Source organism: Podarcis bocagei, assembly GCF_964188305.1.
Source record: "Podarcis bocagei genome assembly, chromosome: 9".
NCBI classification, from domain to species: domain Eukaryota; kingdom Metazoa; phylum Chordata; class Lepidosauria; order Squamata; family Lacertidae; genus Podarcis; species Podarcis bocagei.
In genome coordinates, this window is record NC_138134.1 from 18,051,801 (window position 1) to 18,173,696 (window position 121,896).

At 42.9% G+C, this 121,896-nt stretch overlaps 2 protein-coding genes and 1 long non-coding RNA gene across 10 annotated transcripts in view; 2 read left to right on the forward strand and 1 right to left on the reverse strand.

The window, feature by feature from the left end:
• Nucleotides 1–7,277, forward strand: part of FAM114A1 (family with sequence similarity 114 member A1) — a 50,770-nt gene extending 43,493 nt beyond the window's left edge. For all 6 annotated transcript variants that reach the window (XM_081207743.1, XM_081207741.1, XM_081207742.1 and 3 more), the window contains 2 exons: nt 3,122–3,175; nt 5,574–7,277. In XM_081207743.1, the coding sequence (XP_081063869.1) occupies nt 3,122–3,175; nt 5,574–5,675 (156 nt within the window). In that variant the 3' untranslated portion in view covers nt 5,676–7,277. The remainder of the gene's footprint in view (nt 1–3,121; nt 3,176–5,573) is intronic.
• A 53,673-nt stretch (nt 7,278–60,950) lies between these two features.
• Nucleotides 60,951–115,287, forward strand: KLHL5 (kelch like family member 5). 3 transcript variants are annotated; one of them, XM_081207700.1, is made up of 12 exons: nt 60,951–61,345; nt 65,890–65,961; nt 90,685–90,867; nt 92,844–92,980; nt 93,861–94,057; nt 103,249–103,461; nt 105,299–105,485; nt 106,826–107,050; nt 108,559–108,721; nt 110,442–110,654; nt 112,108–112,279; nt 113,923–115,287. In XM_081207700.1, the coding sequence occupies exons 3-12, from the start codon at nt 90,725–90,727 to the stop codon at nt 113,977–113,979; spliced, it is 1,707 nt and encodes a 568-aa protein (XP_081063826.1). In that variant the 5' UTR covers nt 60,951–61,345; nt 65,890–65,961; nt 90,685–90,724; the 3' UTR covers nt 113,980–115,287. The 3 variants fall into 3 exon arrangements, with proteins under 3 accessions (XP_081063826.1, XP_081063827.1, XP_081063825.1); XM_081207701.1 differs by lacking the exon at nt 60,951–61,345 and adding an exon at nt 61,502–61,817; XM_081207699.1 differs by lacking the exons at nt 60,951–61,345; nt 65,890–65,961 and adding an exon at nt 82,045–82,532.
• On the reverse strand, nt 113,958–118,070 carry LOC308594679. The gene is made up of 2 exons (XR_014011554.1): nt 116,353–118,070; nt 113,958–116,066 (listed from the first exon to the last, which is right to left on the reverse strand). It is a non-coding gene; the product is annotated as an uncharacterized lncRNA (long non-coding RNA).
• Nucleotides 118,071–121,896: the final 3,826 nt, after the last annotated feature.

Here is a 121,896-nt window from a genome sequence, read left to right on the forward strand (position 1 = left end):
TCTGAAAGACACCAAGTGATGCACATTTTACAGGTGTACATATATTTTGTACTGAGATATCAGTATTTGAATTTTAATGCAAAGTGAGTAGAGATCCACTTTGGTCACGTTGAAATTAATGCCGTTACCACATCATAACCAGACATACAGCTGGGACTGCAAAGGACAGAATGGCATCTCTCCTATTCCATACAAGTGAAACTCGAAAAATTAGAATATCGTGGAAAAGCAGTAAAAGCTGCTGCCCCATTGTCCAAGCACAGTGGACCAACACCAGCTGATGACATGGCTCCCCAAATCTCTTTTCTGATGAGAGCAGTTTTTGCATCTCATTTGGAAACCAAGGACCCAGAGTCTGGAGGAAGAATGGGGAGGCACACAATGCCAGATGCTTGAAGTCCAGTGTGAAGTTTCCACAGTCTGTGTTGATTTGGGGAGCCGTGTCATCAGCTGGTGTTGGTCCACTGTGCTTCATTAAGTCCAGGGTCAACGCAGCCGTCTCCCATGAGATTTTGGAGCACTTCAAGCTTCCTTCCGCAGACGAGCTTTATGGGGATGCTGACTTCATTTTCCAGCAGGACTTTGGCACCTGCCCACACTGCCAAAAGTACCAATACCTGGTTCAATGCCTATGGGATTACTGTGCTTGGTTGGCCAGCAAACTTGCCTGACCTGAACCCCATAGAGAATCTATGGGACATTGCCAAGAGAAAGATGAGAGGCATGAGACCAAGCAATGCAGAAGAGCTGCAGGCTGCAGGCTGATAGCATCCATGCCACACCGCATTTAGGCAGTAATTGATGCAAAAGGGGCCCAAACCAAGTACTGAGTACATATGCATGCTTCTGCGATATTGCTCTATTTGCAGTCTTTGTTTTGCTGATTTCATTGAATATTCTAATTTTCTGAGTTGGTTTATTTGGGGTTTTCATCAGCTGTACGCCATGATCATCACAATGATAACAAATAAAGGCTTTACATATCTCACTTTGCATGCCATGAGTCTATCTCATATATTAGTTTCACCTTTTAAGTTGAATTACTGAAATAAATGAACTTTTCCACGATATTCTAATTTTTCGAGTTTCACCTGTATATAGCAACCAGAGTTACAGCTATAGTACTTCAACACTGGCAATGGGGCAGCAGCATTTACTGCATCTGAGAGCAGGAGGCTGGCTTAGAAGGTGGTGGGCAGTTCACATGGCAAACACTCCTCTGTCCTTCAACATCTCACCACCACTCCCTGATCCCCAGCATTTGCTGCTTGAGGTAGCCACCTCACATTGCCCAATGGTAGGGAAGGCCCTGTATACAACTGAGGCCAAAACTGTTGGCGGTGGTTGTTTACAGATGTGATTGCTCTTACTGAACTAATTTTAAGTCAGATAGCAAGGCCAAGGAATAGCTGCAAGAGGACCATATAAACTAGTCATTATGTAGATTTAGAGCAGATGAGGCTCCCCAGATTAATAGCATCTCCACACAACTGCTAAACAATGCAGTTATTTAATAACCACATTGTAACTCTGTCCTTCTCACTTCAAGACAGCAGTTATTGAGAAACAATAAATATTTTTATTCTTTATCGCTATAGATCTCCTTCACAGTGTTTGCACTAACTATTGATTATATAAATCAATATTGTTTAACAGGCAATCATTTCTTTATGTTTCAGGGGCTTGTATATGCTGAAATAAACAAGGGGATGGGTATTGGTTTTTTTAATTACTGACTTTGAAACAGTATTGTTGTTTTTATTATTTCAGGGCTCCCCCCCCCCCCATCTCTTTTTACAATCTCTTTGGGGCTGGCATTATTTTTAGTAATAATCATCACAACAGCAGCAGTAGTAATAATAATAATATTTGCTTAACAGTTGCTGTGCATGGTGCTTTATAGAATAATGGTAAAAAGATATATCTGAACCCTGAGGGGCTTAAAATTTGACTAGGGAAAACAATAAATAAAGGGGGAAAGAACTGGTGGGAATGTAAATGAAAAAAATATATGTTCCATTCACACATATTTAGCCTTAGTTTCAGTAGTGGATGAAAAATAAGACTTTATAATAATATTTTAATAATAATCTTATTATTTATACCCCGCCCATCCAGCTGGGTTGCCCCAGCCACTCTGGGCGGCTTCCAACACATATAAAAACTTAATATAACATCAAACATTAAATACTTCCTCAATCAGGACTGCCTTAAGATGTCTTCAAAGAGTTGTGTAGTTCTTTATCTCCTTGACATCTGATGGGATGGCATTCCACAGGGTGTTCCATCATGGACAAGGTAGATTTGAAGGGAGGCAGATGTCACCAGGTAGGTGTTCTGGAAGGCAGTGCCCAGCACAAGAGGTAGCAACAGGATGAGGCCACATCTTTTGAAAGTAAGGACAAGGAACTTGTGCTGGATCTGGGAGTGAACAAGAAACCATTGTGGAGATTCTAACAGTGGTGGGTGGTGGTTTGGGGTAGCATGGGGTACGAATGAAGGGAAATTGAAGCGGTCCTACCGGAGCTAATCCTACGCTCCTCTTGGTGCATTTTCATCACATCAGCCTCCCTGCTGTTTTGCCTCTCTCCTTCCTGGTTAGCAGCAGCCACTCAGCTATCAGAAGGTCAGGTGAACACTATTGCCCCACTGCTGGATTTAAAGGAGGGAGACTACCAGCAGTGGGCCAGAGAAGAAGAGTGGGGAAGAGGCTGATGAAGCAATTTCTATCCACAACCTCACCATTGGAAAAATAAATACAGCTCGCTTTCTGGGATCCAAAGAAAGTTGGTTGTGTTGAAAACCAGTTGAGATTGCTGAATATCGCCAGGATTTAAGCAAGACTGAATTCCTCAGACTTGTTCCACTGTCTTCACAAAGCCTCTAGCATATTTTTGTCTAATCTTTAAAAAAAAATTGCCCTTTCTGTATTTTTGCATCAATGAAAATGGTATTTTGTATTTGACACTGAACATGTGCATATTTTGTCTATACAGTAAGCCAGCACCTTCAGAATCTCACTCTTCAAAACAAATGTATTACTAAAGCAAAGAAATGTTTTATTACCACTTTCTCAATGTATCCCTAGCATTAAACCTTGCCTGTGCTTTCATCTGAGCAGAGTGACAAAAAAGCCGAAGTCCTTAACCCAATGGTCAACAGCGTAATATTAGAGGTAAGTGTATCGCTATTTTACATAAGGAACCACTTTGCTGTCTTTTTCAAATGAAGCTAGCATACATTTATGTCCCTATGAAGAACCATAAAAAATAATGGTTATCACTGTAATTCCGTGCCATTTCATAAACAGTGTCATTGTGCTTTAATCACTCATCTGTGAGAGCTTAGCCATAACAGCCGTGCTGCGTTTTCTAGGAACATTTGTAAGACACGGGTGAAACGCTTCTTCCTACCTCTTACCATAATGCATTGGAAAGAGATTACTGGACAATTTACTGTTAGTTCAGTAAGGTAGCTTTGCTTTCCATTCAAAAAAAAAAATGCCTAGGAATAGACTCTGAACCTTAATAAAGTTTCTGCTGCTCATAAATCACTAAATATAATCTCTGAACTAAGATGAATGCTGGAGGACGTGCCATTCAGTTCAATGGAGCTTGCATAGACAAGGTTCTCAGTAGGCTGTGCCTATTTATTCATGTTAAAATTTATGGCGCTGTGGGCTAAAGCCTCAACGCCTAGGGCTTGCCGATCGAAAGGTCGGCGGTTCGAATCCCCGCGGCGGGGTGCGCTCCCGCTGCTCGGTCCCAGCGCCTGCCAACCTAGCAGTTCGAAAGCACCCCCGGGTGCAAGTAGATAAATAGGTACCGCTTACCAGCGGGAAGGTAAACGGCGTTCTGTGTGCTGCGCTGGCTCGCCAGATGCAGCTTTGTCACGCTGGCCACGTGACCCGGAAGTGTCTCCGGACAGCGCTGGCCCCCGGCCAATAGATGTGAGATGGGCGCACAAACCCCAGAGTCTGTCAAGACTGGCCCGTTCGGGCAGGGGTACCTTTACCTTTACCTTTATTCATCTAGAAATAAATTTCAGGGTGGTACGCAAAGGAATTTGAAATTCCATGTGAAACAATGATTGCATTGTATGGGCCTTTTGCATTATTTTGCCTCTAGAAAACTATGGTCCCTACAAATGTTGGTACTCTCAGAATTCAGACAGCAGATAACTGGCATTTCCATTGCCAGAAGATCCAAACAGAGCCAAACTAAAGTTTCCATTTTATATATATATATAAATTGCATTCCCCTGGCTGTAATTCACTATTGGTTGTTGCTAGGAAATGGCCATCAGCCGGCTCCTGTGTCAACTGCAGGAGTGTCTACAATGTAGGACATGTATCTGCAAATTCTTGGGTAGGATTGGCTAGTTTTCTTAAAGTTTTTATAAATATATATATAGAAAGCAAGACAATCCTTCGTACCTACTTTCTGTGCTCTGTTTTGAATGCTTTTTTTTTTTTTTGTCAGATGGGCAGCATTCCTAGTAATTAAAGGGTGGTATTCAACTAAGTGGGGACGCGGTTGGTTCTGTGGGTTAAACCACAGAGCCTAGGACTTGCCAAGCAGAAGGTCGGCGGTTCGATTGGGTGAGCTCCCGTTGCTCAGTCCCTGCTCCTGCCAACCTAGCAGTTCAAAAGCACAGCAAAGTGCAAGTAAATAAATAGGTACTGCTCCAGTGGAAAGGTAAACGGCATTTCCGTGCGCTGCTCTAGTTCGCCAGAAGCGGCTTAGTCATGCCGGCCACATGACCCGGAAGCTGTACGCCGGCTCCCTCGGCCAATAAAGCAAGATGAGCGCCACAACCCCAGAGTCGGCCATGACTGGACCTAATGGTCAGGGGTCCCTTTACCTTTACCTTTATTCAACTAAGTGTTACTCGATAAGTAGCCACACTGAAATTATTGAAACTTAGGTTATCGTGTTCATTAATTTCAGTTGATCAAGTCTGAATAACAGTTAGTTGAACAGCACTCTCAGCATACTTTTCTTCTTCAAAATGCCCCTGCTGGTGTGGGGTAGGGATTTGTATCAGAGCTGTGGCACAGGGGGAGGAAGGATTAACCAGATTGACCTCTCTCATATCCCGAAAATGGGCACGAGAGAGGAGTCGTGCCCACAAGTGTTCTCCTCCACAGATATTACTTGCTCTGGGAAAGGAATTTGGATTCAGACTGTGACATTGCGGCGAAATGGTTGGAATTTCCTGAGCCACAAACCACAGTCTTCATCCATACCATTTCCCTCACAATGTTTTCTGAAGAAGAAAACCAACCCAATTATTTTGCATCAAATGCCAGTGTTCCTTAAGCAAATACGTAATGTCACATACACATGTACACATGTTCAAATAACTGTGTGCTTGTGTTTTGGAGCCTCATCCAGATTAGATTTCCCATTTGGACATGTTTATGGCATCATCATATTATGTGCTTCCTGCGGCAGTGCATAATGCCCGCCAAGCTGGAAGCAGGCTGCACTGATTTCAAGATAAGTGGGGTTGAAAGGCACTGCAATATGAAACACACTGCAATATTAACATACATTTTCTTTCCTCCTTAGGGTTGTAACAGCACCACTTACATCCAAGATGCTTTCCAGTTATTGCTTCCAGTTCTCCAGATCTCTCATCTCCAGAATGACTGTTCAAAAACACTACAATGACCACTTTGCATTTAAAAGAACCATCAGCCTAATAATCTCTTGGTTGTGTTTACAGTTCAAAAATATGTCTGATGCCTTTAAAAGACACTAAATGCAATTTTGCACATGCAGAATGAGTAATACTCTTGTATTTAGGTAAACCTATTTAAACATACAGTTTCATAATAGGGGTGGAAACTGTCATATTCTTTGTATTAATTTAAGGTAAAACGTGTTTATTTCTGTTTTATTGGTTGAACTTCATTTTGGGATATTGCTGTACTAACTTGCATCCCATTTTGAAACATTTGCACTGGCCTATTTGCCCAGGGTGCCAGAATGAAGTCTCCTGATCCAAAATCAGTGTAAAGAACTGAGGCACAGTTTGTTACACTCCAAACTAAGTAGTCTGGGGATTCAGCACCTAGTAGGGTAGCTGTTCTCTACATGCATGAAGGTGAGGCAGCATCTCCTTATTTAAGTTCAACGGCACTTTCCCCATACCAACAGTTTCACGTAGCTTAAATGTAACATAAGTTTTCTTGCCTTAACGGAATCATGAACTAATGACAGTGCTTCTTTCATAGATACAAAGTCACAACCTCGTCATTTAGATTGCTGATTCATTCAGAGGCCAGCATGAATCAATGATAGCATCCATTCATGCTTGTATGACAGCCATTGTGCAGAATGCATCATGAGATTGTCTGCACTTCCTGGTCTGGTCCAAGCTGCTTCTCCCCAGTGGCAATCTCCAATGTGTAAGTGCTTTTTAGAAGGGTAGCCGTGCTAGTTTGTTGCTGCAGAAATGACAGCGGCACTGTAAAGATTGACAAATTTATTATAGCATAAGCTTTAATGGACTATATACTACTTCATCAGATATGTGATGGTGTTTAGATGACAGAAAAGGTTGGCAGTGGGGTCAAACAGTGAAATGCAAAATGTGCTGTCTGAAAATTCAATTAAGGCATGAATGTGTGCAAAATAAGCACACTGACAATTCGCAGCATCAGTAAGTGTTTGTGGCTGCCAAGCAGTGAAGTCCACCAATTTCCACATGCTACTCTGCCATTACTATTGACTTCAGGGTCTTTGTGGAAAATTGTGATTTATCACTACTGTAGACACAGCGATAGTGTTTGCTGCATCAAAGTGGAGTGCTGCTGCCATATGCCAAACCAGTGCATTATTTATGGTAGAAGTCCAGTCTCTGGTTTAGACGAGGCTATTCAGGAAACTAAACTTACTAGCAAGGATGGTGCCTTCCATTAATCCAATTGAATAATGAGCTATCATTTTGTTAAACACGACCTTTTTTTTAAAAAAAAAAAAAAGGTCCAAGGGCAGATTGTTTGCTTGAGTCCTCATCTACCCAACTTATTGACAAATGTCCTTTTCTCCCCTGAAAAGTATGTGCATATAATCATTTCTAAAAATTGGTATTTTGCATTGGAAGCAGTATGTTAAGATTTTATGTTGCTAAAATTCACAGACAATTTTTTTTTAAAAAAAATCTCTTGTGATGTGTAGCGCTTATTGCATCCTGCATATGGGATTCTCCTTTCATGTTTTATCAACTAATATAAACATCAATAAAGCTAAAGGCAATGTTTGCATCCAGTAACTAACTACATTCAGAATATTGTAAAAGTTGTATCTGCTTTCTTCTCTACTTTTCTTGCCGGCAAATTCTGATAAGAGATTATCAAAAGACATTTCTCTTGTAAGATAGCGTTCTGTACAGAGAACAGATACAGCATTGTTGACTGTAATTAAAGACAACTTGGAGAATCCTCTTTCTCCCTCACAATTTGAAATGTGCAGGGCTAGTTAGATAAAGGCAGAAAGCTTCCAGATCCTTACTGTAAATTATCTTCAAGCCAGCAGCTTCAGATCCTTCACATTCCTCAGCAGTATTTAAGAAGTGAGATAATTTCTTTTAGCTTAGTAGACAAATGGAAGGACTCACAAAAGCTTCTGCATACTTTTCTGCTATACAGTGATTTTTGGGGGAAGAAAGGGCCAGCCTTGCCAGGAATCCAAATAAATTCACCACTTCGGTATAAGCACAAAAGCGCTTCTCCAGTTCTATCTGCCCATATACTATCATATGTTTCCAAACTGAGTTTGCCTTTGTCATTAACTTCTAGTAACTTTTTCCATCTGGGAAACTAATTTGTGTCTCCAAGCTGTTGAACTTTCATCCGAATATGTGGCTTCAATACTCATTTCTTTTACGTCTTCAGTTTCTTGAAAGGTGATGAAGGGAAAGCATTTCCCCCCCCCCCCCAACATAGCACCAGGGCATGTTTTTCATTGGCACAGACAAATCTGTGAAGGATTTTTTGCCAGAACGCTGCCATAAAAGAAATTTGAAATATGTGTTGTCTTAACCAAAGAGTTTGCTTCTAACTTAACCACCACATCCTCTTTGGAATAATCAATGATGTTATGTAATAATAGAATATAATGTTTGTGTGATATCTTTTCTGCAGGACCATGTGGTTTGTGACCAGCTTTTCAAGATGATCCTTGCTATAGTAGTAGTAGTAGTATTTTTTTACCATTGATTAATATTGGCTTGAGGTGTTTTCCATCTGTGAGTAGGCTTGACTATGGTTGGATAGACTGCTGTTATTAGCATTGTCTGCAGCTGCAACAATCATTCAAGAAGTTGTGGACTCTGCTTCCTTGGAGGTTTTTAAGCTGAGCTTGGATGGCCATCTGTCATGGATGCTTTAATTGAGATTCCTGCATTGAAGGGGGTTGGACTAGATGACCCTAAGGGTCCCTTCCAACTCTATGATTTGCTCATAGAGTAAAAGGACACACTCGCTTACGCTGAAGCTGTTTTATGAGCTCCACCCACCCCCACTAGATTTATAGAGCTCCTTAGTGGGATTCAAGAGTCAGGAGAGAGAAAGTTTGTTTACAACCCATTTCTCAGCTAGAGTTGCTCTCAGTACAGCTTTCAAATTAGCAAAAATAATACAATATCTGCCCACCTGCTTACAGTCTTAAAGGCCATGGCACAAACAACATAATGTGCAAGGAGGGAAGAGGAAAGCAAGCTAACTCAGGTGCCAAATTCTTAATGTTGCAAGGTTCTAATAATGATGCCATTTGGGTGGATATGGGCTGCTTGCAGTTCAAAAACAGGCCCTGGTAGTATCTGGGGAGCCAGCCTTCCTGGAAGTGGCCATTGCAGCCAAAAGTGGTTGACTTTGCAAGGTAGAGCATTTGCCTTCAGGAGCCTTGTTGGAACTTGCTGGCTTCTGGCCATTCCCATCACAGCATGTAGCGTCATGGAGGCGCTGTTGATACCATCATGGCCAGCACAGATGATTCTGCAACTCTTACAGGGCAGATGGAAGCGACGGCCTCTACTAGGGTCTGGAGGGGATGAACCCAGCTGGTGAGATGTCAGTTCTATGCTATCTGCTGCATCTAAAAAGTCAACAACAGTGCAGCAGTAGTAATATTAATGTGTCCGCTCCATGTGTGAATATGGGGCAATTACCGCTAGTGCCTCCCTTTTAAAAGGCCCTGATAGTGCACAAGTAGGGTTTTGCTACAATATTAGGCATGTTCGTGATATGCTGGCAAAGAATCCTCTTTGGTTTCTATGAGCTCATTCGGCGTGAAATACTCTTTGAGTTGAGTTAATCCAGGGAGAGAACAACCAAGAGAAGCGACAGAAATAGATTGCTTTAATAGAGGTGAACTTTTAACTAAAGGTTGTGCAGGAATATGTTGTAAGCCTTGGGGGACATTTTAAAGAGATGGTAGGAGAATCGTTTAAAACGGTAGATAGCTTATTTGAAACGGGGCTTCCTGTAGGTTTTTCCGAAAAGGCTTAAATTATGCATGTAATGGGCTACCGCTTTGTCCATTGGGAAAATGAGTAATACACTACTGAATGAAATACAGGGCAAACTGTCCCCATCTGATTCTTTAAAATACATCTCCGATTACTCTTTGTGCAGCTACTTGTGCTAGGCAGCCTTTATGCACCTAAAATCAATTAGTTCATTTAAATGTAGTTTTCTCAGTGCATAGTTGTGTACAAAATAAAGTTCCTGATACAACAGCAGTGGTGTATTAAATGTTTTAGACTGAAATTCTATACACTCTTGGGTTGAGAGTTAAGTCCCATTTGACTTCATGGGACTTACTTCTGAGTAGACATGCATAGGATTGTGTTGTAAATGAATTAATCATTAAATAACACAGGATTTGCCAACTTCAGAATACTTCCTTCCACATCTTGTGACTTTTATTTTTCGAATGACGCATTAATGGAAGCCAGATATAAAGAACCAACAGTCTGTGTGACCATTTGCCAACCTGGCTTAAAACAAGGACTCTCCTAAAATCCGTTTGAGAATTCATTTTAATTAGGACTCAAAGTTCACTTTTTCTCTAAGAATTCTTCTCCTGCTCTCTTACTGAACCCAGTTTTCTCTTCCGCTTGTTGCATCTGTTAAATTAATATTGAAGTTGCCTAATCCACTAAAGTGGTACTGAAATACAATTCCTGCTGATTTCTGGTGCAGTTGTAAAGTGACTTCACTCTAAATGTTTCATGTAGAATATCTTGCTTTCTTAAACCAGCTTAACCCTTGTTTTCTACTAAAATCAGATTTTTGCTTGTTGCTGTTTAGAAGATTCAGAATTGCTTTCGTTACTAGTTTAGGACTCCAGCCCATTGGGACCACATCTCATGGAAACACTGTTGAAAATTAATGATAGTTGTATGGGTCGTGTTCATCTCCCACTCATTTTTAAGGGGATTCTGCAGGAGAGTGTCCCAGTGGTTTATAGTTTCAACCTTTTGCTGTATTTAACGTGTCATTTGGCTTGAATATCAAGCGGGGGAAACATTTTAAAACATTAGCAAATATGCAGGAATTCTGGGACTGTCATTAAACCTGATGATCTTAAAGTGGTTGTCTAAGGCAGCAGATCACAGAAGGTGTTCACCTGGGGAGGCTGCCTAGCTGCCAGGAAAGAGTTCTTTGCGTCCAGACTATTATTGCATACTTCCTGACAAGGTCCTGCCTACGGATAGAAGCTTAAAGGTAAAAGTAAAGGGATGCCTGACCATTAGGTCCAGTTGTGGCCGACTCTGGAGTTGCGGCGCTCATCTCGCTTTATTGGCCGAGGGAGCCAGCATACAGCTTCCAGGTCATGTGGCCAGCATGACTAAGCCGCTTCTGGCAAACCAGAGCAGCACAGGGAAATGCCGCTTACCTTCCCACCAGAGCGGTACTGATTTATCTACTTGCACTTTGACCAAGCAACGGGAGCTCACTCCGTTGCGGGGATTCGCACCGCCGACCTTCTGATCAGCAAGTCCTAGGCTCTGTGGTTTTGTTCCACAGCAAATACCAGCTCCTGGCGCAATTTTCATGAAGAGACTGGCATGACAGAAATGATGATAATGTAGCTTATTATTTTAAATTTTAATAAAGCTATATTAATATATGAAAATGAGATCATGCAAATGGAATCCCTGAAGCGGAAAAGACTGTCCAGCAGGGACTGTAGAAAAATTGAGAGCTTAAAGCTAGAAGAAAGGCAGCCAACATGGTACCCCTTCAGATATTGTTGGACTACAACCCCCCCACCATCTCTGTCGAAAAATGTGGAGAGGCCATGCATGGAGCAAGTGGAAGATGCCAGCTGAGGCAGGGAGTGAAAGAGATCCATACAGACCTGTGCATGGCAGAATGCAGAAAAATAAGCCACCAGGTGAAAGAAACTCAGGAGGGCATTGACTAGTGCATCTGGATTCTTGTTACTCCTCCTAGGAAACTGATGGTTTCAGAAAGCTATTTGATAAGCCATACTGGGACGCGGGTGGCGCTGTGGGTTAAACGACAGAGTCTAGGACTTGCCGATCAGAAGGTCGGCAGTTCGAAACCCCGCAATGGGGTGAGCTCCCATTGCTCGGTCCCTGCTCCTGCCAACCTAGCAGTTTGAAAGCACGTCAAAGTGCAAGTAGATAAATAGGTACCACTCCGGCGGGAAGGTAAACGGCGTTTCCGTGCGCTGCTCTGGTTCGCCAGAAGCGGCTTAGTCATGCTGGCCACATGACCCGGAAGCTGTACGCAGGCTCCCTCAGCCAATAAAGCGAGATGAGTGTCACAACCCCAGAGTCGGCCACGACTGGACCTAATGGTCAGGGGTCCCTTTACTTTACTTTTACTACTTAGGTTCAGCATATGTGTAGCACAAATTTTGTAAAGAACCCAATGGAGCGTACTTCTGAGTAGATATGTAGAGGGATTGCACTGTTTCTTAGCTTTCCTCTCTTTCTTGATTTGTATAGTAAAACTCTGTTTTGTGCCAGCCACGCTATAGAACCATAGAGTTGGAAGGGTTCCCTGAAGATCATCTAGTCCAGCCCCCTGCAAGGCAGGAATATGCAGCTGTCCTTTATGGCGATCAAACCTGCAACCTTGTCGTTATCAGCACCACGCTCTAACCCCCACAGTTTATGGACAATGTTGAAAAGGAAGTTCTTATTACGTATACTGGAGTCACCCAATGAAACGGGCGAGCTGTTTTTTAACTCAGCTGTGAAACCAAACATTTCCTTTTCCAATTGTAATGAATGATATTGGCAACAGTCCTGTCTGTGGTTTTCCTTCTTTAATTCATGTTGTTTTCCAAGCGAGGCTCCAGTAACAACAGCAAATCTGAATGGCATTAGAAGCTTTGGCTCATTCAGGTTCACACAGCTTGTGTGACTTATCAAGCGAAACATAACCTGAGCTCAATAAACCTATTTTATCAAGAACGCAACAAATTAGCTTTTCCTGCTTCCCAGGGGCTACAGAAACAAGCATGTGGCAGACCATACATAGAGGATAATGGCAAGTAGTAATGATGATTATGTTTCATCCAGTATCAGAGGCAGTATGTTCTGAAACAGTGCTATTTTTCTAGAAAAAGAGGTGCCGGATGGAGCCTCACCACGAACATCTCCCTTGTTCTCTTACAATGGCAATAATTCCCACCTGAGAGGTGCCGCAACTGAGTTCCAGCGATTTCCAGCTGGGGAAAAAAGCTCTGCCTTGAATACCAGCTGCTGGGGTCATGAGCACAAGAGTGCTGTTATGCTCATGTCCTGCTTGCTGACGATTATTCATCCATCCAGCTGTTTTGAAGATTCATACTCTGACTTGATCAAAATACCGTCAAGGTATTTTACAACAGATTGCAAATATACAACTTTATCCATACAAAAATAACCCAACAGCTCAAGTCTTTGAGCCGTTGGATGAGGCCAGAGCATAGCTGTCAACCTTCCCTTTTTTGCAAGAAATTCTCTTATTCCAACGCCATTTCCCGCTGCTATCGCAGATTGTTAGATATCCCGTAGACTGTCCCCGGGACAGGTGAGGCTGCTGATCCCTTATTTTCAAATCTGAAAGTTGATAGTTATGGGCCAGAGTATATTTCTTGGTAAATATCTCCTCAAAATTCCACCACTTCTTATGTTCTTTTCCTGTTTATACTGGCTCGGCCTATCCTACTCTGAACGTCGCCACATTTCTTCTTCATCATCATTAATAATAATAATTAAATGTATATACTGCCCTTAATTGTAATTTCTTAAGGCGATTCACAGACTATGATCTCAGGTGATTCTCAAAATATTCATTGGATGCCAGGACTAGACATCCACTCTCCCATCAGCTCTGAACAGAGGAATAAAGAATTTCTCTCTGGAAGTGAGGGTAGCAGTGGCTGATGTAGATGTTTTTCCTTTCCATTTGTGGGAGCAGGGCTTTTTTTCAGCCAGAACTCACCGCAACTCAGTTCTGGCACCTCTCATGTGGGCACCACTGCCATTACAAGAGAACAAGGGAGTTCCAGCCCCTCTTTTTCTAGAAAAATAGCACTGCATGGGAGTGGCTGTTGATGACCATAGGTGCCATCTTCCAGGGGCTGAGAACCTTTCAGCCCCCAGAATAAAATATTTGAACCAGCAGAGCCCTCCCCCCAAGTTAATGCATACCCCACAGCTGTGAATTTGTAGAGTGGAAGGGAAGGCTGAGAAGAGTTTGTGGTTTCCCCCCACCGCCCACACGCACATACTTTCTAGCTCTGCCTCCATTACTAGAAAAGAGAAATGGAAGTGAAATCAGAGAAGTCAAGGAGTCCAGGCTAAGGAGCACAGAACCATGAGCTCCTCGGTGGAACACCAACAACCTGAGAAGCGTTGGGACAGCCACACACCCATCCACGCCAAAGGTAGGCAAAAAAGAGCAGCCCAGGTTCCATCAGATAATATTTTGTACCATTTGTGTGTGTTCCTATTTCCCTTGCAGGAAAGGGAGTCTATAAATGCAATAGATACAAAATAGATTAAGGAGGCCAGGGCAGCAGATTTGGGGTATGTGTGTGTGATAATGTGAGGGAGAAGAGAGTTTCAGTTTTATTCAAGTTTGTTGTTGATGACGTACCATGAATGCACCATTTTGCGGTCCTGTCCCTTTTTCTGCTCCCTTAGGTGGGGCAGCTGTTTTGTTCTATGCCACTCACCAACGGCAGCCATCTTGTGACTGGCACCCATGGTGCTTTCTCATAATTCTAAATTTCCTCACAAGCCCCAAACAGTTGGCACTCCCCATGGCATCCCAGCAGCAATTGGAGGGCATTACTTTGATTAACCCTGTCTAAGACCTTTCTTAGTGCTTAAAAACCGTTTTGTGTTAGGGTTTGCTGTGGGTACTCCTGCTGTTGTTTTCACACACCGTGACTTGCTAGAAGGATTACCTACCAAACATTCCAATTTAATTCAGATAAGAGCTGCTGTCTGCTCTATCAGTCTCAAAAGGAATATCAAAGCTAGAAAAGGACTCGAGAGCTTTCTAAAAAGAATAATCTCTCAGCACGTCTTAATAGGACACTGTCAAAAATTCAGGCTGCTTTGAAGTTGCTAGAATCTAGCTGCAGCAATCTAATCTTACTTAGATGAAATAAGCAGGTAGTGGAGCACAGAGGTAGGGACAGGGAAGGGTTTTTGCTGCTTTTTACTACTGAGAATTTGAAAGAAAACAGCTCTTCTGAGCTATCAAAATATGCCGTTTAATAACCATTGTGCATTCTTAAGCAGAACCTAGTTATAATGTGCACACTAAAAAAACAGGATAGTGAACCTTTTACAACCCGGTGGGCAGGCAAAAGTAGACGGAACAACAAATGTTTTATATATATATATATTTATATATATATATATATATATATATATATATATATATATATATATATATATATAATGTCTCTCTGTGTAACTAGCATACTGCAGATATATCTATAGCATCTATATCTATATTTTAAGATGTATTTTAATTAATTGATTGCCTGTTTTTATATTCTTTGTATACTGTGTTAGTTTTATGTTAGCCGCCCTGAGCCTGGTTCTGGCAGGGGAGAGCGGCGTACAAATAAAACATTATTATTATTATTATTATTATTATTATTATTATTTTATTATTGCAGTATGCTAGTTACACAGAGAGACACACCCTGCTCTGTGCTTCATCCAGGCAAACGAGAATCATTATCAGAGTTCACAGACACATTCCAGCCGCGCAAAAGAGGGTGAAGAGAAAAGCAATGAGATGAGGGGTGTGGCTTAGGACAGGGTGTGGCCTGGGGGATTCCCGGGGGCCAAAGAGAGAGGTCTAGAGGGCCATGCACTAGAGTAGAAATGTAAAAAGGAGGAAGGGAAGCTAGTATCATATTGTAGGAAGTGGGAAGGAACAGCAAAAAAAAAAAGGAATCTTAGTGATGCTTTGAAGGGACTGCATAGTATTGATCAGTAAGAGATAACTGTTCTTGAAACCCAGTGTTTCTGGTGTAATAATAATAATAAGCGATTATTTATACTCCGCACATCTGGCTGGATAGCCTCAGCCACTCTGGGCTGCTTCCAACACATATAAAAACATAACAACAAACATTAAAAATTTCTTTTAAAAAATGAAATCAACCCTGAGCATAAAAAGGGGGCAACATTTAGAATACTCATAGACCTATCCTATACATGTCTATTCTGTTCAATGAGACTTACTCCTTAGTGAGTGTAGCTAGGAATGCACCATATAAAAAATAAAATACAAGGACAGAGAAATTGTGCTTTTGTAGGCCTGACTGAAACTGGTCTAGGAAGTTACATTTCGCTGCATTTCAAGCTCTTCTGAGCTGCAGCTCTTCAATGTACAATGTTTGGGAATTGTTCCATCTTTTCAGGTCATCTTGGCAGCATTTAAATACAGTTTTAAAATAGTCTTTATAAAGGATTCCAGTGGTGGGGCAGAAGGGGGGGGGCAAAACTATGTGAAGCCTGGGCCAATGACAGACAGAGCTAATTATTTCTAGATTTGTCCCAATCCCTTTCCTCCTCGCTGAGTTCTTCAAGGACAACACTGAGACTAAGAAGGAGGTAGCTGACAGGCCGTTCCGCCCCCTGAACTTGTAAGCAGACTCACTTAAATAATGCAGATGGAGTCTAGAGAGAAAAGAAACGGACGATAGGTTACAGGGTGAACTGAACAAATACAGTTTGCACATCCTGCTTCTCCCAGGGCAATACCCTCCCTGCAAAACAGGCTTGCCAAAGTGTCTCCACAATCCTGAAGCCAGCACCAATTCACTGTGGAAGGATGTGTGGATCCAGAATTGGCCTCCACAGTCACTTACAGACACACCGTTAAGACTGTTCATGGAAGACCATCTTGGCTACGAGTGATTGCCAGAGAAGAAAGAAGATGATTTATTATATGCCTTGCCACAGTGCTGTTTTTCTAGAAAAAGAGGTGCTGGAACTCACTATGAACACCTCCCTTGTTCTCTTATAATGGCAATGGCATACACCTGAGAGGTGCCAGAAATGAGTTCCGGAGAGTTCTGGCTGGAAAAAAAGCCCTGCCTTGCTAGTCTGCTGTTCTAAGATAAACGCTCATCAAAAATCATCTGCTCTTAAAGCCCTTAGATGGTACGTATGAAATAATGTCCAAAACTGTGGCCTATACCAAAATGTATGCAGCCCCTTCCAAGCATGTCTACTCCAAAGCAAATCCTATTGAGTTCAGTTGTGCTTACTTCCAGGTACGTGGGTAAAGAATCACGTGAAACCACATGTGAAGAACCAAATATGGATAATGGGTGATCAGTGATTTCCCCCAGTGTTTTTGTAAGAAAAATGAAAATGCAGAAACAACCATTTCAAACTTGCCTGTGCAGATTTATTTTAATGACTATGTCCATTTCAGACTTAAGCATTCTTTAAAATATGTATTTGCCGCTCTTCTTATTAAATCTGAACTGCTAGGCATGGCATATAGCAATGAGAGAAGCAATTTCCAAATCTTCTGGAGGGAAAAGCCATATAAATGGAAGGGATTGGCGTTATGAAGTATTAACGGGATGTTAAATTGCTGCATATCATATTTGCAATGGGCAGTTTACAATCTGTTCATCCTGATGGATTTAGCACTAGGGAGTCTGAAGCCCTGGCTCGGCAATTTCTGTCTGCTGTTGGTAATTTATGGTGAAACTGTACCCACAAATAATGTGTCAGCACAGAATGAATTTGGGACCCAGCTCTGCCCAAACAGCTCCATTATGTTCTCAGGGGCAGTAATGAATGGGAAGTAAGGAAAAGTTGCCGTAGAGATAATGAATCTGAATACTAATGGCTTGTGCTTGCGCAAAAAATAGGATTGCAATTTATCAGGCATTACCAAATCCATTCGGTGCCTCAAATGAGGGGTTTTTTGGAGGAAAAAGATGCCATCATTTAAGAGCAAGTTAGGTTTAGTTTTGCATTTTACTGTAACCCTTTAATGACCTGCGTGCAAAAACTCAAAATGGAAACACTGTCCCTCTGGTCTCCAGATCCGTACATACATTTTGAAATTGCTTGCCTGCTTATGATCCACCAGAGAATCTATTGTCTAATAGAATGGAGGTGGGAGTGCTGTTCTTTCCCCTCAAAGAGATGACAAGGGTAAAAACAATGTACCGGTAAGTCCCAACTCAGTCCTCAAGGATCACCCTCTTGCAGACAAAACCTGGATGTTCATTACTAGATCAGTGCAACTCACTTTGTGCTGGATGCCAAATCCAAGTCATGGTGAATGTATATTATTTCTTTCCCTGCTATGGAGGAATCTGCTTTATATCAGAGTTAGATATTGGGTCCTTTTTGCCCCGTATATTGTCTACAATGACAATGCTGGAGGAGACTCTTGAGAGTCCCATGGACTGCAAGAAGATCAAACCTCTCCATTCTTAAGGAAATCAGCCCTGAGTGCTCACTGGAAGGACAGATCCTGAAGCTGAGGCTCCAGTACTTTGGCCACCTCATGAGAAGAGAAGACTCCCTGGAAAAGACCCTGATGTTGGGAAAGATGGAGGGCACAAGGAGAAGGGGACGGCAGAGGACAAGATGGTTGGACAGTATTCTTGAAGCTACCAGCATGAGTTTGACCAAACTGCGGGAGACAGTGGAAGACAGGAGTGCCTGGCATGCTCTGGCCCATGGGGTCATGAAGAGTCGGGCACGACTAAACAACAACATTGTCTACAATGACTAGCAAGAGCAGCTTTCCAGGGTTTCAGACAGGACTCTCCCATCTCTACCTAGAGATGGCAAGGATTGAATCCAGGCCATTTTGCATGCACAGCAAGAGCTGTATCACCTCTACAAATGCAAATCATTTTGACATTGATGCATAAGTGATGGAGGGAGGACCTATACATTGCAGGAACCAAGCACAGAAACACCAAAGACTGAGTCAGACCGTTGGTCCATGTAGCTCAGCCTTACACCAGGGCTATCTTTAAAGCTCTGTTATCAATTCATTCACTTGCCAAAGCAAGGAGAGTCTGCCTGTTACCCCAGCGCTCTGGCAGATGACATATTTGCTCCTGATCTGGAAAACTTCCTGCAGTTATGCTCACTCCTCTGCACCACTGTTTTCAGCCCTATGTGGAGATTGCAGAGTTTTAATCTGGGATCTTCTCCAGACAAAGCATAGGCTCTACCATTGAGCAACAGCTATCTCAGAAAACTACCTCTGCAGTTTTAAAAACAATCAATCAGAATACACCAGTGAGAAAACTGGGCTGGCTCACATATGCATTGCTTGATTTCCACCTCATTTTTATTCCTTTCAAAGTTTGATTTGCAAACAAGTAACGAAAGAGATGAGAAGGTGAAAAAAAGAAGTAGCATCTATCATCTATCTATCATCTGTCTATCTCATAAAATAAATGGGGGAAATAAAAATGAGAATAAAACATATAATTACTAATTACATAAAAAAGCAGTAACATTGACTACAGTGGTACCTCGGGTTACATGCGCTTCAGGTTACATACGCTTCAGGTTGCAAATTCCGCTAACCCAGAAATAGTGCTTCAGGTTAAGAACTTTGCTTCAGGATGAGAACAGAAATTGTGCTCCGGCAGCGTGGTGGCAGCAGAGGCCCCATTAGCTAAAGTGGTGCTTCAGGTTAAGAACAGTTTCAGGTTAAGAACAGACCTCCGAAACGAATTAAGTACTTAACCCGAGGTACCACTGTACTGTCATTGGGAAGATTATCTTTCTGCTTAACACAGCTTTTGCAAAACTGGAGAAGAATTGGTTTCCTTTCACTTGAGTGCTTAGAACTTGATGATTGGCAGTTAGGCATGAACCCTTTACACGTGCTGCTTTTGAAGTGACATTGGGTGATATGAAAAGTTTGTGTGAAGTGTTTGGCTTGCAATGGCCCAATTACCGTATTTTTCGCACCACAGGACGCACCAGACAGTAGGACGCACCTTGTTTTAGAGGGGGGAGAACAAGAAAAAAAAATTATCCCCCTCTCTGCCCAGCGCCCCTTCAGCGAAGCAGCAGGAGGCGCTGCGCAGAGAGGGGGAGAATTTTCCCTCTCTTGTTTTCCCGCTCTAAAACAAGGTGCCATTTAAGGTGCGTTCAGGTGGCTACCTTGGAAGCCTGGAGAGCGAGAGGGGTCGGTGCGCCCAGACCCCTCTCGCTCTCCAAGCTTCAGGTTCCTTTCGACCTGCTCTTTGGGGCTGGGAGGGGGAAGCCCACCACCAGCCCCAAAGAGCAGTTCAGGGAGCAGCGGAAAGGCGCAGTGGAGAGGCTGCTGCCATAGTCGTGCGTCACTTCTCCAGCTGGGAGAGGGTCGTGGAGCTATGGCTTCTTTAGCCCCGCGCGCGCTCTCCCAGCTGGAGAGGTGACGCGCGGCTATAGAGGCTCCTGCCATAGCCGCACGTCACCTCTCCAGCTGGGAGAGGGTCGCGGGGCTGTGGCGTCTTCGCTCCATAGGACGCACACACATTTCCCCTTCATTTTTGAAGGGGGGAAAATGATTCCTATTGAGCGAAAAATACGGTACATATGCAAGCCATTACTCTCGTGTCACAGCCACACTTTTAAAGCACTATTATGCCATTTTAAACAGCTATGGTTTGCCCCCAAAATCCTGTGAACTGTAGGTCTTTTGGGGTGCTGAGAGTTGTTAAGAAATCACTATTCACCTCAGATCACAAAATGAGTTAACAACCCCCCCTTTCCAGAGACTGAGAATTGTAGAGGGGAAAAGGGTTTCTTAACAACTGCCATCACCCCTTTAAAAAAAAACTACAGTTCCCATTATTCTTTGGGGGAATCCATGACAGTTAAAATGGTAAGATAATGCTTTAAATATATGGTGCAGATGAGGCTTGTGTTGCAGTTATCATGAGATGAACATGTGTGTTTGAATTAGCTCTGTGACATTTCTGAATAATGCAGTATAGATGGTTTTAAGAGGACCAAACAGAGTTAGTTAATGCTCACTTCAATGATCCAATGGCTGTGGCCCAGTACAATTATCATACCTATTTTCCATTTCCAGATATACGTTCTTTTCTCATTAAAACTGCTTCACTTACCGTAATTTACTTTTTATCCAACCAGGGCATATTCCTTCAAAGCCTACAAATATGCTTCAGCATGGATATTTCCCTGCAAGACTCATGAAAAAAGAGGTATACACGGAATGATTTGAATTGCAATATGTCTATAATTTCCCATGGCTGAAGGTTACAGTAGAAGGTTGATTTTGCCACCAGTCAAAAGTTCAAAGTGTAAACACCTCAGTGGCTTCTGTAATTTCTAGCGTTAAGAAGCTGATGCTTGAGATCTGGAGGAATTTCCCCCTATAATATGTTTCAGGAATTTGTTTTGAAAGGAAAAAAATATGATCACAAAATTGGGAGGAAAAATTATATTTCCTATATATTTCCTATTATATTAGGCTCTTCTATGTTTTCTTCCAGGGGTGCCAACTTGAATAAAATATTGTGGGGGCCCAGGTAAGCCCCATCCCACATAATCAGTCACATGATGCAGTACACACACACACACACACACACACACACACACACACACACACACGTAAATGGGAATGCCCATCAACTTTGTGGGGGCCCAGTCCCCTCAAATATTTTATTGTGGGGGCCAAAGCCCCCACGGCCTCTAGGCTCCTATGTTTTCTTCGGTTCTCATGTTTTTTTGTATCTGGATGCACTAAACATTCCTTTTTATCGTAAAAATAAAGGGCAGATGATTTATATTGCCAAGGGAGGATGCAGAACAGAATCTATATTATTCCTCTGCCTTCAGGATGACTAGACATGTATAGAAACTTAAAGTGAGAGCATTTGTCATTGAGACAGCTACCAAATCAATTATCAGGAACTGATGAATGAAACCCCAAGAACCTATGCTTAAAGCAGTGGGTCGCAAACATTTTCCCTCTGGGCCACACTTTCAGAATAAAAATTTCCTCACGCCACTCCTTTAAAAAGAAGAAAGAAACAACTCCTAGCATTGCTTGGTTTATAACATAGAACACAACTACAGTGGTGCCTCCGGCTGCGAACGGAATCCGTTCTGGAGGTCCGGCCATATCCCAAAGTTTTTGCAACTGGAGAGACTGCTTCTCTACATGCGCAAGCAGTGAAACACTTCCGGGTTTGCCACTTTCGCAACCCGAAGTTTATATTACCCAAGGGTAATGTAACCCGAGGTTCCACTGTACTTTATAATATGATCATGGGACATCCAGAAGTTATAATGTGGATACATAAGAACATGAATCATTCCCAAAATATAATTGTAAAAGTGTACCTTATGTATGTATATAAACTCAATGAGAGGTATGAGCTTGCTTTTGCTGGGTAATCTCGTTTATATTAGGTCACATCTGAGCCAATCAAACTCATCTCCTCATCAATACAAAGAAGACTTTCTCTTTTCTGATCTTTCATATTTGTCAGAGTTGAAGATCCCTCTTCACAACAATATGTCTGAAATATACTCAGAGTCACATTGTGATTCCATGTTCCTTACTGCAGCTCTTAAAACAGTGAGTGAATTTCCCCTCTGGCTTTATATACATTATTTACACAATGGGTCCCGTCTGATTGGCTGATTCTGCTTCCCTCCTCGAGCCTGATTGGGCTGCTCCCGCAGGCCAATCAGTTGTTGCATTCTAGGATCCTACCTGCCTAATAGGCTGATTAACTTCCGCCTGGGCCTGATTGGGCTGCTCCTGCAGGCCAATCGGGTTGTTGCATTCTAGGATCCTACCTGCCTATTGTTCTAGGATCCAAGCTTAGTACATAACAATGTCTGTAGAGCATATGCTGTAGAAGAATAGCCAATGCTCTTGAAGAGAAGCATGGATGCTGTTTCTGGTTGTATATCCACACTACACTGAAATGTTTAAATGTTTCTTTGATTGCTCTTGAATCTTCCCGCCATGTTTGCCATCCTCTCTTGCCACACCCTTTGAGCACTGCTGGCTGAAAGCAACATGCTAATTTCCTGTTCTAAATTGCTGGTTCTTTACATTATCAATAGCATCTAAACTGGACCACATTCAGCCAGTATTGGGAAAGGAGCACAAAAAAGATTCATAGTCTGAAGAGGAATTGAATCCTGACTTCCTGCTAGAGAACCAACCACTTTAACAAATTGGGAACAAAGCTAAAGAGGTAAGGGAAATGAAGAATTATGATAGCAAGGAAGCCCTTAATCCAGTTAAATCCCATAGAAATCAATAGTGCAGGTTAGCTGCAACTATGGCTGTCTACACACCATACATTTAAAGCACCTTTCCTCAAAGAATGCTGGGAACTGTAGTTTTCATCTCGCAGAGCCGCAATTCCCAGCACCCTTAGCAAACTGCAGTTCCCAGGATTCTTTGTGCTTTGAATGTGTACACAGCCTAACGCTCTCAGGATAGGGGCCACTTCTCATGAAATTATACCACTGGTACATCCACCCCTTTACTCTGGGTTTATTTCCTTTGTACAACCAGCTATCTTGAAGTTGCAATCAGGAATAGCTCAGTTGGTAGAGCATGAGATTCTTAATCTCAAGGACATGGGTTCGAGCCCCATGTTGGGCAAAAAGATTCCTGCATTGCAGCGAGTTGGACTAGATGACCCTTGTGGTCCCTTCCAAATCTACAATTCTGTGAAGAGTTGCAACACTATTGCTTGTGAACCGAACTAAGACAAAGGATTTTTAGCACATGTTATGTGTCAGTTGGCTTACCAACACCAGGGTGTCGTGTCATCAAGAAACCAGTGTTGTTTTTGTGGTCTCTGCATTACTAATCTCAAGGCTTGATTACTGTAACACACTTTATGTGGGGCTGCCCTTGCACCTGGTCTGGGAGTTGCAACTAGTACAGAATGCACTGAGCACCAGAGCAGATTACTGGCTGTGTGTTACTCCATTGCTGGCAGAGCTGATTCTCTACCGGGCCAGGCTCAAGGTTCTTGTGTTAATTCACAAAGCCCTAAACAACTTGGGACCATCTGATCTCTTATACTCCAGCTCGATCATGGAAATCCTTTAATGGAGATCCTTGAATTCCACGCCCCTGATGTTCAGTTGGCCTTCACTTAAGGACTGAGCCTTTAAGATGGCCAGCACTGCCCTGCCTGTAGGGGTTTGGCAGAAACTACCATGCCTTCTTTCAGAGGGGTGACTGACTGCACATGAGATGGCCTTCTTTGCAGTGGCCCTCCCAGGTTGTGGAATGTCTTCCCTCTGAGATGCATCTTGTACCAACATTGTACAGTTTTCAGCACCGCACCAAGACACAGCTCTATATCCAAGCTTTTGGATGAGTGGATGTTTTCTCTTGTGCTACATTAGTGCAATCCTATTTTGCTGCTCTTGTGACTTTGTTTAGCTTTGTGGTTTCCCCTGAATGAATGGTATTGTTGTTGTTGTTTAGTCGTTTAGTCGTGTCCGACTCTTCGTGACCCCATGGACCAGAGCACGCCAGGCACTCCTGTCTTCCACTGCCTCCCGCAGTTTGGTCAAACTCATGCTGGTAGCTTCGAGAAGACTGTCCAACCATTTCGTCCTCTGTTGTCCCCTTCTCCTTGTGCCCTCCATCTTTCCCAACATCAGGGTCTTTCCCAGGGAGTCTTCTCTTCTCATGAGGTGGCCAAAGTATTGGAGCCTCAGCTTCACGATCTGTCCTTCCAGTGAGCACTCAGGGCTGATTTCCTTCAGAATGGAGAGGTTTGATCTTCTTAATGAATGGTATACTGTGATATTTTATGTAACCTGCCCTGGGAGTATCCAGGGAAGGACAGGCTATAAGTTACCACATAAAATAAAGGAATGCATAATCTGGACACAGCGGGCCTACCAAAACCCATGTGGAAATCTGTCTTCTTGCACCAATTTGGCTGCTTATTTCAAGCTGCCCAAAGAAAGGTCACCATAAATTATTTTGCCTCCCTCAAACAAATGCTGACAGTGGTTATCAAACATTTGGAAGGGCATTTGGCAATCTATGACTTTAAAAGCCAAATGAAGGTCTAAATACGTAACGCATTTATGACCTCCATTCATAATTATATCCAGCGTCAAGCTGACAAGGCGCAACGTAACTTTTCTAGTCTGACATTAAGAAAATAGCTGTGCAACTGGTTTTTCCCACGACATCATTGTTATTATGGTCGATGGGACCATATGCAAACCTGAATCCGTGCCAAGCCTGTTGTGGATGGGGGCTTAAGGGCACTGTAAGGGGTTGAGGCTGGAGAGAGTAATGTGGCAAAACCTACTGACTGACACATCCAATTTTGCATTGCTTGTAAAAGCAATGCTTCACCGCATGCAGCTATGACTATATATAACATGCAGCGCATTCCTAATCCTCCCCAGAGTCTGGCATTTTATATTTCCACCTCAAATATCACTCCCACTTCAAAAGCATATTTCTACGTCCTTATCACTGACACCTACTAAATTTAATTACACTGTAATACAGATCACTGCAGGAACCTCTGCACTCTGACTTCCCTGAACTGGAATATGTTGTTGCAGAGAATATCCTGCAAAGCCAGGGTGGGATGTTTGGGTGAGGCAGGCAGAGGATGGACTTTCAGCCCATACCTATGTATGTTCACTAGGAAACAAGCCTCACTGAGTTTGATGAGATTTACTTCCAAGTAACCTCAGTAAGGACCGAAGATGACACAGGACATTTCCCCTCCTGCTTCATAGTACAGGAGCTCCATGAGCAACTTCAGGAATTTTTCCAGGGGGCAGGCAAAGTAAAACACTGCAACAGGGCTTCAAGATAATTTATCACCCCCAAAAATGAGAGCCAGCACATTTGGCCTCCTATCTCGGATTATAGAAATGCTAGAAACTTTTCTTTTTTTTTAATGGAAGCTTCAGATGTCTAGATTATGCTTCATTTTGGTGCTGGGGGAGGCTGCACCCTCCTATGGACACCCATGTCCACATGGAGGATAACACCAGTGAAATAGTCATTTTCTTTGTAGGTAAGATTCAGAAAGGGACGCAGGTGGCGCTGTGGGTTAAGCCACAGAGCCTAGGACTTGCCGATCAGAAGGTCGGCGGTTCGAATCCCCGCGACGGGGTGAGCTCCCTTTACTTGGTCCCTGCTCCTGCCAACCTAGCAGTTCGAAAGCACCTAGCAGTTCGAAAGCACGTCAAAGTGCAAGTAGATAAATAGGTACCACACCGGCGGGAAGGTAAACGGTGTTTCTGTGCGCTGCTCTGGTTCGCCAGAAGCGGCTTAGTCATGCTGGCCACATGACCCGGAAGCTGTACGCCGGCTCCCTCAGCCAGTAAAGCAAGATGAGCGCCACAACCCCAGAATCGGTCACGACTGGACCTAATAGTCAGGGGTCCCTTTACCTTAAGATTCAGAAAGTATGTGAAACAGCGCTTCTGGAACAAGACTTCCACAGGAGATCTCAGAGTACAGAAGGGTTCGTATGGAACAAAATACCTTTTCAGTTTTGCTTATGTAGGCTGTTTATATCTTGAATCGAGCCTTTAAATTTAACTGGCAACCACTGAAGCTTTCGTCAACTTTGGGCTTGTGTTTGTTCTCCTCTGTCTGCCCTGTGGAATATCCATTTCCTTCTTGGCTTTTTACAGGTGATCAGTCTGTAGAATGGTATATTATGCCTTCAGTTAATGGAGAAGGATTTCCTTCATTACCAATTAGGATAGTTCCCACATTAATATAACGGTTCAGTTCAGGCCCACTCCTACTAATAAAAATGAATGCTTTTAGGGATATTTTTAAGAACCTGCGATAGTCAAAGAAGTAGCCGGGTGACACCAGAGGACCAGTCTGGTGTGGGTGTCTTATATACAGCTTCCAGATCTGTTGCCTACTGTCACTCTGGGAAAGTTTGATTTTCAGATATCTCAGGGGGTTGTCATGCAGAAGATGGAGCAGACTTGTTCTCTCTTGCTCCAGAAAGCAGAACTGGAAGCAACGGGTGGCAATTGTGGGGAATCAGATTTTAAATTTTTTTTTAAGTAGGACAGTAAAATCTGTTCAGCAGTGGAACTTTCTGCTATGGGAAGCAGTGGGGTGGGGTTTTTTTTGCTGAAAAGAAGCTTGCATCCTGCTTTGCAGGTCCTGCGCTGAGCAGGAGGTTAGTCCAGATGACTGCCGAGACCCCTTCCAATTCTATAATTCTTCCTCGTGCTTGACTGCAATCTGACTCTATCCACCAAGGCATTTGGGGCCCCTTGGGCATTAAAATGTCTTAGCCCGATAAAAAGTACTATAATTCATGCAATAGAATCATCAGTGCCCTACAGCTAACAGTCTGTTGGATTTTCTTGCTGTATACATTACGCCAGCAAATATGCATTTCAAAATAAGTCTCATTAGTGAGATCGTTAGGAGCCCCTACACAGTCTTGTGTGCCTCCCGGGAGCTCATCTCCTGTCAAAAAAAGTTGTCAGTAAGATACCAAAATGCAGACCAGCTTACAATATTCTAGGGGAGAGGGAGTGCAAGGCTTTGCACTCAAGCGTTTCAGGGGTACAGAAGGTTTTAGAGACTCAAAGATTAGCTTATTGATCAGTCCTACTGCCCCGGAACAATATTGATTTGTATTTTCTTCTCGTTTAACTGCTCCTGAAACATATTTTCAAGTTAATTATCCTCGCTGCCTTGGCTGGAAGGCAGATGCAATGTGCTTTGGATACATGGTGACACACAGGTTTAATCTGTATATTTTAATGATCAAAGCAGTGTCATCGAAGGACCTGAGCTTTAGTGTGCCTGCTTAGGCTGGCATGATAAGCTGCAGTGAAAAGGTACTTAACTCTGGGACTGGAGAAAATATTTCTGCTATTTGTCTGAAACTGGTCACTTACCCAGTCCTGGGGAGGGTGGCGGTTGCAGCCTGTCATGGCAGGCACTGGATCTGGGGAAGCAACGCTGGACTAGATGGCTAGCCATTGGGAAATCCCATTGGATTGGCGGCTTTTTCCACCATCATGAGTTTGAAACTGGCCAGTCCTGCCAGTCCGGGTGGGCGTGACTTTGGGAGCGGACTGGAGTAGAGCACCATTTTCTTTTGATTTCCTGGGCAGGAGAGAAATCAAAACGTTCAGCCAGACATGTGCATCAAGCCAATGTCTTATAAGTTTAAAAGGCAATTTACAGCCGATCGCATGAACTACTTCAGTCAAACAGAATTGTGTTTTTGAGATGATACCAAGCGGTTGCTCTGTAATGGCTATAACACATGATGTACCATATTTTTCGCTCCATAAGACACACTTTTTTACTCCTAAAAAGTAAAGGGAAATGTCTACGCGTCTTATGGAGCGAATGTGTGGTCCCTGGAGCCGAATTGCCCAGGGGCGAAAAGCAGATCATGCCTTTTTTTTTTAGGAAAGGGGTGTTGAAACAAAGCCGCTGAGCAGCTGATCAGCAAGCGATCGGGAGGGGAAATAAGGGACTCTAGCGATAAAGGAGGCTGCCTGGGAGGGGGGAGGTAAAGACGGCGAACTTGCAAGGAGAGGAGACAGGAAGATTAAAGCAATGAGGAGAGAAATTAGAAGAAAAGGAGGAGCAAAATAGTGCTCCAGCTAAGGAAAAGACACTAAGGCAAACAAGAGGGAATGGAGTGTTGAAACAAAGCCGCTGAGCAGCTGATCGGCAAGGGATCGGGAGGAACATAACGGACTCTAGAGATAAAGGAGGCAGCCTGGGAGGGGGGAGGTAAAAGCACATGGATCCTCAGGATTTGTGCATTGGGTCACCCCAGATTCACCATCAGATCACATAGCATGTCCATGGCTACAACCTACACCAAAAAAATCACACATCCACTGTTTTGTGGGGCCACAATGGCACAAAAACGTGGTTACAAAGCACGGATCCACATGGATCCTCAGGATTTTTGCATTGGGTCATCCCAAACTCACCGTCAAATCACATATCATGTCTGTGGCCACAGCATGAACCACAAAAATCATACCTCCACTGTTTCGTTCAGAATATTTTTTTTCTTGTTTACCTCCTCTAAAAACTAGGTGCATCTTATGGTCAGGTGCGTCTTATGGAGCAAAAAATATGGTAATCGTCATTTGATATTGCAACAACTGAGTGATGAGCATATGTGTGTGGAATGCCCAAGAGAAAATGCAGGTGTCCGGAAGTGACGGCACTAGGTTGGAAGGGTGATTGCTTGTGTGAAAATGATCCATGTCAACATATCCCCAGATTAGGGCACATGACTTGCCGATCAGAGAGTGCAACCTCCAGGCAATCCTCAGTCCTGTCACTGTCTTTTCAGAAAACCAACCACTATTTATTACACAGCATTTCTGTGGCACTTGTTTTTACATTCAGATAGTAGATTCAGTGGTGGGAGCTGTGCTAGACATGGGATTGTGGTAGAATGGGCTCCCAACTAAAGGGCATGGAGAAATTGCATTTATTGTCACCAGAACTGGAAGCCCTACACTCAATTCCATGTTTTACTGCTTCTACAGTGGGATAATGGAAGAAGAAACCTTTTAAAGAATTGTAGCCGAATTCTCACACCAGAGACTTTTATTAGAGTAATTTACCAATTCAGATGAAAATAAGACCAGACGTTTATGGGACTAAAGACATACTAAATCACCAGCTGCTTTGTCTTTATATACTGTCCCAAGCCCAGGAGCATACATATTATAAATTATACTCAAAAGTATAAGACAGCTCCATTTTCTCATCCTAGATGAACTCAGAGGAACCTCTGCACTTCATTTCACAGATATGAGACCCTGTTGCCTGCCTTTCTAAATGACGGTTTCGAATCAGTCAATTTAGTTGTCTCACACGGGAATGGATTTTACCCCCATACCAAGCTATATTCCAAAAGTAATATTGATTAAAGTATAAATATAAATTAGCCCCCCCATTTGAATAGTGTTTCAAGATTCATATTACAGTTCCTTAAAATGCAATATATTAATAATCTTCTATTTAACATAATATTGGATCTACTATAATATAGCATACTATTGTTTCTTTACATCAATAGTTTTTTAATACCTATAATCAAAACAAAATGACTTCCTTAATCCACATTTCATTTTTCTTAATTTATCTAAACCTCCTTCAATGGATCCTATTTACCCTTTAGAAAAGCAAACCAGTTTATATCTAGTAGGAACTGTTTCACCAAATTCCTGGCTATTTACAAAATCCAAATACCAGTCTGCCAAAATCTTGTCCATCGTTCTTTGACTTCCCATTACTTCAGGTTTGTGAAACAGCCTTTCCAGGACAATGTTTTGCCAAACTTTACTGTACCAGTATAAGAATGGAAGATTATCACCTTCTGAGTAACTCATTGTCTGCAACAGGATAATTATATATTGGCTGAATAAGCTGAAATGCAACCAAGTCTTTTGCTCCTCCCCGCAACAGCCCCATGTCTTCTGGTAAACCATTGTTTCCCATTTTTCCTGAAATGAGAAACCATGGTTAGCACCAGCTTCAGAACAAGCCTTGACATTAAACCATGGTTTGGATTTAGTGGTGCTGTCAGGGCGAAACTGGGGGCAGAAGTCTTGGGCTCCACTTAGTAGAACAAAAAGGAGGACCCCCACATTTTAAAGCAATTGGGGCAATGCCTGTTACCATCTAAAGAGAGAACTCCCATAAAACTACCAAGTCCAGATCCTTCTACTCCTAGTGAGTGTTCTGCATGAATAAATACTGCAATACAGTGGTACCTTGGGTTACATACGCTTCAGTTTACATACGCTTCAGGTTACACACTCCACTAAGCCAGAAATAGTGCTTAAGGTTAAGAACTTTGCTTCAGGATGAGAACAGAAATCGTGCTCCGGCAGCGCAGCAGCAGCAGGAGGCCCCATTATCTAAAGTGGTGCTTCAGGTTAAGAACAGTTTCAGGTTAAGTACGGACCTCAAGAACGAATTAAGTACTTAACCCAAGGTACCACTGTACTGCCTGAAGTCAATTTAATATCTGTTCCAAAGCTGGTCCAACAAAATGGGGGACTGGTTAATTGAGGCTGCCCAATTTAATTACAGCTCTCATGAAGGGAGTGAAAGGGCTGTGTCTACAGGGGTGAAGATTCTTCATTTGTTGTATTATTAAGCAAAGATATGATCATCCACACCAGGTCTCTTCTTGTAGAATCTACATCAGTGGTTTTTCAAGCAAAGTTCTGGAGAACCCTGGAGTTCCTCAGTGAAAGGCCAATAAAAGGAGACAAGTTTCCCCACAAGGTCTCTTGTCTTTTGTTACCTATTATATGCAACTACATGAGACTCATGAAGTTTGGCTAGCTAGGGAGCAGAAGTAATTAAATTCAGTTCTTATTTAAAGGTGAATCTATTAAATTTCCACTTTTTGAGACAATATGCAAACCAAAACACAGCTATCCTTTGAAATTCACACATATCCGAATGTTGCAGTATAGTTCTCCAACCAAACACTGTTTACAAAGATGCACATATTAGTGTGAAGGGTACTTAAGAAAAAAATACAGTAGTGAAATTAAGATACAAAATGCATTGTATTAGGGGAAATTGCTTGCAAAGTGTGTACATTAGTCAAAACTGTAAACAAAAATGTGCTTATTTGGAGAAATAGGCAGAAAAATGCTAAGGCATTTTCATGAGAATTGCAAATAAAAAAAGCAAATTGCTGCATAAATTTAAATAACTGTATTTTATTTTGGAAAAATGAGAACCTGGGATAACTGAAATTGACAGATCGTTCCATCCCTAGTAAGTGCCCTGCATGAACAAAATAAATGTCCTAGTAAGGTAAAGGTAAAGGGACCCCTGACCATTAGGTCCAGTCACGGCCGACTCTGGGGTTGTGGCGCTCATCTCGCTTTATTGGCTGAGGGAGCCAGCGTACAGCTTCCGGGTCATGTGGCCAGCATGACTAAGCTGCTTCTGGTGAACCAGAGCAGCGCATGGAAATGCCGTTTACCTTCCCGCCAGAGCGGTACCTATTTATCTACTTGCACTTTGACGTGCTTTTGAACTGCTAGGTTGGCAGGACCAGGGACCAAGCAACGGGAGCTCACCCCGTTGCTGGGATTCGAACTGCCAACCTTCTGATCGGCAAGTCCTAGGCTCTGTGGTTTAACCCACAGCGCCACCTAAATGTCCTAGTAGAGGTGCCCAAATCTTCTGGGATGAGTTGGGATTCCATCTCAGCCATGCAGGGTTTTTCAGTATTAAGTCAACCCAAGGCAGAGCACATTTTCTCATAGGCTGAGGGCCTGTGTGCATGCATAGTGCAATACATCCTAATTGCATTTCTCCACCAAAACAGGGACCCAGAATGTGTGCCTAAATGGTTACATTATTCCCAAACTAGCTATGAAACTGGAATGTGATATGCATGTGGTCCAAACTGCTGTATAAGTTTTTAAAGTTGACATTTGCCAAGCAAAACATGGGTTATAAAATTTACCTTCATGCACTATAACACAGGACAAGCCAAGCATGTGAGATGAAATATCGGGGTGTGGGAATTCTGTTCCTGCTTCATTACACACTTGAACCGGCCTTGGATTTGAGGGAATTGCACAATTTAAACTTCATTTATTTGCTGTGTATCGTGGCAATGAAGGGTCCAAGATCTGGTGTTTAAGGGTGACAATTGCTTTCCTTCTCTGCATAAGTTTCATTTACTCGCTGTGATGGTGTCAGACTGGTACAAACAGGCCCATATTGTCTGAAGAAGCAGTTTTTATAAATAAGGAGCTTATTAGTTAAATGAATAAACCCAAGCAGAAGGACCATAAATGTATAATGAGCGGATTGGCAATTTTCCTCTTTTCTTCCCCAAGCTTCTCTTTTCATAAATCTCTACGATCAAAGGAGCCTTTAGACACACAATAGCAACCAGTGCTAGCTGAGTGATAAAACAAGGGCATTATTAGTTGGGGCTACTAAAGACAAAAGATTGCAGCGAGAGACAGATTCCTTCCTGGGGGATGAAAATAATGGTCTCATAAATACATCTTCCAATGTTAGCCACCACTTTAAAACTTGCAAGTATAAATTGTGTTCCCGGGAGTGCTCACCCAGACAAGAAGCTATTGACTCTCTTTTTTTTTCCCCCTTTCCCCTAGCTAAGATTGAAATGCCACAAGTTACTCGGTTGTAGAGAGGAATTATTGAGAAGCTTGCAACTCCTGGAAAAATTGACAAGACAAGGCTATCGGTAATATAGCGAATGAACGGTGAGTTGCCCAAGCCTAGACAGGTTAAAAACTGCTTTCTCCATTTGCTGACTTTGTAATTGGTTTTTTGCCATTTTAAGCTATTGCTCAGACTTTCTGGCTCATGGTAATCCATAAAAAAAGATAAGGATTCTTCAGTGAAGCCACATTACGAAGGATTTATTAAAGGGTTTTCCTCTTGCTGTAATATCAATACTGTGCGGAGAGATGCTTTCCATTAGTACGGAGAGGGTTATTGAGCATCCTGGAAGGCCTTCTCGGTTTGCAGTAAGTTAAGCCCAGAAGGAAGGTCAGTGCTAACCTGCCATTTCCAAAGGTCATATCCTTGACCTCATTTTTATTCAGTTTTTTAAAACTGATTTTTGTTTGTTTTGGTAGCTATTTCATGGAACAGTCTAGCATAGGTGTTATGAGTGCCGGCGTGGTTGCTCAAGAGCAAACAGGCAAAACTCCCCGTTGGTCTTTTCAAGGCTTTATTATCTGTCCAAAACATTCACAATGCAGATCAACTCAATTCCATGTCTTCTCAGTCGCTAGCAGAATCTGGGAGTGGGCGGTCCTTAAACTTTCCCCAGCAGAGTAGTCTTTTGACCCCCATGCTCCCCTCTCTGCGCGTGAACCGACTGTGCTTTGTTTTGTTGTTGTTGTTGTTGTTGTTGTTTGACTACCCATTCCTCTTTAGTGGGTGTATTTTTATCTTTCCAGTGTTTTGCCACTACAGTGGTGCCCCGCAAGACGAATGCCTCGCAAGACGGAAAACTCGCTAGACGAAAGAGTTTTCCGTTTTGGAGGTGCTTCGCAAAACGAATCTCCTATGGGCTTGCTTCGCAAGACGAAAATGTCTTGCGAGTTCCTGCGGGTTCCCCCCCTTTTTCTAAGCCGCTAAGCCGCTTATCAGCTGATCCGATAAGCCGATAAGCCGCTAATAGTGTTAATCCGCTAATCCGTCAATGGGCTTGCTTTGCAAGACGAAAAAACCGCTAGACGAAGAGAATCACAGAACAGATTCTTTTCGTCTTGCGAGGCACCACTGTAATAACCCTTGCTGCTGACGTTGCATACATAAATAGCCTAGTTTTCTTTTTGGGAATGTTATCTGAAACCATTCCTAGTAAAAATTATTCCGGTTTCTTGCTAAATGTAGTTTTTATCAATCTCTTTATCTCTTCATAAATCATGTTCCAAAATATTTGTATCTCTAGACAGGACCACCACATATGGTAGTATGTTCCTATCTGTTCCTTACATCGCCAGCACTTTGTTCATGCTCGGTGCTGTGGCTCCCCCTTGCATCCTCCGAGCCCTGCACCCCTTCCCGACTGGAGGCATGGCTTCCCTCCTCCGCGGAGGAAGTGCTGCTTCGCACGATCTTTGGAGGCTCCCTGTAACCCAACTGCCCTTCCACCTTTTGCCTCTGAGCTGATGGCAGTTCCCTGACAATAGGTTATGGGACTGTCAGGTACCAAAAATGGCCTTCTAAACTTGTAGTTGAATGCAGCTTAGATGTCACATTTGCTGGTTACCAAAACCTTCTGTTTTTGATGCCTACCTAAGACTACAAAAAGAGGAAGTTGACGTAACAAGCAGCTGGCAGGCTGCAGTACCATATGGCGGGCGGGCTGTGTTCTGCTTAGTGGGTCACAAGTTGTACCCAATTTCACTAAATGGAATCCAGGGTCACTAAATATGTATGAAGCATGAGCCAACCATCAGAAGTCAAGGATAGTGCAGTCCAGTGGTCAGAAGCACTCTACGTGGGGCTACCTTTGAAGGAAACTACAACTAATCCAGAATGCGGCAGCTAGACTGGTGACTGGAGTGGCCATCAAGAGCATATAACACTGGTCCTGAAAGACCTACACTGGCTCCCGATACGTTTCCAAGCACAATTCAAAGGGTTGGTGCTGACCTTTAAAGTCCTAAATGGCCTCGGCCCAGTATACCTGAAGGAACGTCTCCACCCCCATCGTTCAGCCCGGACACTGACATCCAGCTCCAGGGGCCTTATGGCAGTTCCCTCCCTGCGAGAAGTGAGGTTACAAAGAACCAGGCAGAGGGCCTTCTCAGTAGTGGTGCCTGCCCTGTGGAACGCCCTCCCATCAGATGTCAAGGAAATAAGTGACTATCTGACTTTTGGAAGACATCTGAAGGCAAGTTTTTAATGTTTGGTGTTTTATCACTTTTTTATTATTATTAATATTCTGTTGTGAGCCACCCAGCCAGATGGGTGGGGTATAAATAATAAATTATTATTATTATTATTATTATTATTATTATTATTATTATTATTATTATTATTAAGTCAATGCAATGAAAGATAGCATAAAAAACAAGAGTGTATACATGAACCAGTGGGGTACAAATATAATAATGATGGTGATGGTGATGGTAATAATAATAATAATAATAATAATAATAATAATAATAATAATAATAATAATATCATCATCACTGTATCTCCACTGTCAGAGGCAGTATGCCTCTGACTGCCAGTTGCTGCGAATCACAAGTGGGGAGATTGCTGCTGAGCTCAGGTCCTGCTTTCAGGCTTGCCATAGACCTCTGAATGCCCACTATGAGAACAGGAACCTGGACTAGGTGGGCCATTGGCCTGATTAACAGCCTCTTCTTATTGTTACAAAAGTTGGGTGCCCACCCCTGTAGTAAGATTACAGAGGGTTTCAGGCATTCACCCTGGGTCTGTGTTCCTTTGGAGAACCGAGACACGGTGGAGACGGCCATAGCTTTAAGAAATATGGTTTATGCACCTATTCATGCCTTCAGTCTGCATGGAGGCAGTCCAGATCTTACAGCATGGCCATTTCAAGAGGGGCTTGTCCCCCACAGCAATGCAGCCCTGGAGTCCAAGGCTTCTCTCCCAGCCAGCCTTCAGCCAGCCTGCCCAAGATGGATCCCAGCTCCCCCTCCCCTGTTTCTTCTTCCCAGAACACCTTTCTAAAAAATATGTCTCTTTTTGCCTCACTTAAAACACCCCCCCATCACTTTGGCAACATCTGGTTTGCATAAGCCAGCCCAGGGATTCCTTGCCTGACACAGTTCTGCAGCTTGTACTTTCATCCATATCCCAATTAATCAAAATCCTACCATTTATTAATTTCTAGGTTTGGGAGGGGACCCCCCCCCCCATATCTATAACATTATGTTCTTACTTCTGAGACTCCAGTTTCCCCTCTAACATCAAGGCTTCAGGTAAAGGGAGTGTTAATCTTTTCTTTGCATATTCCTTCTCACGACAGCTCTTGAATTAAGGGCACTATAATTTAATTCCCATTTCAGAACCAGAGGTAGTATGCACAACTCAATTGATTACTGAACTGTTGATCGAATTTGGATAATTCATTACCTTCGGAGGCAGAAGCAGCACTTAATTCTTCCATACTCTCTCATGCTGTCCCCTCTCCCCCCAAGTCTGATGTGGAAGAAATAATCTCAGGAGCAAAAGCAGAAGAAAGTGCACATTTAATCACCAGGTTTTCCACTGATGGTCCCAACTAGGGACCAAAATTATTATTTTGTACATGGGCAAAATGTAATACAGTACGTATGTTGATTATCTGTGTGGCGATTTTATCTTCAACTAAGTGATGATTTACGTTTATTCATCACTTACCGTATTTTTCGTTCTATAGGACATACTTTTTCCCCTTCAAAAATGATGGGGGAATGTTTGTGCGTCCTATGGAGCGAAGACGCCATAGCCCCGCGACCCTCTCCCGGCTGGAGAGGTGACGCGCGGCTTTGGCAGGAGCCTCTTTAGCCGCGCACCACCTCTCCAGCCAGGAGACCGCGCGCGGAGCTAAAGAAGCCCCCCGTGACCCTCTCCCAGCTGGAGAGGTGACGTGCGGCTATGGCAGTAGCCTCTCCGCTGCGCCTTTCCGCTGCTCCCTGACCTGCTCTTTGGGGCTGGTGGTGGGCTTCCCCCCGCCAGCCCCAAAGAGCAGGTCGAAAGGAACCTGAAGCCTGGAGAGCGAGAGGGGTCTATGCGCACCGACTCCTCTCGCTCTCCAGGCTTCCAAGGCTTCCAAGGTAGCCGCCTGAACACCTTGTTTTAGAGCGGGGAAACAAGAGGGGGGAAATTCTCCCGCTCTCTGCGCAGCGCCTCCTGCCGCTTCGCTGAAGGGGCGCTGGGCAGAGAGGGGGAGATTTTTTTTTTCTTGTTCTCCCCCCTCTAAAACAAGGTGCCTCCTATTGTCCGGTGCGTCCTATGGTGCGAAAAATACGGTACTGCATAAAATGTCTCATAAAATAACTAGATCCTGCAGTTTTCCTTCAACTTCCTTTGTTGCATTTTCCTGAATTGGCAGACATTCCCGTGACATGGGAATCAGCTTGCATGAGTTAATACTTGATGGACTGAGACTACCAAACCATTTAGCATAATAATAATAATAATAATAATAATAATAATAATAATAATAATTTTTTTTATTTATATCCCGCCCTCCCCAGCAGAGGCTGGGCTCAGGGCGGCTAACAACAATAAAATAATACAACATTCTAAAATCATTTCATTAAAAATTTACTTCAAATCAAATTAATGGCAACCATTGGGCTAGAGTTCTGTGAAGATTGCCAAAGGAGGGAGTCAGGCTGTGCCCTGGCCAAAGGCCTGGTGGAACAGCTCTGTCTTGCAGGCCCTGCGGAAAGATGTCAAGTCCCGCAGGGCCCTAATCTCTTGTGGCAGGGCATTCCACCAGATCGGAGCCACAGCCGAAAAAGCCCTGGCTCTGGTTGAGGCCAGCCTAACCTCCCTGTGGCCTGGGACCTCCAAGATGTTTTTCTTTGAAGATCGTAAGTTCCTCTGTGGGACATACCAGGAGAGGCGGTCCCGTAGGTACGAGGGACCTAGGCCGTATAGGGCTTTAAAGGTTAAAACTAGCACCTTAAACCTGATCCTGTACTCCACCGGGAGCCAGTGCAGCTGGTATAGCACCAGGTGAATGTGATCTCGCAGTGAGAACCCTGTAAAGAGTCTCGCTGTGGCATTCTGCACCCGCTGGAGTTTCTGGGTCAGTCTCAAGGGCAGCCCCACGTAGAGTGAGTTACAGTAATCCAGTCTGGAGGTGATTGTCATGTGGATCACAGTGGCTAGGTCAGGGCGAGAGAGGTAAGGAGCCAACTGCTTAGCTTGGCGGAGATGAAAAAATGCTGCCTTTGTTATAGCTGCAATCTGCGCCTCCATGGAAAGGGAGGTGTTGAAGATTACACCCAAACTCTTAACGGACGGTGCTGGCACTAATTGCACCCCTGCAAGAGATGGGAGTCGCCCCCCCCCCACTCCCATATCGTCCCGACCCAGCCAAAGGACCTCTGTCTTCGAAGGGTTTAACTTCAACCCGCTTCCACGTAACCATCCAGCCACAGATTCCAAACATCTGATCAGTGTGTCTGAGGCCGAGTCAGGATGGCCATCCATCAACATAAAATATCTCTGCCAATTGATAGCTTGTTCAGCATTCAAACAAAAGATCTTGTAAGGGGCCTGAAACAAAGCCTATCCCTAAACAATATCCAATAAGCCAACACAGAATAGAGTTCAGGGAATTATCTTGCATCCACAAGGTTTTTATAATGTTTTTCCTTTACCTATATGTTGATTAGGTGGCATCAACTAGGTACTGCCTAAATCACAGAGAAGACACAGTTGGTTCCGTAGGGATTATTACCAGGTTAGAACAGCAGCCTAAGTAAGCAATAGCACAATCCTGTGAATGTTTACTCAGAAGTAAGTGTGTACAAGGAAGCTTATTGACAGGTTAAATGTGCAGAGGATCTCAGTGTAAGTAAATAAATACATGTTCTTCCACATTTAAATCATGATGTAAACATGCTTTATTTGACACACACACACACACACACACACACACACACACACACACACACACGGTGGAATATCTATTAGTTACAAAAGGGTTACTTTTTATTTGGGGAAAAAAATAGAATATCCACTACTGCTAGCACACAAAAAGCCAAGAGATCTTCAATTCTAGATAGCAGACCTGTTATTAAATGCAACGCAGTTGTGATGAAGCAGGAAATGAATTTCCCCCTTTTCATCTGCCTGTCTGGCAATCCCGTTCTCATCTCCTGTGATATGTGAATGCTTTACACATTTTGAAGAATTGGTCTTCAAAAGACCCAGGTGCTTTGCTGCTATTTTTTTCCTCCCCACCTCAGCCTTTCAGACAGAATCAAGGCTTGCTGGCAATTTAGTTTCATTGTGATCTGAAAGCTTGACACTCCAAACAGCACAGGCTTAGCAGGAAAGATGACAGAACAGCTCATGTGGTTACTGTATCTTCAACTCCCAGCTAAAAGTCCTTGATGCATTCTAAATGATCTACAAACCACGCTGGATTTTTTTTTAAGCAGGGCTTAGGAGAGAGACCTGTTCATGCCTACACCCACCCACCACGCGCTCATTCCTGAATGCTGCTTTAACATAAATGATTTTTTAAAATGACAATAAAGGTAAAGGTAAAGGGACCCCTGACCATTAGGTCCAGTCGTGACCAACTCTGGGGTTGCAGCGCTCATCTCGCTTTATTGGCCGAGGGAGCCGGGGTACAGCTTCCGGGTCATGTGGCCAGCATGACTAAGCCGCTTCTAGCGAACCAGAGCAGCACACGGAAACGCCGTTTACCTTCCCGCCGGAGCGGTACCTATTTATCTACTTGCACTTTGACGTGCTTTCAAACTGCTAGGTTGGCAGGAGCAGGGACCGGGTAATGGGAGCTCACCCCGTTGCGGGGATTCAAACTGCCGACCTTCTGATGGGCAAGTCCTAGGCTCTGTGGTTTAACCCACAGCCCCACCCATGTCCCTTAAATGACAATATTCCCCACTAAATGGAAAAGTTGGCTGTCATAAAATATCTGCTGTGGAGAATTATACAGGAGAGACATGTTTTGTTGCAGCTGAGGCAGATGAATGTGTCCAGTTGTGCTGTTGCAAATGCACCATGGCGTTTCTTCTCTCTGTGCTCCTCCCAGAGGTCATGCCTCCTCTGGTCACTGCTATGGATACACAACCTGCCTGTTTGTCCCCAGACCCGCGGTCGCTTGCAAGGGATTCCCACAGGACAGGGCTGATGTTGCCAGCCTTCATGTCACGTTTGAGACATCTTTGTAACACAGAGTTGGTCTGCCAACAGGCCTGATGCCTGAAGCCAGCTCCCTGTAAAACACTTCCTTGGGGATCCTGCCATCTTGCAGGGTAGACGTCGCTGAAACGGCAGTACGAACATGCTGGGATTGTGTGCTTTAGAGAGCAAATATTTGTTTGAGACTCTGTCCTTCCTTGTGATGCCCAGAATCTTTCTGATGCTGTGCATCAGTGGCGATGGAACAGGTTGCTGGTTAATCAGGTCCTCCCTTAAAGAGGGCACATGTTGCGTTGAGACCTGGCAACCAAACCCTGTGTTGTGGGTGGGTTGATTGATTAGCCACAGCACCCAATTGGTAGGCCCCTTGATGCTGGGTTTAATCAGGCCAATGGGATGCCAACTAAACGGATCAAGGGACCTATGCATGTGACCCATCGAAACACCTGCACACCTCTCCCTATATTTAGGGCTGTGTGCTTGACCTTGTTACGCCGTCGTGTGCCGTCTGTCGTTGGGACAGGGGCACGGCAGGAATTTCCCCCACTTGGCTGATTGGCTGGTGCCATTTGGGTTTTGCCTGTTGCGTAGCAAATTGTCACAACTTGTAAGCTTGCGGATAGGCTCTGGTTCAGGTGATAGGGATGGGAGAACGCTCTCGCTATCCCTATGTGAAGGGTATTCTGTTAAAGGAATCCAGGGACTCGGTGGTTTGGTCAACCCCTGTGAGGGGGTTGTGCCCGTGCCTGAGTCCAGGGTGGCATTCGGGTGGCAGAGATAGCCTGTTCCCAGCTTTCCACTTATCCAGGTGTTCACCCTAGGCTGACCTATGCTGGTGCCCTGGGTCAGTGCTACCTGCAACGGTGCAGGGAGCTAGTTGAACCAGAGCCTATGCAACAATTCACTTGCTGTAATCAATAAAGTTGTGGCCTAAATTCTGCCAAAAACCAAACCAAAATTTGAGTCTTGTCTGAATTTATTTAAGGGGGAAGATGAGAAGAGTTTGGATTTGATATCCTGCTTTATCACTACCCGAAGGAGTCTCAAAACGGCTAGCATTCTCCTTTCCCTTCCTCCCCCACAACAAACACTCTGTGAGGTGAGTGGGGCTGAGAGACTTCAGAGAAGCGTGACTGGCCCAAGGTCACCCAGCAGCTGCATGTGGAGGAGCGGAGACGCGAACCCGGTCCCCCAGATTACGAGTCCCCCGCTCTTAACCACTACACCACACTGGCTCCACTGGGGAGGTTTAAAGGTCTGAACATGCAATGGTGGAACCCAGGTAGACAAAATTGTCTACCATCTCAAGTGTGCTGGCGATGTAACAAAGATACAGCAACAATACACAATGACATAATTAAAATCAATCTGTGCTATTTGTTTACATACATTAATTATGTCATTCTATATTTCATTATTGTGGTATTGTGTTTTAACTGCATTGTAAACCACCCTGGGATGATAAATCAAATAAACCAAAACGTATCAGTAGGTTGAGAACACAAAATGAGCAGTAAGGGGCTTTGTTACTCCCCTCCCCCATTTGTTCCTGTAAAACATACAGGGAAACTGTCTTTAAATTATTACCCAAGGAACTAAGAAACATCAGTTACCTGACAGCAATAGCATTACTCTGCAGCTTGATTGAAATTTTACCATATCCTTAGGGGATACTTTGAAATGCTTGCTTAAGGCAGCTGATTCCTTGGTGTAAGTTTCACGTTATTTCCAAGTTTGATTTCCCTTCTGATTTCCCGTTTCATAACTTGCTTTCAGCATGAGCCTGAAGTTGCTGTGGAATATTGATACAATTGTTTTGGTCTTCCGTCATTGCGGCTATAAACAGGTGATTCATGTTTTCTTCTGCAAAGTTTTCTCTATGGGCTGCTGTTGAATTTCCACTGCATAGTTTCTTCAATCCTCCTCGTTTTCTTCGTTTAGATTAGCTCCGATGATATTGAAATGTTTATGGAACCAAATAAAACCCTCCCTTCTTCTTTCTAATGAACCTTTCAATTCTGAACTGAAAGTGAACAAGAAACCTTCAACACAGTCTCATCTTTCTTAAGAAACAAATAGACTATAATTCACAATTTTATGCTTCCATTCATCCAAACAAACAGCAGGGAACCTAATAAAAAAGAAAGAAATCTGGGTCATGAATACTGGAGGGATCTGTGAATTGCTTTTTATGTATGAAATATGTTTTGTCCTGGATAAGAACCATAGTGAATTATTGTAGTCAGAATCCAAAAAGCTACTTAGGTTCACTTAAGGGGCTTCTGTTAGTCTAGTGCAGGGGTAGGCAACCTAAGGCCCATGGGCCGGATGCGGCCCAACCACCTTCTCAATCCGGCCTGCAGACGGTCCAGGAATCAGTGTGTTTTTACATGAGTAAAATGTGTCCTTTTATTTAAAATGCACCTCTGGGTTATTTGTGGAGCATAGGAATTCATTCTTTTCCCCCCCTTCAAAATATAGTCCAGCCCACCACATGGTCTGAGGGACGGTGGACTGGCCCACGGCTGAAAAAGGTTGCTGACCCCTGGTCCAGTGCAATTAAAGCCCCATGCACACATTTTATTTTTAAGGTGACCTTCATGCCTGTTTACAACTGCTTTTGCTACTTCCCTGGTGATTGCAAGGCTAAAACCCTTTTTGGACTAATTAAAATGTAGACGTTTGCTTGATAAGAGTCAGACCAGAAGTGCCTGTGGTCCAGCATCCTGTTTCAAACAATGGACAGCCAGATGCCCCCAAAAAGCATACAAAGAGAGGGCATGAAGCCAAATATTTGGTATTCAGGGGTATGAGTGGCAGTGGCGTAGCGTGGGGGGTGCCAGGGGTGCCGACCGCACCGGGCGCAACATCTGGGGGGGCGCGAGTCCAGAGGGAAGGGACAAGTTCCTTCCTCCGCCGGGCTCCCCGCCGCCACCGCCAGCCTTGCGCCCTAGCGCGCGCGCCCCCCGCCGTCGCTGTGGCTGCGCTCCGCTCACTGCTCGCAGGAGGAGCAGCCGCTGCAGCAGCGTCGACGCCGCCACCGACGCCTGGCCGGGCACGGGCAGCCTCTGCACCCTGCCGCCGCCGCCATCCCCTCGGCCCAGCCACAGGCGGCGGCTGCTTCTGCCTCCATCCTCCTCCGGGCAAGCAGCGTTGTTTGCGCGGCAGCCAGGGGTTGGGGGGGCGCAAATTACTTGCCTTGCCCCGGGTTAGGGGGCGCAAATTACTTGCGTTGCCCCGGGTGCTGACAACTCACGCTACGCCGCTGATGAGTGGACCTGACGACAAAATGTCACAATGTCAAGCACATTCTGTTCAGGTACAACCACTCCATTTTTCATTCCACCTGGCACCAGGCAGTCAAAATCTCATGGCTGCTGAATATGACGTCTCCTTTCCCAAAAACTAGACTTCCCACCCTGAAGCCTTTTTTTTTTTTAGTTGCGCAAACCGGGGTTTCCCCCTAAGTCTGCGAATACCTCCCTCTTGTGTGTCAATGGTGCTGTTTTGGTTGCATAGGGACCAGCTTAATAGGCTCACCTCCTTCCCCAATAATTTATAGTACAGTGGTACCTCGGGTTGGGTGGCGCTGTGGGTTAAACCACAGAGCCTAGGACTTGCCAATCAGAAGGTCGGCGGTTCAAATCCCCGCAACGGGGTGAGCTCCCGTTGCTCGGTCCCTGCTCCTGCCAACCTAGCAGTTCGAAAGCACGTCAAAGTGCAAGTAGATAAATAGGTATCGCTCCGGCGGGAAGGTAAACGGCGTTTCCGTGCGCTGCTCTGGTTCGCCAGAAGCGGCTTAGTCATGCTGGCCACATGACCCGGAAGCTGTACGCCGGCTCCCTCGGCCAATAAAGCGAGATGAGCGCCACAACCCCAGAGTCGGTCACGACTGGACCTAATGGTCAGGGGTCCCTTTACCTTTACCTTTTACCTTGGGTTACATACGCTTCAGGTTACATACGCTTCAGGTTACAGACTCCGCTAACCCAGAAATATTACCTCAGGTTAAGAACTTTGCTTCAGGATGAGAACAGAAATTGTGCTCCGGTGGCGTGGCAGCAGCAGGAGGCCCTATTAGCTAAAGTGGTGCTTCAGGTTAAGAACAGTTTCAGGTTAAGATCAGACCTCCAGAACGAATTAAGTTCTTAACCTGAGGTACCACTGTACTTCCCAAGGAGGGAATATACCAGGAAGATCCCAGCCTGGCTCATCCTCAGCAGCTAATGAAAAATAGCAATCAAAACTGGTCCAGGAATGCTCTCTTCTGATCCTCAGAGAACATCTTCCAACCAATATAAAACCAAGTGTATCGTAAGTTTTTATCTATAAATGCAACCTTTAGTTATGAAGTGCCTGTTTTCAGAAAGGCAATGCACAAATGATCACACACACAAACACACAGAGGGAGAAACATCCAGACCTTTCTTCTCTGTGCTCTAAGGCAGTAAAACACTCATGTCTGAGCTAGCTGCCAGCTTTAAGTCTGAGCTGTTTATTGCTGCTGCAGCAGATGATGGAATTCCTTAGTCTGTTTTTCTCGGATGCCTTCAGCGCTTACTTTTATTTCCCCACCAATCTGTTAAGGGAGGTTTCTTTTATTGGCAGGCAATCCTATGTTCAATCCATACTAGCATGTTTTGAAAAGACAGTGAGATGTGGATGTCTTCTTGATTTTCATATGTATGTATGCATGTATTGAACGTTATTAATTCTGCCCTTCCTCCCAAAGGAGCCCAGGGTGGCAATTTCTCCAGAAACATATTTCTGTTCCTTGTTCCTTGTTTGTCTGTGTGCCATATTCTGACAAAGGTGGGCTATGCGCTTGCAATTGTTCCATCATCTCGATATGTGTTGTCATCCCCATCCGTTGACATGGAACAACTTTAAGTGCATGCTTATCAGAATTGCTCAGCCTCGTAGGAATAAGGCCATGTTCTGCTTCCACCAAATTCCTTCTTATTCTCCAAACGTGATCCCATGGAATCCTCTAATAACAAGAACACGTTTTTGGGCCCCTTGGGGACTCTCTACTCTTCCCATCACAAACTTTTGTTGAGCTCTCTATCACTATATTAGCAACATTAGTGACTACCCTGATTGGCCCATATGTTTGCATGGCTCAAATAATCATGAGCCCCTTGCCACACATTTCCATGCTATCTGATTTGGTTCTCCCACAGTCTCCCTCTGTTTTCCTCCAAGATACAGGGGCAACCAGATAGGCTGAAGTGCTGAAGAAGTGTTTACTGGAAAGTAAAATGAATTCACCACTTCTGGCTACTTCACAATGGTAAGGTAAGCTCAAAACCCTCATTTAGAATTTTCTAAAGAAATTCTCATTTGTCCTTGGAACGAGGTATAAAAATGGAAGCATAAAAATGGAAGCCTCTGTCTCAGAGGAAGACAACTTTTGATAAATTGCAGGCAGATTTTGGCCCAGCGCTAGTTGAAGGAATGGTCATAAGGGAAACATAGTAAATTCAAATCTCTATAGGTACAAAGATATTCCCTAATCACTGACTCGTTGAAACAAAACTGCTTTTCTCCTCGGGGTTGGGGTGAGCATAGAACCATTCGTTCACTACGAATATAGTGTGGCTTATAGAATTCCCCTTCACATCTCACATTTTTATTGATTGGACAATAAATAAATCACTTCTTACTACATTGTGTAATTCCTATCTGGACACATAAAGAAAATTATTCCCTTTAGGTTTCAAAACTCTGCATTGGCTCCAGCATTCAGTCAATGTGACATTTTGGAGAACAGCTGCTACCAAATATAAACCTGTCTCCGGTAATAATGCCGCTATAAAATGAAAAATTATATATAATCTGAACTCTTTCCACACTGCGGTAACTTTTATATGTTCCAAGACACATAAATATTATCCACCAAGTTTTACATTCCCTTTCCCATAGCTTCAGCTTCCTGGAACTGCCTCAAAGCCTCCCCCCTCCCCCATTTGCTTACACTTCCTGGCATTGGCCTAGTACAACTGAGGGCCAGACTAAATGTAACACAGGAGATCCGTGATTAGGATATCCTAAACAGCCTTGGTCCTGTATACCTGCAGGAGCGTCTCCACCCCCATCATTCTGCCTGGACACTTGAGATCCAGCGCCAAGGGCCTTCTGGCGGTTCCCTCATTGCGAGAAGTGAGGCTGCAGGGAACCAGAGGGCCTTCCCGGTAGTGGCGCCCTTCAGGTTTTTATTCCAGCCAAGTTAACAGCTTGGTTTTTGCTTTTTGCACACATACACCCAAATGTCTGCAGTGTTTTTATTCCATCCGAGTTGACAGAGTACCAAAAGACTTTCAGGGAATCCCAAGCTTCACTTGGGGGCCTTGGAGCCAACTCCTAGGAACCAAGGGCCCCAATAAAATATTGAGGGGGTGGGCCCCTGCAACGTTGATGGGCATTGCCATTCAAATGGAGGGGGGTGCCATGTCATGTGATTATGTGGGGCAGGGCTTACTTGCCCCCCCCCCATTTTATTCAAGTTGGCACCCCTGTTTGGATGGTCTTGTATGATACACACTTTCTAATGCAAAAGGCAAAAGACCTTTACTCTAAAAATGAAATGTTCATTTTATCTGATTCTGTGCAGCTGCTCATCTTCATTTCCAGCAGACTACTGCCAGCTCCATAAATAGGAAAATATGCATGCAGCTCCCATTAGCACCAATGGGACGTATATGGTTCTAAATCCTCATTTTAAAAAAAGGAAATATATCCCTTAACAACTCTACCACTCCAACTTGCATCCTTACAGTTGCAATACGCCATCTGTGCTGGCATCCAGGAATCAGTCATATAGGAGAAAGTTATTTTTCCCCACTCGCACTTTCCCCCGTGATAGCAGTAAGTTGAAAAATAATTGATATCCCATAAAACGCAGCAAATGAAGAGAGCATTGCAACCATAAATGCACCAAAGAGATAAATTCATTCTGATCATTAATAATCTGAGAACATTAAAAGAAAAACAAAATGTAAACGCAAAAGGAAAGTCAGTCTCTCATTGCATTATTACACTTTCCCCAAAACCACGAGCACTCAGACAATCTAGGGGCACACAGCACTTTGGTTTTCTTTGGACTGAGAGATCACTTAAGGTGCTTTCAGCTTACTTACAAATATTCAGGTTGAACAGAAGTGGAGGTGGACACCGTCAACATCCCAAGAGCTGAAATACTGTGCTCTACTTCAGATCTTCCTGTACTCGGAACGGGGAGGATGGGTGGGCATTAGTCTGATTCTTGCTGTGATAGGAATTTTGAGGTCTTAGATACAGTGGTACCTCAGGTTACATACGCTTCAGGTTACAGGCACCGCTAACCCAGAAATATTACCTCGGGTTAAGAACTTTGCTTCAGGATGAGAACAGAAATCGTGCAGTGGTGGCGCAGCGACAACAGGAGGCCCCATTAGCTAAAGCTGTGCTTCAGGTTAAGAACAGTTTCAGATTAAGAACAGACCTCCAGAACAAATTAAGTTCTTAACCCGAGGTACCACTGTATATGGTAATGTCCATAAGTGTACCAACCAAGCACATACATAGATCAGCACAGGAAGACCTACCTGAAACCATTTTGATTTCCAAACTGACCAAATGTTTTCCCTGCACTGGGGGGGGGGGCAGGGAGCCTTCTCATTGTCTGAGGAATTGAGTAATCAGTATTTTAATGGGTGACAGACTATCAGGAAAGACAATCAGGAAAGACAATCAGATAACCTGGCAAACAGAAAAACAACATTCAAATTTCTGTTTTAGACCACCTTTTCTGTGATGTAGGTATGATGTATCTGGGGGGTGGTCTTAGGTTACACCCCTTCTGTGATGTAGGTATGATGTATGGAGGGGTGGTCTTGAGCTCCAGGGCAGGGAATTAAGGCCTTGCGCGCCATTGTTCTGGGTTCCTCCTCCCTCCTTCGTGTGATGAGTGAGGACCCTGTTGCAATAGATCAATAAAGATCAGGCTTACTAGCTGCTTTGCTTCTGAATATTCCCTGGTTGGCCTCTGTTATTTTCTCCTACCAATAGGGAACCTATATAAGGACTCTATATGGGCTCTTGGATATCCCATAAGGGAAAAGGGCAGATTTTGCATTGCTATGATATAGGATCCTCATATATAGGCTGAATCACTGTTCTAAGATTGATTCCAGGTGGGACTTTATATTAAGAATGCATTGTCCATACCTTGTTTTTCAGTGTGTGTGATTGGCATCTTAGGTTCCACACACTTCATTCTTTCAGACTTGGATATTCATTGCTATGCAGTCATTTGCCATCCACAACAGTTTGGAGCTTGGCGGAATAAATCTGGACTGTGTTTTTTGTCCCTCTCCTCACTCACTCTTGCTTCATCCTTCATTACTCTTTTCTGGACAAGTGGTATTTCTTTACACATGTGTGTGGACAGATTTCCACCTGAAGTGCACAAGCAAATGTTACTGGCCCTTAGTTATGCTGTTTTTCCATGGGCAAAATGGAGAATTGTGCATTTCAAGCAGAATAGGTGAAGCCTTATTTACCTAGGGATCCATTAGCCACGCCATCCCCTGGACCTCGGAGGGAACAAAAGTACCAGGAAAGCAAAATCTTCTTTGGAGAAAAAGAGTTTATTGAGATCTGAGCACAGAGTCAAGGTCTGTACTCAGAGACAGCCTGCTGGATAGTTCCTAAAAATACACTGGCTGTAAAGCAAGACATTTCAGCAGACTTTCTTATACCCGCAGACTTGCTTGCTAAACACATTTTTATTGCTTGCTAGACATTCCTGTCTTTCTGCTAAGCCAAGCACTCCCTCCCACCTCCTTGTACACGTGTCTTCTTTTGCTAGCTAAGCTTTCCCTTCGTATCTCTTCCTATTCTTGCATTACTTAAAAGCAGAAGTAAAGCAGGAAACATCTTGCTAGTGGTTTTTCGGTTAACAGCAGTTTCTGGCTGGGCAGGAAGCGACCTTCTGACCTGTAGCTAGCATCAGCAGTTTCAAGTAGCTGGTTTAGGCTTTTGCAAGCTACTGCAATTTTTGGCTGTTTTGACCCTCCTAGCAGAGTGCAGGAATTTATTATGTGTAGATAATATATGAGAGCAACACAATAAAATATTGAGAGAAATCTTTCCCATCTCCCTTTACTCCGTCCTCTTCTTTTGAACAATCTATTACTTAGATTCGTTCTGGGGTAGGGGTCTATATTCTCTCATTACAGCAATCACGCGAGGTCCCATCATGCGAGACATCATCTTTCCCATCATATGTTGCAGGCATTGCATTAAGCAGGGTATACAGAAGCAGAAAAGCAATAGAAGCATTATTGGGCCTATTCTTCCCACAAATACGATACCGTTCATGCCAACAGAAATACGAGAGCATCCATATGACAAGGGCGGTACATATCACTCCTACCCACCAAACCCAATATCTCCATGGTTCCTCCCACCAATATTCAGGGGGTGTGCTCATTGTTGAAGAGCCCACTGATATTTGTGTCGGACTACCTGTTGAGCCTCAAGGATGAGAGCCCACCAGTGAGCTGATGCTCCCACTATGTGGGTCAATTTTTCTATTAGCCCTGTTGGGTGGATTGAACTCTCGTGCTGCCTCCCTAGTGACCAGAGGTGGCAATTCTTACTGGCACTTGTTTAGTAATTTCAATGCACACCTGGCTAAGGCTCCCACCCCTGCAATACTTGCATTAAGATAGGTTCTGTCCCATCTATGACCTGGGTTAAGAGTAGGACCTGGTCTATCAAATGAGGTTGGTACAGTGCTCTACCTTCCAGATAACAGTTGACTACCCTCCCACAACAGCAAGAGCGGTCCAGAACTAGATAGATTTCGATCGTCTCTGCAACTTCCCGTAAGAGCACTGTCCACGCGTGCTGGTCAGTGGTGTGGGAGAGGAGCCACAACGGGGTAGTGGGGTGTCTCAATACGGTAATCTCATCAAACCCCAGTTTCCAATAGCCAAGGAGCACGCCATCTCTTACCACCGGCAAGACGAACCAGTCGTAGCAGAGGCCATCAGGCCAATAGGGTTGGTATGGTTCGGTAGGGTCAGGGCAATAAGACATAGAGCAAGTCAATAAAGAAAATAAGAGAGACACAACAAACACAGGGATTGCACTTGTTCTTGAATGATGTGATCTCCCATCTGCCCCAAACTGGCGGGGATGCCTCGGACGAAAGGGGTTGGCCTGCCATATAGAAGTTCAAAGGGTGATAGTTCTCAGTCTCTTGGTTGGCGCACAGGGCACATTTTGGGATATAGCAGCAGTTAGTTATAGCAGCAGTTAGTTGAGGTAGAATATTCTCCCAAGGTGTGCTTTAGCAGCTGGGCCTCCCAAATGGGTGGACTCGTGGTAATTCTTTACAATTGTGCTGGCCAGATGTTGGGGCACAAAAACACGGCTGTCTGGTCCTTCCTGGAGCGTTGCTCCTTCTTGGCTGGTCCACTGCTGTTCATCAAGGGTGTAACGTGGTTCCACATCGTCTGGAGTGAGTTCTGGTACCAATATCAAAAGTTCTGGTGGTGCCTCTAAATTGGCTGGAGAACAAATGTCTACGTTGGGGGCGCTGCCTGCGGGCGCCCCTCCCATCCAATTCTTCACCGTGCGTAGAGATATCAGCCTCTGGAGTGATATCAGCAAGGCAGTCGTCACTGGAGGGGATCTTCAGGATGCTGAAACACAGTCCAATCTGAAGCAGCTTTCCCCACTTGAATGTGGTGGACCCAAGGGGTGATGTCAGCGATCTTCACAGCTGTGGGTGTGGAGAGCAGATGGGCCCTTCCAGCACGGTGGCAGTGGTGCCTGGGACCAGTCTCATCCACACCTCGTCACCTGGCTCAAACTGGTCACGCAAGAAGTTCGGGCCTGGGTTGAGAGAGAAAATCTCGAGAGAGACACTGTACATAATTGTTCAATTCCACATCTTGAACAGGGATAGGTGAAAGCATGCACACATAAGGAACCGGTCTCCCAAACATCACTTCAAAAGGGTGACAAGTGAATACGTTTCAATGGGAGGCTACAAACTCTAAGCAAAGCCAAGGACAACATGAACACCCAATTAGACCCTGTTTCTTGGGTCAATGGTTTTTCAAAGTCCTGTTCATCCTTTCCTATTTTCCAGAACTTTGGGGCCTATATGCAGTACCCACTATCTTCCTTCTTCACTGGCAACAGTGGGGTGTTTCACTGTGATTGGCATTGTTTCAAGATTCCATGTTGAAGCAATCGCTTCAAATGCACCCACACTCCTTCAGCTGCCTGTCGTGGGATGGGGTATTGGTTTTTATCTTCCGCCCATAGTCCAGGGTCAACATCATGAAGCAGGCTAACAGGGAGGATTCCCTCCTCTTCTTTTACCATCATCAAGCACCAATGGTCTCTCAGGGGTATTTCTAAAGAAAACTCTCCTGCTGGTCCAGTTGTCATCATTACTTCCCCCATTGGTTGGAAGGAAATCTGGGCTTGTAATTTTGTTAACAAGTCTCGGCCCAATAAGGAATGGGACATTCTGGTATATACAAAAATTTGTCTAGGCAGCAGGTAACAGACTGCAAAAACGGGGCCTTTTGTGATTTACCTGTGGCTCCAATTATATTAACCACTTGGTTTGTGGGTTTTGTTACAGGCACAGGTAAGACTGAGTGGGCAGCTCCCTTGTTCACCTTCTCCTACCTGTAATAAGGTAGCTGGGTTAAGGGCTGTGGTAACCTGAAACTTCAGGCGTGAATGTAATAACAGCATCTGGCACTTCCTCTTGGAGTTACACAGCTAGTGTCCTGTCCAAACGTGAATTTATCTGCCTTTGTGAGTAGGGTGGCCACTGCCACAATCACTCTCATACGGGGGGAGGGAGCAATCTCTGTTCTGTTGGGGTTAGCTTCTCTGACAAGTATTCGACGGGTTGCTGCCAATTTTTCAGTTTCTGGCATAAGACTCCCTTGGCTACCCCCCTGGTCTTCATCTGTGAACAGGGTAAAAGGCTTCTTGGGGTTTGGATGCCAAGCACTGGGGCTTGTTGTAATGTCACTTTGAGATCCTGAAAAGCCTGCTGCTGTTTCCTGCCCCATATAAAAGGATCCTTCTCTATTTCCCTAGTTGACTCATGCAGGGGCCAAGCAATGCTTCTGTAGTTAGTAGTGAGTCCAGGGGATATTGTTCATCATCATAAGTGGGATTATAGGTTTAAAAAAAATCCCTTCAAACAATTTTACAATCTTTGCTGGATTCTCCTCAAAAGAGGGGTTCTGATTTCTTCAATTACAAACATCTGCACTTGAAAAGGGTATATGCTGGACCGTGCCTCCGCTTGTCCAGCTGGGACAGGGGCTGGTGGATCATAAACCCTCTGAAGGGGCATTTCTCCAGCTGCCTGATCCTTCCTGGTTTTCTCATACTGTCTGTGAGACATAACTCTCTTCGCCGCCTGTCCCCACTTACGTTGCCATCTCTTCCTCTTTTCAGGGGTGCAGCATTCTGCTGCCTCAACTAACAAGGGGCTTACATCCAACTTCTTCCTCAAATGGCTTTACAAACTCCTTTAGTCTCTTTTTCTGTTTTTCTGTCCACATTTTCTTTCCTTGATTCATATCATCTAGTGTCTTCCTAAATTCTTCCTCTTCTTCCGTCTCACTATCCTCCTTCGCAGATCCTCCTCCCCCTACACCAGCACCTCCCTGTGCTTCTTGATCTTGGCCTGGGGGGGGGTTTGGAGGGGCTGTTGGTGGAGTGTAAGGTGGTGGCTTAATCACTCCCCTCTCCTCATCTTCTGGGTCTTCTAACACCAGAGGCTTCACTATACAAATCCTGTTCTGTGTGTTGCTGTCACAGCAAGACTTTAGCCATGGTAGATTCTTTTTTTTACATTGGTCTTCCATGTAAAGATATAGGGGATCTGGTCTGGGTGGACATTTAATATATTTTGCCACAGGGGGTTGATTAATTGCAAATCAAAGCCACGCAGTTCCCTGGGTTGGCAAGTCCACCTCACATAAAGTTTTGAGTCTCTGTTTTTCAATTTGAATCATCACTCTTCGTGGCTGTTTTCCAGTTATTTAAAAAGCATTCCAGAGGAATACATTGGCTTGCTCCAGACCCTATTTTTTCAGATACTACCGCTCCTAACTGGGTTTTCAAAATTCTCTCACACTCCACATGCTACAGATTGTCAGAAAATGCACAACCCTACAATCGCTCGGCCAAGGGGACACTAAGCCTTGGCCCTCATTCAACAATTCATCCACTGGAGTATCTGACACACAACATGTCAACAAAACACTCAATTCCCTCTTCCCCATTCCCTTTCCCAAACCTTTACCAATTCCTTTCCTGGTGGCATTCTTACTGCACGGGCACTGTACTGCCAACTACCAGGTGAGGCTGATCAGGCCTCTGGCCCTTTCCCTCGGGCCCCTAGCCCTTTCCCTCGGGCCCCTAGCCCTTTCCTTCGGGCTTACCTTTTTCCGCTGCGGACCTGTCCCCTCGGCGCCGTTCTGTCCTCTTATTCTCCCTCAACCAGATGTCTCCACTCCAGGACGGTGTGGCAATTTCCCCCTACAAACTGGCAGGGTGTGCACTGGAAATGCGAACGCCGATCGGAGCTGTTCACCTTGGTTGAGCCTGGCCCTCCGGTCCGTATTTGGAGAGGGGGCTTATCCCGGGCGAGCCCCCAGAGAGATGAAGCCTTATTTACCTAGGGATCCATTAGCCACGCCATCCCCTGGACCTCGGAGGGAACAAAAGTACCAGGAAAGCAAAATCTTCTTTGGAGAAAAAGAGTTTATTGAGATCTGAGCACAGAGTCAAGGTCTGTACTCAGAGACAGCCTGCTGGATAGTTCCTAAAAATACACTGGCTGTAAAGCAAGACATTTCAGCAGACTTTCTTATACCCGCAGACTTGCTTGCTAAACACATTTTTATTGCTTGCTAGACATTCCTGTCTTTCTGCTAAGCCAAGCACTCCCTCCCACCTCCTTGTACACGTGTCTTCTTTTGCTAGCTAAGCTTTCCCTTCGTATCTCTTCCTATTCTTGCATTACTTAAAAGCAGAAGTAAAGCAGGAAACATCTTGCTAGTGGTTTTTCGGTTAACAGCAGTTTCTGGCTGGGCAGGAAGCGACCTTCTGACCTGTAGCTAGCATCAGCAGTTTCAAGTAGCTGGTTTAGGCTTTTGCAAGCTACTGCAATTTTTGGCTGTTTTGACCCTCCTAGCAGAGTGCAGGAATTTATTATGTGTAGATAATATATGAGAGCAACACAATAAAATATTGAGAGAAATCTTTCCCATCTCCCTTTATAGGAACAATATATATTTTAATTTAATTTTGTTTTGTTTTGTTTTTTCAAATACTATACTGAGGTCTTGCGCAAGAATGTTATTTGGCTGTACTGATCTGCTATTTGATCAGTTGGACCAGGGTAAGTGGCAATGATCCAGAAAACTAGGAATGCCACATAGAGCCTCATAACTGTTAATGGAACAACCATGTATTCTACCCTCTCCAAAACCTTCAGCAGCAACGAAACACCAAAATTATGTTAAGTCTTGTGAAAGACCTCTGTATTATTATTTTAATTCTGGTGTATGGACTGTGGTTACAGTCTCTGAGGTAATCTCCCACATTTACCATGTTGAAATCCTGAGATACAGGCATGGCCAAACTTGGCCCTCCGGCTGTTTTGGGACTACAGCTCCCATCATCCCTAGCTAACAGGACCAGTGGTCAGGGATGATGGGAATTGTAGTCCCAAAACAGCTGGAGGGCCAAGTTTGGCCATAGCTTCTCTGAACCAGGTTGTTCAGGTGCCCCTTCAGCATGCAGCAATCCGTGAAAATAGGCATTTCATTTGGCTTTGTGGGCTGCCAGAAACAAAACAGGTTGTGCTCAGAGAAGGAAGAAACAGAAGTAGGTTGTGGCAGATAATATCACTAAAACCTCATCACACATGTGAGAAAGCACTCACCACATATATATATATATATATATATATATACACACACACAGACACGCACAGACACAGTGGTATCTCGGGTTACATACGCTTCAGGTTACAGACTCCGCTAACCCAGAAATAGTACAGTGGTGCCTCGCAAGACGAAATTAATCCGTTCCGCGAGTCTCTTCGTCTTGCGGTTTTTTTGTCTTGCAAAGCATGGCTATTAGCAGCTTAGCGGCTATTAGCGGCTATTAACGGCTTAGCGGCTTTAAGAAAAAGGAAACAAACTCACAAGAACTCGCAAGACGTTTCGTCTTGCGAAGCAAGCCCATAGGGAAATTCGTCTTGCAGAACGACTCAAAAACTGGAAAACTCTTTCGTCTTGCGCGTTTTTCGTCTTGCGAGGTACCACTGTACCTCAGGTTAAGAACTTTGTTTCAGGATGAGAACAGAAATTGTGCTGTGGCGGCGCGGCAGCACTGGGAGGCCCCATTAGCTAAAGTGGTACCTCAAGTTAAGAATGGTTTCAGGTTAAGAACGGATTTCCAGAACAAATTAAGATCTTAACCCAAGGTACCTGTGTGTGTGTGTGTGTGTGTGTGTGTGTGTATATATATATATATATGCAGGTTTTGGTGTCTTCGGGTGTCTTCCCGTGTAAGAGTTGGGGTGTCTAGGCGACGTTTCGACGAGGTCTCACTCGTCATCTTCAGGCTGGTGCTTTCGGCTTCTTGTTACTGGAAAGCACCAGCCTGAAGATGACGAGTGAGACCTCGTCGAAACGTCGCCTAGACACCCCAACTCTTACACGGGAAGACACCCGAAGACACCAAAACCTGCATTCCTGTACCCGTGAAAATCTACGAAAGCAAATATATATATATATATATATATATATATATATATATATATATATATATATATATAATGAGCATCCACATCAGTGGTGACTGCAGAGGTATAATGGGCTACTTTTACTTGCTGGATTTTCCACGGTAAGAAAAAAATTATATTTAAGCGGGGGGAGGAAAGTACAGGCTGGCATTTTTATGGTCATGATGTTGCATAGACACTCCAAAAATAAACCGCCATTTGGAAGCACCCCAATCCCACAGATTCAAAGCCTTGTGTCAGCTCAAATAACTAATTGTTAGTTATTCTACATTCAACTTCTTTAAAAGCATCTTACATTGTCTAGATAATAGACATGTGTTTTCATTTACTGAGCTGCAGATGATTTTAAAAAGGTAAACATTTGCCCATTATGGTATATGACAGTTCCATTAAAAGCCATGTAGCAATGCTCAAACATATAACTGGGACTGAAAAATATCCTAGAAATAGTCTACAGTGACAAGGATTTAGATAAATGTATTCAAATATTGTATTCAGAATTAAATTAGTACAAAAATAAAACCCAGAGAGGTTTAAAATGGGCTTTGAAAAAATGCTTTCATTGCCAGTTACTATGTTTAAATATTTGTACAATGTGATATATTCAGTGTAGCACATTTATTCTCTGTATGCAGGCAGATTGCTATGAGCCATCATAACCAAAGGCAACAACCCAGAAATAGATGCTTGCAAAGAAAAATATAATAAAAAACACACAAAATCACATTTCATAGCTTACATAATGTACGTCAACCAAGAACCTACAAGAATAACCACTGCTGCATCAATCAACAATATCGCAGCATGAAACTACTTTGAGATTATTCTAAATCAAATTTCTACCTAGCCTGGAAAGTCACATATCCTTAAAACCCAGCAGTTTCTAATATGACGAGCCATTTTCAAATCCACCTACAAATCCATCAAATGAATAAATACATATTGTACTTTAAGTAAAGTGCTAAGAATCCGTCATACATTATCTCAGTTATTTCCAGACTGGTAGCCAAGGTGTGTGTTGCAGCAAAAAGAACAAAGTGTTGTTGTCTTGTGGCTCCTTTAAGAAATTTATTATGGGGAAAGCGTTGGTGGACTTCCTCATCTGGCAAAGTGGACTCTATAGTCAACAAAAGTTCATGCCAGAAGACAGGAAGAGTAAGGCTCTTTGTTCTCTCGGTAACATTTACATAAAAAAGCTATGACTGCAGGCAGAGTTGTCTCTACACTTATCACACACATCATTTAATGGCAGCCTATGGCACTGATCGAAAAGCAGTTGTGTGCATTAACATGTTGCTCAGATTGATACACATACAGAGAGTTGACCTTGTAGTACAAAGAAAGGTCATCTTAGATGTCTTATGTCTGAATGTACGTCAGTATTTGATCGGTACACATGGATCCTATTTCAACAAAATAAAGAGCCCCTACATGTGTAGACCCACTGTTGGCTAAGGACAATTGTATTTGAGTTTTATATTAGGCATTTACTTACTTCTGAAATTGGCAGAGACAATAGTTAACGTATTGCATACATATTTCTTATTTTATTTATAATAAAAAAGATTTTTGAACTATTAAGTGCTTTTAAATAAATAAAATCCTCATATACTACAATTTCATTTTTAAAAATGTCAAAGTGGTTTGCAACAATTACCTATACCTAAACCATGTTGAGATAATCTTATTTCCTAGATTTTCAATATTAGCTGGTTGCGGGGGGTGGGGGGAGAAAGGACCCTCATTCTGAAAAATGCAGTGCAATTAAATATTTACCTTTTGGAAAGACTTGCTATAAAATTACTCTAACTAATGAATATTTAAGTTTGACTTAACTTACATACTCTCAATAGCTTTAATTAACCCAGAAAGCTCTCTTCAGTACCGTTCTTCTAAAACCAATTAAATATTGAACATACACTGTCAAAGTGAAGCAATGTTATTGAACTCAGAACCACACAGAAAAGTGGCCTTTTCATCCCCATTTAAGCAAAAGCTAGAGTATAGTGGAGCCAGTTAATGTGTTTACTAAATAAAATTATTTAGCAACTTGATAATTTATTTATTTTTGCATTTAAAACACCGTATTTCAAAAGCACCAGTTTTCTAACCAAAAGGATACAACGTTCAGCAAAGTTTGTGACAATTTAACGACACAAATACTTGACATAATTACCCGATCATTTACATCACATGCACACTAACCCATGCAAAAGTGTCTGCTTCAAATCTGTTCTGTGCCGCACCAGCACTATGGAGCACTGGATAAGTTATTTTTATGGTGCAGTCTGTTCATACAGATACGAAATGTAATTAGATTATGGATATGAAGCATCTGCCTATAAAAATCATGAAGACCCATCAGGATCTGTGATTCAAAACTTTTATTTTTGTGCTGTAAAGCATTGTAATTTTATTATTTAAATGATTGATACATTTTAGACTGGACAATGGAATTTTGATGCCTTACACACACACACACACACACACACACACACACACACACAGGTTCAGGTATTGGATCTAAATTTCTGGACCGGAAAGGCTCCACAGAGGCCTGCACTATTTTACAGAGGACATGGATTGGGTGTAGTAAATAAAAAAGGGATCCTCTGGAACTCATATGAGTTTTACAAGAGATAAATTCCAAACAGGCATCAAGTTACAAGCACATTTGTTTCGATGGACTGAACTGTAAAAGGTGCACTTTCAATGTTTTCTGATGCAATAGCTGGCTGGACCCTCATGATTTTTTTCTCATGGTTTTTATGTAGGATGCTATCCAAAGCTAAGGTCAATGCACACAGAACGTACCATAAAAATCACATTTCTGGCACATGATGACGCTGTCATAGTCCATACACATGACTCATCATCTGGATTTTTATATGGAGTGTCTCAAAAACCACAAATAACTTACAGAGATCATATTGATATCCACAGACAGTGAAATAATTGATGGTAGTGCTTGTTGGCACTATCATGAGGCAAAACCATACATCTGGAGTGTGGATCCTGTGGATTTTTGCAATGATGCTATACATATCAGTGTCAACCGATTGTGTCTATATTCACAGATCATACTACTGTATTAAAATCATGGATCCAGTGTTTCACAGCACCTATGATGCAAAGCTATTGATACAAGACAAGTCAACTTAGACCACATCTGTACTTTTGTACTACAATTTAGAATCACAGATCTGGGGTTTCAAAGTGTCACTAGAGGGGGGGAAAACCCAAGAAATGGATGCTCTGGATATTCACATGGGATACCATCAAAACCACTATCAAAGCACAGATCACCTGTGTTGTCATATTGTACCATATATATATATATATGGTACAATACTGTATATCAGTCATGGATTTATGCTTTGTGGCGATGAAGCACCAAATCCATTATTTTACTATGCATTTTGTGGCCATGGACATACTCTTGTAATTAATTTGGTTTGTTTTGGTGGGATGCTGTGTAAAAAAAGATCCACAGTGGATCCATGTTTTGTGCCATGGCAGTGCCGTGAAGAGCAGGATTTGTGGTTTATAAAGTTCTGTGGGTATGGATGCGGCATGTGCTTTGGCACAGATTATGGGGAGCATATGTGTAAAATTAATGAGGATCCATGTCTTGGTTCCTTCTTTTTGCATCATGGCAGTGCCAGAAAGCACTGGCTCCACCATAGCCACAAATGTTCTCTTTCATAACGTTGTAATTTAAAAGCTGAAGTAATTTGTTATATTTAGAAAAATTATTATCCTACTTCAACCTTATGGTAAGCTAAGCATACAACTAGACTTTCATGAATAGGTCCATTAGAAGTAAACAAAATAGTCTTCTATGCACATCATAGTTTACAAAATGGAAACTTTGATAGTGGTTGGAGGAATGGTATCTTTTTTTGGGGGGGATCATGCAAATTCAGATGAATCTATTTTAATTCTACTGGATTTTACTTTTGACCAGACTCCATGATGTGTAAAGTTCAGTCTGTAATGACAGATGCAATGTGTGTTTTGACACTGTTTTGGGGAGGATCCCATATTGAAAACAATCAGGATCTATTAGGCCCCATGGTCTGATCCATGTTTTTCACTATGGCAGCAGCAAATGGCAGTGTATTAATTATTTGTAAGGGTCATTCCCTTGGGGGTAGATTTTAGCTGTGGTTCGATATGGAGGAGGGGTGGAATTCTTTTTTTAATAAACATATTGAAGAGGATCCGGTTTTGATGTTCTGCATGCTTCTTTTTTACCACTTTCAACCAGGAAATCCAGACCCACAATCTGAAGTGTACTGAGGCAGACAGAGAGAGAGAAGGCTGATTGTTCTGCACATGTTCAGGGGCACCTTTGTCATTAATCAGAGATTGTGATACAGAATGAGTAGAGGCTTTGAAAATGGTTCTCGGGGCCAAGCCTTTCAGCAAATGTAAATAACAACAACAACAACAACAACTGTAATAAATAAATAAATAAATAAAACTTTGGCTGATTAACGTTTTATGACCTTTTGGGAATTATAGGGTCAGAACTACCGAAACTGTATACTGTAGCTTATTCATGTATGCAGCTACAGCAACAAAAATGTTACTTGCTCAAAAATGGAAAGAAGTCCCAGCAAAGGAAGACTGGATACAAAAACTGATGGAATATGCAGAAATGGTGAAACTTACCGGAAGAATAAGAAATCAAGATAAGAAACTTTTTTAAAAAGAATGGAAATTGTTTGTTCAATATTTACAGATGGAATTGTAAACAGATAAGAACGTTGGCAGGATTATTATAATAACCTGCAGTTTTATAAGTATATATTTAAAGAAGATGAATAAATGAGCAAGTTAATTTGGATAAGCAGAAGATATTACAAATAAATTTAAGGAACCGCAGAAAGAGGAAGTCAAGTTTTGAAAGGTTAAAATGATTGTAAAATTAGTGGGCTTGTTTTGTCCATGTTTTTATGACGTGTTTTCGTACGTATTTTAATACAGGGAGACGCTCAGTGGCGCACAAATTTAATTAATAAATAAAAAAATAACCCTAGCGGCTCCTTCCCTCAGGCGGTGACAGAAAGCGGCCAGGCTCCTGCTTTGCATAAACCCGCCCTCCGGGCCATCCCATCTCCCGCCTCAGCCGCCTCTTCTTCCTCGGAGCTCACGGAAGTAAACGCTCCGCTTCTTGCCCGCCCGCCCGCGCTCTGCCGTCGCGAGCGCCTGCTGACGGGCGGTGGTCGGCGCGAGACCAACGGTCGCCTCCTCAACTCCCGCTTTCCTCGCCGAAGCAACGTTCGATGTGGCAGCGAAGGGGCGGGGCGGCGAAGGAAACGAGGCGAGTTGGCGGTTGGTTAGGAGGCGTGGCCAACGCTCCTCTCTCAACCGCCACACAGCGGGAATCGCCCCGCCCATTGGGAGGCGTGGCCCAACATTCCCGAGGAGGAGGGGGGGCTTTGTTGTGAAGCTGGGAGTTGCCGCCGGCGGTCGGGGCCGGGAAGGGGGCGCCCTCTTCGCCTCAACTTGCCTTTTTCCTCCCCGAGCGGGACGGGGCCGGAGCCGCCTTTCCCTCCCTGGGGGACGGCAGCGAGGTGAGGAAAGGGCTCGGGCGGGGAAACCGCGGCAGGGCGCCGTCCCCCTCAGCTCCGGCGTGTGGCGTCCTGAGGGGGCGGCTGGCATCCTGTGCCTTCCTGCAAGGATTCTCAGGGGAGGCGGTTGGCGGCGGCGGCGGTTTCTCCTCAAGGACGCGCGTCAGGCAAGGGGCGGTTGGGTTCGAGCTCCGGAAGTTTCGCCTCCCCTCCCCGGATGCGGGAGGCGAACCCCGGAGTTGGCGCGAAGTCACCACAGAGGAAGAGCGAGCGCATGAACATGTGCAGAGCGCCTTTCCCCCGTGGTCGCTCTTAGAGATCCACTTAAAGTTAGTGTAGGATCGCCATCTGTGGACCACCCTCGACCTAACTGCAAACTGGGTGTCAAGGGTGAGGCGTTCCCACGTACCCTTTCACTGCATGCTTCTAGGTGAAGATTGAACTCTCATTGTTTGACAATGGACTTCCTCTGGAGGTAATGGGGTCTCCTTACTTGGAGGTTTTTAAGCAGATTCTGGGTTTTCTGACGTCTGTACTCTAGTTGAGATTCTTGCTTTGTAGGGGGTTGGGCTAGATGACCCTCGGGGTCCCTAACTGCTCTATGATTCTATTAAACTAGCCCGCTTTAAGTGATGTCAGGGGTTTGTTTTAGAATTGTCGCAGAGCAAAAGCTAATAGAATCCCATTAGAGAGTCCAAATCCTTTCATCTGCCTGGGAGTAGAGAATGATCAAAAGACAGTCGTTTTGAATTAACATTTGGAGCTAAAGGTTGCGTTCATGTGGTGTAATAGTCTTGAACTAAAAACTTGTGGTTCTCTTACTCTGCTGCTCCCAGTCTGTTTTAGGAGAAAGGGAGCTGATACTTTTGCCCCAAATCCTTACCCTTCTCCTTGCACTGGTAAATTTAAGGTTTTGATGAACTTAGGAAGTATTAGCAAGGGTTGCCTACTTCTCTAAGAACCGGGAGCCGGTGTACCACCATCTGTACCCCAGAGAACCATGCTACTTGTGGCTCAGTCAAGATTTATGACATTGATAGGAGCTACGTTTTTCAAATTCAAGCTCAGTTATGTTCCGTTGGCAATTTATTCTATTCCTTTGTGAGTATGTGTAATATTTTGTAACCCGGGGCATCTCTCATTCAGGTGAATGAGTCATCTGATCTGGGGAAGCTAATGTAATGCAGCATTAAAAGTAATCAAAAATTAATTGCCGTGGACTGTGGTTCATGACCTGTGCAAAGATTAGATGGGCCTCCTTCCCTCATTGCTTTATTTTGCTCTATTAAGAAAGACGGATTCAGACTGTGCGAGAGCTTGGCTGGCAGGGAGAAGTGTGTGTGTGAGTGACATCTGTCCCGTTGCATTTGAGCTGCCTTTTCCAGGCAATTTGGTTTGTATGATGGAGGCGGGTGGCGCTGTGGGTTAAACCACAGAGCCTAGGACTTGCCGATCAGAAGGTCGGTGGTTCGAATCCCCGTGATGGGGTGAGCTCCTGTTGCTCGGTCCTGCTCCTGCCAACCTAGCAGTTCGAAAGCACGTCAAAGTGCAAGTAGATAAATAGGTACCGCTCCGGCAGGAAGGTAAACGGCGTTTCCGTGTGCTGCTCTGGTTCGCCAGAAGCAGCTTAGTCATGCTGGCCACATGACCCGGAAGCTGTACGCTGGCTCCCTTGGCCAATAAAGCAAGATGAGTGCCACAACCCCAGAGTCGGCCACGACTGGACCTAATGGTCAGGGGTCCATTTACCTTTAAAGAAAAGCAGAATATCCATATACGTTGTTAAAGTCATTTTACACTCCTAGTTTAGAAAACATGCACAGTAAGCCTACAGTTTGTGGGGGTTGCATTCTGCTGATAGTACATGAAGCCAAAATCACTTATAGTCAAAACCCATTGGATTCAGTGGTGAGTGGGATTGCCAAAATCATTTCTCCCAGAACCCTGGCCCCTTTCTTCTTTTTTAATTTTTACCATGTGCATATAGCTGAATGTGCACAGATTAAATGTACATAAGTTGCAGGTTTACTGTATAATGAAAACAACTCTGCAAGGAATGTTTTCTGTTGCGCCCTTTTAAAACCAGGACCCCTTTGCACTTTGCTTGGGGTGTGTGGAAATGGCAAATATACATGAGTAGTTGTGTTGTTGGGATATTACATTAGTATTCCTCCACCAGCAATATTTTCTCTAGGAAACACGACTCTTACTAGAAACAATAATTCTGTTACATCCTGAAAGTGTTTTTGTTTTATTTCATTTTTTGTTTTGTTTCCTAGTTCTGTGTGGCTCTGTTTTGAATCTCCAGAGTCCAAACTAAAATGACTTCTGGCTTCATATTATTGAGATAGTGATATGTAGCTTGTCCATTAAACATGATCTTGCATCCGGATATAGTTATGCTGTGGACAAGCCCAGACAGGATGCTGTGAGGGTTTTAGTGTCAAGCCCAGAGTTACAGCGGTGCCCTGCAAGACGAATGCCTCGCAAGACGGAAAACCTGCTAGACGAAAGGGTTTTCCGTTTTGGAGGTGCTTCGCAAAACGAATCTCCTATGGGCTTGCTTCGCAAGACGACAATGTCTTGCGAGTTCCTGCTGGGTTTTTTTCCTTCCCCCCTTTTTCTAAGCCGCTAAGCCGCTTATCAGATGATCCAATCAGCAGATAAGCCGCTAAAAGCCGCTAATAGCACTAATCCGCTAATCCGTCAATGGGCTTGCTTCGCAAGACGAAAAAACCGCTAGACGAAGAGAATCACAGAACGGATTCTTTTCGTCTTGTGAGGCACCACTGTACATCTAAACTGCAGGAAAGTGCTGGATTTAGGGTTCATCCACACTTAACTTATGCCCCGTGCTTTATTGGCACAGGCCTGTGCTTTAAAGCTCCTTGGCCAAGCACACTTTTTTCCACCCCTCTGCTTTCCCCAGGAAAACTCACTTATTAACATTGATCAGAACAAGTGGCAATTCAGGTTTTCAACTGTGAAGAGCAGGTTTTCACTAGAAAACAGGTAGGTCAAAAAAAATATTTAGAAATAGCACTTTAAAGCACAGACTTTGCCTAGAAACATTGCGCAAAAGGAAGTTTGCATGCGCCTTTAGTCATAAGATTTTTCTCTTGAAGCTTCATGTTTCATCCTACATACACAAGGTCACACTCTAAGCTTTGTGTTACTCAAACTGGAATAATTATCCTTGACACTCATGATCTCCCTTCAAGTAAATATGGTCTGCATCAGAGTAGTTGATGTATTGTATGATGAACTGTCAAAAACAGTGGAACCTTGCTTCTCAAACGGCTTAGTTGACAAACAAATCGGCTCCTGAATGCCTAAAACCTGGAAGTAAGTGTTTTCAAATGTTTTTCAGAAGCCGAACGTCCGGTGCGGTTGTTGGCTATTGTTTCCAGGGCGCCTGCACCAATCAGCCTTGGTTTTCAAATGTTTCAGGAGTCGAACGGACTTCCGGAACAGATTAAGTTTGAGAACCAAGGTTCTACTGTACATAGATTTTTAGAATGCCTAACAATCAGCTTGAAGAGAGTTTAATTTTGGGGTCATGTGCGTCTAAAATGGGGAATACAGTGGTACCTCGAGTAACAAACACCTCGGGTTACAAACACTTCGGGTTACAGACTCTGCTAACCTGGAAGTACTACCTCGGGTTAAGAACTTTGCCCCACGATGAGAACAGAAATTGTGCAGCGGCAGTGGGAGGCCCCATTAGCTAAAGTGGTACCTCAGGTTAAGAACGGTTTCAGGTTAAGAACGGACCTCCGGAATGAATTAAGTTCGTAACCAGAGTTACCACTGTAAGCACCACAATTGGAAACTCCAAATAAAAAGGTTTAGGAGTTGGTTCGCCAATCCCCACTCATCCATGCAACATATAGGGGGGAAACCATAGGTCAGTAGCAGAACCTATGCAGAGAAGATTCCTGGTTCAGTGCCTGGGATTTTCCATTTGAAAGGGTCAGCTGTCAGGTGATGGGAAAGACCTCTGCCAGAGACCCTGAAGATCTGCTGCCCGTAAATACTGGACTAGAAGGACAAAAAAGTATAAACTAGTATAGGAACACAGGAAATTGCTCTATCCCCCTCACCACATGTGCCCTGTGTTAAATCAGTCCTTACACTTTCATGAAGGAAAACATGGCAACCAGTCCTGGTTCGTAGAGATGGCACAACCAGTCTGGAGGGATCAACAAACAGTGGTTTCAAAAAAGTAGCTGATTTGAAATAGAGTAGTTCAGGGGGAAGGGGGAGTAAATAGTGCAAGTCTTTTTTTCCCCTTCTTTTTTTTTGTCATCTGGTGCTGCTTGTGAACCAGTTCAAAATGTCATGCCCAAAAATAAAATTTCCCAAGAGCAATCAATTTTTGGTATGTAGCTCCAAAAAAAAAATGCAAAAAAAAAAAAATGTTCAGCAGGTTTATTATAAATTTGGCAATGCCTTATGTGTTCCTTATACATTGTTTACATTGACATATATTTATTATGTATTTTTACTTTTTCTGAATAATCTTTTAATGTTTCTTCTCCCTTAAGATTCATCTGGTGGGCTGGAATGTCTTGAAAGAGATGAGGATGGAACTGCATACCATCTAAACAAGAATATAGGTAACTTTTAAAATATTGTTACAAATTTTGGACCCATCAAGTGAAAGTTTAATTCTTCAATCCCATTGATTTCATGCTAGAAGTCCACAGTGTTTTACACTAGATAGCAATTCAGTAATAGTTGGATTCAGAGGAATCATGCATAGGATAGAAACCACGTGTAGTATAGAGCTTCAAGTCTTTCATTGAAACCATTGGAATTTCCAAGTTCTTAACTTGGCAGAATTATGCCCTGTGGGTTTTTGTAAAGCAAGACAGTAACACCTATTTTATGCATGCATGCTGAGAAGGATGACTCATTTTTATTTTAATTAAAGATTTTCTTGTTTTACAGAAGTATGTGTAATGTCTCTCGTATTTTTTCCGTGTAACATTTTTACAAATCAGTTTCATTTGTTGAGACATTGGGGGGGAAAGGGGTGGAGGGGGGGAAGGGGGGGTTGGGTGGCAATAAATAGCTGTTTCAAACTGTTTTTATTGATAATTTTATTGTTCTATTCTTTTTGGAAACTGCTTTGAGGGTTTTAAAAAAAACCACACAAATAAAATAATTTTAATTTAATCCAGGGAGACTTGTTCCCTAATATATAAGTCTAGGATTGCAGCATTATTTCAACTTACTTTTTAATTGAAATCAGTGGGTTTTCATCATGATTAACTTTTCATATGGGTTCTTTATAATCCAAGTTCAATTAAATCTGAATCCAACCTCTTGTATGACTGCCTCAGAAAATGGGGGTGTTTGGGCACATTTGAACTTGTCTTGTATAAGTTCCCGAACTTTTAAGTTACATCTAGAGGTTCATGATTTTCCAGAGGAAGGAGTCCTTCCATCAGAGAAAAAGAATCAGAGAATTGTAGAGTTGGAAGGGACCACAAGGATCATCTAATCCAATCTCCTGCAATGCAGGAATCTATTGGTAGTGGCGCCATCTCTGTGGAAAGCCCTTCCTTCAGATGTCAAGGAGATAAAGAATTACCGTATTTTTTGCACCATAACACTCACTTTTTTCCTCCTAGAAAGTAAGGGGAAATGTCTGTGTGTGTTATGGAGGAAATGCCTACCTACGGGTGGCATGCCTACGGATTTTCCTCCTCTAAAAACTACGTGCGTGTTATGGTTGGGTGCGTGTTATAGAGCGAAAAATACGGTACATAACTTTTAGTAGACATCTGAAGGCAGCCCTGTATTGGGAAGTTTTTAATATTTGATATTTTACTATGTTTTATATATGCTGTAAGCCTCTCAGGGTGGCTGGGGAAACCCAGCCAGATGGGCGGGATATAAATATAACCATCATCATCATCATCTTAAAGCATCCATGGCAGATGGCCATCCAACCTCTGCTTAAAACCTCGAAGGAAGGGGAGTCCATAGCTTCCGGAGGTGACCATTCCACTGTTGAACAGCTCTTTCTGTCAGAAAATCCTTTCTGATGTTTAGTCAGAATCTCCTTTCCAGATTTGGAGGATGTGAAAGGGGAGTAGAGGGACAGGATGAAAATGGGATAACTTCACTGAATGCAGCGCCCTAGCAGGGGTCCCTAGTGCTTTTTGTACTCCTGAAAATGTTGTGGTTCCAGAGATACCACCCGCTTGTGCATTGGTTGTGGTGTTTTGGCCAAATGAGCTTCAGCACTCACTCCATGAAGTTAGCAAATACAAGTCATGATTTCCTAACATGATTCTGAATGGCACCACTATTTTCTTAATGCTTTTGGGATCAGCATCTTACCTGGGTCAGACTTGTGGTATGCATTCTTTTCACAAGGTTTAAGAAATGCCATCATAAATATTTTTGAATTTGGAGCAAATGTTAAATAGCTTAGCAGGCCCAGAGAGCTTAATGAACTAATCTGGAAGAACTTTACATGCAGTTAGTGAGAAAACCTGTTGTAGTTTATATTGATTGTTCAGCATATTGGCTGAACAGACTACTTGGCCTGATTCAGCATTATGGAAGAAAATGGTGCTGTGTGGTAATTAGACAGATGTTTCTTCAAACATTTTCAAAGTTGGAGGGCATGGTTGTATTTTGTTTTAACAGTGTGCTATTAATGTTGGGTTAGGAAGCCTTTGGTTATTCTCTCAAGTTCAAGAGTATCTTTTTCATATTTATAATAAGACTAGACGCTCTTTCAAACCAAATGTGAACTTCACCCTTTCAGTTCCATCTGTGCTTTCCTCTTTGCATATTTTTGTCATAAACAAAAAGGAAGATAATATTATTTGAGCATAGAAATAGTATTATAGCATTAGCATGCAGAAACAACAAATTAAAAATGCTTAGAAAATAAAATTTGTATAGTGTCATCAAGGTATGTTAAAATGTTTGAAAGGATCCCTTTCCCTCTGGGACTTATAATCTAGAAAGCAGGCAAAACAATGGCAGAGGAGTGAAATGGAGACAGTGAAAAAGAATATGTAGTTGCTTCCATATGAGTGTTTGTTGAAGAGTGCAGGTTTTTTGCAGCATCCGCACAATATTATCAAAAAGCCAATCTGTCTTAGGTAGTTTGTTGCAACTTTATTGATTGCAATACCACAAAAGACCATTATTGCAGACCACCATTCACTTACAGTTCACAGTGGAAGGATTCACTGGACTAATTCAATTCAGGTTATGAATTGGTAAGAGGGACTGTATTTTGTAAAAATACAGATTGCTCGCTGGCTCTTCCTGCTAGGGCTTATTTTTGTTTTTTCTTATTTGTGTCATATTTCCACAAAAGAAAGCTGTTGGTTGGGGCTTTTTGTTTGAAAAAGCTAGTTTGCATATTCTCTCCCTATTTAATCTGAATTAACTATTTCCATTGAAATTGTGATAGGCTTAAAAAACCCCTGTTGTCAGTTATCCATTTGCCATATTTAAATGTCATGTATGCGTGTATGTATATTTGCAGTAATAACCCATTTGCAATATTAAGTCCCTGTCTGGAAGAACCATTTGGCTTAGTTACAGTAGGATACAGTGGTACCTCGGGTTACATACGCTTCAGGTTACATACGCTTCAGGTTACAGACTCTGCTAAGCCGGAAATAGTGCTTCAGGTTAAGAACTTTGCTTCAGGATGAGAACAGAAGTTGTGCTCCAGCAGCGCGGCAGCCGCAGGAGGCCCCATTAGCTAAAGTGGTGCTTCAGGGACTTCCAGGTCAGCGCCATCGGTGAATGGCGGAGTTCCTCCGATTGGAGGAACGGGCTCCGTGGAAATTGGGTCTTTCCGCCGCGGCGAAGGTGGGGACCCGCTAGAAATCCCAGGTGGAGGAAGCCTGGGAACGTGGGGTTCGGCAGGGCACCAGGAGCGCCCCCCCTACGCACCGGGAACCCCATTTTGGGGCTCCAGAGTGAAGTGGGGTGAGCGGTGCGGTGCTGCGAACTGATTGCTATTTTTATGGAGTGAAGCCGCACAGCCATTGCCAGAGAGCGCTGACTTTTTCCTGTGGACAATTGGATTTAAAACAAGTACCTGTGAGTAGAAACGGAAAATTGGATCAAGAAATATCTTAATTTGGCACCGAAGTGGGAAGGTTCAAAAGAGGAAGTCCGCCTTCCGCTTTCTGTATATAGACTAAAGCAAAAACTTTGTAAGCTAAAGCCTGGAAAGCCATTAAAAAAGTCTAAATTTCCTTCATCTATAATTACTGAAACCCCCTTGGAAGTAGGAGAAAAGGGGGGAGAACTTTGTTTAACCCCTGCAGGAGAAGATAAGTTTCCACCGTCTCTAACCTGGAAACGGGGTGTCAGAGACAGAAATAGTTAGAGAGGTTCATTGACTGTGAATGGAATACTTTGACAGATAGCTAAAGAAGAGAAATAAACTGATTCCAATGTTGCCTTTTGCATTCTAAAGAAACAAAATATCTGAAAAATATCTGAAAAATGAAAGTAATTTTCCTTTGTTGGACTTGCCTTAAAAAAAAATGGATACAAATAGAAATTGTCTCCCCTAGAGGGAGCTTGTTAAATTGTTGCTGCAGTCTATGTGAGGACTCAACAGCTGTGAGATTAAGATCGTGGGACTAGTCTTTTCTGACCTTGACTAAAGATGAGCTGGGGGGAAGACTGGGTGCTTGCTTTATGCAAGACAAGTGCCTTGCTGGAACAGATGCACGAGAAGATGGATTTGATGAATGAGAAAATGGACTTGATGACTGTTGTGGTTAACAACTCTGGACAAACAGGGAACATTGATACAGAAACCATTCTGGAACCAACTCGTGAACCTGTACTGATTGGGCAAGTGCAGAAAATAATGGAGGAGGATGCTGTTGCACCTCAAATAATACAAATGGAGAAGCCCAAGGCCCTACAGGAGCATAAGCCACTGCCATTGAAGATGGAAGTTGGATTGGGCCAGGGGGAGTCTGGAGCTGAGGAGGTTCCTAATTTTGGAGAGACCTTGAAATATGTTTTTAAATACTTTTTGGATTACACTGATGACTGTGGGGAGTGGGACTGTGGGGAATGGGTGGGTTTGATGAAGGGAGATGGAGACAATTTTGGGTTGGAACCCCCCAGAGACCTACTCCTCAATGAGAAAGGAAAGAAATTAAGAAAGAGACCAACAAATGACAAGGAAAAGGGCAAGTATAAACAACAAGAAGATCTGCAGAAGGGACATGGAAGAGACTTAAGGGCCTCGGACATAAGACTTCCAGGTTGATGGACTAGATGGAATGGACAGTAAGGACTGACACGACCCGAGACCAGGAAGAAGAGACGTTAGATGAAGATTGGAAGAAAATCTATAAAGAAAATTTTTATTTGGGGAATTAGCCTAAAATAAATGAATATTAGGGAAAATGTTGGAATGAAACTATATGACTCTAGCAGAAATGATATCAGGAGCTATGTATATTTGAGCATTAAGATTCAAGCTTTAAGGTATTTTAGGGTAAGATAAGGTTAAATAAATCAAGGTAATTTAAATAACAGAATATGGGGAAAGATGGGAAGGATTTGTTGAGTTAACTATTAGGTTAAAATGTTAAGATAAATTATTTAACAAAAATTGAGAAAGATGGAAAGAATTTGCTGAAATAACTAATTAAACTAGAATACAAAAAGGGAGGTGTGAGGAGGTCAATGAAACAAGCAAATGGAAGTTAAAGATATGTAATTTGGGATTTGTGGGGTTTTTTTGGTTTTTTTGTTGCATTGCTGTATTGGTTTTTATGTTTTGTGTTTTTTTTCTTCTTCTTTATGTATTGTAGTGTTGTTGTTTTATTTTTTCTCTTTTTTCTATTATTCTGAAACTATTAATAAATATTATTTTTTAAAATAAAATAAAATAAAGTGGTTCTTCAGGTTAAGAACAGTTTCAGGTTTAGTACGGACTTCCAGAACGAATTAAGTACTTAACCCGAGGTACCACTGTATTAGGATCAGGGGGTTGTGCCAAAGGCTTCATGGAAAAGGTGGATATTGAAATAGATGTATTAGGGGCCATAAATTCTTAAACATTTACTAAGATCAGAATGTCTTCTGGGTGGTGGATCTCTCTTCTGATGGTATTGTCAAGCTTCCCCAAATTTGTGTTGGAATGATAATGCCAGTAATCAGGAAAAACTGCATTGCAGCCAAATTGCAAGAAAGAAAGCTCATTAAGAGTACATCTCATGAGCATTTATTATAAAGAACTTGACAAAGCTGAGCTATTAAGAATTAGTATGGAAACCAAGTTTCTGAAAAAAAGGTACATGTGTAATTGTTTGGTATATATAGATCATAATTTTAGATTGTTTTCTCAAATGTACTTAATAACCAAAAACAGTCTGATACCTTGTATTACACACAAGTTTTTCCATATTAATGAACTTTTATTAGCTGTCCATGCATTTCTTTGTCATATTGTCAACGAAAACAAAAAAACATTCCAGACTATTGTTATATTATTTATTACCATTATTATGGAGAACGTGTTCTGAACTAAGTGGCTTACAGCCCAATCCAGTGCATGTTTAATCAATAGGAAGCCTCACTGTTTTGTAATAAAAATCCTGTGAAATAGGTTAATATCATATTTTACATATCTTGAGAGATGACAACATTCAAGCCCACCTAGTAAGGTTGTCTGATTGGATGAAGAAGGTCTTTAGTTTCGATTTCTTTGACCCATAAAACTGTCTTCAAGCTCATAGAGGCTATTTTTCCAGTAATGAAATAACATCTCTGGTGGAGAGCTCTTTCTTTCTTTGGCCAGGATCGAAAGAGCTTCTTTATGGCTCAGTCTAGCAATAATTCTGAACCATGGTTGGCGCTTGGACTGTGATGCTAGAAGAGACCACATGCCTGTACACTCCCTCCTCCTCTACTGTACTTAAGGGAATGAGTTACAGATAGGTAGCCGTGTTGGTCTGCCATAGTCAAAATAAAAAAATTCCTTCCTGTAGCACCTTAAAGACCAACTAAGTTAGTTCTTGGTATAAGCTTTCGTGTGCATGCACACTTCTTCAGATACACTGAAACAGAAGTTGCCAGATCCTTCTATATAACTATGACTAAGCCATTTCTCACCTTCTCACCCCTTGCCTTTTCCTGTAAGACCTATTACAGTTGTTAAGAGTCGTCAACAGGCTCATCCCAGCTATCTGCCAATCTCCCATTCCCACCCCCCTTCTGAGTAATACCCCTCCCCACCTTCTCACTATATAGAAGGATCTGGCAACTTCTGTTTCAGTGTATCTGAAGAAGTGTGCATGCACACGAAAGCTTATACCAAGAACTAACTTAGTTGGTCTTTAAGGTGCTACAGGAAGGAATTTTTTTTATTTTAAGGGAATGAGTTATTTTCTGGCTTGTAGCAAACCATTACACCCAAGCTCTCAGACTATGGTTTGTGCTTGCCATGCAGACCAAGATCCAAACGTGATTTCTAGGACAAGTGCAAGTTAACAAGTTTTGATATAATGCCCAATGTACGCTTTGCCAAAATCACTGAAGGAACTAATTATGCCAAACTGTTTTAAAAAGCAAAAACCACTGCCTCCTTCTTTCCCCCTCCCCCCCTCTTTTTTGCCTTTCAGTAAGTGAATATTTTCTGAGTTTTTCTGAGAAAGTCAAGTCCAAAGCTCCCTCGTTGCAAGATTATGTGGATCCAGTCCTTGGCTTGAAACTGTTAATGTCATTCATGAATTAATGAGATAGGCATGTGATATTTAGCAGTGTTTTACAACTTAATGGCCCGATTCTCAAACTTGTTGAGTCAGTAAATGAATGTTTAAGATGGATCTTATGACTGCTGCACTAATGTGCTGTCACAAGTTATGACATTATATTGGAGTTGCAAGGATGCTTAGGCAGATGTGCATGCTCATCAGGAAGTTCACATTACAAATGTGTGTTGTGTTGTATGCATTATGTTTTAAAGCTGCAGAGGAGTGTTCTCTGTCAGCTTTCCTACAACAGGAAATCCTTTTTAAGGAGACTTGCCTTAGCCAGAAAATATTTTAGAAGAATCATAAAACACTTCTATTTCATCTGACTTCTGGTAGAGTGTGTGTTTTCGCGTGTGTAAGTTAAACAATTTATAAATTCACAGTATTAGTGCTTATTTCCAACCAGTTTACAGGAGAAAAGTAGGCATGGTGGTTTTGGTGTTGCAGTCTTGACAATGAAGAATTTTGATGAATTATGCATGTTTTCAGTTGCAATAAATCTATTTGTTCATCTAAAGTGGCTGGTTTGAAAGAAAAAATAACTACAGTAAACTACAGTAATTTATTTGTGGTTGAATATTGATCATTCGCTAGAAGTGTAGCCACCTTAATCCTCTACTTAAAAAAAAATATTGCTCACGTAAGTAAGGAAATTTAACTGCAGCCTCTCTGAATGAGGCTTTTGGAGTGATACCTGCATACATGCACTATGTATCAGATTTTATTTGCATACTCTTTTATCTTTAGCCATTTGTTTCTTAAAATAGATATATGGGGTGGGGATTACCTTTTCCTCTTGCATGTATTTTATAAAGCAAATACACCTGTGCACAATTGGAGCATGCTGTATAGTCTGTAGTTCTTGTACTATAGTATAAAATCTTGTTTGAACTTGTCCTTAGGAGGTAGATTTTTCTCCTAGTCAAGGCCTTAACTATCTTAATTGATGATTAAGATAGGTTTGCAGTTCAGGTTTGCGGTATTGGAGTCCTAAACTGCTTGAGCCTAGGTCATTGGCAGCCAGCATGGTGCCTTCCAGATACAGTCGTACCTCCACTTGCGTATCCCTCTGGATACATAATCTTTGGAATGCGAACATGGCAAACCTGGAAGTATTTTTCTGGGTTTCATTGCGTGCGCATGCACAGAAGCGTTAAACCATGCACAGAAGTGGTCCTCTGGTTGCAAATTCTTTGGGATGTGGCCGGACCTCTGGAACGGATCCTGTTCACAACTGAAGGTACCACTGTATTGTGAACTGCAGGTCACATCAGTCCCAGCAAGCATGGCTATTGGTCAGGGATGATGGGAGTTGTAGTCCACAACATCTGGAGGGCACCGTGTTAGCTACCCCAGGAGTAAGTTATTTGAGATAAAAACCTGTCCAGTTAGTAAGAGCATGTACTGAAACCTTCCTGGTGCTGCTGCAGCCTGCATCAACTTACCTTATAGCAACCAGGGAGAGGGCCTTTTCTGTTGTGATGCCCCCTCTTTGGAGTAGCCTTTCCCTAGGGGGGAAAAATGCACCAGTGACACCAGAAAATTAGCATTTTACCCAGACCTCTACTGGTTGCTATTTTTTTATATGTTGATTTTTGTACTCATTGTTAATGTTGCCTTGACGTTTTCTTAATTCATCTATTGAAGATGTACGTGTTTAGGCAAGCATTCCAGAACTTGAACTTTCTGATTACATTGTTTGAATTGGTTTTTTAAAAAACTGTTTTAATTGCTGTGCCTGCAGCAGCCTCGTTTCATAATAAATTTTAATTGTGGATGTCTATAATGTTCTGATGGAATTTTGATGTAACTTAATTTGAATTGAAATGTGGAATTGTATTGTGTGTTTGGATTTTATAATTGATTTTATACTTGAAAATATTTTGGCATGTAAGCAGTATATAAATTTATATAAATACAATACCAATTATAAATTGATAAATACTACTACTAGGTGATATATAAATATTTTCAATAAATGCCAAATAGTAGAAAATTCTGGTATAGTTGTCTAAGGCATCGAGTTCCATTTTGTTTTAAGAATAAATGCTTCAGAGCAAATTATTCTTCTGAAGATTGCCTCTTACGGTGTCTGTAGTATAACCTCTGTGCAACTTTGCACAGCTAGGTATGCAGATAAACAGATCAAGCATCTGAGTGATAAAACAGGAGCAAGGAATAAGCATAGAGGTTGTTCAAAGGGAGCCTTTTTAAATGGGTGAGCAGTTTTCAATTTGCATTTCAATTATTGGTGTAGAAAAGTTTAATATAATTTGCATAAATGTAATTCTAAGGATTGTTGCTTCCCCAATCCAAGTGAATAATGCATGCCACAGTAGCTGCACTTTTGCATCCAGTCAGTAATAGGCTTCAGATCTTTTTTCAGTGCAACAGGGAAGGTGTTTTCTGTGACCTCATCCCACAGACCCAGGCCTAGTACAATGTGGATGGGGCCAGCTAGAAAAGTTCTACTCACCTGATCATTTCTCCAAACCAAGCTGGAGGCTGTTGTGTAGGAAAGTCCCTTGTGATTGGCTCCATCCGTGTGATGCAAGCCCTTGAAACATCATAGCACCAGCAGAGGTTAAAGCCATAACAAAACTTCCACACCACTTGGCTCCCACTCTAAACCTTGGTAGAAAAACCTTTGACAAAAGAATTTACATGCTGGGGAACAAACTGTTGTCAGCTTATGCACTGACTGATTTGGTCACAGTTAACAAATGAATGAAATCATGTAAAGTACTGTCTTGATATATTCAAACTACCTTGTTTAATTTCCCCCTTAATTTCCAAATCTTTTTTTAAAAAAAATAACACGTTCCCCACGAATAAAAAAATCATGCAATGCCTTGAAATTTCATTTGATGGAAAGTATATTATGCTTCTAAAGCAGAGTGGCATACAGTTTAGAAGGGTTAGTTGACTGTTTTGATTGGTTAACTAGAATGTCATTTGCTTGTTTTTAAAAAGAAAGAATTGCTTTTAGGGTTTGAAATCCATTTGTTGATGGCTTTAAGAAAAATAGATGCCAATTTTGTTAATATTTAAAAATGGGTAAGACCTTCGGAAGTGTTAGATATTATAAAGGAACAACTTCTAAGTTAAAGGGATGTATGTATGGGATTGTATATATATTTCAGTCATTGTGTTTGTATGGTAAATTGGTGTTGTAGTGTTAAATCACCACTGATGGAATTTGATCCAAAAGTAGACTATATATGAAGCAGGCAAACAGATCTTTCTGTCAAAATAAAAAAATTCCTTCCAGTAGCACCTTAAAGACCAACTAAGTTAGTTCTTGGTATGAGCTTTCTCTTTCTCAAGCTCTGGGAGGAAGACCTTTCATTGCCTACAGACAGCCACCCAATCTTAAACAACTCCTAACCCACAATAATACTACAACCAGACTTAACACGGACACTGGCACCAGAGCCTGCAATAAACCCAGATGCCAACTTTGCTGCCACATACACCCGGACAGCACCATTACTGGCCCCAACAACATCACACATACCATCTCGGGACTATTTAATTGCTCATCGTCTAACATTGTGTATGCCATCAAATGCCAACAGTGTCCTTCAGCTCTCTATATTGGACAAACAGGCCAAACCTTACGCCAAAGAATAAACGGACATAAATCTGACATCAAGAATCACAAAACAGAGAAACCAGTAGGAGAACACTTCAATCTCCCAGGACATTCTATACAAGATCTCAAAGTAGCTGTTTTACTACAAAGGAATTTTAGAAATAGACTGGAAAGAGAAGCTGCTGAATTGCAACTCATTGCCAAACTTAAAACCATGGAGAGACCTAGTCTGAACAAAGACATTGGATTCTTATCTCATTATACATGTCTAAGCCATTTCTCACCTTCTCACCCCATGCCTTTTCCTGTAAGACCTATTACAGTCATTAAGAGTCGCCAACAGGCTCATCTCAGCTATCTGCCAATCTCCCATTCCCCTTCTGAGTAATACCCCTCCCCACCTTCTCACTATATAGAAGGATCTGGCAACTTCTGTTTCAGTGTATCTGAAGAAGTGTGCATGCACATGAAAGCTCATACCAAGAACTAACTTAGTTGGTCTTTAAGGTGCTACTGGAAGGAATTTTTTTATTTTGACTATGGCAGACCAACACGGCTACCTATCTGTAACTAGATCTTTCTGTGTTTGTGAAAAGCACAAATTGCATCATTTCTTCCTCTGCCATGATTGGTATTGTTATGAATTTGTGGGTGCTAGACACCCTAAATTCCTGGATTCAGTAACTGTTAAAATTCGGGTGGTGTGCAACAGTATCTCTGCTATGCTAATTTCCTGCATAGTGAGGCTGCTGTACAAGGTAGCTCGGGAGAGGACAGACACTGGGGTAGTTTGTCTCAAGCCAGTAGGGAAGGGAAGAAACCAGGGGTCAGCAAACTTTTTCAACAGGGGGCTGGTCAACTGTCCCTCAGACCTTGTGGGGGGCCGGACTATATTTTTTTGGGGGGGAATGAATGAATGAATTCCTATGCCCCACAAATAACCCAGAGATGCATTTTAAATAAAAGGGCACATTCTACTCATGTAAAAACACGCTGATTCCCGGACCAACCACAGACCAGAGTTAGAAGGCGATTGGGCCAGCTCCAGCTCCCTGGGCCTTAGTTTGTCTGCCCAAGGAAGAAACAGTTGCATGTGTGGGAAGGAGGGAGGGATACCAAACCACAGTTTGGCATAGCCTATGAACTGTCAAAGCGAAACCCTTATTTTAATCCAACTTTTGGGAGAGTTGGAACTTGAGCCCAGAATGCATATGTTTTTGTGATGAATGGACACTCACCAAGCATCCCAAGCTTTGGGAATTTCATTTTAGTGGAGTGGTCAAAGTTGTCATGGATTGACAGCCAGAATCAGAAGTGGCTGTGTGGATTAGCTCTCAACACTAGTTATTTTGCATGGGGGGGGGTTCTTGGGGGAAATTTACTGGATACGCAAGCATAACTGCATTGAACCTGATTATTCCTAGAAATGTCAGTCTAAACTTTCTTAATTGGTGGAATTAGTGGGGGGACGCAGGTGGCGCTGTGGTCTAAACCACAGAGCCTAGGGCTTGCCGATCAGAAAGTCGGCGGTTCGAATCCCCGCGATGGGGTGAGTTCCCGTTGCTCGGTCACAGCTCCTGCCAACCTAGCAGTTCGAAAGCACGTCAAAGTGCAAGTAGATAAATAGGCACTGCTCCAGTGGAAAGGTAAATAGCATTTCCGTGTGCTGCTCTGGTCTCGCCAGAAGCGGCTTAGTCATGCTGGCCACATGACCCAGAAGCTGTCTGCGGACAAACGCCGACTCCCTCGGCCTATAGAGTGAGATGAGCACGCACCCCAGAGTCGTCCGTGACTGGACCTAATGGTCAGGGATACCTTTACCTTTAGTGAGATTCACATGAACTTGCTTGCAGTTAGTGAGGAAAGACCTTAACTACAGGTGACCTGCTCAGCCAAACCTAAACTTAGGTAAGTGTGCTGCAGGAGTAAAAAAGATTGGGAAGAGCAAAGTGTCTGTGCATTCCTCTCCAGGATCCTGCACATTCACACTGTCCTGGTAAGCCATTGTTTGGCTTACTGTGCTATGTGAATTGGCCATTGTGTGTTAAATTGTATTTTACCATGTAAAGACACCCCCAAAACAGTGCAACCAGTAATTTTATATAAACATATTAAGTAGAATAAATGAGGGGGAAATCAAAGGCTCAATTGAAAATACTGATTTTAAACTTGCAGTCATGCTGGGGACTACTGATAACTAGTTTTTTGTAGAGTAGGTAGGGCTTAGATAGGTAGGTAAAGGACCCCTGGATGCTTAAGTTCAGTCAAAGGCGACTATGAGGTTGCGGCGCTCATCTCGCTTTCAGGCCGAGGGAGCCGGCGTTTGTCCACAGACAGCTTTCCGGCTCATGTGGCCAGCATGACTAAACAGCTTCTGGCATAACAGAACACTGTGATAGTAACCAGAGCATACAGAAACGCCGTTTACTTTCCTGCCACAGCGGTACCTATGTATCTACTTGCACTGGCGTGTTTTTGAACTGCCAGGTAGGCAGGAGCTGGGACAGAGCAACAGGAGCTCACCCTGTTATGCGGATTCGAACTGCCAACCTTCTGATCGGCAAGCCCAAGAGGCTCAGTGGTTTAGACCACAGCACCACCCACATCCCTTCTTATACAGTGGTGCCTCGCAAGACGAAATTAATTCGTTCCGCGAGTTTTTTCGTCTAGCGAATTTTTCGTCTTGCGAAGCTCGGTGTCGGAAAAGTTTTGGAAAAGCTTCAAAAATCACCAAAACCCTCAAAAAAGGCTACCACACCACATTCTATGAGTTGCTCCTCGAAGTCAAGTCACAACTGTATTAACGGTGTTAAGAAAAAGGAAACAAACTTGCAAGACATTTTCGTCTTGCGAAGCAAGCCCATAGGGAAATTCATCTTGCAAAGCAGCTCAAAAACCGCAAAACGCTTTCGTCTAGCGAGTTTTTCGTCTTGCAAGGCATTCGTCTTGTGGGGCACCACTGTATAGGTAACCACTGTTGGGGATGTGAGGTTTTGTGAATCTGCTCTCAGCTGTTCACCATGAGTTGGATGGTACTGGCATATCTGAATAAACCTTCATCAACCTTTAATCCTTCTATCCATCCATCTCGCACAACTTGTGCTAGATTTTTAACAACAGCTCATGATGATAGTATGAGGGCAGTTTTGCACATCGTTTTAAAATTGGTTGCATGAATCGGGCCTCAGACTCTTAAAATACGTTGTGTTGACTATGTGAGTTTTTATCATTAAACTCCATACCTCCTGTCAAATTTAGGATTCTGCTTTGATGCAAAGCCTTTTTTCAGTCTGCTTATTATTCAGGAGCCGCATATGTTGAGAAATGATGATTAATTACATTGCAAGTTGTTCTGCTGTCTTATCTTTTAAAACAGCATGTGCTGAGCAAAAGTAGAGCACTTGGTTGGCAGCTCTAATTTAATCAATTTAGAAACCCAGTGCAATATGGAAAATCCCTGCTTTTTTAGCCCATGCAAATTTAATGTTAATAGAAGTCAATACTCTGTTTCAACAATTTTGCATGTGTGGAAACAACTAGAGGGGGTATAAATTCTTCAGAAAAATCCACCCACCAAAGCATACCTGGGGTTGCCGAGTCTCTAATTGGTTATCTTTTCTAATTTTCAGTGCAATTGCATGTTCTAAAAATTTGTATATTACAGTTCTTACAGAAGGTTCAGACAATGTAAACAATGTTTTAGAGCTGTTATGCCTGCATAATGGTCTAGGTTTCTAGAATGCTAGTAAATATGTATTAGCTGCAGTATCGCAAAAAATTCAGACAGTATCAGTTGAAGAGGACCAGCTGACCCAAAGGCTGAGCGTAGCATATACTGATTAAGGCTGCTTATGTGATGCAGGACTGCTGAAGGGACAGGAAGCCCTTGGCCTGAGATTAGCTGAATTGTCTGCCATGTGTGAAATGACTCTGTCACTGAGGTAAAAATGTAATGTTACCAGCCATAGTTTGGGGGAGAGAAGTCTGCAGTGACCTTCCTCTGAAAGGCAGTGCTCGTGGAGTTGTATTTTCACAAGTATATAAACTTGACTGGAAATGCTGATTCAAGCTGAAATAAGCACAAGCAAAATATGAGCAATTTTTCTGCACTCCATTCATAAAAGGGCAAATCCTCATGGCTTGTAGTAGTCAGAAAAGTTTTTGTTGTTGTTAATGTTTTATTATATTTGCTTTGCTTTGCTTTTTCTTCTTTTGGACAACATTCAATAATTGAAAGGAAGAAACCAAGGGAGGGGGGACGAAGCAGGAGCCACGCTTGAATTACGTTGCTGAGAAAAAGCACTGTTGGGCCACATCCATATTACTTAGTTACTCTGAAAATAATAGACTATGCATATATGTTAACATACTCTGTCCAAATAAGTGTTTGGAAGTCGCTGTCTATAGTAAGCTGTACACTCAAACATGGAAAAGGGATTAGTCAGAGAACCTGGGTACTTGCTAGTTCCGAGACACCAGTGATGTGGGGTGGGAAATTGTCCATAGAGGCATACCTATGGCTTGACTAGGTTGGCCCCCACCAAGTGTGTAACCCCGAGGGCAGGGGCGCAAAAATTGTGCCTCTCCACTCACATTTGTTTTGTCAGATTTGTGTTCCTTTTTGTTCATGCCATTGGGGGGGAAGGCTTCTCCCTTCTAAAGGGAGCAGTCTTGTGTGCTTAAAATAACTGTTAGGGGAAAGCCTATAGTTCATTAGCCATCTATTCTCTTTTTTAAAAAGTTACATCAATATTTTATAATGGAGAAAGACACAATAGAAACCAAAATTGGAATTGTTCTATGTTCAGTTTACCCTTTATTGGAATGACTCTTACATATGTGTGGTCATTAACTGAAGCAGAATATTTCAGTGGGTTTTGAAATCATAGTGGTGATTCAGTTCTTTCTCCCACTTCTCTCCCCCCCCCCCAATATTTGTAAAGGAAAGGGTTAACAGGATAAGTAACAGAGCCTCAGAGAGAGCATAGGAATTGTGTTCTTTGTCATTTGTGGTTTAGGAAAAAGAGCTTGTGGGCAGTCTCTGAAAGTGCTTTTATACAAGCTGTTAGTGCTGGCAGGAGTTAATGGTAAGAGGATGAGGAGACAAGCGAGAGAAAATGCAGTGGATGCTTTAATGAAGCTGATTAGTGTCCTTCCTGATGAAAGTAGCAATTCAGCCTTCTCTGTTCGTTTTCTTTTTAATTAGCCCTTCTAATTATTTAGATAAGAGGGCTTCCTACAAAATCCTGTGCTCCATATTTGAATGTAATAGTATTCTCTCAAAAGAAAGAAAAGGAGAAAAAGGGGGAGTGACACCCATCTACTCTTAAACAGGCAGACCATGTGTTTCTCTTGTCCTGGTTGGATGAACAAATCTTCTTTATGTGCATTGCTGCTTGCCCTGTTGCCTAGACGATAACTTGCTCTCACTGAAGATGTCTGGCTCTCGTAAAGAGTTCGACGTGAAGCAGATTTTAAAAATCAGATGGAGGTGGTTTGGGCACCAGCAATCTACTCCTAAACCTAGCATCGACTGCCAGCCAGGAGACTTCTGGGACAGAGGACATAATGCAACTACTGGTGGGATAAAGTTCCTGAATCCAGGCACCCTACCACTGCCTTTTACATCAATTGGCTTTCCGAAGTCCAACCAACAGGCTTTCCAGAATTCACCTTCTTGGCCAATGGCATCCAGCTCTGAAGTGCCTACATTTGAGTTCACCGCAGAGGACTGTGAAGGTGCACATTGGCTTGAAAGACCATATGCTGAAGACGGAGCTAGTGAAGAAGAAAATGTATCTGACAGCAGTTCATGCAGGTTGTTACTTCCTTATTGTGAGAAATTAGTTGTGCCCTATATTTATATGCATAAAATTGTGGGTGCTGTAAAAATACTTAACCATGGTGCAGCCAAGGAACTGAATTCTAACTATTTTGCAGCGGATATATAATGTTTCTTTCACTGGCACTGCAAACCTGTATCAAAAGTATTTCTAAAGAGGCTGGAGATGGAATTTGCATTCTGTAGCAGCTACATTTTCAAGGCTCTGTGAAGAAGGGTTGATGGAACTAGGAGACAGATATTTTAGCTATAATCTCTAGGCATGTTCTGCATTCTAATGTGTTACCTTGACCTATTTTTTTCTGGAAATTACTACTTGTGTTCTGAACATGAGGCAGAAACAGAGTAATATTTAAGGTTAGTTTTTGAGGCTCTTTGAACCAGTCTAGCTGAAAAAAGGTTGGGTGTCATACTGTAGAGAATATATGACTGGGGTTGCATTTATAGTAAAATTAAAATAATATTTTGACATAACATTATGTTAGCTGAACATTTTAGGTATTTTGTGGTATTTGAGACAGCAATCATATATACACTTACCTGAGAGTAAATTCAATTGAACTTACTGAGAAGACATATACTTGATTGCTCTGTAAGAACTTACCCTACTGTATTTATTTCCCTATAGAATTTTTTTAATTGCAATTTTATTTTGGGGGGAGGTGTCAGGTTCTCTTTTATCTTCTTTAATTTATTCAGCTGTATACTACAGAAGTGGTACTTTTAAAATGTATTTTGCTACTTTGCACTTTGTAATGTTGTGTATTGGTGAAGCTGGTTGCTGATTGATCCCTCCAGTCAAAGTGTATTTGCATATTTTTATTTGAGTTTTTGCACTGAGAAGAAATCATATTTCAGAAGAGTAGGAGAGTTGGAAGGAAAAACACAAATTTGACTTATTTTTCAATGCATTTTTTAAAAGTGCCATGTGGAAAAATTGTATGGAAGCTGAAGGTTTAAATCCAAAATGTTTGAAAAAGTAACTAGGTAAATAATGAATGTAGATGGCTAGAGTAATATTTGTACCTCAGGCTACATGGACTGATTTTAGTGTTTTAAAAAACATCTGTTCAGTGTTTGTACAAAGACATTACTGTTAGTACACAAATTATTTGCAAGGTGTCAAATGAATTCTGTAAAAGAAAGGTCCCATTCTTGCAGAGATGTTTCTATGGAGTACAAAGCAGCACAGAACAGCAATTCTGGTTTCTTGGTGATCATCATTAAGGTGGTGCAGGGGCTGGTTAAATAATAAATGTGGAAGAAAACATTAGCATCTCTCAAGATACAGCATCCCCAGATAATAGAGATAATGTATCCCCACCACTACCTCCATTTGCACTTGCAAACATGCTAATGTATATGCAGGTTAATGGGCACGATCCAATCCCATGTTTGCATGCAATGGAAGATGACTGTAGAGAAGTGCAAAGTCTGGAGGTCAAGTGTACACCCCATTTATTCATCCAGCCCTCTGTAGCTGTGTGAAGTTACAAAACAACACCAGGCATGCTACAATAAAGTGCTATACACTTTCCAACAAGGTGTCAATCCATTCTTGCAGTTCTCCCCTTATGGCTGCCAGCTCCCAGCCCAGGCATGCATTTTTGCCAATAATCACAACATGCTCAGTGTCCAGCTGCATCAACTTGATTAGGAGTAAGAGGTCCTGTTGTGTGAGATGTGGCCAGCAGTGTGTCTCTGACCCTACAGGATTTAGCACTTTAGCTAAGAAGAGGTGGAAAGGTCTGGTAGAACAATGCACTCAGGTCTTAAGTCTGCTGAAGGTTGGGTCCAGAGTGGTCAAAGCATTCTGGTTCAAAAGGCTTCCTTCTCCAATATTCTGGCTGCTTAGATTGCCTGCCTAGTTAGGACTTTTTGGGATTCCCCCCTTGTGATGCCACCTTCTTGCATGAAATCCATTGGCATGGGGAACACCATGTAAGTAGACATTCATCTCTCTGTTTATAAAGGCTGGAGTTTTGCCAGTATTTAGTATTTTTTTCCTTCATCTTTTTTATTTTACTTATTTTACTTTTACTTGCTGTCAACAATGAGAATTTTGGTTGTGTTTTCTTGTAAAACAAGGCATAGCTTTCTTCATTAGAAATATGTTCTGATGTCAAAAACTTTATCAAAATCTGTTGCTTTGTAATTTTTACTTAAGAGATGAGTAGTGAAAGATGAATAAAAACAAAAACAATGCACACCTATGTCTTTCATTAGCATTTAAATCTCCTTTCTCCTATGGATCTAATGAAATGTAGACTTTTCCTGTGGAATTCCATTTGTAGTGTTACAATTAATAGGGACCTAAGACATACCAGAAATTGCCTAGACTTCTGGAGTTGGATTGCAGAATTACTGTAGTATCTTAACAGCAGAGATGCTTGCAGTTCCATAACAGCTAAAGCTGGTAGCTGAAGCATTCGTGTAAATAAAAGTTGTGATGATAGTGTCAATGTGTACTACTATTTGTTCTGGGGATAATTAAATTACCTGCTATGTTGCTGGAAATAGAACCTAACCTTGGTGTAGAAGATTGTCTTTAGCAACCTCTCCTGGGTGCTATTTCTTGAAAAATGTAAAATTATGGATGTAAAATTTAGCCAAAGGTGTCTACACCTTGGTGTTCAGTTGTAGGTTATGCACATACTTGAAAATGGTTGAAATGATTTAGTTGCTTTATAATGATGTATTTTCTGTTTGTTTGTTTGTTTGCTTGCTTGCTTGCTTGCTTGCTTGCTTGCTTGCTTGCTTGCTTGCTTTTAAATTTGAGTGGCTCTAAATTATCTTATAGATATGAATTGCAAAAGTCTCAGGACAAAGTTAGGATTGGAGAAACCGATTTTTCTCTGGTTTATGTCACTTTCTCATGTATTCACCCAGAAGTCCATTCTATCTTGTTTCTGCATTAATCTCATGCACAAAATTGCACATTGAAGCACATATCTACATTAATTTTCTACCAAAATATGTATTTTTTAACCTGTTCTGATTTTCTTTTAGCTGAGAAGTGGGAAATGCAGTGGATAGCCAAGTTTGATGTATACAGTGGTGCCTCGCAAGACGAAATTAATTCGTTCCGCAAGTCTCTTCGTCTTGCGGTTTTTTCGTCTTGCGATGCACGGTTTCCCATAGGAATGCATTGAAAATCAATTAATGCGTTCCTAGGGAAACCGCCTTCAGACCAGGTCCGGGGACAGTCTGTCCCCGGACCTCTTCTGAAGGCTGGGGGGGGGGGACAAGGGCTTTTCTTCCCACCCCCAGCATTTTAAAAAACCCTGGGACAGCGGAGGACTTCTCCGCTGTCCGGGGCGATCTTAAAATGCTGGCGGGCGGCATTTTAAAATCGCCCCGGACAGCGGAGGACTTCTCCGCTGTCCGGGGCGATTTAAAAGCCCCTGGGAAGGCAGGCAGGGGGGACAAAGACTTTCGCCCCCTGCCCGCCTTCAGAAGGTGTTCCTGCCCCCCGCCCCACTTCGGAACAGCTTTCCGAAGTGGGGCGGCTGGGGCAGGTATCCCCGCCCCCCCGCCCCACTTCGGAACAGCTTTCCGAAGTGGGGCGGCTGGGCCAGGTGTCCCCGCCCCCCCTCCCCACTTCGGAACAGCGTTCCGAAGTGGGGCGGATGGGGCAGCTGTTCCCGCCCCCCCTCCCCCCTTCGGAACAGCGTTCCGAAGTGGGGCGGATGGGGCAGCTGTTCCCGCCCCCCTCCCCCCTTCGGAACAGCGTTCCGAAGTGGGGCGGATGGGGCAGCTGTTCCCGCCCCCCCTCCCCACTTCGGAACAGCGTTCCGAAGTGGGGCGGCTGGGGCAGATGTTCCCGCCCCCCGCTTCGGAACAGCATTTTAAAATCTCCCCGGGACAGTGGGAGATTTTAAAATGCTGGGGGTCGGCAGCGAACGCTTCGCTCCCGCCCGCCAGCATTTTAAGATCGCCGGGGCAGGCGGGGGAAGGCAGGCGGGGGGGGAGCAAAGACTTTTGCCCCCCGCCGGTCTTCAGAAGAGGTCCTCTTCTGAAGGCCGGCTGTGGGCGAAAGTCTTTGCTCCCGACCGCCAGCATTTCCCTATGGGCTTTCGTCTTGCGATGCAAGCCCATAGGGAAATTCGTCTTGCGAAGCGCCTCCAAAACAGAAAACCCTTTCGTCTTGCGGGTTTTCCGTCTTGCGAGGCATTCGTCTTGCGGGGTACCACTGTACATTAATTTGGGAGGTGCAATTTCTAGCTGAATTTGTAAAGATCAAGTTCCTCAAGTATCCCTAAACTAATCTGGCAAAAATAATAAAAATTACATGCCACTTTGAGATCTTGCAAACTGTATATGGTTATAAATAAACCTGTAGTGAAGTGACAGTTGCACTCTCTTACATTTGTTCATACTTCAACTGCACTGTGTGTTGTCAGAAAAGATGTTTCTCAAGCATCTTCTTTTCAAGATCTTGTATATGTGCTTTATGTGGGTGTGGGTACTTTATTTGACCCCCTTGGTTGTTGTTTGCAAGGATAGAAGATAAGAAGTAGAAGGGCTCTTGTGACCATACCATGCTTTTCTTCTTTAAATTAGCAGGATTTGACAGTAGTGTGTTTGTAACAGATTTTAAGTGTTCTTGAACAACAGACTTCACACAAGACTGTGGGTGATTTCATTAAATTGTATATTTAAATCACCTAGCAAGTTTGCTCTTATATTCACCACCAAGTGAACCAGCTGCTTGTGCTTTATCAACTAAAATTCACGTCCCTTTGAAAGAGTCCTTTGAAAAAGTCTCTGCACTTGAAATATGTTAGGATGAAAATATAAAATTTAATTAATATTTTTATGTGCACCTTCACTCTTACAGAAGATTTAGGCTTCAACCTTATACGCAAGTACTAGAGAGTATGACCTATTGAACTTAAAGGTAAAGGTACCCCTGACCATTCGGTCCAGTCGTGGACGACTCGGGTTGCGGTGCTCATCTCGCTCTATAAACTGAGGGAGCCGGTGTTTGTCCGCAGACAGCTTCTGGGTCATGTGGCCAGCATGACTAAGCAACTTCTGGCGTAACAGAACACCGTGATAGAAACCAGAGCACACGGAAACGTACAGCTTCCGGGTCATGTGGCCAGCATGACTAAGCCGCTTCTGGCAAACCAGAGCAGCGCATGGAAATGCCGTTTACCTTCCTGTCGGAGCGGTACCTATTTATCTACTTGCACTTTGACGTGCTTTTGAACTGCTAGGTTGGCAGGAGCAGGGACTGAGCAACAGGAGCTCACACCATCGCGGGGATTCGAGCCGCCGACCTTCTGATCGGCAAGCCCTAGGCTCTGTGGTTTAGACCACAGTGCCACCCACGTCCCTTTCTATCGAACTTAGTGGGGCTTTATGTTCAGGTTAGTGATGTGAATGTTGGGAAGAACATAGTTGCGCATGTATTCGTCTATGTCATCTAGTGAATGCTACCTTGGAGTCCATCAGCATAGTTGTACTACACACACACACACACACACACACACACACCCACACACCTCTGCACTCACCATAGCACAGAACAACAAACCATAGTTTGGCATCAAGGGATTGAGCCCGTGCTTGTATACTTTCTCCTCCTTCCTTCGGATGCTCTGCTTAATTATTTAGTTCCTGGCTTGCAGCTAACCATCATTTGCTGTTGCAGCCAAGCACCAAAACCACATTTTGATCCTGGCTTTCAGTCTTCTTTGACAAGCATAAACCATAGCCTTCCTGTTCAGATGCATTGGCAAACGGATTTGCTGCAAATCAGAAGTTTACTAATTTCATGTATTCCCCCTGTACAAAATTGGCAAGCGCCAGCATGACTAACTTGGCTTCCTATAGCATCACACTGACATTTTGTGAAGTTTTTTTGCTGTTTAAAACAGTGTACATAAGCTGTTTCTCCTCTCCAGTGCTAAAGCATACAATTGATTAGATATGCTTTGGTGCAAACAGAATCCTCGTTTAGCAAGGCTACCCTCTTCCACTGCAGAACATTGCATCATTGATGCTGGATCCACTCTAGTGCCAATTGTAGCACTAATCAAAAAATGTGGGCTTTTGGAAATTGTATGGAATGACCCTCCTTTGTCATATCATTGACCTTTTTATTGTTACTTTGTAAAATATCAGACCTGCAGTTGCCTTATTCAAATGTCAACAAAATTTGAGTATCCTGATGTGAACTATGGTATTATTTTCACCTTTACACACAGGTATTAAGGCTGTCATAGAACCATAAAGGCTTATATTACCATGTTCCTAATTGTGGTTGCCCGACTAACTATAGCCAAACACTGGAGAACATTAGCAGGCAATTTAATCACAAGTTAAATCAGTTATCCCATATACAGGCAATTTAATGATGGAATGGACTACCCAGATATGGAACTTGGCCTTGATAGAAAGTATAACGCACAGAAAATGGTGTTCTGCAGACTGGGAAAGTTTATTCAACTTGGTGAAGCTTGATAGCTTATGTGACTATGAAGAAACATGATTTTTGTCTGCCTGGCTCCCATGGTTGCATGTGGAAAAGTACTCTGGGTTGATTTTTAATCTTTTATTTCATTGATGGCTGACCTGTCTGGGGTCTGTGTGTGGAGGTTGTGCAGAGGGGGCTTGTTTCCTTCTTGCTTATTTACCTTGTGTTCTTTCTGTATTCTGTGAAAACAATTTAAAAATGCAGTTTGCGCCTGCAAAATATTCAGTGTGGACATGCTGCTTCATCAGTGCATGTCCCATAATATCCTGCTGAAATCCACAAATGTTCTCTGTGTGTCTTTCCTGCTTTTGTTGTGTTTTAGTGCTTCTCCAGACGCCAATAATGTGAAAACACTGGGGATGCATTGCATAACAAGTAATAAAACTAAATGATGTGTAGGTAGTCCTGTATAACTCCACCACTGATGCACTGTTATTGTGTGAATGACAGCTTGCAGAATAAACCCTCACTCGTTGGGGGGGGGGGAGGGACATGACTCTTCTCTATTGTGGACTCTGTTAGAAGTGGATGATGGCCCTTCTCTCAAGCATGTATATAGTCATCACTCATTTGAAGGCATAGGTGGGATGACATCGACCCTTAGCTTCTTCCAGTTAGCAATGTGTGTGGCTTTTTTACTCCATGGGAGGAGGCAAAGATGCCCTGCTTTCACAAACATACTGCCTGCAGCCTTGGCTGTAGCTGAGCCTCCTGCTGCTCTGCTTCTCGCTGGCGTGGGAAGACATGTTAGAGGTCACTGCTGCTTTCTTTCTACCATCCATCTATATATCTTCTTAATAGGCTGTTAATTTTGAAACCTAATTATGATCACATAATTGCCAGTGGCATTAATTGCATCTTTGCTGAACAATTAACCACTTTTCCTGGCATAAGATGTTCATTAGCATGGTGCTCCAGTTGCCTTCAGAGAGATGGCTGGAGCTCATAAAATGATGCTTGGACTTTAGTATCTCTTTGGATGTACGTGCAGGAGAGTGTTTTTGTTTTGCGTACACTTAGCAGCAAAACTGTAAATAAAATAAACTGCACTGTAAAGAAGTCTTTGTTAGCTAGTCTGACTTCTTTGGTATACTGTTCTATAAAAATACTGTCATGTACTTTTAAACCATTTCCACAGATACAGCTAGTTTTATATTGATATAGAGAAAAAAGTTCAATGGGAAAACAAAATTGCATTGGAAATGCAAGAAGGGAGTGCAAAAGGCATTAAAATATATATGTATTTTGTTGACCTATTACTTAGTTCATGAATTGTGGTTATTCTACATTGTATGGTTGCTTTAACTGAGTAGCACTTGAAAGTGGAAACTGAATAATACAAATGGAATACAAAGGCAGTTTGCAGTGTAGAACAAACTGGCATGCCATTGTTGGTGGGAATGCAATGATTAAATGCTGGAAGAATTATAACTTTAAAAAAAATCCTCATGATATGTGCCATTAGTATCCAATCTTTTGTCAGTCACAGCAAGTCTTTTATGGAAGAAGCTGTTAGAGATTCTGTACTTTGTCAAAAATGCCTACAAATGAATTAGTCTATTATTTTCTGAAACGCATAATACAAACATCTTTTATCTCAGGCTGTGAATATGAGTTTAAAATATATATCTTTTGTGCTTCCAGGACTTCTAGTAGCAGCCAGACTCTGTCATCGTGTCATACGATGGAGCCTTGTACATCCGATGAATTTTTTCAGGCTCTTAACCATGCAGAGCAAACCTTTAAAAAGATGGAAAACTACCTGAGACACAAACAGTTATGTGATGTAGTATTAGTTGCTGGTGACCGTCGGATTCCAGCACACAGGTAAATATGCAATTAGACTTTTCTTAAGTTATAACAAACTTCCCAAATTGACTGTTTGAAAAAGTTCCATAACTAGTCCACTTGCAATATGTTCATGTGGTGGTTTGAACCAAATATATTTTTTTCTAACAGCTGTCAATGCAAAAGTCTTGTCCAAAAGAAATATTTGCAATAATTTGAAAATCATAGAAAAATTAAGCACATGGGTAGTTTTTGCATAAACATTTCACTGCTTGTGAAAAAGGAGCTGCTGGTGCATATTTGTCTGTAGGTAAGGTAGTAATTTTATTTATCTAGCTAAAAGCCATAACAAAGCACTTTTATTGAATTGTTGCTAGCCTTTTGTTTATTTTTCATTCATGAACTTTCCCATACCATTTGGTTGTCTATTATTACTACTAGGAAGTAGATGTTTTCACCCATTAGGGCTGGGCGATAACTGGTTTTTAATATCACGAGATATCACCAGCTAAATATCATGAGATATCATGATATCTGAAATAAGAAGGAACTACACAGAGGCGAACTGCTACTGCTACTACATAAGGGTCTAAAACTGATAAATGATGATATTATCAATCACCTCATGGTCACTTTCAGCAGCAGGCAAGCCAAAATGCGTCCAAATGGGACTTTTGGTTTTGGGCTTGGCTACCAAATGGTGATATTCAGGGCAATCCAAAGTATGGTGATGAGTGAATACAAATAATCCGGGACTGCCAGCAGGCCTACTAGGCAGCAGCAGCCTAGCAGCGACAGAATCAACGTTGTTTGGGGGGGAGAAGCAGCGGCAGCCTGGCAGTAGTGGCACAATAATCAGCAGCCTGTTAAGCCTCACCATAGCAGTGGGCAAGGTTGGCAGAAGTGGCAGCCTGCAAGGTCTTGCCGTGGTAGCGGCAGTAGTGGTGGTCTTGCAAGGCCTTGCGGCAGTGGCAAAAGCAGCAACGGCCTGCAAGGCCTTGTCATGGCTGTGGCAGTAGCGGCGGCCTGTGAGGCCTTGTGGTGGCAGCAGGAGACGGTGGCAGAAGCAGAGGTGACCTGTAAGGCGTTGCTGAGGCAGGCTGCCACAGCTTCTTCCACTGCCTCCCACTGCTGCCACGAGGCCTCGCAAGCTGCCACTACTATTGCTGCCATCTCTTGTTTTGGCCGTAAGGCCTCGCAGGATGCCGCTACTGCTGTCGCCTCCAGTCACAGTCACGAGTCTCGGCAGGCCTCTGCTGCGAGTCCCTGCAGGCCGCCACTGCTTCTGCTGTGATTTTTCATTGCCGCCGCGAGGCCTTGCAGGCCGCTGTTGCTGCTATCATTAGCTGTCATTGCCATGAGGCCTTGCAGTCCCAGATTATTTGTATTCACTATGTCTCATCGCTGTACTTTGGATTGTCCTGAATACCACCATTTGGTAGCCAAGCCCAAAACCAAAAGTCCTGTTGGGTTGCATTTTGGCTTGCCTGCTGACGAAACTGTTTGTGATGCTTGATAATATTGCCATTTATCTGTTTTAGTCCCCTAAGTACTAGCAGTTGCCAGGACATTTTGCCTCTGTATAGTTCCATCCTTATTTCTGACATTGTGATAGGTTGCAGTGTTTAGCTGGTGAGTTATCACGATGTTGAAAACCAGAGGTTGCCTAGCCCTTACACACATTGTAATTCGCGATATATTGCCAGCTCAAATATTATGAAACAGTTATCATGATGTGAACTTCAAACTGGTTTTGGATGATATATTGATATATTGCCCAGTCCTAGCACCCATTGAACTGCATTTCGCCAAAAAGTTCTCATTTTTGTCTCAAAATTCAGATTAGCTTTAAGTGGTATTTTTTACTGGGCAGTGAAGTTGTAAAGCACCAAAGAGGTAGGTTAAGAAACATATTGAGAAGTAGATGATATCATAGTTTGTCAAGTTCAAAATGTTTTCAGAAATGACATTAATGTGAATGTCATTTTCACATCTTTTGTTTCATATGGTTACAGATTAGTGTTGTCTTCTGTCTCGGACTACTTTGCCGCCATGTTTACTAATGATGTAAGAGAGGCAAGGCAAGAAGAAATCAAAATGGAAGGTGTTGAGCCAAATGCACTATGGGCTTTGGTGCAATATGCATATACAGGTAATGAAAGTGGCTGGTAAAGTTGTCTAATGTATGTACATTTGTTTATTTTATTAGCTTTCTCACCTGCTGTGAAGGGAAGGGGCTGTTTACTCAAATATCAACAAAACCCAACTCCTGATACAGTGGTTCCCCCAAATCTGTACTGTCTCATTTATTTCCTCTTAACTCACCAATAACCTGGTAACTGTGGGGTATAGGCCACAAAGCCAACCAAATATAGATGTTTATTCTGTTTTGCGGTATTGGTGTTTATTGTTAACCATCCTGATAACTTCAGTTATTAGCAGTGTGAAAGTATAAGTAAATATATAAATAGGGAAGACTGCAAAAACTCCTTTTTATGGCCCAGGAAAGGATTTAAGTGAAAAGGCCTTCCTTTTGAGCTGTCTGAGCCAGGCTCATCCCTGTACCAGCCAGGGACGCAGCTCAGACCTGTAGTGGATGTAGCTGGAAACCTGGCAGTTAAAGTGGCAACACAGCTTCTTTCCTCTATGCACCTCCAACCTCATGAACACAAAGTTGTCCTTTCTGGAGGCTAGGAGTCTAGCTTATGAGAAAAGACTAGGTGCATTTGGGGTTTCTTCATTTAGACTTATGAGAACATAACAGATAGAGGTTTGTTAAATGTTGAATGGTGTGGAGAGAGTGGGTTGGATTCAGACTAATTTGCACTTCCACTAAATTCCCATTGAAATCAATATAACTGGTCATGACTAACTTCCCATTGATTTCACTGGGACCCAAGTTCCACTAATTTAGTCTGGGTCCACTCCAGAGAGCTTTCTCTCCCCTCCCTTAGATTGGTCTGATCTAGCAGAGTTGCTCTTGTAATATTATTATTTCCTAAATACCTTAAACTTCTTTCTGACTCTTCTAGGTCGCCTTGAATTAAAAGAAGATAATATCGAGTGCCTGTTATCTACAGCATGTATTCTTCAGCTCTCTCAGGTTGTAGAAGCTTGCTGTAAATTTTTAATGAAGCAGCTTCATCCATCAAATTGCCTTGGAATCCGGTCCTTTGCGGATGCACAGGGTTGCACGGATTTGCACAAAGTAGCCCACAATTACACCATGGTAAGTTGTTTATACAGTGGTACCTCGCAAGACGAATGCCTCGCAAGACGGAAAACCCGCAAGACAAAAGGGTTTTCTGTTTTGGAGGCGCTTCGCAAGACGAATTTCCCTATGGGCTTGCTTCGCAAGAAGAAAGCCCATAGGGAAATCTCCGGGGACCTCTTTTAAATGCTGGTGGTGGGGAGCAAAGCCTTTCCCCTCCTCCGGCCTTCAGAAGAGGTCCAGGAAGGCCGGCGGGGGCCGAAAGTCTTTGCTCCCCACCGCCAGCATTTTAAAAGCAGTCCGGGATAGCAGGGAAGCGCTTCCTGCTATCGCGGACGGCTTTTGAAGGCAGGCGGGGGGGGGGAGCAAAGACTTTCGCCCCCCGCCCGCCTTCAGAAGAGGTCCTGGACCTCTTCTGAAGGCGGACGGGGGGCGAAAGTCTTTGCTCCCCCCTACCTGCCTTCCCGGGAGAGCGGAGAAAGGCAGCGCGTTTCTCCGCTGTCCCGGACGGCTTTTGAAGGCAGGCGGGGGGAGCAAAGACTTTCGCCCCCCGCCCGCCTTCAGAAGAGGTCCAGGACCTCTTCTGAAGGTGGGCGGGGGGCGAAAGTCTTTGCTCCCCCCTGCCTGCCTTCCCGGGAGAGCGGAGAAAGGCAGCACGTTTCTCCGCTGTCCCGGACGGCTTTGGAAGGCAGGCGGTGGGGAGCAAAGACTTTCGCCCCCCGCCCGCCTTCAGAAGAGGTCCAGGACCTCTTCTGAAGGCGGGCGGGGGGCAAAAGTCTTTGTCCCCCCTGCCTGCCTTCCCAGGGGCTTTTACATCGCCCCGGACAGCGGAGAAGTCCTCCGCTGTCCCGGGCGATTTTAAAATGCCGCCCGCCAGCATTTTAAGATCGCCCCGGACAGCGGAGAAGTCCTCCGCTGTCCCGGGGTTTTTTAAAATGCTGGGGGTGGGAAGAAAAGCCCTTGTCCCCCCCCCCCAGCCTTCAGAAGAGGTCGGGGGACAGACTGTCCCCGGACCTGGTCTGAAGGCGGTTTCCATAGGAACGCATTAATTGATTTTCAATGCATTCCTATGGGAAACCGTGCATCGCAAGACGAAAAACTCGCAAGAAGAAAAAACTTGCGGAACGAATTAATTTCGTCTTGCGAGGCACCACTGTATGTGCATCTAATGTCTGTTTATTAAGGAACATTGCTTTAAGGCGATCATTCTGTCAGAGCAAGTATTTTGGCTTGCCAGACCGAATGATCCCCCCCTCCCCCACTGTTCTGCAAGTTCTTTGACTCACAAAAACCAATTTCAGTGGTTGCAGGGGGAGGAAAGGGACAGAAAGTCCCACTGCTCAAGCAGAAACTATTGTGCAGGGCTTCCATTGGTGGGACCCATTGAATTCTGCTCTCTGGATTTATTTTATTTTACAGGGATCTAGGGAAGAGAATAACAATGTTTTGGGTACTGCAGAATATGTCCCCTGAATAGCTGGCATGGCTTATGGATAAGATAGTGAGCTGGAAACTCCCAGCTCACATAATCTCTGCTGTCAGCTGATTTGCTTTGGGCAAGCTGCTCCATGTCTGACATGAAAAATAAATTTGCCTACCCTAGGGGACTGATGATTGCTGGGATAATGATATTTGTGGTGATGATATCTGAAGTGCTTTTAGCACTTAGAAAGAGCGCTTCTGTACACACACACACTTGGGATGGGTCAGTCAGTTCTGACATTCGTTTGGTATTTTCTGTTCCACTTTCATCTGGTATTTTCCTTTCTGATTCAATTGGTTTAGCACACTCACTGGCAAAGCAATCCAAAGTTTAAGTTGCTGTCGCTGAGGCTTTCTGGAGCTGAGTGGCAAAGGGGGTGGGCAAAGGGGACAGGCAAATCAGGCAGGATCCGTGCACCAGCAGTTGGTCTCGCAATGAATCTGTGCTAGGTGTGAGAGCAGCTCAGATCAAGTGGATTCGAGGCCAGCTCAGTTCCACCTTCAGAATGCGCTGTTTTGGGACTTTCTGTCATCAGGGATACTGCTGGCAGGCCTTCCACCTTCCTGCACTTTCAGGCAGAAGGGAGAGGTCTGGGCCAGTGGAGTGGTGGGAGGCTGGCAGAAGCAAGCAGAGGAATGCCGCTGCTCAGTCCAACCCTCCCCTCCAGCCTGATATGTGTATGGGGGTTTGATTGTAATCTAAACAATAAATATTTTTCAGCTGATTTAATTATATATAAACTTTTGATGTTCTTATTTTTCAAATACATCATATTTTATTTTTATTGTGTTTTTTTATACTAGTTCTCTGTTTTCCACCCTGCGCTCCTTTGGGATGAAGGGCAAGTTATGTATTTAATAAATTATATCAGTATATTCAGAACAACTTGGCAGATGTGTGGTACAGAGATAAACTGATCTCTGTGTTCTACCACTCACCTGCCATCTTGCTCTCAAGTTGGGTTACTTTTGCAAAATATGAAATTGGTCCTCAGTGCTTCCACAGATTTGTAGCTATATGGTGAACCTGTTGTAATGTGTAAAGTACATGCTCTGAGCATCTATACAAGAGAGCTTAGTGGTGCCTGGTATTCAGAAGTATGTATTCTATTTGGCTATAATAGCTAGTTGCCATTGGTAGACCCTTTCTTCACGAATGTCTCTAATCCCTTTTGAAACCAGCAGCCGTCCTTGCATCTTCTGGCAGGGAATTCCATAAATCAATCATCTTATGCAAGTAAGTACTTTCTTTTGTCTGCCCTGACCTGTTGCCAGTCAGTTTCATTGGGGTAATCCAATGCAGGTCTAGTACTTTGCACTTGATCCTTCACCTTTACTTGCCCACATAATAATAAGTAGGTTTGGACAGTTCTCCAGTAGCACACTTTGAGCATAATGTACTCTGGCACAGTTTCAGAGTACAAATAACTAAGATTGAACTGATTGGGGGGACAGATCCTGCTACACTTCCTCTGCATGTGTGCATAGGCTGAGAGAGTAGACAGTACTCTGTTGAGCCTATGAGAATAATCCATGCACAGATGCAGTATCTGCAGTAGACTAGTTTGTTTCCTTTCCATCTGTCTGAGTTCTGCCTAGAGTAATGTTAGACTTAAACTGTTAAAGAATTGTTCCTACTCTTGCTAAAGATTTCACCTCAAGAATTCAGACAGGCAAGGTATATCCTTTCTGTTTTTCCCAGTGTTTCGTGATCATTTGCCTTTCTACCTTTGTATGCTTTTGATGCACCATTTCCTCCTCTGTTGTTAAGAAGCTTTTGAGACATATTATAAAGCTGTGGCCATTGAAATAGCTACCTTGAAGCTATTGACACTGCAATAAACAGTGACACAATTATAACCTTTAATAGTTTGACAGGAATGAAATTTAAATTAGTTGGATTTTAGAAAGCTATTTTCCAGAGTAATTAGTTGTGCTAGATGAACCCTTCCAAGGGCCTTTTTTAATGTTGTTTAGTTCCAACAGAGACGTGAAATTCAATTTTAGTAATAATGGTTTGAAACGAATGTTGCCATGGAAACAGAATAGAAATCTGTAGTTCAATTGAATGTTCATGTAGAATAAATCCCCTACTAATTTCATTTGCTTAAAAACTGCTTAAAAGCAAGGAAATGTTGGCACTAAAAACAGCAACCATTTTATGTTTATTTTTAAAAGTATTATAATAAGTGTGCAATGTACCTATACCAATGCTAAAACACTGTACCTTATTAAAAGCAGTTTATTGTGCATTGTGCTTCAAATGGTGGTAAATAGCAGAAAAGGCAAAGTAGGGAGCATGCTTGCTTCATTTGTTTATTTAAAATATTTACACTCTGCCTTTCCTCAGCGTCCTTTAAGGAGGGTAATTAGTAAAATACAACTCAATACAAACAGTACAAAGCTGTGTTCAGAGAAATGTTACCCCATGCAGCACAGATTGAACTCCTATTTCTAGACCCCCTATTCTATGTTGTCTTGTCTGGATTAAGTTGTAGTTTTCTTTCTATCATTCAATCTATTACCAACTTCATACACTGGTTCAGCACTTCCACAGCTTCCCTGGAATGCGATGGAAAGCAGGGAGGGAGGGAGAGATGAGTGTCATCCACACATTGGTGGCACAGATTCCAAACATCTTTATGACATCCCAGCATGGCGGACAAACAAAAACCCTGTGGAACCCCACAGGCCAACAGCCAAGGGGGTGAGCAGGAGTCCCCCCCCCCCCCAGAGCCTCTTTCTGTTGCATCTCCACACTGTTTTGCTTCTTATGAAGGCTTACAAAATATTAATGTACAATGAATGTGAAATATTTCTAGTTCCATTTAAACCTGTTTTGGCATTCCAGTTGGCCCTGTTCATATGTAGCCTTATCTAAGGAGCTGTCTACTCCATGTAGGATGTGTAAATATATGCAGTGAAAACATCCAGTCTTATAAAAAGCTCTTTTGTAAGGCTTTTATATGAAACTAGGAGTTGTTCAATAATGCAACTTCACAATTACCGTATTTTTCGTTCTATAGGACGCACATTTCCGCCTCCTAAAATTAAGGGGGAATGTGTGTGTGTCCTATAGAGCGAATGCAGGCTGCGCCGCTAAGCCCAAAGCCAGAACAGGAAGACGGAGCACTGCGGAGCGCTCCGTCTCGCTGCTCTAGCTTGGGAATTGCTGCGCGCAAACCTCTGTAGGGCAGCGGGGTGCCTTCACTCCGCTGTCCTGCAGAAGCTAGCAAGGCTGTTCCCAAGCCAGAACAGCGAGACGGAGGGCTCCGTCTCGCTGCTCTAGCTTGGGGACGGCTGCGCGCAAACCTCTGCAGGGCAGCGGGGTGCCTTCACTCCGCTGTCCTGCAGAAGCTAGCAAGGCTGTTCCCAAGCCAGAACAGCGAGACGGAGGGCTCCATCTCGCTGCTCTAGCTTGGGGATTGCTGTGCGCAAACCTCTGCAGGGCAGCGTGGTGCCTTCACTCCACTGTCCTGCAGAAGCTAGCAAGGCTGTTCCCAAGCCAGAACAGTGAGACGGAGGGCTCCATCTCGCTGCTCTAGCTTGGGGACGGCTGCGCGCAAACCTCTGCAGGGCAGCGGGGTGCCTTCACTCCACTGTCCTGCAGAAGCTAGCAAGGCTGTTCCCAAGCCAGAACAGCGAGACGGAGGGCTCCGTCTTGCTGCTCTAGCTTGGGGATTGCTGTGCGCAAACCTCTGCAGGGCAGCGGGGTGCATTCACCCCACTGTCCTGCAGAAGCTAGCAAGGCTGTTCCCAAGCCAGAACAGCGAGATGGAGGGCTCCATCTCGCTGCTCTAGCTTGGGGACGGCTGCGCGCAAACCTCTGCAGGGCAGCGGGGTGCCTTCACCCCGCTGTCCTGCAGAAGCTAGCAAGGCTGTTCCCAAGCCAGAACAGCGAGACGGAGGGCTCCGTCACGCTGCTCTAGCTTGGGGACGGCTGCGCGCAAACCTCTGTAGGGCAGCGGGGTGCCTTCACTCCGCTGTCCTGCAGAAGCTAGCAAGGCTGTTCCCAAGCCAGAACAGCGAGACGGAGGGCTCCGTCTCGCTGCTCTAGCTTGGGGACGGCTGCGCGCAAACCTCTGCAGGGCAGCGGGGTGCCTTCACTCCGCTGTCCTGCAGAAGCTAGCAAGGCTGTTCCCAAGCCAGAACAGCGAGACGGAGGGCTCCATCTCGCTGCTCTAGCTTGGGGATTGCTGTGCGCAAACCTCTGCAGGGCAGCGGGGTGCCTTCACTCCGCTGTCCTGCAGAAGCTAGCAAGGCTGTTCCCAAGCCAGAACAGCGAGACGGAGGGCTCCGTCTCGCTGTTCTAGCTTGGGGACGGCTGTGCGCAAACCTCTGCAGGGCAGCGGGGCGCTGCGCTCCAAAGGCTTCAGGGATCTTTGAGGCTGGCAGTGGGGGAAAGCAGCGCTTCCCCCCACCGCCAGCCCCACAAGCTCTGGTAAATGTACCTTGAACGCACCTTGTTTTAGAGGGGGAGAACAAGAAAATAATTTTTTCCCCTGTTCTCCCCCTCCTATGGTCCGGTGCGTCCTATGGTCCGGTGCGTCCAATGGTGCGAAATATACGGTAATTTTAAACGAAAACAACTGTGTGCGGGCCTGCCAAAGATTCAGTTGAAGTATTTCTTGGTTTACGAGATCTTCGAGCAAGTAATCTCAAGAGGACTGATCTAAACTAATAAGCTTTCATTAATGGAACAATGCGTTTAGTGTTGAAAAGGTTGGCATGGTTTCGTTTCACGTACTAAAGCTTGACATATAAATAAGTAAGACAGATTTCAGTTCTGTGTCACTTCAGTTTACAAGAGGGTGTTGCTCCTGTATTAAAATAATATAATGTTCCTCAATTTTTATACTCTATTCATTGCACTGTTCATTTTAAGCAATAAGATTTATATCTTTATTATATTTTTAGAAGCCCAAGTGCAGAATGTGATGTGTTATACAAAATTCAGTGTTCCACATTTTAGCCCTTATGGTGGCCAATAGGAGCTTGAAGTATATGATATACCGTATTTTTCGCTCTATAACACGCACCCGACCATAACATAGTTTTTAGAGGAGGAAAATCCGTAGGCATGCCACCCGTAGGCATTGCCTCCATAACACGCACAGACATTTCCCCTTACTTTCTAGGAGGAAAAAAGTGAGTGTTATGGTGCAAAAAATACGGTAGTTGATTTTACTTGCAATGTTTTTGCAAATTTTCTGTAGGTGTGTTGGGAAATGGAGCTTGGGCTGAAGTCATCTATCTATACTCACTTGCTAGGGAGTAACCCCATTGAACATAATAGGAATTGACTTCTAAGTAAATATGCATAGATTGCATTGCAAGAGGGAAATTGATGACAGTAAATGGGAAGCATGAATTCATTCAAACCAAGTGCAGTCACTAAGTACTAGGGTGTAGGAGCTGATCTGCAAAACCTAATTCTAGTACCTCTCATTCCCTTCGAAGCTCAGCATATTCTCTGCTTGTCTTCAGGCAGATCAGGGTTATGGTCTGCCTTAGCTTAGCAGATCTGGGACCTGGTCAGTGCCAGGATAGGTGTACTACATGCATGGCACCATAGGTTCCATGATAGAGTAAAGGTGAGGTATAAATGTGAGAAAAATAAATAAATGTTGGGCAGATGGTTAAGAGTCTAGAGCTTTCATCCACATTGTGGTCTTCTCCAAGTATCCTAAGATTTCAGTAACAGACTTTTAATTGTTCATTTGGGAGGTCAGTGATTTATGATGCATCCTGGCACAAGTATTTGAGGGCTATCTCCATGGATACTTTCTGACCCATGCTTTAAGTTCTACACATGTGGTCCTACTAGTTCTGTCATTAGTGGACAAAAGCCATGGCCTTTCTTCTGACAACACCCCATCTATGAGACTCCCTCCTGCTCAAGATCTAATTTCTCCCCACATTGGTGGCATTAGGAATCAACTCAAAATGTATTTATTTTGCCAGGCTTTTGATGGTTACGTGCAAATTGTAATAGAAATGTTTTGACTCTGTGTTGTTGTTGATTTTTTCATGAATTTTAATTTCTCTCTGTGTGTTTGATTTGAGCGCAAGGAAGCAGTACCACACAGGGGCCTTACCTCTCATCCAGAGACAGCAGCTAGGATAGAAATAGCAGTGCAATGGAAAGAAGATCCCAGTCTCCAGTGACATTGTGATTTTATACAGACAGACCTGAGGCATAGGAAGCTGCCCTATATCAAGTCTATTTGCCCAAGTAGCCATCTACTCTGACTAGCAAAGGCTTTCTGAGGTTTCAGATAGAAAAAAAATTTCACCATTCACATAACCTGCTACCTGATCCTTTTCCTTTTCTGTTCTGTCATTTCTGTTGTAAGCCTTTGGGTAAGGACTGTCTTGTATTTTTAATCTGTGCACTGCAGTTTATAAATGATTAATAATAATATAGTTTAGCTTCTCTTTATGTCAGTTTGTGAACCCTATATATATTATGGGAGATTTGTCCCCAGTTTATAATTTTGTTCTTTACTCTTTATCCTACTTTCGTTTTCTATTTTGTTCTATGTATTAACTGTATCTTTCATTATTTGATGTAATGTTGAAAACACCAAATAAAAATTAAAGATATGAAAAGAAAATATGTGGGCCATATCTGATGACTCTTAAAACTCTTAAGTAATGACTGAATAAGATTTCCAAGAAGTGTGTGGTATGCTGCAGACTATTACTATTAACCCTAGAATAGTGGGCATCTGTCTGTCTCAAGAGACAATGGAGTGTGCCTCCGGGGTGAAGTCAAACTGCTGTGTTAGCAGCACCAAAATGACCTGCCCGAGGCACAAGCCTGGGCAGTATGTATGGAGGTCCTGGGCTACCCACGTCCCAAGAAGATTGTTGTTATAATGCCCCGAGGTTATCAGTCAGAGGGAATGCTCGTTCTCTGGACCTGCTCCATAAAACATAGTGCCTTCATTTATCTTTCTACTTGCCAAAAATTCCAAATTTTGCACAAGCCTTCAACACACTGATTCAGGGAAGAAAATGCAAATCCCTGTACAACATTAAAAAAAATAATCACAAAGGAACATGTAGCTTGTGCTACTTTCTGCAGACAAATAATTTATCTGGGTAGCTTTTGAGTGCTGAACAAAGCTTCCTCTGTTTGTTTTCTTTATATACTTCCTTTCTCCCATGCCACCCAAGGCAGTTTACAATTTTAAATATACATAAATGCTACATATGTTACAAAATAAAGAACAGGGTTCTCTCAGGAGCTGAGAGCATGAGATTGCTGGCCTACGTCTCCTTGCTTCTGCTTTCCTTCAAGGACACACAGCCCTTAAGTACCTCCAGGGAAAGGGGAGGCTGCCCCAACTTTTCTTAAGCAACTCTTTAGGAGTTGCTGTTATGTGCATCCTGACCCGGACTTCTCCCCTTCTGCCTTTCTTCAAGGCGCACAGGTCTTCGCAAATTTAAGCTGGGGTTGTAAGCTTGTTGTCTGGCCCACCACTGTTTCCACCACTGCAGTGCCATACCTACCAGCACTAACTCCAGAGCCATGGTGGCAGCAATTTCCTGCCATAAGGGACTGAGACTGAAAAGAGGTAAAACTTCTTGGCAAAACTGGAGTGGGAAGTTACATTAACAAGCAGTGCTTATTTTCCAGCATACATATCCACCTGCAGTTATACTTTACAAGGTCTGTCTCCCCATTAATATTGAGATGTTTTGTTTGTTAAACTTTGTAGGATCATTTCATGGAAGTAATTAGAAACCAAGAATTTTTATTGTTACCAGCCACTGAAATTGCAAAGCTTTTAGCAAGTGATGATATGAATATTCCAAATGAAGAGACCATCCTCAATGCATTGCTTACATGGGTGAGACATGATTTGGAACAAAGAAAGATGGATCTCAGCAACCTCCTGGCATACATCAGGCTGCCATTACTTGCACCACAGGTAAATAAATGCCTGAAATCTGTATAGCTGTTCTTTCATCTTTCACCAGTTGATACCAGTAAATTAAGGTGATATGGTTTGGTTGCCTCCCACTTGGAAACCTCTGCATTCATGCAGGGAATCAGCTTACCATTAATACAGTGCCACCAGTAACACACTGTGGTAATGTAAGCTTTTAACAATTAGGGAGCAGTTGCCCCAAGGACCTATAGCTAAATTGGTTCTTTTATACATAAATGTTTGTTTTGAACATCTTTCATATTTTACATTTACTCAATGTTCTTAAGACAAAGATTCTGATTAATTTTGTATATGGGTCTTGTGTAGGAAAAGAAACTAATTTGTGTAGTAAAAGAAACTAATAATGGTTATTCTAGAGCAGCAGTAGGGAATTTTTTTGGTTCTGTGGGGCAGATCCATCAAGGGGGAAAATTTGACATCAAGGGGGGAAATTTGACATGTGGGCAGCCCCACCTGTTGGATCACCTGATGTCAGATGATTTGGTACTTTGAAGTTCTGATATCCGGACTTCCAAGCACTGTGCAGACAGCAAGGTGCATCTGCCCCCATCACCAATCAGAAAGCAGATTTGGCTTCCCTGTTTTATCAGTTGTCCATCCTTGCTCCAGGAGTGATTTCTACTGAAACCACAGCTAAAATTAACTGTGTCCCCCATTTTAGCAGGGGTTTCAATTATCAGGAAGCAGTTTGCATCAACTGATGCCTGGGGAGTTCAGTCCTGCTTTCTTCAGGAAAGGCCAAAGCTTTCAACGTATGAGCTTTCGTGTGTAATACACACTTCATCAGATACTCATTACCAAACTAAAAGCTATGGAGAGACATGGTCTGAATAGGGATACTGAATTCATGTCCCATTATACATACTAAAGCTAATTTTGGTCATCTATCCCTTTAAAAATCCCTTGCCCTTCCCTATGGAACCAACTGCCATAACAGTCATCAACTGTTATAAGGTTGAAGCGACGTCTGCTTCAGAGTATCTGAAGATGATTTTTTCATCTTTCATCTTGTTATTTATTATGACTATGACAGATCAACACGGCTATCCATCTGAATTTGTAGCATGTGGTTGAAAGTGACCAAGATCAAAACTAAGATAGGCAGTATGCTGAATTATTAATGGTTTGCATACAGCAAATGTTACATACTGCAAACTGAAGCAAGATTCACTAAATCAAGAATCACAATAATTTATTCAAAGGAGCCATAACATTATGGGAGAAGTGTTATGTTGCAGCCAGTACTGGTATGTTAGGAACAAAGCATGCCAAGTCAACCTTGACCAAGGTTTATTGGTCTTTGTTGAAGACTGACACAGTACAATGTGATTTCATTCTGTATTCTGTTCCTTTCATTATAAAGTGTTGTGGAGGATGGCAGTGGTTGGAGTCTAGCAACTAGATAGCAGTACTGTATAAAATTTTATCTGTATGTTTGAAAGATCATAACAATAGGAAGATATAAATGCTGTTCCAAATGATGGGCATGCACACACAAAAACCTGTGTATATGTAATTTCCTGTAACAGAGCAAATACCAGATTGGGGTGTGTGTGTAAATTTTAATCAGGAAAACAGCCTTAGTACTGCACTACCGATCCAAATGCCCACCCAGGGAAGGTATTAGCTAAACTTTAAAGAGACAGGAGTTGTGCTCATTTATCTCTTTAATCTTCTGTATCAAAATCCCTGCCTTTACACAAACATTTTACACTCTCTGTTGATTGTAGGTTAGTTGTGTTAATTTGGCATCTTATGTTCAGAATATTCCTGTTAATTTATTCAAGTTCAGCACATCGTCTTCTTCTTTTTCTAGTTTTTAGCAGATATGGAAAACAATGCACTCTTCAGAGATGACATTGAATGTCAAAAACTCATTATGGAAGCAATGAAATACCATCTGTTGCCAGAGAGGCGGCCCATGTTGCAAAGTCCTCGTACAAAACCTAGAAAATCTACAGTTGGTGTGTTGTTTGCAGTTGGAGGCATGGATGCGACTAAAGGTATGGATTATAGGATGTCTGTACTACAGATGAAAATGCACATATCACTTCAGGAGTTGAGAGGCTAGTTTGTAAGTGTTTTCACCTGTTCAGTGCAAAAGTATATTTTGTGCTCTTCGTGCAAGAGCTGAAAACTGGTCCTACAAATGTGTGACTTAGTTTCAGCCAGATAAAAGCCGGCTGCAAGGATGCCTGTTAGCTGACATTTTGTAACTACCACTCCGTTCTCTTCTCTCCCCCCCCCCCCCCGCTCCCAAAGGAAAATCTATGAAGCACTATGCAACTATGTTTGAAATATCGGTGGCTTATAGTAATAAGATTAAGTATGAACATATAAATGTATATGAACCACGTAACCCCCCCTTCCTGTAAACCCATCTGAAATACATGAGGGTGGGGTTTGGGTGGGTGGAACTGAAGGGTTCAGCTTGCTGGAATGTATGTGTTCCATGAAAATAGCACAGCTAGGCTTACAATATGGGTGCAGAACTTCTCATTGCTTTTACATTCTCTCTTAATCTAATAAATGATCAATGGAAACATAACCACATGATGGCTGTTATATTATTGGTGAAAATATACCAGCCTTACCTTAATCAAGTTCAACAAGTTTGCCTGTTTTGATTAAGAAAAAATGCAAGTGAGAAAGAAGTTATAATAAACTATTATATGATATTATTTCACCTCTGTGCACACAAATATTCAATGAAATAAGACAAAAAATAATCCTAGAAATTAATATTGTTAATAAAGGTGTGTACAAACAATGCTATGTATTCATAGTTCAAAAAAACCAAAGCTATCTCAGTATATTTAAATAATTACTAGTTACCAAAGTATTTTATTTAAAAGTTATTGTAATGATTGCATAAGTGGCCTTTCATGCTGTGTTGAATATGGATTCTGAATATACAGCTGAACTTGCAGAACATTTTCTTTCTAGCTTCAGTTAGTATTTCATATTGCATGAATGAAATAATTATGTTACACATATTGAGGAGAGAGCAAATATAAATTCCAGGAAAGTGAGACAGATCATAGTTCTACAAACTAGTTGATTTTATATGTGTCCATAAATTGTTGTTAACATTCCATTCAGATTTGGTAGGACAAAATATTTAGCAAATGATTATTTGGAACCATATTTATGTAATCGCTATTGACATCACATCTCAAGTATGCACTTTGAAACTACGTGTGTGTATGTTGAGAATAATTATTTTTTTAAAGAAGTAATCAGATTGTTTATCACTATCTGAACCAAATCTGTGGTATTTTTATGGACAGTGATCACAAAGATTTGAGTTTTTAAATTAATATTATTTTATACTACTGCTAAGGAGCAACAAGCATTGAAAAGTATGATCTCCGTACCAATATGTGGACTCCTGTAGCAAATATGAATGGAAGAAGACTACAATTTGGAGTAGCAGTATTAGATGATAAGTTGTATGTTGTTGGTGGTAGAGATGGACTGAAAACACTGAATACAGTGGAGTGTTACAACCCAAAAACAAAAACTTGGAGTGTGATGCCACCTATGTCCACTCACCGACATGGTCTGGGTATGTATCTTTTTTTATAACTAAAAGCAAGATATGTGGTGTGATCAGCTCATTTCAATGACATGCTTCCTTGAAATTGCTACTTGGGCTTCTTTGGTACATTCGATATCAGTAGTAGGCAATTTGTAATAGACAAAAATCAGAAACAAACTTTAAAGGTTTTAATTTAATTGTCATCTCCAGCATTATGCTTTCTTATGTGTCATTCTTGGGAAGTAAAAGTATGGTCACTATATTGCATGTCTTTCGGTCCCAGCTCCTGCCCACCTAGCAGTTCGAAAGCACCCCTAAGTGCAAGTAGATAAATAGGTACTGCTTTATAGGGGGAAGGTAAACGGCGTTTCCGTGTGCTGCGCTGGTGCAAGCTCGCCAGAGCAGCTTCATCACGCTGGCCACGTGACCCGGAAGTGTCTCCGGACAGCGCTGGCCCCCGGCCTCTTAAGTGAGATGGGCGCGCAACCCTAGAGTCGGACAGGACTGGCCCGTACGGGCAGGGGTACCTTTACCTTTATGTGCAGTTCTCTGAGACACTTTTTATACGGCATCTTAACCCCCCCCCCCAAATGCAGTGGTACCTCGGGTTAAGTACTTAATTCATTCCGGTGGTCTGTTCTTAACCTGAAACTGTTCTTAACCTGAAGCACCACTTTAGCTAATGGGGCCTCCTGCTGCTGCCGTGCCGCCGGAGCCGATTTCTGTTCTTATCCTGAAGCAAAGTTCTTAACCTGAAGCACTATTTTTGGGTTAGCGGAGTGTGTAACCTGAAGCGTATGTAACCTGAAGCGTATGTAACCCGAGGTACCACTGTATTGAGATTGACTTTCCTTTGAGGAGTGGGAGAAAGTCACTGGACCTTCTTTTGACAGAAAGAAGACTAGAAACATTATAGCAGTCAAAACCTAATGGCTCCAAGACCAAGAGATAATCTTTTTTTTTCCTTTTTCCCATTTCATTAATTTTGAGTGAGGGACCGAAGAGTTTTCATATTCTTAATTGGCAGTTGCAGAACATAGATATTATAGAAATATTGTGATATGTCTGCTTGTCAAGGCTCAAGTGTTTCTCTGTTCCTGTACATCAGCGGCTTTTGAACTTTGGGGCAAAATTATCAGGTTTCTTAAATGAGGTGATCAATGGCAGTAGGCAGGCTTTCCTGAGAGGCAGTTTATCCATCCCCATAAACATTGCAGCCTTGGTTCCTTTGGCAGAAAATTAATGAATCAGTTACTAAAGGAATGAATGAATGATCCTTTGAAGATATGTTGTAATGTAGTGGAGATACGGATGGACAAGATGTTGAATGTATTGTAGAATGCCTTTCAATAGTTTGGCCAGGGTTTTATCTGAGTCTCAAAATATTCTGTAGAAGCCCTAGTTCTGATTTCCTCATCAGAAAAATAAATGAGGAAAGCATTTTTGATGATGTGACCGTTTGAAACCACTGCGGTATGTCATAAACAATTGGGCCATTTCACATTCTGAAATAATAGTGTCTTCTTAACTCAAAGGGGTGGCAGTTCTGGAAGGTCCTATGTATGCTGTAGGAGGGCATGATGGCTGGAGCTATCTGAATACCGTCGAAAGATGGGATCCACAGGCACGCCAGTGGAACTTTGTGGCTAGCATGTCAACCCCAAGGAGCACAGTGGGTGTAGCAGTATTAAGTGGAAAGTAAGTAGGACTAAAGAGAGAAATAAGGGCAAATATTCCATAACATTTTACTCAAAACTCATATATAAAGGAAATTTAGTAACACTGGAATGATATCGTCTACCAGAAGTTCAGAGTGTCAGGCTTTTGAATGATGCTGTGTATGCATGTTTTTGTCCTATCCACTTCTTGTTAAAATATTCATTGGGTATCAGGAAACATCCAGTGCTCATTAAATCCTTACTGTTAATTTCCTCTTGGATGTTTAATAGTTTCAGGACTGCAGGCAGGACTTCTTTTGTCCTAGAAATGGTTCCAGTAATTTGACTTAGTCAAATCTAGCAATGTATTTTTAATAACAAATTGATAATGCTGTATAAAATCCTGAAAACTCAAAGGGTAACATAAGCAATTGTCTCTAGCAGTAAGATGGCTGAAGAGAAACTGAAAATTTTATCCATTTTAGGAAAGAAAATCAACAAGTTCTTGTTTTTTTCTGAGAAATATTATTCCTTCCTTGAAGTATCGGAATAGCTATCATTGTGGGAAACCCTCTTACTGTGTTTTTTTTATAATGCACTTTTTCCTAAATTATATGCTTCCTTTTTTGATATTTTTGAATTTTTTTGCATCTTTGTTTATTTAGAAATAGAAAAGGACCACACAAGTAATGGGATGAAAAATGTAACATACCGTATTTTTCGCCCCATAGGACGCACCGGCCCATAGGACGCACCAAGTTTTTTGGGGGGGAAATAAAGAAAAAAAAATTCCCTCCCCCCCAGGCGCTTGTGGGGCCGGCAGCGGGGAGAAGCGCTCTTCTCCCCACCGCCTGCCTGCAGACCAGGTCCGGGGACAGCGGGAAGACGCGCTGCGCCTCCCCGCTGTCCCCGGAGCTTGCGGGGCAGGCAGCGGGGAGAAGCGCTCTTCTCCCCGCCGCCCGCCTGCAGACCAGGTCCGGGGACAGCGGGAAGACGCGCTGCGCCTTCCAGCTGTCCCCGGAGCTTGCGGGGCTGGCGGCAGGAAGAAGCACGCGTCTCCCCGCCGTCAGCCTCCAAACCACATCGGGAGACAGCGGGATGATGGTGTTCTGCCTCCCCGACCTTGTGGGGCTGGCGCTGCGGCTCTCCTGAAGCCTGGAGAGCGAGAGGGGTCGGTCCGCCTCCCCGCTGTCCCCCGACCTTGTGGCGCTGGCTCTGCGGCTCTCCTGAAGCCTGGAGAGCGAGAGGGGTCAGCGAAAGCCTGCATTTGCCCCATAGGACGCACACACATTTCCCCTTCATTTTTGGAGGGGAAAAAGTGCGTCCTATAGGGCGAAAAATACGGTATATAAAACTTTCAAATCTGTTGTATAAATGAGCCCATAAATGTGGTTAGAATTGCATTATTACTTTCGGATTTAAATGCAACATCAAAGGACAAGCTGCACCACCTACTGAGGTTGAAATGAATTGAGACAAAGCTGTTGTTTAAAACTGCTACTTTGTTACCAAGAAACTATAGGTAGGTTTTAAGAGAAGCATCAGAAAATGGGTGAGACTCTTTCAGAAATAGGATCCCAAGAGAGTTCTCTTTGAAGCAAAGGCAGCAGCAGATTTCATTGTCCCTGAGGAAGATTTTAAAGTGTTAGACTTAATGCTATTTTTTATTCTGCAGTAAGCCATCTAATTCAATGCCTACTTGAATATTTTGTGTGTGTGTGTTCAGAAAGTATTTCAACCATGTATTTGTATGCTTACAGGTTATATGCAGTTGGTGGTCGAGATGGAAGTTCTTGTCTCAAATCTGTAGAATGCTTTGATCCTCATACTAACAAGTGGACACTCTGTGCTCAGATGTCAAAACGAAGAGGTGGCGTTGGGGTAACCACCTGGAATGGGTTTCTCTATGCTATTGGAGGCCATGATGCACCAGCTTCTAACTTGACATCCAGGCTGTCTGACTGTGTGGAAAGGTATTAACGCAATAAAGTGTTGCTATGAAGATACAGTGGTGCCTCGCAAGACGAAAAGAATCCGTTCCGCGAGTCTCTTCATCGCGGTTTTTTCGTCTTGCGAAGCAAGCCCATTAGCGGATTAGTGCTATTAGCGGCTTAGTGGGCTTAGCGGATCAGCTGATAAGCGGCTTAGTGGATCAGCTGATAAGCGGCTTAGCGGATCAGCTGATAAGCAGCTTAGCTGCTTAGGATCAGCTGATAAGCGGCTTAGCGGCTTGGGAAAAAGTGGGGGGAAAGGGAAAAAAACCCGCAGGAACTCGCAAGACATTTTTGTCTTGCGAAGCAAGCCCATAGGAAATTCGTTTTGCGAAGCACCTCCAAAACGGAAAACCCTTTCGTCTAGCGGGTTTTCCGTCTTGCGAGGCATTCGTCTTGCGGGGCACCACTGTACTTAAGGTTCTCGCTGTCCCATTTCCCTCATTTACAGCATCCTAAAATTACCTGCATTTAACACTTGAGCATATAGTGCAGGAGGATGCAGAAAAGGAGGTAAAAAGTAAAAGATACAGGTTATGTAGAAGCAATTGATTTGGAGTATTTCTGCAATGGTAGCACTTTTTATAGAACAGTTGCAAGAGACACCATTCAGAGAGATTTGGCATGGGCAGGGTTTGTGTTTCACCACAACTGGAGATTTGTTGTGTGGCTTTGAGCAAGATGCTGTTAACCAAAAGGATAGTAGTAAAAATCTACCAACTTGGGTCAGAATGTCAGTAAACAAAGACATTAGTTAACCAAAACAGAAGTGCAAATTCTATGGAGGATATTGATTTTAAAAATAAAGCAGCAAAAAAAAAAATACATGAGAGATGTCAAATTCTATAAAGAATTTGTTTTCAGAAGCAGTATGCAACAAGAGAATCTATCATACGTCTCGCCCAGCTCAGATGTAGATTCCTGGCTTGCTAAGTCAGTTTAGTAAGCTGGCAATGAGCACCGGGCCTGTGCTTTCATTCCTCTGCTCACCTATTTGTATTCATATCTTGGTTAGCTTAAAACTACAGTTCTCTATTATGTCCAGAATGGGGAGATGTGGCTCAATGTCTGAAAACATTATGTCGGACCGTGGCATTAAACCACAGATCTTCATTTTGGACAAAATGGGGAAATGTGGATTAAGCTGATTCAGATAAATGTGTTAAGGGGTAGGATGAACATGTTCTCAATTTGACAAATAGCTTGCCGGGAATGCACTTCCAAACAGGGTCTGTGTATGTGTAAGAACGGTACCAACAGTGATGAAAGAAAGCAAAAGATCTAGTTGAAGTTACAATGAAATCAGTCAGAAGAAGTTCTGAAATACAATACGGGGTGTGGAGTAACAGTCAAAATTAGAATAGCATATATAATACTCTCTTGGCAGAACTTCAGACATATGGAACTAACCCTTACGTTGTTGTTTTTAATTCAGGTATGATCCCAAAACTGATATGTGGACTGCCGTAGCTTCCATGAGCATCAGCAGAGATGCAGTGGGAGTCTGCCTTCTTGGAGACAGATTGTATGCTGTTGGGGGATATGATGGACAGACCTACCTTAACACAGTGGAGTCTTACGACCCCCAGACAAATGAGTGGACACAGGTATTGCTTAAGGTTTGGAGGGTTCATACATCAATGGTGGGTTGAATTTCTGGCTTCTTCTGTTCAAGGTGCTCCCATAGCAAGTCTGGCTAGCAGAGCTCTCTGTGACCTTGGGAGGGCCACTCCAAGTCATAGTAGTCAATAGCAAGTAGTTGGCTTCATCATCTCAGTTAGTAGAAGGCAACATGTTGCTGTTTTTAAGAGTAATCTCAGCCTCTTTTGGAAGCCTGCCTTCAGCTCAGATTCAGTCATCCCAGGTGAGTGAGTGAAACCATGTGTAAATAAGAATCACAGAACTGTAGGTCTGAAAGGAACCTTGAGGGTCATCTAGTCCAAAGCCCTGCAATGCAGGAATCTTTTGCCCAATGTGGGGCTTCAACCTGTGACCCAGAGATTAAGAGTTTCATGCTCTACTGACTGAGCCATCCATCATGAACAGACTTCTGATTGTTCTGCTACTTTCTGCCCCTCCCTACATATGATTGAGCAGCATGTCAAACATCTTCTTTTCCTGATGCAACCAAGTCCTTTCCTACATGCTTTCCGAAAGAAAGGTGGAAGAAAAGGGAAATATGATTATTTAAAATGGGAAGTACAGGAACTCAAGCCTACAAAAAAAAAAAAAACTGATTCCATATCTCAAATATTCACCATCTGTATGTGACGGCAGTTATGTGGTGCAAGCATTCTACATAGATGCAGAATCGCTCGCATTTTTATCCAACTTGGGCGCACATTGCAAACCTTACCATCTGCCCCAGGATAGGTAGTCACTTCATATTCAGTGGCTACCACCGGAAAGTGCAAATGAAATCTAAACTTAGAAGTTGCTCTTTTTGTTCTAGCTAAGTAATCAAGTTTTTCTCTGTAAAACCAGCAGAATAATTCTAATGTGGGGGCACCTCATGCGCAGGGGCTAAATGCAATAGTCCAAGCCTCTCTCTGGCCACAGCTTCTCCTTGGCCATGCATCCTCCACCTTTTTGCCTGGATGGAATATATCCTTGAACTCTGGTAATACCTCCTGCTTGCCTGAATGAAGAACAGAGTTGCTCTGTCCATTTTTACCTCTGGAAAGAAGAGCTCTCTAACAGTAAGAGCTGTTAGTGGAACAGACTCCCTTGGGAAGTGGTAGATTCTCTCCTTCCTTGGAGGTTTTTAAACAGAGGGTGAATGGCCACCTGCCACAGATACTTTAGTTGAGATTGTTGCATTGCGGGGGGTTGGACTAGTTGACCCCTGGGGTCCCTTCCAACTCTATGATTCTGTGACCCTAACCATGGCTGGAATATGGCCCCTGAAATCCTAGAAGGTAGTGTACCCTTGATCTGATGTATGCAAAAGGTGACATAAAAAGTATAATCTTCCTGTCCCTGCTTAACAGGAAACCTATGCCCTGTATTAATATCCTGCTCCATAATTTATATAATTGAGCTTTGACATTATATTTTAAAAACAATGGGGTTGAGTCCAGGTGACCTCTGGCTCAAACTAAGCGCTGATTGAAAAACAGGTAGCAAGTGATTCGTTCTCTTGCGCAACATTCATATTACTGTGGCTCTAATTTTTTAAAATAAAATATTTGTAGCGCTAGCAAGCGTGCTTTGTCACTGACCCTTTTCCACCTTCTTCTCACCATTGCAGGTTGCACCATTGTGCCTGGGAAGAGCTGGGGCCTGTGTCGTGACTGTAAAGCTCTAATTACAAAGATATCCTTCTCTTCTATAGACTCGGGGGGGGTGCCCCCAAGTTACTAAATTATAATCATATAAGGTACTGTGTATCTTCACAGGGCAAAGAGTTTGGTCTTAATCTATTAGCTAAAATGTTTTTTAATTCAAAACGGACCAACATTGTGCACTTTTTAAAAATGAGTAATGCAATTTATGTACATTGATTTGTAATGGAATACTCTGCAGCCAGAAATGCGGCAACTGAAAAATAATTGGCGCTTACAAATTTTGGTTCTTGCTCTAGGAGGCCCTGAGCTCTTTGTTGTAACAAGCCTGGGCACAGTACCATGTCCTTTCCATTTCCATATATGTTTTTGGCAGGTTCAGGATGCAGGTATTGACATTGCTTTCATTCCAAATAATTTGTCTTGACTATTGGAATATTATTGTTACTATTTTTACATGGTACAAAGACAAACCAAATGCAGATGGAATCAGAGTATCCCTCTTGCGTGGGAAATGCTATACATTTGATGCTTGAACTCTTCTCACCACAGCCGACATTTTGCAGCCTTTGTTTTTTAACCAAAGCCTCACTTTCATTATTGTCTTAGTATGCTATGGAAGTGTTTGTTCTATAGGATACTTTCTTCAAGAGCTTTTCAGCATCCACCACACTTACTGGATTTTCTAATCTTTTATGGAACTTTCTCTATTCTATAAATATTTATATATCATTTCATCTTTCTGAGCCTGATTGCAGTTTCACTGAGTGGATCTCTTCCTGAAAGAAATTCAGAAGTTGGAGTTTGGGGGTGCATTCCAATTCATCATTAAAAGTGACTTTCATTTGTGGTTTCTGAAGCATTCCATGATCTGAAATTATATGTAGCTAACTTTAATTTACTTTGAAAGAGGAGTTTGCACAAATCTTAATACACTTTTATAAGGTGAAAACTCGTGCCATTTTTAGCAAGTGTTCCTTTAGCAAAAAGTGGGCATTACCCTACATACAACTGGTGCATCCTTTCAGGGTGCTCAGCTACTTCCAAAAAGACTGACAGTCTTTCCAAGGATCAGACTTGCGTAACTAAATTATTTAATACTGTAATAGATTTTCTTTAGTATTTGCCTTATGTTGACTTGTTACACTACTCAGAATTACTTGGGTGTTCCAAGTGCTCTATGAAACTTTTATATTTTCTTTTGTGCCTTGTTTCTTACATGTTGAAATATGTTATGTAACATTCTGTTGTACTTTATCTTGAAAAAATCTGAATATGTAAACTAAAGGATTTCTTTTTTCCTGAAAGTAAATGGAATGTGTCTGATACAAGTCTTTGCACACTTGTAATTTTTTAATACAGTTCTGAACTTTGAAGTTCACAATTAACTATTAGTTTAAAGGGAAAGTGGCATTCTACTTCAGTGTATAAGTCCTGTCCTGTTTGTTATCATTTTACAAATGATTTTGTGATGCCTTATTCATACAAGTAATCAATACACACACACAAATGATAAGTATCATAACCAATACCCAAATTTAGCAAGGGGTGAGCTGGCATAAGGTAATTAAGTGTTATGGCTGTCTTACATTAAACCTGCTTGGTAAAAAATGCATTGGCATAAATATACACGTATGAGGTTAGTTGTCCAAAAACAGATGTTTGCAGAGTCCGATGTATAGATGTGGAAAAGGTTCCCCAAACCACTGCTCTAAATTATATAGGGTAATCTACTTTATCAAAACAGAAGTGTGGCACCTGTGATGGAGTGGGTGCAAAAAAGCACACTATTGGCACTGCAGAAGCATGTCACTTGGGCTAAATTCTCCTGCCATCTATTAATGGCAGAAGGCCAAGTCTTCAAGCAGTGGTCACTACTCCTGTTACACGTTCTGGGTTGTGACTGCACCCAGGTTTTGACATCTAGATGACATCTTATGTAGTGTTACCTTGAGCAGTCTTAGCCACCGATTTTTTTAATGCATTGAAAACAACATTAGGGGTTCATCTACACTGGAGTTTAATGTGGATTTGATGCTGCTTTTATGTCTTCCCTCCTCCATCCCAGCAAACACATGACATTGGCCTCATCCAAGTGGCAGCCCGTAACCTTCTGGCGCTTCCCTCATTGCGAGAAGTGAGGCTACAGGGAACCAGACAGAGGGCCTTCTCGGTAGTGGCGCCCGCCCTGTGGAACGCCCTCCCATCAGATGTCAAAGAGATAAATAATTACCTGACATTCAGAAGACATCTTAAGGCAGCCCTGTTCAGGGAAGTTTTTAATATGTAACGCTGTACTGTTTTTAACACTGATTGGGAGCCGCCCAGAGTGGCTGGGGAAACTCAGCCAGATGGGCGGGGTATAAATAATATATTATTATTATTATTATTATAACCTCCCTCCAGGAAATTTGGATTTTCCAGATCTACGGATGATTCATTAAGGGAAGAAAATCTATTACAAAATTGTGTGTTGATCAAATGTGGATGCACTGTGTGGCTGGGGTGCTTTAAAAAAAAAGTCAGGTACCATGTATTGCTGCACCCCCTACTTATATTTTGTTTCCATCAGCTCAAAGAAGAGTATTCAACCTACCATTTTTCACTAGTTGTTACTAAAGACACATTTGCAGTATATTTTTTTTTAATCAAAACAGCTCTTTTGCACAAACTGCTCTTGCACTGATAAGCTGCATTAAAAATAAAATTTGCCCTTGCTGGTACAGGAAGCAGGAAAGGAAAAGGCAGTCTTTCAAAGAAGCAACTCCAAATCCTTCCCTGGCCTGGAGCAACACACACATTTATTTAGTATTGCTCTTTTGTGCAAATAAGTTAGTATTTCAAAAATAAAATAAGTTCAAAAGGTGTGTGTGCATAGGTAAACAAATACCCGCGTGCATGCCAAAATGGACCCGTGGTTTCAAAATTTTATGGTGGGTTGGGTACTGATTGAAGGGAGTAGACAGCAACACTTAGCATTAATACATACAATTTTGAAACACTCACTCACCTTGCTTCTGTCCCTTTAAATACCAACAGTTTATTTTGCACCCTTTCTAAACCCACATTAGTGGCTTGAAATGCAGTAAGGTGGTCTCTATTCACATATTTATGTTACTTTACACCAGGGAGGGAGCAGGGATGTCTTCACCCCCTATGTGTACTGCCTGTTTGGTTTCCTTGTCCCTGCGACCCTCACTGCACACTCCTCCCCATGAAGCTGTCATATGCAATGGCTGTCTCAAATATACACCTCTCAGCTTAACCACAGAGTGCGGTTTATGTTTCTAAATCAGATAGAAGCTGATTTGAGGGAAAACACTAGGATAGACATGCATTGTGGCTAACGTCACGAGTACTCATCTTCCAACACCAGTTGTAGGAATGCACTGGAGCCAAAGTACCATAAATAGTCAGGTGTAATTGGCCCAAGACACTTTCAGGAAGCAAGTTACTATAGTTACCCTGCTAAGACACTCTTGCAGATTGTACTAGATGAGTACCTTCCAACTCTACAATTCTATGATTCTAACCCAGTTAAGCCTCACCAGCACTAACTGAGGAAATTGTTGAAGCTTCTGTTTCACCCCTACTGACCTACTGAACCACAAACCTACTTTTCCTAGAATCCTACTTTTCCTAGAATCATCCTTTGGCTGTCCTACAAGGCAATAGAACGGGTCAGCAACCTAAGGCCCATGGACCGGAAGCGGCCTGCGGAGGTCGTTTGACCGGCCCACAAACTGCCCCCAAACCGAGCTGTGCTAAACCATCGCAGTGTGGGGACTTGCTTCCGTGGCGCCAAAAATCGCATCTATGGACGCACAGACACCGAAAACTGCAGGTGCGCATGTGCAGATGCCGAAAATCGCGTGCATGATCCAGCCCACGGAGGGATCTCCGTGGGACCGATCCAGCCCAGGCAAGATAAACCTTGCTGACCCTTTTGCATTGGTGGTTCAGTGGTAGAATTCTCGCCTGCCAAATGGTTTCTCACTGCTTCACTCTCAGCACTGTAGACAGATTCCCCCATGTCTCCTCAGCTAGGGTTGCCGTATTCCCAAAAGTGAAAATCCAGACAATATAGCTGAGTTTTTTGGTGGGTGGGTGTGTGTGTTTTGTAAAAGTTGTGCTCCCCCCCAAAAAAAAACCCCACACATTTTGGGGCTTTTCTGGATTTTTAAAAGCTTTTTTAAAAATAAAATAAATCGCACTACTTGCCATACATTTCAAATTTTCCTGGACATTTTGCCAATTTAGCGAAAATCCGCCCAGATGCCATTTTCAAGTCCAATTCCCAGATGTATAGGGGAAAACCAGGACGTATGGCAGCCCTAAAGGTAAAGGGACCCCTGACCATTAGGTCTAGTTGTGACTGACTCTGGGGTTGCGGCGCTCATCTCGCTTTATTGGGTGAGGGAGCCGGCATACAGCTTCCGGGTCATGTGGCCAGCATGACTAAGCCGCTTCTGGCGAACCAGAGCAGCGCACGGAAATGCCGTTTACCTTCCCACCGGAGCTGTACCTATTTATCTACTTGCACTTTGACGTGCTTTTGAACTGCTAGGTTGGCAGGAGCAGGGACTCAGCAATGGGAGCTCATCCCGTTGCGGGGATTTGAACCGCCGACCTTCTGATTGGCAACTCCTAGGCTCTGTGGTTTTAACCCACAGCACTACCCGCATCCCATGGCAGCCCAATCTCAGCCTAAATCAAGCGATTCAGCTGCCATAGCAAGCGTTCTACCATGAAACCACTCTGCCTTCCTCTCAGGTCTTTTCGATCTTTCTCTTCTGGATGTCCACCAAGCACCAACCAACACGGACTGATTGACTGACTAGCAGCATCCAGCCATATATTTGCTTTTTCAGGCCAGGGCAGCCAATCACACAGTATAACCAAGAATTCTAGACCTGCAACTACCAATCAGAATGTGCACATGTTCTATCCTTTTGCATACTGAGAGGTCTACCTCCAACCACTCCTCAGTTGTCAGTTAACATCCACCATGGCAGTTAAAGCAACTTTCACCTGACTGGACAGAAAACCTCACTGAACATTAAAACACAACAGAATGCATTGCACAATGCCCATTAAAGCACAATTTAAACAGACAGGATTCCTTCACAACTATACACAGACTTTCGTAAAAGCAATCAGGGATTTAGGCAAGAGTACTATGAAATACTTCTTTTTAAATGGCTCTTCAAATGGAAGGGAAATAATCTCAAATACATGGGGATTCCCCCTCACTAGTTACTTCTGAGCCAGTGTGGTGTGGTGGTTAAGAGTGGTGGACTCGTAATCTGGTGAATCGGGTTCGCGTCTCTGCTCCTCCACATGCAGCTGCTGGGTGACCTTGGGCCAGTCACACTTCTCTGAAGTCTCTCAGCCCTCACTCACCTCACAGAGTGTTTGTTGTGGGGGAAGAAGGGAAAAGAGATTGTTAGCCGCTTTGAGACTCCTTAAAAGGAGTGAAAGGCGGGATATCAAATCCAAACTCCTCCTCCTCCTCTTCTTCTTCTTCTTCTGTGACATGGTTAATAGAACATGGTTATTATGGTGTTTTTGTAAACCATTTTGAAACATTGCTGAAGGGCATATAAATCTTAAATAAAAGTGGATGTTTATAAAATGATACTGATAGTGTAACTTTTAAACAAATGGCACATGCTGATTCTTAGGAGGAACATTCAGGAACTTAAAATGAATATGTAACTCAACTAATGTATATAATTCATGGGATTCCAATTCATATTCTCCGATCAATTTTTTTAAAATAGAATATATTTTTAGAAAAATTAATGTGGGTGCCTTTCAGGCAGATCACACACAGTCTAAACCAAATTTCAGGGAGAAAGAATGAGGTTATCTGATGTATGTCATCACAAATAATGTGTCTTAAAACACACGATTTACTGTAAGTGGAGGAGGGAGACCATCACAATCTGTATTAGGTTTACTGAAAGGACTATACACTGGCATCCACGTTTAGAAAGAAGTCAGATATTTTATCTCCTATAATACAGATTGCAAGAAATATGTAGAAACAAGTGGTGGTTATTCAAAAAGATACTAGGCTTTCTCCAATAATTTACATTTCTCAATGTAGCATAATCTGAGTGAAAAATGGGGGAGGGTATTTATTTGGAGTTGAAATCACTATGAAAGGAAAAGTACATTGATAAAAACTACAATATGTACCAAGCCATTCCAACCAAATACTAAATATTACTTATTTAATTTATGAACTGCTTCCTATGAAGCATCCTGAAGCGATTTCACAGGACAGTATAAGCATATGTTAAAACAACTGCACCTATAACAACAATTTTCAAATCCAACACAGATACCAGCTGGCATATCTGTCTGTATGGTGCCCATCCAGTTTGAACACTGTAATTCAGTCTAGCCACTTTGGGACAAACAAGCTTTCTGCATGAACCTGAGCACTGGATTTGCAGCAATGCGAGGAAGTGTTTTGTAAGGAGGAGTTTCGGGTGGGAATCCAAACTGGTCCCAGCCCCCACAACCTTTATAGTGGGTGCAGTGTCCTTTGTGACTGCCCCCCCTAAACAAAGCTCTCCAAGGTGCAGCTTGGGGGTTATAATACTGCTGAATTCTGCATGCCATCCACTGGGACAGCTCAGTCAGTAGAACATGAGGCTCTTAACCTCAGGGTCGTGGGTTCAAGCCCCACACTAGACAAAGAAATTCCTGCATTGCAAGGAGTTGGAATAGATGACCCTTGTGGTACCTTCCAAGTCTACAATTCTATGATTCTATGCTCCTCTCTTGGACCAACCTGCACAAGGCATGGACCTACATCACAGAGTTGTTGGACTACATCAACCGCCAGTACTACCACAAGACTACATTGCAGGGTTGTGGTAAGGTGGTTTCTTAAAGGGAAGTCTTCTTTCTGCACAAAACTGCTCCATTTTGGGGAAGCCTCGCTCCTCTTTTCTCTTGCTTTCTGAGAAATTTTGCTTGTAGGTTTTTCCCTGCTTTTGCACACACTGTACGAACCTGCTCTTCACGCCTAGCTGACCACATCCACAGAACTTGATTGTTACATTGTTACATGATATGATCAATCATTAGTAACAGACATCCCAAGCTCATGGAAAACAAACTGTACTTGCTCTCCATGCCTAGCTGACCATAACTATAAAACCCGATTGTTATATTGTTTGTGCCAATTAATCCCTAGTTACAATTCAATTAGGAGGCTTCATGCCTGTCTAGTTCCAGCTCCGATTCTCAGCCTTCTCTCCATCAATGATAAATGATCACATGTAATCCCCACCTTTCACATGTAATTCCCGCCTTAGTACTTATGTTAACCAATTACAAGTTTCTGTGTGTATGTATCAACCAATCAGCCACAGGCACACTTTTGGCAATGCTTGCAATATTCAATAAAATAGGCTCTCAGGGTCCGCCCTGACAGACGCCTCATGTTACACCTGCCTCTCTCGTCTCCCATGATTTTTCATTTCTACATCTGGTGACCCCGACGTGCCAGATCCCTTGCGCAGCCGAAGCAGTCAGCCAGCCTCATACTTCACTCGACTGGAGAAGTCTTAGCCGGCTACACCGTGAGTATGGGGGGGGAGCTTACAAAGTCCCAGAAAGTGCATGCTACTGAACTGCTTCATTTAGTCAGACAGAGAGGTGCAGGTGCTCATGTTTCTTTAAAGGAAATTGAACGTTTGTTATGTGAGATTGCATTCCAATGCCCCTGGTACCCTGAGGCAGGTTCCTTGGGGGTAGAGACCTGGCAAAAGATTGGAAAGACCTTTTTTGCAGAGCCCAGGGCTCCTATCCACTGTCTGCTAACTTGGCAGAAGTGCGCAGATGCCGTGGCAAAATTTGGACCTCAGGCGTCCCAGGCGTCTCCCTCGGCCCCTGCATCTCTGTCTGTTGGAGACAACCCC

Bases quoted from the DNA above. Each gene is read 5' to 3' on its own strand.
- KLHL5 (XM_081207699.1), top strand. From the start codon at position 82,150: ATGTCTGGCTCTCGTAAAGAGTTCGACGTGAAGCAGATTTTAAAAATC. The intron at 90,868-92,843 runs GTAAATATGCAA...ATATGGTTACAG, and splicing joins CGTCGGATTCCAGCACACAG to ATTAGTGTTGTCTTCTGTCT. The intron at 107,051-108,558 runs GTATGTATCTTT...CTTAACTCAAAG, and splicing joins CACTCACCGACATGGTCTGG to GGGTGGCAGTTCTGGAAGGT.